A 144,179-nucleotide genomic window follows, 5' to 3' on the forward strand; every position below is an offset into this window, starting at 1 on the left:
TTTGGTTGAAGAATGTAATACTCGAACCGATATTCTATAAATTAAATTGTGATTTTCCGTTGCGTATTTTGAAAAAGATTTTTTTACTAAAGGTAGAATTATATAAATAATGGATTTGGGTGTTACAATCCGAGTCTATCAAAATTGAAGAAAATGGTGTCTGGTCTTCCGCAGTTAGAGTCCTTACAGTGCGAGTCTTGTCAGTTAGGGAAGCATGTCTCCTTTTGATGTTATTCATTATGATGTTTGGGGTCCTAGTCGCGTCCCTTCTACCTTAGGATATAAGTATTATGTCACCTTTATTGATGATTTCTCAAGATGTATTGGATATTTTTAAGAATTATTGTTCTGAAATTATGACTCAGTTTGGTAAAAAACAATTCGCATTTTGCGTACTGCCAATGGGATATCGGTGTTACTATCCCTCTACACATCGTTTCTACACCTCTGCAGATGTTACATTCTTTGAGGACATACCATATTTGCCAACTCAAAGGATCCTACACCTGACCTAGATCAGGTTCTGCCTATTCCTTATTTTGAAAATGTTGAGTCTACTCCTCTGTCATTTGTGTCTCCAGAAGTTCTAGATACATCGTCATCAATCGAGTCTCCACCACCTTTCAACCGATATGGAATCACCTATGAGAAAAGGGTTAAACCACATGATTCAGCTCCTGCTCCAAGTGTATCCATCCCTGCTTTGGCTCCTGATTTGCCCATTGTCATCCGCAAAGGTAATCGTTCAACCTGTAACCCTCAACATATCTATAATTTCCTTTCATAGCATTGTTTATCACCCACATATTGTGCTTTTTGTTGGGTTTTTGTATGTTGGCTACATTTTGCAAAAACATCATTTAGCCAAAGTGTTGAGATATATGTGCATACATCAAGTGTTGAGACAGATGTACGTACACATTGGAACAACACATGTGTGATCTGACTGCGCGCCAGCTAGAGTTATTATTTTATATTCAATCTTTTGAAGATTTGTTTGAAGAATTATTTTGTTGTTACTTATACAACAAGACGCACGTGGTCTATTAGTTTCTGAAGGCAGCCGAACCCTAGTTCTATTTTCTAAAGGAATGTAATAACTTAAGAAAATATACTATTTGATTCAAAAATATATCTGCTGCTGCCGCAAGGTTTTGAAAACCTAATTCTGACTTAAAGCCCAAGCTATTTCGCTGCTATAAATAGGAAGACAAGCATATGGTTTTGAGCATCTAAAACCGTGGTATTACAAAGCGTGTGTTCTTAGGGTTTTAGAGTGTTAATTGTGAGTCTTTCTTATATCTCATTGATGCAAGCTTAGGACCTGAGTTTATTGAGTTGTAATTGTGAACTTCTCCTAAGCTTTGAAGTACGGAGTTAGTTCTAGAGTCGTGTGTGAATCTTAGTTTCATAGGAGGGTGTCTCCACCATCGGTTCTCATTGTATTGATAACAACACTGTCTGTGTTGTTAGAGGGAATTGGGACGGGGTCTCATATCTAGGAGTTCCTAGGTAGAATTAGCGCGGGTAATGTCTAGGTGATAAGTCTTAAACCGAGGTGTTTGCTGAGGGCTTTGAACTAGAGTTATTATAGTGGATTCATTCCTGGATTGGTATCCCCAGAGTAGGTGACGTTGCACTGAATTGGGTTAACAACTCTACTTGTTTATTTATTTTCTTGTCATATTTATTTGTGTTATGCGTGCAGACAAGTGTTGACACACTTTGCTCAACACCTGTCTAATGTGTAACAGACAAGTGTTGATACACTTAGCTCAACACATGTCTACTGTGTGCCAAGAATTTCACTTTTGTTTATGCACTTTCATATGTTTCTATTCATAAGACTATTCAGGAAGCATTATAACATCTAGGGTGGAAGCAGGCCATACTTGATGAAAATGTCAGTACTAGACTCTAATGGCACTTGGGAGCATGTCTCACTCCCGTCTGGGAAATCTATTGTTGGTTGCAGGTGGTGGTTATTTAATGTTAAGGTGGGCCCGGATGGTCAAATAGATCGATTGAAAGCTCGCCTAGTGGCAAAGGAATACACTTAAGTTCATGGTCAAGATTACAGTGGTACTTTTTCCCTAGTTGCAAAGATGGCATCTGTTCGTCTTTTTTTGGCCATGGCTGCAATGAAACATTGGCCTTTATTTAAGTTGGATATCAAGAATGCATTCTTACATGGTGACTTGGAGGAGGAGATTTATATAGAGCAACCTCTTGGGTTTGTTGCTCGGGGGGAGTGTAATCTCGTATGCAAATTGCATAAGTCTTTGTATGGATTGAAACAATCACCTCGGGCATGGTTTGGAAGATTTAGCAAAGTCTTGCAACAATTTGGGATGATCCGATGCGAGGCTGATCACTCCATTTTTTCTAAATGCTCATCATCAAATAAATTTATCTACAGGTGATGACAATGAAGGTATCAAGGCTCTAAAATAACACCTATTTCAAAACTTTCAGACTAAGGACTTAGGTCCTCTTCGTTACTTTCTTGGGATTGAGGTAGCTCAATTAAAGTTTGGTATTGCTATCTCCCAAAGGAAGTATGCTCTTACGGATTGCAAACCTGTTCCTATGGACCCTAATGTAAAGTTCCTTCCTGATCAGGGGCAGCTGATCCAGGTAAATACCGGAGACTTGTGGGAAAATTGAATTATCTCACCATGACCAGACCTGACATATCTTTTCCAGTCATTGTAGTAAGTCAGATCCTTAACTCTCCTTGTGACAGTCATTGGAATGCAGTTATTCGGATAATCAAGTACGTCAAAGGATCGCCCGGAAAAGGGTTTGTTTTTACTGATAGAGGCAATACGATCTACATCAGGTTATCGTGTTTTCACAGGTGGAAATTTGATTTCATGGAAAAACAAAAAACAAACTGTAGTTGCTAGATCGAGTATAGAGGCCTATGGCTCATGCCATATGTGAGCTTTTGTGGTTAAAACACTTGTTGCAGGAACTTCATTTTTGTGAAATTGGCCCGATGGAACTAGTTTGTGATAACCAATCAGCTTTGCACCTCTCCTCCAATCCAGTTTTTCATGAGAGGACAAAGCATATTAGAAGTTGATTGTCACTTTCTTAGAGAAAATATACTCACCGGAATTATAAAAACTTCTTTTGTCAACTCTAGAGATCAACTTGCTGATATCTTTACTAAATCTCTACGGAATCCTCGGATAAGCTACATATGTGACAAGATGGATGCATATGATATATACGCACCACCTTGAGGGGGAGTGTTGAGATATTCTATATTTATGACAAGCATATTATGGTTTTATGACTGATACTTATTTCCTCTTTGGTGACTCATGTATTTGTATATATACATTGTATATTCCTGATAGGACCCAAACCAATGATTTACCACATCATCAATTAATTCATTCAGTGACTAGTAGGGTCAAACCTTGGTTGGTATATTCTAGAAGGAAGGGCAAAAAAGTCTTTAGTGGCTAAGGTTGTTAGAAGATTGTGACGTGTCTAGGAGTAAGGGAGAGCACTCCACCAAATTCCATGATATAAGGAGGGGAAAGAGGAACATAAGAATTATCTCAGATTGTGCTAATATTTGAGAAAGGGTATGAGGTTATATTAACTTCCTATAGGGGTGTGACCTTGTGTCAGATTTGGAAATTCTATTCCATATTACTGTTTTATTTGTTATCTGTGAATTTTGGTTTGTATCAAGTGGTCCGACGTACCGGATTGTCGACGGAGGTAAGAAAGTCACCATAGCAGCTTTTACTAGAATGGAAGCGAGGGTGAACGTGATAGAAACATGGATCAAAAGATGGATCAAAACATGGATTGATCCGGCAGGTCGGACCAAATTGATGAGTTTGTGTAAGAATTATGGAATCAAAAAGTGAAACATATAGGGCTAAGGCTTAACTATACATTTGGTCCCTTACGTTTATTTTAGGTTTCAATTTGGTCCCTTACGTTTAAAAAGTATCAATTTGGTCCCTTACGTTTATTTTACGTTTATTTTAGGTTTCAAGTTAGTCCTTTCCGTCAATTTTGTCACATGTGGCAGTCAATTTGCATACGTGGACTGACACGTGGCACTTTGACATGCTGACACGTGTACTGTTCAAACGGTGTTAGTGACAAAACTAACGGAAAGGACTAACTTGAAACCTAAAATAAACGTAAGGGACCAAATTGATACTTTTTAAACGTAAGGGACCAAATTGAAACCTAAAATAAACGTAAGGGACCAAATGTGTAGTTAAGCCAACATATAGTAATGAAATAGGAAAATAGAGTTTGTATTAATGGTACTCTGCAATTACAAAGAGAAAATAGCATAACAAACTGGTAACAAACTATCAGCAAGATGCTAATAGCCCCAAAAGCAACAAAATGCTCCCTAAGTCATAAAGTGACCCCACAAAATAACCAATTCTGAATGAATATTATTCCCTCACTGACACCACCTTTATAGCACCCACTCTCATGCACATCATCACTTGTCCACCTCATCATTCCTAATTCCCTTTCCTTTCTTTGGTTTGGGCTCAGCTTCAAGGCCCATATTTTGATCCATGTTTCTATCAATACCACCCCCATAAAAACAACCTTGTCCTCAAGGTTGGGAGAGGTTTCTATTACTCTTCTTGCTGCTAGGTGATCCGCCAATTCACTTGAGAAATACATAGAGATCAAGTCATTGAAGATACTAAGGTTGAACCTGATTTGTACCCAAATGCTTGAAGACCAAAACTTTCCTCTATCATATACCAACATAATCAGCACCCAAATGCTTTTGCGCCAAACCTTTCCTCTGTCATATACTAAATTAAGCAAATCATAGATTGGAAGTGGAAGAGCACTTCTCAAGCAACATTGATAAGCATTTTTGGTCATAAGAGTATTGAACTTCCCTGGATCCCAAGATATTACCATTGTTGATGACTTTATTGTAGTTTCAATAAGAATCATGAGTTCTCCTGGATCCCATTGTATGAATGCATGGCTACCCATAATTCCTAAGGCAAACCCAACCTTCATTCCTTCCAAATTCCAAGATTGCATAAGCATTTCAATCAAAGTAGTTGGTAACAAATCATTTCTATCGGCCAAAGAACTCCATAAACACACATTTATCTCATTCCCATTATTATATCTATCCACACTTGGCTGCATCATGTGATGAATTATAATAACTAACCTTGTATATTCCTCCACTTCCAAGACTGACATATACTCCCTCAATTTTTCCAAGGGATTCATGAAAAGAAATATTGCAAATTTGCTCCAACAGAGACATGAGAATCTATCTGATGCAGCTACTATCCTTATAATCAATGGTATAACTCCGCCACTTCTAAAAGCATATGTGTGGATTCCGTAAACAAGATGATTCACTTCATGAATACCTATACCCATAAAGTACATACAATGATATCCATATAAATCAACAATTCTCTCCTTATTTGGACTAATGATATTCACCCCCTTTGCATCTGAAAGCCAATAAGGATTCAACTCAAACATTAAACTGAACTGATAGCTTAATGGGACAGGTGAATCAAAAACTCCAGGATATTGAGGGGAAATATCAATGAAGGATGCAAGGATTGAGATATCAGTTAATGTGAAGAAGTTATTATGACATACACCATTTTCACTCGCTCGTACCTGAACATCAACGAATGAATTTGCTAACACAAATTCTTCCTTTAAGAAATTTGTTTTTGAAAGTATATCCCACTCAAAATTTACCCAAAGTGCACTCTCTTTACTGTATTGGGCCTGGCTCATTAGGATAAAAAAGATAACCAACCCACCAATTAAAGGAAACACGTGGATTGCAATTATGTTAACATGATGTAGATCAAGTGGTAAATAGTGTTTATTGTGTGACATGTGGGAGAGGAGAGAGGATGTATGCTGACCTGATGAAGACACTTGTACCACTCTATTGTTGTGCAAAATGAACGGTACAGATTTATGCATATTGCCCATTAAGTTTAAGGAAATATCCACTGCATATATTACCCATTTTACCCATAATGTTTCTAGATCCTTCCCAACCAACGGAGACATGAAACGCATCCACTCACCTGAGATCGAATTTGCCGCCGTCACAAGTATAATGGCCGTCATCATCTCCGGTTGTGGACGGGCCACCACACACTGAGTGTTGTCCAACTTTTCCAGAGGCTTGAATGGTGAAACTTGTTGTTGTAGTAACGTCGCAGGTTTACCGGCGTCTGGCGGTTTCGACGGAGGTCGTGGCATCCCATGGTGATGGTTGTTCAACTTTGGTAGTCTCGACGGTGGTCGTACACGCTGTGAAATCGCAATCAAAGGATTAATGGAGTTCGGCGGAGGTGGTGGAACCATCGTCGCGTCACAAGCCATTTGTTTCTCGTTCAACAGAGTTCGATCTTCCAACGTGAAGGTGGATCGTGACTCATTCATCTTTTGCTCCTTCTCAGTTGTTTCTAACCTTTCTGGGATCACAGTCACCATCGTTTCAGATTCACGATCAGTTTCTTTGATGCGAATTTCTTCTCGGTCATCAGTGAATGCCTCAATCATCTTCAACTTTGGCTCATCGTGTGTTTCTTCTGTCAAGTACTCTGCTCCAAATTGTCTAATCATAGCCATGGAAAATGTTTTCCAATCTGCATCTGGGTTCTCTTCACACCAATTATAAAACCACAGCATCGCTTGTTTATCCTCCATGCTCATAAAAGCCCACTGAAGCTTATCGCGAGAAGGAACTTCATTCTTTTCAAAGAACCTTTCGGCCGCAGCGATCCACCCAACAGGATCGGTTCCCATAAAATCGGGTAATTGTTTCTTCATAATCCAAACGTCCTCCATCGGCTCTCCCTCTCCGTCGGATCCGGTAGGTCGGACCAATTGATGAGTTTGTGTAAGAATTATGGAATCAAACAGTGAAATATATAGTAATGAAATAGGAAAATAGAGTTTGTATTAATGGTACTCTGCAATTACAAAGAGAAAATAGCATAACAAACTGGTAACAAACTATCAGCAAGATGCTAATAGCCCTAAAAGCAACAAAGTGCTCCCTAAGTCACAAAGTGACCCCACAAAATAACCAATTCTGAATGAATATTATTCCCTCACTGACACCACCTTTATAGCACCCACTCTCATGCACATCATCACTTGTCCACCTCATCATTCCTAATTCCCTTTTCTTTCTTTGGTTTGGGCTCAGCTTCAAGGCCCATCTTTTGATCCATGTTTCTATCAGAACGCGCTGGAAGGAGAGATCTCGGTAGTTCGATATTCCTTGGAGAGTTTCCATGAAGAGGCGAAGGCGAATCAGGCTAGTCAGATGGCGATGTTGGAGAAGTGTATTGGAAAATCATTGATGTGACAGAGAATGAAGTCGGAGAAGCATCAAACGGGTCACGAGCGGATACGTTGAGTGAATTCCATCACTCCGCGAAGGTGGAGCTTCCTTCGTTCGACGGAGAAGACCCCTCCAGTTGGATCTCACGAGCTGAAGTTTATTTCCGTGTACAAAACACTACGTCGAAAGTAAAGGTCGATTTAACTCAGTTGTGTATAGAAGGACCCACAATCCATTTCTTTAACTCGATAGTTGGAGAAGAAGGATTGACTTGGGAAGCGTTGAAGGAAGCATTACTGGAGAGGTATGGGGGTCACAACGACGGTGATGTTTACGAGCAACTTACAGAGTTGAAATAAACGGGAACAGTAGAGGATTACATCACAGAGTTTGAGTATTTAGTTGCTCAAATTCCACGGTTACCGGAAAAACAATTTCGTGGTTATTTTCTTCATGGACTGAAATCTGAAATAAGGGGGAAGGTTCGGAGCTTGGCGACCATGGGAGAAATGAGCAGGACCAAGTTACTTCAAGTAACGTGTGCTGTGGAGAAGGAGGTGAAATGGATAAGTGGGCGTAAAAATGGGCCTTATCGGACAAGAAATAAAGGTGGGTCAGATTGGGTTATGATAAAAAGTAAAGAAGGGGTGCAAACAATGGTGTGAAGAATGGGTCAAATGTTGACAAACAGGCCCATAATAATAGGAGATGTGGTGGGCCTCGTGACAGAGGGTTTACACATCTCTCTTACAATGAACTTATGGAGCGAAGGAAGAAAGGGCTGTGTTTTAAATGTGGTGATCCTTTTCATCCTACCCACCAATGCCCAGACAAACATCTTAGAGTATTAGTGGTGGATGATGAATGTGAGGAGGATGGAGAAGCAAGGAGATGAGCATGTTGGACTTGCATCATATAGCCCATGAAAATCACCAAACCATGAAATTTCAAGGCACAATCAAGGGGGTAGAGCTCCTAATTCTGGTGGATAGTTTTCTCTCCCTACCCCCCGTGTTTCTTTAATACCCCATGAATTTCCAATTTTACCCTTGAAAAAACTTCGGTTTGTAGAAACCGAAGTTTTTTTTTGCCTTGAAAACAAATTTTAGTTTCTAAAAACCGAAATTTACTCTGAATTTACACTATAAAAAATTCGATTTCTACGAACCGAATTTTTCTGTAGGGAAAAAATTGGAATATTGGGGGTATAAAAGAATCACGGGGGTCGGGAGAGAAAGCTTATTTCCCAAAGTCTAGTGCATCACATGGACTGGCCCATTGAACAAACCCAGCAAATGAGGGTCAAATTAGGGAATGGGGTCCAAATAGAAGCACAAGGGAGGTGGCAAAGAGTTAGAAATGTACATTGGAGATTACAAACTAAGTCCAAATCTACAATTATTTGAATTAGGAGGAATTAATGTGGTGTTGGGTGTTGAATGGTGTTGTAAATAAATAGTAAATATTCTATTATTAGGAGTAATCTTCTATTAGTAATTTGTATTCGGCCCATGAGCCCATTAGGTTAGAATAGCCTATATAAACACATTAGTGATTGTAAATTATTCATAACTTGAAATATAATAATATATTCAGATTTCACATGGTATCAGAGCTCTCGTTCTTTGAGGGCCTTGCTTCCGCATAAACCCTAGCCGCCTTCATTGCGGTCATATGCCTTCATTGCAGGATTATGATTTGTTACTACTGCCTTTATTGCAGTTTCAGTAAACAATTGTGAAATCACTGTTCACGTGGTACTGTTCATCCACGACCCTGTTCACACTCGTACTGTTCATAGCAGTACTGTTCCTGCGTCATTGTTCATTCAAAAAAAAAAAACATGGCTTTTTTGCTATTTTGTTCTCCTTATTAAGACAATCACATGACATCGGTCAATATGTCAAAAAAAGGATTTGTTCCACTCAACCAAGATGAAATAAAGATGTTGAAATCTTTTCTTAGTGAATTGGAGACACCAACAACGGTTACAACTTCTCTGGCATATTCAGGTATATTTCCATTTCCACTTTCTCTTGGTAAGTCACAATTTTCTGTTGGATTTAATGCTTCGGATAAACCCTATAACCAATATTGGATACTGGATTCTGCTTCGGATAAGGTTACAAATGTTATCATCCACCGTCTAATAAATTCTTTGTCTCTCGAGATGTCACCTTTCATGAACAAGAAAGTTACTTCGCTCAAACTCATCTTCACGGGGAGAGCACAAGTAAGGAAGATGAGTCTCTTATACTTCCTGACCTTAATCTCGGACCAGAAGTTGAGGCTGAAACTAGAAGTGACAATGTTGAGACTGAAATTGATCCTAAAAATGTTGAAACTAGAGGTGACAATGTTGAGACTGAAATTGATTCCGAAAAAGATGGAAATGTTGGTGTTGATGTAAGATATGGGAAGAATTTAGTATACACAAGGAAAAAGAATATCATTCCTGAATCTACTCATATCCATGAATCCAATCCAACATTACATGAAGAAACTTTCTTTGACCCTTCAAAATCTAGTGATTCAATTTCCGAATTTTCTCCTATTCAGGTACCAGAATCTAGCTCAACCTTACAAGAACCCAACCCGATAAAACATAAAAAACCAAAATCAAGAGAAGTAACACCAATACACTCTAAAGACTCGCATCTCCCAATTGCCCATAGGAAAGAAACTAGAACCTGCACCAACAAGCCACTTTACCCTCTATCCAATTACTTATGCTTTGAACAATTATCAACTACCCATAAAGCCTTCCTCACAAGTCTAAACACTACCACAATACCTACTTCCTTGTCTGAGGCATTATCTGACAGGAAATGGAAACAAGCCATGGATTTGGAAATAGAGGCACTTGATAAGAACAATACTTGGGAATTGGTGTCTCTACCAAATGGAAAGAAACCTGTAGGGTGCAAATGGGTATGCACTGTAAAATACAAGGCTGATGGATCTATTGAGAGGTATAAGGCAAGATTGGTAGCCAAAGGGTTCACTCAGACTTATGGAATATATTACTCAAGAGACATTTGCTCCGGTTGCAATAATAAATACTGTTAGGGTGATATTATCTTTAACAGCTAATTACAATTGGAACTTGCAGCAATTTGATGTAAAAAATGCTTTCCTTCATGGAGAACTTGAAGAAGAGATCTACATGGATGTACCCCCTGGATATCGTGAAGATATTGCTGCCAACATCGTGTGTAAGTTAAAAAAGGCTTTATATGGACTAAAGCAATCACCACGAGCTTGGTTTGGAAGATTCACTAAAGTTATGGTTGGTTTGGGCTTCAAACAAAGTCAAGGAGACCATACTTTATTTGTTAAACACTCTGAGTCAGGGGGAGTCATAGTGTTATTGGTGTATGTGGACGACATTATCGTAACAGGCGATGATGAAGAGGAGTAGCAAATGTTAAGTCAACACTTAGCCAAGGAATTTGAGATTAAGACCTTGAGAAAATTGAAGTATTTTTTTGGGAATAGAAGTGGATCACTCTAAGAAAGGAATTTTCATATCCCAACAAAAATACATTACCGACCTTTTGCAAGAGACTGGCAAGACAGCATGCAAGCCTGCATGTACACTAATTGATCCAAATATAAAGTTGGGGAATGCAGAAGAAGATGTTGCATTTAATAAGGAAATGTATCAAAGATTGGTCGGCAAACTAATATATTTATCACATACTAGACCTGATGTTACTTTTGCTGTAAGCTTGGTCAGCCAATTCATGCACCAACCAAAGGAGATTCATCTACAAGCTACACTCCGAATTGTTCAATATTTGAAAGGAACTCCAGGTAGAGGAATTTTGTTCGAACGAAATGGAAGTGTGGGACTTGAAGCATATACTGATGTTGACTATGCATGGCCAATTGTGGATAGGAGATCAACTACAGGATATTGCACTTTTTTAGGTGGAAATCTTGTGACTTGGAAGAGTAAAAAACAAAGCGTGGTATCCAGATCTAGTGTTGAAGCAGAGTTCAGGGCAATGTCACAAGGTATATGTGAATTACCATGGCTGAAAAGCATCTTGGAAGACTTGAGGATAAAGAGTGATGAACCAATGAAACTCTATTGTGATAATAAATCTGCTATTAGCATAGCTCATAATCCAGTGCAACATGATAGGACCAAACATATTGAAGTTGACCGACACTTCATCAAAGAAAAATTAGATAGTGGTCTAATTTGCACTCCATATGTCTCTTCCCAAGGCAACCTTGCAGATCTTCTAACTAAGGGACTGAACGGCAATAACCTTGAAAGAATTGTTTCCAAGTTGGGAATGATAAATATTCATTCACCAGCTTGAGGGGGAGTGTTGTAAATAAATAGTAAATATTCTATTATAAGGAGTAATCTTCTATTAGTAATTTGTATTCGGCCCATGAGCTAATTAGGTTAGAATAGCCTATATAAACACATTAGTGATTGTAAATTATTCATAACTTGAAATATAATAATATATTCAGTTTTCACAAATGGTGAAAAACTTTGGGAGACACCATTATTAATTGGAAGCAACATATTATGAGTTTTTGGGAGCAAGGGAAATGGGTAACGCTTGGAAGTAAGGAGGGGTGCAAAAAGTTCATAGTTGCATTACAAAGTGTCTTAGAAAAGCCCAAGCCCAAGAAGGAAAGAGAGGTGTGGAGAATTAAGGGGGTCGAGCCTAAGGTGGTTTGTGAATTCGTTAAGTCAGAAAGCCCAAAACCGAAGTTGGGAGGGGGTGATGGGTGAGTACGCAAACGTTTTCCAAACAATTTGCGAATCTGTGTTGTCAGAACACCAACACCAGGAGTTGGAGGAGGTGTTAGGTAAGTACGCTCACATTTTCCAAACGCCCTGGAGCCTACCTCCATGAAGGGAGAAGGAACACGCCATCAATCTCATCGACAGACATGGAGCAGTAAATGTGCGTCCATATCGTTATCCCCATCACCACAAAAATGAGATTGAAAGGCAAGTCAAAGAGATGTTAGATGCAGGGATCATTCGACCCAGTACCAGCTCGTTTTCTAGCCCCATTATTTTGGTGAAGAAGAAGGACAACACATGGAGAATGTGTGTTGATTACAGAGCGCTTAATAAGGTAACCATTCCGGACAAATTTCCTATCCCTGTTATTGAAGAATTATTAGACGAATTACATGGAGCTAAATTCTTTTACTAAATTGGATCTTAAATCGGGTTACCATCAAGTAAGGGTGAAGGATTCTGATATTGAGAAAACCGCATTTAGGGCTCACGAGGGACACTACGAGTTCCTTGTGATGCCTTTCGGGTTAACAAATGCCCCATCAACATTCCAAGATCTCACGAATAATGTGTTCATATCTCTGCTTAGAAAAAGTGTCTTGGTGTTTTTTGACGACGTTCTGATTTATAGCCAAGAGTGGAATTCTCATATGAAGCATCTTAAAGAGGTGTTGGAGTTGCTGTTTGTTCATAGTTTGGTGGTAAACAAAAAGAAGTGCAGCTTTGCTCAGCATTCAGTGGAGTATTTAGGTCATGTGATAACAGGGAATGGAGTGGCTGTTGATCCCAGTAAAGTGGTTGGTGTGCTTCATTGGGCACAACCTAAGAATGTTAAAGGAGTTAGAGGATTTTTGGGGCTCACAGGATATTATAGGAAGTTCATCAAGGATTATGGAAAGCTTGCCAAACCCTTGACAGAATTGACTAAGAAGGATGATTTTAAATGGAATAAAGAGGCTCAGTTAGCTTTTGATACTTTCAAACAGAAGCTTACTACGGCACCATTGTTAGCACTACCAGATTTTTCAAAAAATTTCGTTATTGAATGTGACGCTTCAGGCACAGGAATAGGGGCTATCTTAATGCAAGACAAAAGACCAGTTGCTTAATTTAGCAAGGCTTTAGGAGTCAGGAACTTATCTAAATCAGCTTATGAAAAAGAGTTAATGGCTGTAGTGTTAGCAATTCAACATTGGAGGCCTTATCTTTTGGAGAGACCAGTTGTTATGTCTACTGACCAAAGGAGCCTCAAGCAGTTAATGCAGCAAAAGATAGTAACAGCAGAGCAACGGAACTGGGTTGCCTAGTTGATGGGTTATGATTTTGATATTATTTATAAACAAGGCAAGCTCAACAAAGGTGTTGATGCCCTATCTAGAGTATATGAAGGCAGTGAATTGAACACTATGAGGTCTTTAGTAACCTGGGCACGAGAGGAGCAGATCAAAACGGAAGTAAAGGGAGATGAGAAATTACAAAAAATCATTGCAGAGATTCAACAAGATCCCTTATCATGGCCTGAATATATTTACAAAAAAGGTACTCTTTTTCATGAAAATAGGTTGGTAATTTCCAGCCAATCTAAACTCATTCCTATTCTACCGCAAGAGTTTCATTCTACTCCTCAAGGAGGGCATTCAGGTTTTTACAAAACATATATGGCTGCAAATTTATATTGGATTGGTATGAAAACTACTATACAGGAATTTGTGAGGCAATGTGATATATTCCAAAGACAGAAATATATGGCCTCTTCCCCAGGGGGTTTGCTTCAAATCCCCCCTATTCCTGAGCAAATATGGGAAGATATATCCTTAGGTTTCATCACAGGATTGCCCAAGTCCAAACAGTTTGAGGCCATCTTGGTGGTGGTTGATAGATTGTCTAAATATGCACATTTTATTCCACTAAAGCATCCATATACAAGCCAGAAGCATAGCAGAGATTTTTTGTAAGGAAATAGTCAGATTACATGGTATTCCTTTGTCTATGGTAAGTGATAGGGACCCTATTTTCACAAGTAGTTTTTGGAGGGAGATATTCAAATCACAAGGAACCAAACTTAAAATGAGTACAGCTTATCGTCCAGAATCGGATGGGCAGACCGAAGTGGTTAACCGGTGTTTAGAAACTTATCTAAGATGTTTTATAGCTGATCAGCCAAAGACTTGGGTGACATGGATTCATTGGGGTGAGTACTGGTTTAACACTACTTACCATTCTTAGAGCTTAGAGCTCACAGGAAGCAATCTGTAGTCACCACAGAATAAATGCCAAACTAGCAGCCAAGTATTATGGTCCTTATCCTATCATAGAAAGGGTAGGGGAAGTAGCTTATAAACTCAAGCTGCCTGAGGGGTCTAGAGTTCACCATGTTTTCCATGTATCTTTATTAAAGAAAGTTGTGGGAAATTATCAAGAAGACAAAGAGCTACCAGACCTGTTGGAAGAGAAAATAGAAATTTGTGAACCAGAGGCTGTACTTGCTACTAAAAGTGAAGCAGCAAGGTGAGGAAGTGAAACAGTTATTAATTCATTGAAAGGGCAAGAATGTGGAGGAAGCAACTTGGGAGGAGGAGTTAATGATTATAAGTCAATTTCCAAAATTTGACCTTGAGGACAAGGTCCATTTTGAAGGAGGAAGTATCGATAGGACCCAAACCAATGATGATTTACCTCATCAGCAATTAATTCATTCAGTGACTAGTAGGGCCAAACCTTGGTTGGTATATTCTAGAAGGAAGGGCAGAAAAGTCTTTAGTGGCTAAGGTTGCTAGAAGATTGTGGACGTGTTTAGGAGTGAGGGAGAGCACTCCACCAAATTCCATGATATAAGGAGGGGAGAGAGGAATGTAAGAATTATCTCAGATTGCGCTAATATTTGAGAAAGGGTAGGAGGTTGTACTAACTTCCTATAGGGGTGTGACCCTGTGTCAGATCTGGAAATTCTATTCCTGTTCTGTATTTACCTTCACTCCACAAATTCATCAATAAAACTTTCTTTTATATTCATCTTATTATATTACTGTTTTATTTGTTATCTGTGAATTTTGGTTTGTATCAATTCCTCTTTCAATATACGAAATAAACCAACCTCACTTTCAAGTGATATTAAGAATCTTCTGATTGAAAATACCTGAATGCTTGTTGAAACTTTAACAATATCATCTGTACCGAGACTTTTTGCAACAGATAATCGATGGTCATCCATATCCACAACGACAATCCTAGGTGCACCAAAAGTACGAGCCGAAAGCATTGTAACAAGTCCCATAGGTCCTGATTCCATAATCAACACATTTGTTTCTGGTCCGATATTAGCTCGCCTACACGCATGAACGCCGACACTTAATGGTTCACACATCGCCCCTTCCTCCAAGCTCACATTCTCTGGTAATTTAAAACATAGGTCTGCTGGATGTACTATCTGAAAAGAGAAAAGTGTAACTCAAACATGGTTTTATTTGATTTAACCGCAGACAAATATTCTTAGACAGTGTGAGTATGTGACATGCATATATACAAGTACTTGGATATGAGACCGGTGTTCAACACATGCGAGAAAACCAGTTGGTATATAAAAGATAGCTAAAGACTACCACGTGGAGCAATGTGGATAAGTGTTATGACCGACACATTTGAGTAGAAAAGACAACTCAACGTGGTACATAAAGGGCTCCGAAAAGGGTATCTATAAGCTGAATTAAGGTTCACGGCAGAATATCTGGATTGCATAAAACTATCAATTCACCTGAGGACATTATAAGAACAATTGTAGAATCAATTATAGAGTATAGCTTTATTTCATAATATACACTTCCACTGACTATACATTTATATACAGAACAATTGTAGAATCAGCGCTAAGATGAACAATGCTACTATTGGTTGATGTGAGTAAATATGAAGAAAAAGCACATTATGTAAAAGAATAAAGAAAACAAATCTAACAAGAACCGATGGAATGAAATTCAATATTATAATTTTCATCTATTAGATATTTATTGAGTATGGTCCATATTTGCTGGAGACGCTCGAGTGTGGTGTAACAGAGCAAGTGGAGCTAAAGCATTGTTGACAAACTTTGTTATCAATTGTTGTGTTCTTGTGTGTTTATTTATCTTCTTTCTTGAGGGTTGAATTTGCTATTTTTAACAATATTTGTGAAATTCATATAATATTCTCAGATAAAGATAATGCTGTTTTTGGTTACTGATGATACTTTACTTGTATGCGAGAATGCGAATTTTAACTTCATATTGTCATCGTTCCTCGACATTTCTTATATTTAGGAATGAAAAGTAAACTTCCATTTGGACAAAGATGGTTTTAAATTACGGTCAGAAACCGCAATTGCGATTGCAATATAAAGGATTTTGCAGTGTCCGCAACAATATCACAACCGCAATTGCACCGACATCGGTCGCATTTTTCTGCAATACAAAGGTTTGAAACATAACCGGAACCACAAACTCAACCATGCAAAGGAAATACTTTGAGATGTTGTGAATTTTTTCAACAAACCTGATTAGCGAAGGAACCATGAACTGGTGGAGTAGCAAAAAACTTCATCTCAGGGAAAAGATTATATCGACCAAGTTTGCAATGGTCACAATGCCAACAGCTGATCCCAGGCTCCATCGCCACACGGGCACCAGGCACCACTCTGTACCTGACTACCAACTTCTTCTATGATCCCAGCACACTCATGACCAATAACCATCGGTTCTTTAACTATAAAATCGGCACATCTCATTGTCTGAAAGTAATAAAATACTACATAGATAAGTGCAGGAGATAACATCTTGAATGAAAATTACAGAATACAGATTATGTAGGAAATCACTTCCAGATTAAGATCATCAAACTCACCGAATCTAAATGTATATTTTATTTATTTTTAAATATTGAAATCGGATGTAACAGTAACAATACCAACCTTGAGGTAGTGAACATCACTCCCACAGATTCCAACCGCTTTCACTCTAATTCTGATATCATCGGGTCCTTCAAACATACAAAACGAAGTAAGCTAATGATTTAACATAAATATTACATTTGGATTCTCTGCAGTTGATTAATGACAATTTTGGCACAATCAATCCAAACCGTACTCAGTGTCAGTGTTGTTAAATACAGGCAATGGCACCACCGTAGCGTGACAGATTTTTGGTCAAAATTTCCCACAGTTCAAGTTTTAATTTGAGTTTAATGGATATGCTCTGTCAGTGTAAATTAATTTTACACTGACATCCAATAGGAATCAACCATTTCTCCACGTCATGTCATTAAAGTGGGATGTAGTGAAGTGATTTGGCAGAATACATGGTTGCTATTGGATGACAGTGCGTATCCTCTTTCCTCTTTGAATCTAATATATTAATTGATCCAAATTCCCAAGTTATGAATTGCTTGACTGTGTAAGCATCATTATTTTTTATCAACTAAAGAGAATCCAAATCCCAAATTTTTAACAACGAACTTCTGATTGAAAATACCTGAATGTTTGTTGAAACTTTAACAATATCATCTGCACCGAGACTTTTTGCAACAGATAAACGATGGTCGTCCACATCCACAACGACAATCCTAGGTGCACCAAAAGCGCGAGCTGAAAGCATTGTAACAAGTCCGATAGGTCCTTCTCCCATAATCAACACATTTGTTTCTGGTCTGATACTAGCTCGCCTACACGCATGAACGCTGACACTTAATGGTTCACACATTGCCCCTTCCTCCAAACTCACGTTGTCTGGTAATTTAAAACATAGGTCTGCTGGATGTACTATCTGAAGAGAGAAATTCTAACTCAAACATAGTTTTATTTGATTTAACCGCAGACAAATATTGTTAGATAGTGTATGTGACATGCATATATACAAGTACTGGCATATGAGACCAGTGTTCAACATTATCATTTGAGTAATGTGGATAAGTGTTATGACGTGGTACTTAAAGAGCTCCGAAAAGGGTATCTATAGGCTGAATTAGGGTTCACTGCAGAATATCTGGATTGCATAAAACGATCAATTCACCAGAATACATTATAAGAACAATTGAATAATCAATTGTAGGGTATAACTTAATTTCAAAATATATTCTTCCACCGACTATACATTTATATATAGAACAATTGTAGAATCAAGTGCTAAGATGAACAATGCTACTATTGGTTGATGTGAGTCAATAAAGAAAACAAATCTGAGAACAAGAACCGATGGAATGGAATTCAATATTATCATTTTCATCTATTAGATATTTATCGAGTATGGTTCATATTTGCTGGAGACCATCAAGTGTGGTGTAACAGAGCAAGTGAAGCTAAAAGTGCAACGAGCGTAGCAGAACGTCATCATAGAATTTACACAGTTTTATTCTCTGTAACCCAGAATATTACATAATATAAAACTACAACAGTCATTCTCATATTGGAGACATAAGCATAGTTGCAAACTTTGTTATCAATTGTTGTGCTTTTATGCGTTTATTTATCTGCTTTCATTATGCTGAATTTTCGATTTTAACAATATTTGTAAAGTCATTTTAATATTCTGCAGATAAAGATAATCCTGTTTTGCATCCTGATGATACCTTACTTGTATGTGAGTTTTAACTTCATACTGTCATCGTTCCTCGACAATTCTTATATTTAGAAATGAAAAATAAACTTCCATTTGGACAAAGATCAATGGTTTTAATTGCGGTCAGAAACCGCAATTGCAATATAAAGGTTTTTGTGGTGTCCGGAACCACAAACGCAACCATGCATAGGAAATACTTTGAGAAGTTGCAAATTTCATCAACAAACCTGATTAGCCAAGGACCCATGAACTGGTGGAGTAGCAAAAAACTTCATCTCAGCGCAAAGATTATATCGACCAAGTTTGCAATGGTCACATCGCCAACAACTGATCCCAGGCTCGATCGCCACACGATCACCAGGCACCAAAGTCTGTACCTGACTACCGACTTCTTCTATGATCCCAGCACACTCGTGACCAATAACCATTGGTTCTTTAACTTTAAAATCTGCACATCTCATTGTCTGAAAGTAATACAAATAATCCAACAAAAATTGAAACTGTTTACTAGACAGAACATAGTTAAGTACAAGAAATAACAGAATACAGATTATGTTGGAAATTGAAATCGGATTTATATTTTTTTGTCGAATATTGAAATCGGATGTAACAGTAACAATATCTACCTTGAGGTAGTAAACATCACTCCCACAGATTCCAACAGCTTTCATTCTAATTCTGATATCATGTGGTCCTTCAAACATAAAAAATGAAGTAAGCCAATGATTTAACATAAATATTACATTTGGATTCTCTGCAGTCGATTAATGACGAAGTTGGCACAATCAATCCAAACCGTACTCAGAATCAGTGTTGTTAAATACGGGCGATAGCGCCATCGTAGCATGACAGATTTTTGGTCAACCACTATAGGCGACATTGGTGTGTTTGGCAGATTTCTGCCCTTCGGCAATCTGCCGTCGATGAAATTTCCCACAGTTCAAGTTTCAATTGAGTTTAATGGATATGCTTTGTCAGTATAGGAATCAACCATTTATCCCCGTCATACCATTAAAGTGGGATATAGTGGGGTGATTTGGCGGAATACATGATTGCTATTGGATGATAGTGTACAATAATTTTACACTGCGAGTGTGTATCCTATTTTCTCTTTGAATTTTGAATCCGATATATTAATTGATCAAATTTATGAATTGCTTGACTGTGTAAACATCATCATTTTTTTATCAACTAAAGAGAATCCAAATCCCAAATTTTTAAAGATGAACTTAATCCGAAAACCATTTCCAAATTTCGAATCCAATTTATTAATTAATCCAAAGTTCAGAATTACTTGACTGTGTAAACTTGATTAATTTTTCAACTACAGAAAATACAAATCCCAAATTTTTAACAATGAACTTAATCCAAACCATGTTATAGAATGTTGAATCATATATTTTAATCAATACAATAACAACAATAATAATAGTAATAGAATGGAATTTATATAGGAAAATTAAGAAGAATACCAAGAGAAGGAAGATTGAAAGGTTGAATCTTGAGAGTGTTTAAACCAACAAGCCATGCAGCCATGTTCTGTTGATCAACAAGATCATCATCAACTGACATTCCACCTTTACCCATTTTTCTTAATCAATCAAACTCTCCTCCAACCTCTAATTTTGAAGCTTGATATTAGAGAAGTGAGGTTTTTGCACAAACTAGCTTTCATATTCAGGGACTAGGGTCATTAAGTTCATCCAACATTTCCAACGTATGTAACATTTGGGACAAGGGTCATTAAGTTCATAGTGCAAAATCAATTCTAAAGCCATCATCCTATTTTTCCAATATGAATAAAGAATTCATAATGCATTTTTCTCAAAGGTCATTAAGGCATCCAACCCTTACAAAACTTTTCCATTAATTGCAGTTGCATAATTGAAATTAGGAACTAAGGGTCATCAAAGCAGAATCTGTACCCATTTATGCATTATTATTGATAAAAATTCAGAATATTTTTTAATAGAAAAGCGGAAACCTAAATAGAAAAGTGGACACCAATTGAGACAATTGCTTGTGTAGCAATTAAGGCAACAACTAGCTTTCATATTCATGGACTAGGGTCATTAAGTTCATCCAACATTTCCAACGTATGTAAAATTTGGGACAAGGGTCATTAAGTTCAAAATGCAAAATCAATTCTAAAGCCACCATCCTATTTTTTCATTATGAATAAAGAATTCATAATGGATTTTTCTAAAAGGTCATTGAGGCATCCAACCCTTACAAAACGTTTCCATTAATCGCAGTTGCATAATTGAATTTAGGACTAAGGGTCATCAAAGCAGAATATATACCCATTCATGCATTACTATGAATAAAAATTCATAATTTTTTTTAATAGAAAAACGGGCACCGATAGAGACAATTGCTTGAGTAGCAATTAAGGCAACAACTAGCTTTCACATTCAGGGACTAGGGTCATTAAGTAATTTATCCAACATTTTTTAGGCATCAAGACATCCAATCCTTAAAAAATTTGAAATTTCACTTTTTATTGATGCAGAAATTTGAAAGTATTTGAATAATCAAGAATGAATAAATCGAAAACCCGTCATTGATCATTTCCAATATGTATTGATTATAAACCAATAGGCAGAAGATTGAAAGTTTTTGGGACAAAACACGTTTCTTGAATTAAAGTTTCCTGTTTTCAAGCAGAAGATTGAATGCTCTTCCAAATTAACAAAATTGTGTCCACAACCACAATTGCACCGGCACCTGTCACATTTTTCTGCAGTACAAAGGTTTGCAACATAACCGCAACCTTGAACGTAACCATGCAAAGGAAATACTTTGAGAAGTGAATGTTTCAACCAACCTGATTAGCCAAGGAACCATGAACTGGTGGAGTAGCAAAAAACTTCATCTCAGGGCAAAGATTATATCGACCAAGTTTGCAATGGTCACAAGGCCAACAACTAATCCCAGGCTCGATTGCCACACGGTCACCAGGCACCAAAGTCTGTATCTGACTACCGACTTCTTCTATGATCCCAGCACACTCGTGACCAATAACCATCGGTTCTTTAACTATAAAATCTGCACATCTCATTGTCTTAAAGTAATACAAATAATCCAATAAACATTGAAACTGTTTACTAGACAGAACATGGATAAGTGCAGGAAATAACAGAATACAGATTATGTTGGAAATTGAAATCGGATTTATATTTTTTTGTCGAATATTGAAATCGGATGTAACGGTAACAATATCTACCTTGAGGTAGTGAACATCACTCCCACAGATTCCAACAGCTATCATTCTAATTCTGACATCATGAGGTCCTTCAAACATAAAAAATTAAGTAAGCCAATGATTTAACATAAATATTACATTTGGATTCTTTGCATTCGATTAATGACGAAGTTGCACAATCAATGTACTCGGTGTCAGTGTTGTTGAATAAGGCCGATGGCACCACTGTAGCGTGACAGATTTTTGGTCAACCGCTACAGGTGACTTGCCACGTTGGTGTGGTTGGAATATTTTTGGCCTTCAGCAATCTGCCGCCGATGAAAATTACCACAGTTCAACTTTCAATTTGAGTTTATTGGATATGTTTTGTCAGTGTAAATTAATGTTACACTGACATCCAATAAGAATCAACTAGTTCTCCACGTCATACCATTAAAATGGGATGTAGTTGGGTAATTTGGTAGAATACATGGTTGCTATTAGAATCTTGAACATGTATACCATACCACTAGTGACAGTTTCACAATTACGGTCATAAAAAGACAACCGACACCATCCACATTTTGAGTAAAATTTCATATTAAAATTGCTTTGCTTTGAAAGCCACCATCGAACTTTTCCATTATGAATAAAGAATTCATAATGCATTTTCCAGAAAGGTCATTGAGGCATCCATACCCTGCAAAACTTATGTAACATTTGGGACAAGGGTCATTAAGTCCATAATGCAAAATCACTTCTAAAGCCACAATCGAACTTTTCCATTATGAATAAAGAATTCATAATGCATTTTCCTCAATGGTCATTGAGGCATTCATCCCTTACAAAACTTATGTAACATTTGGGACAAGGGTCATTAAGTCAATAATGCAAAATCACTTCTAAAGCCACCATCCAACTTTTCTATTATGAATAAAGAATTCATAATGCATTTTCCTCAATGGTCATTGAGGCATCCATTCCTTACAAAACTTATGTAACATTTGGGACAAGAGTCATTAAGTCAATGATGCAAAATCACTTCTAAAGCCATCATCAATAAAGAATTCATAATGAATTCATAATGCATTTTCCTCAAAGGTCGTTGAGGCATCCATCCCTTACAAAACTTATTTAACATTAGGGACAAGGGTCATTAAGTTCATAATGCAAAATCACTTCTAATTTCAGTTGCAAAATTGAATTTAGGGACTAAGGGTCATCAAAGCAGAATATATATCCATTCATGCATCACTATGAATAAAAATTCATAATTTTTTTTAATACAAAAGCAGACACCGATCGAGACAATTGCTTGAGTAGCAATTAAGGCAACAACTAGCTTTCACATTCAGGGACTAGGGTCATTAAGAATATATATCCATTCATACATCACTTTGAATAAAAATTCATAATTTTTTTAAATACAAAAGTGGACACCAACAAAGACAATTGCTTGAGTAGCAATTAAGGTAACAACTAGCTTTCATATGAGGGACTAGGGTCATTAAGAATATATATCCATTCATGCATCTCTATGAATAAAAATTCATAACTTTTTTAATAGAAAAGCAGACACCGATCGAGACAATTGCTTGAGTAGCAATTAAGGCAACAACTAGCTTTCATATTCAGGGACTAGGGTCATTAAGTTCATTCAACATTTCCAACGTATGTAACATTTGGGACAAGGGTCATTAAGCTCATAATGCAAAATGAATTCTAAAGCCACAATCCTATTTTTCCATTATGAATAAAGAATTCATATTGCATTTTTCTCAAAGGTCATTGAGGCATCCAACCCTTACAAAACTTTTCCATTAATTGCAGTTGCATAATTGAATTTAGGGACTAAGGGTCATCAAAGCAGAATCTGTACCCATTCATGCATTATTATGGATAAAAATTCATAATATTTTTTAATAGAAACGAGGACACCTATAGAGACAATTGCTTGAGTAGCAATTAAGGTAACAACTAGCTTTCACATTCAGGGACTAGGGTCATTAAGAATATGTCTCCATTCATGCATGACTATGAATAAAAATTCATAATATTTTTTAATAGAAAAGCGGACACCAATCGAGACAATTGCTTGAGGAGCAATTAAGGCAACAACTAGCTTTCATATTCAGGGACTAGGGTCATTAAGAATATATATCCATTCATGCGTCACTATGAATAAAAATTCATAATTTTTTTTAATAGAAAAGCGGACACCGATCAAGACAATTGTTTTAGTAGCAATTAAGGCAACAACTAGCTTTCATATTCAGGGACTAGGGTCATCAAGTTCTTCCAACATTTCCAATTGGTATATAACATTTGGGACAAGGGTCATTAAGTTCATAATGCAAAATCAATTGTACAGCCACCATCCTATTTTTCCATTATGAATAAGGAATTCATAATGCATTTTTCTCAAAGGTCATTGAGGCATCCAACCTTTACAAAACTTTTCTATTAATCACAGTTGCATAATTGAATTTAGGGACTAAGGGTCATCAAAGCAGAATATATATATATATACATTCATGCATCACTATGAATAAAAATTCATAATTTTTTTAATACAAAATCAGACACCGATCTAGACAATTGCTTGAGTAGCAATTAAGGCAACAACTAACTTTCACATTCAGGGACTAGGGTCATTAAGATTATATATCCATCCATGCATCACTATGAATAATCACATTATATACACACATACTTATTTTTCTTAATTTATGTAAATATTTTAAAGGGGTCTATAATATAGTCACATTATATACATTTTGTCAGTATATAACATTTTATTTAATTTTGGTTTAAATATGATATGATGTTAGTCCCTGCTAATATAACACTTTAGTTTTAGTCCCTGTAAGTATCTTTGGTACATACTTTTGGACGAAGTCGGATTACCTTGCAGCAGCTGGTGTGAGTGGCACAGTCATTTCGGAATGTCCCATTCCAACTAGACAAACTTTGCCACCTGGTTGAGTAGCATTCAATGCTGTAGTAATGGTTTTGTTAAAACCAGCACAATCAAAGGTAACATCTACACCAGCTCCCATAACATTATGAATCTGCTTAACTTCTTCAGCTACATCCTGTAAAGAAGTGTATTTGAAACTTAGTTAAACCAGTATTTACTCACTTGGGTCTGTCTAGATATATGTTTTATTTCATAAAATATCAGCATTGAGATAGATATAGCTATGACACTAACACGGAAATGTCGACACCGGTAATAATTTGGAATAATTGAATGTAAATTATGTAATTATATGTGTCAGTGTTGTGTCTGTGTTCACACTATTTAGAAGGTAATTTCAAGTTAAGGGAGACATTATAGATGCATGAGAAAATCGAAAACCCATCATTGATCATTTCCAATAGGTATTGATTATAAACCAATAAGCAGAGGATTGAAATTTTTTGGGCCAGAAAACGTTTCTTGAATTAAAGTTTCCTGTTTTCAAGGAGAAGATTGAATTTTCTTGAATTATCCCATAATTATCCCAAAACTGTCTTTTTGCACGATTAAGGTTTTTTTTTTAGTTTTTCTGAAGCAGAAGATTGAATGTTCTTGAATGATCAAAAATGAAAGAAAAAAAATGGGTAAAGTTATATCTTTTATCAAATTGAATGGATTTTGATTTAGGGTTTATACCCTAATTTTCATAATAAAAGAAAAAAGGGTTTTGAATTTATGAAGCAGAAGATTGAATATTGTTGTGTTAATGAAGAATCAAAATGCAAATATATGGAAAGAAAGTTGAAAAAATTACCGTAGCAAACGATCGAGCATAAAATAGAAAACCCTAGCAACAATGAATCTAAGGGATGCGATTAAGGCGTTCTCTTCTTTCTCCCTTTTCCTATCAGCGCCTCATCCAGACTGTTCCTCTTCCTCTCAGCCGTTGCCACCGCCGTGGCTCCTCTCATCACCGTCATCCTCAGGAATGCAAAAAAAATAGAAAATTGAGTGATGTGAACAAAATTAAAAGGGATTCAAAACGAAGAGAACGTTAACACAGTTTCTCTCTTTCTATTTCTTTTTTTCAATTAAATTTTAACATTTTAATCTCAGCCCTTAGATTCATTGTTGCCATGTGCCACACATCTATATATATTGAAAAGTTGTAAGCAAAGCCGCACTTATTTTTTTTTTTTTTTTTTTTTTTTGATAAGCCGCACTTATAATTTCCAATGCGTAGTACGTGGCTACGTGCGTGTAACGGTTTTACTTTTTCATAACAAAATTATTTGCGTAAAAAAACTTATTTTAGTCTTTTTTTAGGAAAAAAAAATTTCTACCAACAAAAAAAAGAAATAATGTCAGTGTGTGAGTGTTTACGTTGGTATTTGGTAAACAACCGCTAGTTTAAGTATTTAAACTCGCGAGATCAACTAGTAAATCTCAGGACAATTTTGTGTTTATTCGTTTCAAGAAAACTGTTTGAATGTTCGTTTGACTAAGGAAACAAACACTTAGGAATTAAAATATTTTAAAGCATACAAGAGAAACTAATTCGAATCGCCTCGAAGTAGCAGTTTCTCAAGCAAGTATCTGGATTCAGACTTAGAAAAAATTACTGGAAAACAAATTGCATTGCATTGAATGAAAAACAATTACAAATAAAGATGGTTCACAAAACATACATTTCTCCTTCGAATTCCGTTCGTTCGATCGCTGAGTACTTAGAATTTTTAGAGAGAATGTTTGTATAAATTTTGTGACCCTTGTTCCGAATGAAAAACTACTATAAATACTACTACTAAGTGGTAACTGTTTCTCGATCATCTGGACGCTCCTTCATTTGCCACGTCGACCACGTTCTCCACTTTCATCTTTCATTCCTTCAGCGCGCGCCAAGATCTTTTGGGCCATTCGTTGTTTCTTTTTTGGGCTTGGCCCAACTATCTCTCGATTCGATTTTGCGCCTTCGATAGCCTCCTGGTAAAACCAAAACTATACGCATCTTCTACAGCTCTCGAAACGCTTTTCTGCTTCGACATAGGGAGTTCTCGACATCAACTTTGAAAGTTTTGTTTTGATAATATAACCCCCAAAATAAATATTGGACCCACCAATTATATTTAATTGATAAATACCAAATTTATGTCCAACAAATTGCCCCCCAAAAATGCCATTTTCGACGGTGTCTATCGAAAGAGGAAGTGGCATTTTTGAAAGTATTAATGGATAACTTTCTTTTCCATTTATCTCTCCTATCGTTTAGGCTGCCATTCAAAACTTTGGATTGGCTCCACAACTTGTTTTTTCTTTCCCCCTGTCAAGGGGTTTGGACACTTGTCAACCTAGGAAGTTGAAAAAACTTTGCTATTTTCCTCAATCCGTGTGCCTCTATAAATAGCCAGATTCTTCCTTTATTGCGTTTTTCTCCAATTTTCGCTCTGTCAACTGTTCATCTTCTTCTTCATCTTCTGCGATTCTTTCTTGAATTCTTGCTTTCAAAAGACTTCTTGTTCTCACCTTTTTGTTTATCACCAAGCTATTACTTTCCTTTTCACTTGAATTCTCCTCAACTATCTCAAACAACCTGTGATTCCCAAATTTAACCCTAATCCATTCTTTTACACCATCTTTACACCTTCATCAATGGCGTCAGATTCAGGTGTCAGAAAATTCCTTCCTTACGCCGGTAAGTGGACCGCCTCCACTCTTTCTTCTTACGATGAGGATGTGGTTCCAGAACCATCGTTGCGTCTGGACTTGCAAAAGTTTTGGGAAAGTCAATTAATCTTTCCTTATTCTGTTGATAACTTGGTGCATGCGTTTGGGGGACCTAAACCAAGTGATAAAAGCCGTAATTCCAAGGTTCTGTCTATCTTTCCTGTTTATAAACCTTGTGCTCCTAGGGTTTTCATTAGTGAACCCTATAATTTTAGCTATATCAAGGCGCCTAACAGAGTGTTTCGATCGGCTCCTTCTTTGAATGACCAATACCTTGGCTGGTTAGACAGGGTACAACGTGATAAGGCTGATATTTGGCAAGCCTGTGGTATTTATGACCTTATTCAGCTCTCTCGGACAGGCCTTAAATACCAGCAAGAGATGATTATTGCTGCTTTACACTTCTTTGAGTCTTCTACCAACACCTTCCACTTCGAATGTGGCATGATGACTCCTACACTGTTGGATGTTGCGGCCATTACTGGCTTATCGCCTCTTGGCGACACTTATGATCCTTGCAAGGCTTCCGACACCATCAAATTTGATTTTCGAAACAAGTCTTACTCCAAATACATTGTGGAAAATCGAAAGACTAGTGACGAAGTGAGTGACGAAGAACACGTTGCTTTCCTAACCTTGTGGCTATCGCAGTATGTCTTCTGCACTCAATCTCTCCAAGTAGCCAAGAAATTCATCCCTATGGCTATTCAACTACATGAATGTCAGCAATTCAATTTTGCTCGACTTGTGCTTGGATGTCTTTATGAATCCATGAGGGATGCCTGCGAACACCTTAAGAGAACAGGCGATGGATCTACCTTTTTGGGTGCTGGCCCTTTTTGGTTGCTGCAATTATGGCTAACTGCTACCTTTCATGCTGAGCTCGACCTTTTCTTGCCTGAGCCATACTATGAGGAATCGAGAACGCGCCAAATCGAAGGCACAAGGTTGGCGAGGATGGTTCCTAGGGAAAGAGGCCTTGGTTATGATGTAGCTTTCCAACAGTATTTTAATGCTTTTCTCAGCCTGAAGAAGTTCAAGCCTAGCTTTGCTCCTTTTGTGGATAGGCCACTTGGTCCTCCTTGGTTTACTCACAGATTTCCTTCTCCACCAGAATTTGAGATGATAACCAACAACATTTGGAATGCTTACTTGATGCCTACAGTCTTGTCTTGTCGAATTGGCTTGACCTCTGGAGATTTTGGGTTAGTTGGCTACTTCCCAAACCTGGTGTCTCGCCAATTTGGCTTAACTCAAATACTCCCTAAGAGCATATACTTGGAAGAGAGGGAGGTTTGTTTAGGCAAGCATGGCATGACAGAACCACAGTTCCATTCATTCTTGAACCACTTCAATCAACCTTCTTATGAGCTTACCCCATTCGACTTCGCTCCCTCACATGCCTGCACTAGGGAATTTTTTACCTGGTGGTCTCGACACTATGAAGGACGCCTGGTTGACAAGACTGCCTTACTCACTGCTATCACTAATGGGTTCGACTCATCTATTCTGAACAAGATTAAGTCGAAATTGAACGCCAGAGGTATTCTTTTGGTTCTACTTTTACTTGCATAATTTTTTCACCTTGCGTGCTTTTCTCTTATGCGCACTTCTCCAATGCAGGGAGTAAGTCGAAGGCAGGTTCTAGCAATTCTAGCAAACCTCTTCCTCCACCACCTAAGGTTGAACTAAAGGTAGGCCTTTGCCTTTTTTGTGGCTTCTCATACTTTTGTAGGGTGTCCATATTAACTTTGATATGCCCTTTCCAGATTGCTTCGCGCAAAAGGTCTCATTCAACTGAAACTCCTTCTGTTTCGAAGAAACAAAGACCTATTCCAGCCACTTGTTCGAGTGCTCCAGATAAGGTATCCATTTAGCTTAAGATTTCTTTTTCTTTTGTCTTGAATGTGAACTTACTAAACTGTGGCCTGTAGGATATTCCTGTTCTTTCGACCATCCCTGAGCAGACTGACGCTGCCATTATTCAAGATCTCCCTCATAACGCTGAACCCATTACTGATGAGAAGAAGAAAAAGAAGAAGAAGAAAAAAGAACACCAACCCAACCAAGAAGGTACTCCTGAACACAAGTCCTCTGAGATTGAGGCACAACCTGATACTCTGGCATCACCTGAGGGCCCTCCTTTAGAGCAATCGGAGAGGAAGAAAAAGAAGAAAAAGAAGCACAGAAAGTCTCCTGCTGCAGCCACTGTTGTCGAGGCTTCTGCTACTGCAAAAGAAACAACTTCACAGCCTGAAGCTTCTGCTACCCCTCAAGCCCAAGTAGGCCATTCTTACTTCTTATTACTTCTTCAGCCCTTGACTGTGTTACTCATTCTTTCATGGTTTCATTTATTTCAGTCAAAAAGTTCTGCCCAGGTTATTCCTCAAGATGAGCCTGCTCCTAGCAAAGCGGCTGAAGGGATGGTCGAAGGACCAAGTGGTACGCATCCTGCAAGTGTGGCAGAAAAACCTTCATCTCCTCAGCCTGTCGAAACGGCCGTCTTTACTGAAACCTCATCACCACCCAAAGCTCTTGGCTCGCCTCACCACGCTTTCGAAGATGATACCCTTAAGCCTAGCAATGAAGAAGACCAACTTGATCAAGGCCTACCGCAACAAAGTCCTTTGACGGACCCTGCCCAAGTATTAGCTGAAAATGATCCTCCAACCAATTTTCAAGTTGACCCTGCTGCCAACCTTTCCAATGAACAAAGGCCAACTGTTGATGGCGAACATTCCACTACCAATCAACCACAACCAAGTGGGTCAAACCATGAGTCCAGTTCACCCAGTGCTGACCTTTTCGACTCTGATGATGGGAACTCCTGCATTGGTGATTCACTTGGTGAAGAGGGAACCTCTGTGTCGAAACCTCCTCCTACTGTTGTCTTACCGGCTGAACTTGCCAAAGAGCTAAGAGATTTAACCCCGGCAGATGCACTCAACAAGCTTTTATCAAGTCATGGCGCCTCTAGCTCTGCTGTTGGGAACACGGAAGACAAGGAAGATGCACTTGCGCAAGAACAGTTTGAGCACGAAATCAGATTTAGGCGAGAGATCCTTAATGGGGATATGCTGGGCCTGCTTGAACATGATTCTTCTATATACTACAATATCAAAGCCCTGTTTCGCAAGCTGCAGAACCCAAGGACTGACGAAGCCATGTTCCTTTTAGTGACTCAGGCTGAAACCTTTTTAGAACAATTCGTTAGTCAGTCTCAGCTCCTAACCAGGACTAGCAGCCTTTTGACATCTCTGCTTGCAACCCAGCAGCACCATTTCGAGCAAGCTAATAATTGCAATGCAGAAGTCACAACTATCAAAGCTGCCTCTGATGAAGCTCTTGAGCAGCTTGTGGCTTGTGAGAATAATATTGCTCAATGGCAATCTGAAATCGAAGCGCTGAAGGAAAAGGTTCGACAGGAAGAGGCTAAGATGGAAAAGCTAGCTGCAGTAGCTATCGAAGCACAAAAGGTCAAGCTTGATGAACTAGCACGTGAAGGCATCCAACATTACAGTGATGGCCTAGCTGTCCAGAAACGAGTTGAGCACCTTGCTAGTGATAAAAACATGCTACAGCGTAAACTGGTGTCTATTCGAACTCAGTATTACCAATTCCAAGCAGCCAATCGAAAGCCTCCTTCACCATCTCAACAACAACCTTGACTTTATAAATTTTCTTTTTGTCTTAAGTTTTTTGTTCTCTTTTGGATGTTGTAATTGTGAATCTTCTAACACTAGCAACTGTCGAACAATTTCGCACATGCTTTTTGAATATATGCCCGTTTTGACTTTTTAATGCTGCATGTTTATATATTGGCTGAGTCTTTTATTCCTTTGTTGTTGTTTGCTTTCCTTCTTTTGGGCCACTCTCCCAAGCCTTATTAACGGCACTTTGTAAGGAATGAAGCGAACATGTTCCCAAAGCAGTCAACATAATTGACTACATAGCTTCAAGCATTAATGCAATGGCATTTCCCATGCAAACTGACCGTGGTTAGTTGTAACTGCCTAGCTATTAACGCGTATTAACCCTTCTATAAATACCCACGCCTTGCAACTCTTTTGTTCAGCACTTTGCACCAATTAACGCATCAACACCTCTCCACAAAGAATGGATAGCAAGAAAAATCTTCCTTCCTCTACCCCGGGCTCAAGTACACCACGTCCTCTTGGAAGGGGACGAACCAAGATTCCAGCTTCCAAACCTCCACGCACTAGAATCCTTCGCCCTAGGCCGGCACCAGCTAAGGTAGTAGAAACCATCATTCTCTCTTCTGATTCTTCAAGCTCTAGTTCAGATGATGAAGATGAGGATTACCTTGAGTTCCTCAGTACCCTAGAGCCTGATGAAGAATACCCAGGAACTCCAACTCCTTCTTCTGAGGATGAAGACTCTCAGATCTCAGAACTTTCCAATTCTGATTCGAAGGATGAGGGAACTCGGGTTCAGGGTAAACCTTAAGTGGTTATCTTTCAACAATTCAACCATTTCTTGTATTTTCTTGAACATTCTTGAATGATTGGTTGTATTGTTGATTTTATACGGAATAAAACTTGATTATTGGCATTTCCTTTTACCATTTCGCAAATTTTACTCTTGCGTTATTCATTTTTTATGGTTATTTCTTGCAACATTGGCTTGTACTTCTTTAAATATTTGCCATTCATATTGACTGAACGTTTCTCAGGGGTTAACTCTTCAATCTCATAAGCTCCATTTGACAAAACTTGAGAAATCTTAAATGGTCCTTCCCAATTGGGTGACCATTTTCCAAAGACTCGATCTCGTCTGTCCATGGGGAGGATGACTTTCCAAACTAATTCTCCTACGTCAAAGAGTTTGGATTTAACCCTTTTGTTATATGCTCTAGCAATTCGCTCTTTTTGTCGAATCAAAGCATCTAACGCCTGCAACCTTTCCTCGTCCACGTCTGTTAACTCATCTAACATTATGTTCTCATAGTGGTCAGGGGGTAGTTCCCATTGCCTTTGTACTCGAATCGACTGCATCATTATTTCAACAGGTAACACGGCATCGTGACCATATGTTAGTCGAAAAGGTGTCGAACCTGTTGACTCTTTAGGAGAATTCCTACACGCCCATAGGACTTGATCCAAGGTCTTATGCCAATTCTTTGGCTTCTGGGCAACGTGCTTTTTAATTAAACTAATTATAACCTTGTTGGCTGCTTCAACTTGGCCATTTGCTTGAGCATAGTAAGGCGTCGAAGTCATTAGCTTAAAACCCAATTGTTCAGCAAAATCTTGCATCTTTCGACCAACAAACACCGTTCCTTGGTCTGTAGTGATCGTCTCAGGAAGCCCAAACCTATAAATAATATGATCTTGGATAAAATTGATCACTGTTTCCTGATCCACGTTTGTTAGGGCAACAGCCTCTATCCATTTGGTAAAATAATCAATCCCAACTAGTATATAACGTTGGTTCTTGGATGACGCGGGCTTTATCTCACCAATTAAATCTAAAGCCCACCCTCTGAAAGGCCAAGGTTTGATAATCGAATGCAACTCACTGGCAGGAACGCGTTGTATCCCTGCGTGTTTTTGACACTCTTGACAGCCTTTCGCATATTCTATGCAGTCCTTAAGCATGGAAGGCCAATACAAACCTTGTCGAAACAAAAGCCATTTCATTTTATGGCCTGCTTGATGGGCACCACAGGCTCCACTATGGGCATTTGAAATTGCTACATACGCTTCGTTTTCATTTAGGCATTTCAACAAAACCCCTTCAGGAGTCTTCTTAAATAGTTCATTTCCCATGATTGTGTAGTTCAAGGCTCTATACTTAACTTTCCTATCGGCTGTACCTGTTGGATTTTCTATGTATTTAACAATGGGTTGTCTCCAGTCCGTGTCAGCCAAATTGTCGATCACGAAGACTTCAGTCATTGCTTCATCAAAGTGTGCATCAGCCCTTTCGGACTCCCTTTCGACATTTAGCTCATTTGCCCCCAGCTGATGGGGTATTACCTCACCTGAGATTAGTTTTTCTTTAATTTCAACTATCTCATCTAATTTTTTCCCCGTTACCTTATAACCAGAAGCAATTTGGGCTAAGTCATTTGCTTCTTGGTTTTCGATCCGAGGCACGTGTTGAATGTCACATGAATCAAATCGTTTTAGTAGCGAGAAGGCAATGACAAAATATTTCATCAAGTGTTCTTGAATGCATTTATATTCCTTTGTCAATTGTCTTATTACTAACTCAGAATCTCCTCTGATTTTAACATGTTTTGCCCCCAAGTCCAAAATAATCTTTAGACCTACAATTAAAGCCTCGTATTCGGCTTCATTATTGGAGCAAGTTCCATTAATCTTGTACTTAAACTTTGTTGGAATCTTTGAAGGAGAAATGATTAAGATTCCAATTCCTGTACCATGTTTGTGCTTCGAGCCATCAAAGTATAATACCCAAGGTTCATGTTCTACGTATGTTATTGGGGTCTCAACCACCGAGTGGTCAACAAGAAAGTCAGCCACTACTTGACCTTTTACAGCCCTCAGGGGTTGGTACGTCAATGAATATTCAGTTAAAGCTAACGCCCATTTCCCAATTCGACTATGCAAAATTGGTTTTAATAACATATGTTTAATGATGTCAAAATGAGAATAAACATAAACATGAACTGGTTTGATATATTGCTTAAGTTTGGTACAAGAGAAATACAAACATAGACAAAGCTTTTCAATTGGACTATATCTAGTCTCAGCATCATTCAAGATTCTACTTAGATAGTAAATAGCCTTTTCTACGCCATTTTCATCCTCTTGTGCGAGCATGCTTCCAATAGTCGAATCTGACGCTGCAATGTACAACTTCATTGCTTTGTTTCGAATAGGAGGCATTAAAGTTGGAGGCTTTGACAAGTATGCCTTGATATCATCAAATGCCTTTTGTTGTTCCGTTCCCCATTCAAATACATCACCTTTCTTGAGCCTCAGCAGTGGAGAAAAAGGGTGAGCTCTGCCACTTAGGTTTGATATAAACCTTCTCAAGAAATTGACCTTTCCTAGCAAAGATTGAAGCTGTTTCTTTGTTCCTGGAGGTTCTGTCTCCATGATAGCTTTTGTCTTATTTTGATTAATTTCTATGCCCTTCTTATGCACGACAAAGCCAAGGAAATCTCCTGCATGTACACAAAAAGCACATTTCAGTGGATTCATTTTTAATCCACATTTTCTCATTCTTTCGAACGATTTTTTAAGATGTTCGATATGTTCATCCTGGGAAGAGGATTTCACAACAATATCATCAATGTAAACCTGCATAAATATTTCGATAAAATCATGAAAAATTAAGTTCATGGCTCTTTGGTATGTTGCTCCAGCATTTTTTAATCCAAAAGGCATCACTATCCACTCATAGGTGCCTAAAGCGCCAGGGCAACGAAATGCGGTTTTTGGCACATCATCTTCATCAATAAAGATTTGATTATAACCTGAATAGCCATCTAACATACTCAAATATTCATGCCCTGCTGCTGAGTCAACTAACATTTCGGCTACAGGCATGGAATATTCATCCTTAGGTGTAGCATTATTCAAATCTCTAAAGTCTATGCAAACCCTAAGTGATCCGTTTTTCTTAATAACAGGAACAATGTTAGCTAACCATTCCACATACCTGGTTGTTCGAATGAACTTGCATTTGAGCAACCTTTCGATTTCTGCTTTGATCTTTGTCATGATTTCCAGTGCAAACCTCCTTGGAAGCTGCTTTACAGGTTTCTTATCTGGTCGAAGGGGTAGCCTATGCTCGACAAGATTTCTGCTTAACCCAGGCATCTCGTTATAGTCCCATGCAAAGCAGTCTCTGTATGTCTTAAGCAACTCGACCATTTTTTCTCTCAAGGTTGGGTCTATATTGGCACTAATGTAAGTTGGCCTTTTAACAGAGCCATCTCCAATATCAACCTCCTGCAAAGGGTCTTGGGCTTGCATTCTCTGAATCGAACTATGTGGATCTTTCTCAAAACCCAAAGGCTCATCATCATAGATGCAATCTAACCTTTGCTCTTTCCCATCATTTACTTCACTAGCCTCCAAGGCCAGTTCATCCCTTAAGTCATCGTTGGCTTCGACAGCCATATTTTCTTGAACATTAATGGCTTCAAGAGCCATTTTGATTCTATTCTCGGCTGCGTAAGCCGTAATTCGATCCCATGCTGGGGACTCAATCATCAAACTCATCATGGTTGACCCATCCAGACACTGGTGGGTATGCATCCTCACACAAGGGTTTCTCTATGTCTTCCCTTTCCCAACAAAAGCCATGGGTTGGATGCAACTTAACTGAGTGGTATACATTTTTTGATACCACTTCATTTGGATCGAAGGCAGCATCTTGCTCACCACAAGGAGCAATCGAGGCCAGGTTTTTGTCGAAATTCTGTAAAGTCACAGTGCCTGTCTCTGAAACATATGCACTCTGATCTGCTTCTACGTTCTCGACTAAACCATCTTCTCTCCAGATGATTAATCTTTGGTGCATGGTTGAGGGAACAGCTCCAACACCATGTATCCATTCTCTACCTAATAACAGATTGTAATTAGGTTTGGCAGCTATGACCATAAATAAGGTCTTTCGAACTGTACTACCAACACAAACTTCCAACTGCACTGCCCCCAGGGAATGACCAGTTTTTCCTTCATAGTTGGCCAACACCACATTGTGGGAATGAAGGTCTGTGTCATAGAGACCTAATTTCTTCAACATAAAGTGAGGCATGATATTCACCACGGCTCCTCCATCTACTAAGACTTTATTGATTCCCACACCATTGACTTTTGCCCTAATAAACAAAGCCTTCAAGTGGTTCTGCATTCCCAGATCTGGCTTTTCGAAGACAGCTTTTTGCTCTTCGACACAACCATTTTGCATAACATAATAACACATTGGCTTATGATCAGCCAAATTGAGGGCTTCGAAGTCCTCTTCCAGCTCATTGACTTCAGTAGGTATATCATATTCCAATGGCAGAATCGACACCACATTGACCATGACATCAAAATCAGACCCCTCATCCAGGAGATCATCATCCTCCATGTCATCTTCATCTTCTGCCCCTCCTTGGGCATTTTCAGCTATTGGCTCTTCCAATATTATGGAAAGCCTCTGCTTTACTGGCCTCTTGGCCATTTCGACCTTTTCAACCTTTTGGGTTGCAACAGCCTTGCCCCCAGCCTCTTTTGCTGGCAACTTTTGTTTCCTCTGGAACCTTCGCCACTGAGTGCGGGTCATAGGATTTTTTCCCTTATAGTTATTCCTATAAGAGTATTTGTTGACTTCAGTGGCAGCATTCACTGTTTCTTTCCCAGCTACCACTTTTGAACCCTTGGGTTCAGCTACAATGTTCACGTTAACATTGCTAGAGCTTCCATTTTCCATCATCCTTCGATTGAAAGTGACATACTGTCCACTCACCCATTGGTTAACAGGTGCTCTCCCAGATGGTTTGAAAGTGTTCTGGGGGCCTAGCCTTTGCTGGATCGAAAGGCCTTTGGTAATAGGCTTTCCCCAATTGGCTCCTCTGTAAGGCCAAGCTTTTTGATTTGGCCTAGATTTTGGCCATTTCCTCTTGTTTTCAGCATAAGGTACAACACTTTGGAGGCCTGCAGTAGCCTCTTTGTCGCACACAGCACTGCATCTAGGGCAAAGCATCACTTCAGCATTCTTCAGCTTGCACCTATTTAGGAAGTCCACCAATTCTTCCTCAGCATTGGGATACACCTCACGTACCCTCTTTTCATACTCCTCTTCAGGCACAGCCTTGATTGGAGCAGTAGCATCTATCACTTCGACCATGTTGCAGTCATAGACTTCGACATAGGTAGCGTCTGCAGGTGGCAAAGGATCTGAATCTACCTTCATTGGAGGCTTAGCCTTATCAGCATACTTCAGCCTTCCTTCATTCAGCGCTTTTTGCACCAAATCCCTGAAAACAACACATTGATAAGTTTTATGTCCCAAATAATTATGAAACTTACAATAACCTCTTTTCTTTCTTTGTTCTATTGGTGGTATTTTCATATCTTTTGGCACAATAATTTGGCCGTCAGTCACCAATAAGTCAAAAATTTCATCACATTTAGTGATGTCGAAAGTATAAGTCTTCGTAACAAACTTATCATTTTTTGGTTCGATAGGATTTTTTCCATTCGACGGCCTCAACAATTTGCAAGTGTAAGGAGGCCCAGGCTTTAATTCAGCCACATTAATATCACTATCGTCGAAATCTAAGTATTCATCACTCGTTTCATAATCAATTTCATTATCATAGGAGTCAACAAAACCTATTTCTTTCTTTTTCTGAAACTTAGAATTTCTAACTTTTTCAGCTTTTAACCTTTCGATTTGTCTCACTCTGTCAGCCAACTGTGACATGTCTCGAAGGTATTGGGTATCCAATTTCTTTCGAATTGAATAATCTAACCCACCAGCAGCCATTTCCACTAGCTCGTGTTCAGGCACTTGAGTAAAGCACCTGGATTTCAGCAAACGAAACCTATTTAGATAGTCATCAATTGACTCTTGGTTTTTTCTTTTTACACTGGCTAACTCTTTCAGACTTATCTTAGTTTGGCCCATATAAAATTGCTCATGGAAAATCCTTTCCAATTGGGCCCAACTATTGATCGAATTGGGAGGCAAAGTTGTAAACCAAGTAAATGCATTCTTGGTAAGCGAATTAGGAAAATACTTCATTCGCAAGTTTTCATTATTCGCCAAATTCCCCGACTCAGCTAGATACCTGGCAATATGTTCTACGGTTGACTCATTAGTGTCCCCAGCAAACTTAGTGTATTTTGGGACTTTCCAACCTCTTGGTAACTCGGTTTGCAGCACATATTCAGTGAAAGCAGAGACAAAGTTTGGCCTTCGACAACCCGTGTTTGGGCCGTTTTGGGCCAAAATCGTTTCGACCATGTTAGCCAAATTGTGTTGGCCAAGCAAATTATTGTTTTGCACCTCTCGCACTACCTCGTCAGGATCCTGGTTCCTCCTAACCATTACCACTGGGGGGTTCTGATGTACCATTTGTGGATTTGGGTTCATAACAAGAGGGTTTTGATTTACCACTTGAGGCATTTGATTACCCTCGTGAGGATAATAGGTTTCCTCTTGTACAACTGGCGTAGGTGTTGGGTTAGGAACTGTTTCAGCAGCCACATAGGTTGGCCTCTGCTGCACTGGGGTCGAAGACATTGCAGGTAATATTACTTGTGGAGTAATGGGATTTACTCTAGGAGGTGGTGGAGGTGTCCCAAAAAAATCTGCAATTCGACTCATTTGAAATGCCAACATTTGATAACTCTCATTGGTATTCTGAATTAATGGATTAAACACAGTACCTATTTGTTGTGTTAAGAGATTAACCATTTCGTGGTTGCTCTCATCCATTTGCTGTCTCAAAGACAGCACAGATGCAGTCGTTAAGGGTGTGGGAGTTACCCTTGACGAAGTATACCTATCAGGTTCGAAACTTGGCATTCCTAAGCCAAGTGTGGGGGGAGGCCCATACATAAAGCCCTGACCTGATGGTGGTTTCGAACGTCCAAAACCAGCAGTTACGGACGGAATTGCCATAGTGGGTACTGGCAAAGTTGGAATAACATCATGCACAGTCGAAATGGTTGGACTGGAGAATATTGGAACATTCACCAACTCAGATGTTACCAAACTTTGTGGAGGCGGATCGACTCCACCACTCGAACTTGCTTCACTACTCATCGCACTAGAACTTGGAGTTTTACTAGGATTAGATCTCTGAGTAGTTTTAACCATAACCTAACTTATCATGAGTTATATGCAAGTAACAAGTTTTTTTTTTTTTTTTTTTTTTCCACAATATAACAATAAACACAACTTTAACAAACACAAAACCCGTCCCACTGGGCGTGCCAATTTGTTTACGTTGGTATTTGGTAAACAACCGCTAGTTTAAGTATTTAAACTCGCGAGATCAACTAGTAAATCTCAGGACAATTTTGTGTTTATTCGTTTCAAGAAAACTGTTTGAATGTTCGTTTGACTAAGGAAACAAACACTTAGGAATTAAAATATTTTAAAGCATACAAGAGAAACTAATTCGAATCGCCTCGAAGTAGCAGTTTCTCAAGCAAGTATCTGGATTCAGACTTAGAAAAAATTACTGGAAAACAAATTGCATTGCATTGAATGAAAAACAATTACAAATAAAGATGGTTCACAAAACATACATTTCTCCTTCGAATTCCGTTCGTTCGATCGCTGAGTACTTAGAATTTTTAGAGAGAATGTTTGTATAAATTTTGTGACCCTTGTTCCGAATGAAAAACTACTATAAATACTACTACTAAGTGGTAACTGTTTCTCGATCATCTGGACGCTCCTTCATTTGCCACGTCGACCACGTTCTCCACTTTCATCTTTCATTCCTTCAGCGCGCGCCAAGATCTTTTGGGCCATTCGTTGTTTCTTTTTTGGGCTTGGCCCAACTATCTCTCGATTCGATTTTGCGCCTTCGATAGCCTCCTGGTAAAACCAAAACTATACGCATCTTCTACAGCTCTCGAAACGCTTTTCTGCTTCGACATAGGGAGTTCTCGACATCAACTTTGAAAGTTTTGTTTTGATAATATAACCCCCAAAATAAATATTGGACCCACCAATTATATTTAATTGATAAATACCAAATTTATGTCCAACAGTGAGTTTTCAATGGTTTTTCCTATTTTTCTTCATTAATATTAAGTCACTTTTTTTTAATAAGAGCGTCATGTAAAATAATTTGGCCCAAATGATGTCAGTGTGTGAGTTTTTAATGACTTTATCATTTTGTCTATCTACCAAAACAAATGTGACAAGTTTAAGCCACTACTGTTTTTTGAGCAATGTGTGTATCTTTGAATAATTTTTTGCACTCATGTTTAGAACATTGTAAAAAATTAATCTGAAAAGGAAAAAACTCAAAATTTGAATTTTCAATCCAGAGTTTTGTAACTTTTTATCTTTATTTTTTAACATTTTAAAAAAAATCATATATGATTCTTCACATCAATATTTATATATATTTTCCTTTGCTTATAAAAAAAATATATATTTGCCTTCCTCAAAGTAAAAATTACACTTGGCGTTCTCACGTTGCTTCTCAATGAGCAAATTCTTATGTGGCATTTTTTTAAATAATTTAACCTAATGTGACGTCTACGTGTCGTCTCTTTTCAATTTTTTTTTATCTTTTATTAAATCTATGAATCTATTATAACAAAAAAAATATGAATCAATTATATAAAAAAAATTATAGGTCGGATAAATTTAACAAAAAATTTAATAGTTAATAATTTAATAACTAATTAATAGATCTTTCAAACAAAAAAAATAGTAATAATTTATTAATTTATTAACGGTTAGATGTATATCCTCTATTAAATTATCAAATTATGAATCGATTACTAACATCAATATCTATACTATATATATTTGTCCTGCTAAAGTAAAAAGTACACTTGACGTTCTCACGTTGCTTCTCAATGAGCAAATTCTTATGTGACATTTGTTTTAATAATTTAATCTAATGTGGCGTCTACGTGTCGTCTCTTTTCAATTTTTTATCTTTTATTAAATCTATGAATCTATTATAACAAAAAAAATATGAATCAATTATAAAAAAAAAAATTATAGGTCGGATAAATTTAACAAAAAAATTTAATAGTTAATAATTTAATAACTAATTCTCTATGAATTAGTTTTTATATTATTTTGATAATCCTCTATGAATTAGTTAGTTAATAATAGATCTTTCAAACAAAAAAAAAGTTAATAATTTAATAATTTATTAACTGTTAGATGTATATCCTCTATTAAATTATCAAATTATGAATCGATTACTAACATCAATATCTATACTATATATTTTTGCCCTGCTCAAAGTAAAAAGTACACTTGGCATTCTCACGTTGCTTCTCAATGGGCAAATTCATATCTATACTATATATATTTGCCCTGCTCAAAGTAAAAAGTACACTTGACGTTCTCACATTGCTTCTCAATCAAATTCTTATGTGACATTTTTTTTAATAATTTAATTTAATGTGGCGTCTACGTACGTGTCGCCTCTTTAGTGGCTTTTTCAAAATTGATTCACAATGGCTTTTTCAAGATTGATTCATCTGTATTTTAGACCGCTTATAATTATTTATTATCACTCAATGATCTACTACTTCCGAAGTTTTTTACCTATATCTTTATAAGTGATGTATATTACTTAGCGTATAGTAATTATTAATTTTTTTTTGAAGCATTATTATTTTTTTTTATAAGAGTAATTATTCAATATTTTATTGTGAACATTTTGGTATATTATAAGTACATAAAAAGATATAAATTTGTTAAAATAAAAATCCTTAATTTACTCATTTTTTTGTCTAACTTATGTCCAAAAAAAAAAATGTCTTATGTTACGGTGAGTTTGTTAATAAAAAAATTTTGCTGCTAAAAAATAAAGATGTGTCTTATCTTATGGTGAGTTTGTTAATAAAAGATTTTTGTTGCTACTAAAAAAAATCAAGGGGATTGTTGATAATATGAAAAGTCGAAACTAAAACTTTTATGACAAATGCTAAATAGTGCCCCCGGGGCACTCTTTAAGCCCTTAAATAGTAAGTTTTTATAGAATTTTTATCGGAATGCGTAAAGTCAATGCATTGGAAATTGTGATGTTTAACTTTTTAAATAAAAAGTTTCTTTAAATGGAATGCTTAGAGAGTACCCCGGGGGACTCGTTAGCAAGACCCGACTTTTATATCCTCTTTATTATAGGTATAGATAAAAGGCTCAAACTAAGGAACTAAATGTCAGGTTAGAGATCTAAAATATATAAAATGATAATTTTGTTTTTACCATGGTCTAGCGCTAAAAATATACATTTTTTTAATCAAAATATACTTTACTATGGTTTAACACGAGCAAGGATCCTCTCCTGTGAGGATTCCACGGGAGGCCCTGCAGTGCCCATCATCACCATTAATTAGATTTTTAATATTTTATTTAGGCTTTAATGTACTTTTGATCCCCTATTTTGAAAAACCTTAACTTTTGATCCCCTATTTTAAAAGCCAACTTTTTGATTCCCTATTTTGAAAAACCTGAACTTTTGATCCCCCTATTTTAAAAGCCAACCTTTTGATCCCCTATTTTGAAAAACCTGAAGTTTTGATCCTCCTATTTTAGATTTTTCTGAATTTTAGTCCCCGAACTCAATTTGGTCAAATTTTTGCTGATGTGTCAACAATTGGTATCAGATGACGATTAACCCGGAGAAATTCGAAGTGGCAAGGTTAAACGGAACGGACAATTTCGGATTATGAGAATTTCGGAAATGTTTTGTCAACATAGAAACTGCCACGCCATTAATGAGCTTGACACATCAGCAAAAATCTTACAAAATTGAGTTGTGAGACTAAAATTCAGAAAAATCTAAAATAGGGGGATCAAAAGTTCATATTTTTCAAAATAGGGGATCAAAAAGTTGGATTTTAAAATAGGGGGATCAAAAGTTCATGTTTTTCAAAATAGGGGATCAAAAGTGCATTAAAGCCATTTATTTAGTAGCACATAAAAAAAAATAATGAACCAGATTTCACTAGACCACATTTTCACGGGAGAGGATCTGCTCCCGTGTAACACTATAATAATAATAATAATAATAATAATAATAATAATAATAATAATAATAATAATAATAATAATAATAATAATAATAATAATAATAATAATAATAATAATAATAATAATAATAATAATAATATAGTAGTAATAGATGATACATATCTATATGGTCTATAATTAACGTATAAAAAAAATGGTCACAAATATTTATTCATTCTTGAATTTAAAAAATTTAACAAATTGATCATTCTATTTGGTCACACTCAAATCTATATCTATATCTATTTAAAAATTATTGAATCTATTGTTAAAAAAATATAGATATTATTAGGATTGCCTTGAATTTGAATTACATACAGGAATACATTGAATATTTTTGCCATTTATTCAATGTATTGACAAACAAAAAATATAAATAATTAGATTAGGATGAGCAATCGGTACATATTGAGATAACAAAACAACTAATTCAAATAAACAATGTAGGTCAGTCTGTATAGCTTCTAATGGTTCATATTAGGATTATGATGAATGATTAGTGCATATTAAGATTATGATAAGTAACAAAATAAATATTAGGATAAGTAGTAGGAAATAAAATGAGAATTTGATTGTTATATAAAAATTAAGTTCGTTATATGTCTTATATTTTTTTGGGGTTTTTTTTTTCATAATGTTAATGGATTAATGTTGAGATACTTTTTTTAATTACAATTACGATCTATAATTTATAAAAATACCTAAAATATATTATTTTTTTTTAAAAAAAATTATGTAGAAACAATATTGAATCTTTTTATTAGTCAAATTATAAGTCACACACATTTTTTTTTGTAAAGATGTTGTCTCAATTAAGATGTGATACCTAATGTCATAGTCTCAATTGTTTAACCTTTTACAATAACTTTATTTAGTTCTTCCCAACGTAAGAAATTATTCTCTTCTATTAGATGAAATCACTCTTGAAATTAATATTTTTTTTAAAAAAAAACTCTTGAAATTTTAATTGAACTTTTTTAAAAAAATAATTAAGACGTGAGGCTTAAAAATATGATCTCAATTGGTTTACTTTTTACACGAGCTTTATTTATTTCTTCACACCGTAAGAGATCACCATCTTCCGTTAGAACAAATTTCTTTGGATATTTTGATTGATTTTATACAAAAGTAATTAAGTTGTTAGACCCAATTAAGATTATGATCTCAATTGTTTTACTTTTTACATAGGTTTGATTTAGTTCTTCACTTCGTCGGAGATTATCCTCTTCTGTTAGATCAGATCTCTTTGAATATTTTCACTGAACATTTTACAAAAAATAATCAAGACGTGAGACCTAAGGTTATGGTCCAAAGTGCTTTACTTTTTACACGGTTTGATTTAATTATTCATACCGAAATAAATTATTATGTCAAATTTCTTTGAATATTTTAATTGAATTTTTTAGAAATAAATAAATAAATAAATAAAGATGTGAGACTAAGATTGTGGTCTCAACTGCTTTACTTTTTACGCCAACTTGATTTAATTCTTCACACCGTAAGCGATTAACTTCTACATTATATCAAATTCCTTTTGATATGTTTATTGAAACTTTTTACATAAATAATTAAGATACGAGACCAAAGATTATGATATATGTTGCTTTATTTTTTACACGGTCTTGATTAGATTCTTTATCCCATAAGAGATTACCCTCTGCCGTTAGAACAAATTTGTCTTGATAGTTTAATTGAACTATTCACAAGAATAAAAAAACATCAAATTTTTGCAACAAAATAAAATGATTAGTAAGACAATAATAACATACATATTCCCTCCATCACAAAATATAAACAAATATGAGTCAAAGAAACTTGATGTATTTGGTTATAGATTTAAATTTTAAACCAAATACATTCACTTTTGTTGACCAACTTTTGTTCAATATTTTCATTGAACATTTTACAAAAAATAATCAAGACGTGAGACCTAAGATTATGGTCCAAAGTGCTTTACTTTTTACACGGTTTGATTTAATTATTCATACCGAAATAAATTATTATGTGAAATTTCTTTGAATATTTTAATTGAATTTTTTAGAAATAAATAAATAAATAAATAAAGATGTGAGACTAAGATTGTGGTCTCAACTGCTTTACTTTTTACGCCAACTTGATTTAATTCTTCACACCGTAAGCGATTAACTTCTACATTATATCAAATTCCTTTTGATATGTTTATTGAAACTTTTTACATAAATAATTAAGATACGAGACCAAAGATTATGATATATGTTGCTTTACTTTTTACACGGTCTTGATTAGATTCTTTATCCCATAAGAGATTACCCTCTGCCGTTAGAACAAATTTGTCTTGATAGTTTAATTGAACTATTCACAAGAATAAAAAAACATCAAATTTTTGCAACAAAATAAAATGATTAGTAAGACAATAATAACATACATATTCCCTCCATCACAAAATATAAACAAATATGAGTCAAAGAAACTTGATGTATTTGGTTATAGATTTAAATTTTAAACCAAATACATTCACTTTTGTTGACCAACTTTTGTTCAATATTTTCATTGAACATTTTACAAAAAATAATCAAGACGTGAGACCTAAGGTTATGGTCCAAAGTGCTTTACTTTTTACACGGTTTGATTTAATTATTCATACCGAAATAAATTATTATGTGAAATTTCTTTGAATATTTTAATTGAATTTTTTAGAAATAAATAAATAAATAAATAAAGATGTGAGATTAAGATTGTGGTCTCAACTGCTTTACTTTTTACGCCAACTTGATTTAATTCTTCACACCGTAAGCGATTAACTTCTTCATTATATCATTATCAAATTCCTTTTGATATGTTTATTGAAACTTTTTACATAAATAATTAAGATACGAGACCAAAGATTATGATATATGTTGCTTTACTTTTTACACGGTCTTGATTAGATTTTTGAATTTAATTTATATGCACCGTCGGTGTAAAGTTATTTTACACATTCGTCCAATAATATAACGACACATCATGTATGGTAATTAAAAACACATGATGTGTCACATTCATTAAGTGATGTGGCAATGCGTTATTGGATGTACGTGTAAAAAACTTTTACACCGACGGTGCACAACAATTAAACTCTAGATTTTTTATCCCATAAGAGATTTCCCTCTGTCGTTAGAACAAATCTGTCTTGATAGTTTAATTGAACTATTCACAAGAATAAAAAAACATCAAATTTTTGCAACAAAATAAAATGATTAGTAAGACAATAATAACATACATATTCCCTCCATCCCAAAATATAAATAAATATGAGTCAAAGAAACTTGATGTATTTGGTTAAAGATTTAAATTTTAAACCAAATACATTCACTTTTGTTGACCAACTTTTACTTATATTTTAGGACGGGGGGAATATATTTGTTCATTAACATCTAAAATTATTATTTCTAACAAAAGAAAAGTCAAAAATTATTATATTTTTACGAATGCAAGCTAACTCATTCATGACGGTGTGAAGAACTATATATATATATATATATATATAGAGAGAGAGAGAGAGAGAGAGAGAGAGAGAGAGAGAGAGAGAGAGAGAGAGAGAGAGAGAGAGAGAGAGAGAGAGAGAGAGAGAGAGAGAGAGAGGAGGATTATATTGACTCCAAGAGTAAGTTATAAAAGCTATTCCAAATCATGGCATTTGATTTTAATTTCAATTAATGGCTAAGATTGATTGATCATAAAACACAAAGTGAGACTTATTTTTTTATTGTATTGGAAAATTATCAAAACATACCTTAAATAGAAGAGAATGAATCAATTATAATAATTAATTAAGACTTCTTTTTTTTTATTCAATTTTACAAGTGTACCATTTTTTTTTTGTGGTGTATGCTTTTTTTGTTACTAGTTCAATATTTTTTTGTTACTCTTTGCTCGTACTTTTCTTTTCTTGTTATTAGTTCAATATTTTTTGTTTTCTTTTCTTACAAATTTGAACAATAGGTTAATTTAATAATTTAATTTGTAATGATTTTGTTGAAGAAACAAACAAGTTTTTAGTAATGGATGTCAATGTTTTTGAAGAGATTCATGTAATATGCAAGTAGAAGTGGGGAAAAAAAAAACAAGGGAGGATCTTGTTTTGACAATTAATGATTATAATTAATTCATTCTCTTCAATTTGAAGAATGTTTTGATAATGTTCATTTTCTAGTGTGATAAAAAAATAAGTCTCACCCAACTAATTATTATAAATCAATCTTAGCCATTAATTGAAATTAAAAACAAAAGTCATGATTTGGAGTAGCGTTTATAACTTACTCTTGGAGTCAATATAACCCTCCTCATGATAGATCAAATTGGGCTAAAGCAAGAATGCTCCAAGATTCATCCTCTTTCTCCACCAATCCTCCACCACTTTCAACCTTCAATCTCCTCCATCTTGAGTTGTTTTTTGTTGTTATCTCCCGTGTGGATGTGTAGGCTTATCCTCCCTCATCTCTGAACATCAAAAGGTGCACCTCAACCATCTGCATCTGCTGGTTTCTTGGCCCTCTCACCTGGTTTGTATCCTTCTTTCATCTTCTTGCATTATTTTTTGGGTGTTTTTCAGCACCACTATTGCATCTCTCTGCTGCATTCTCTCTGGTTCCCTCTGGTTACATCCTCCTTCTCTTCTAACCCTGTTACATATCACCATGACATCAAAACCAACTACAAACAAAGCACTTATAATCACTGAAAATTCCACAATACAATCAACAAACTATAATCCCATCAATCCCATCAACAACCCTCAAAATTCAAGAAACAACGCCATAACCTACATCCAAATACCTAATGATACAACAAACAACAACCTCATCATCCCTCAACAAAACTACACCATGACTATGCCTAATTCCATCAACACTCAAAACTCAACATATAACCAAAACAAGGCACATACCTCCACATACATGAATTACAACCAAACAGCCCAAAGAACTCAACAAAACAATGATCCTAAACATCCCTATGAACACAAAGATATACCAGAGAGCAGTGGAACTAATAATCAAACAAACCCCACCCAATTCAGCTATTACCCTGAACAAATCATTGAAGAAGGATTAAAGGCATGTCAACTCAGTATACTAGGAAAGATCATCACCAACAAGTCTATCTTTGCTAGCTCTATTCATAATGGATTAGAGAATATCTGGGGTTCTCCATCAGGCTTCAAAATTCAAGAAATTGAAGGAAAAATTCTACAATTCTTCATGAACAACATTGAAGACCAAGATCACATCCTACATGGAAACCCTTGGATCTTTAGAAACTCTTGGTTGATAGTGAAACCATGGGACAAAGAAATTGACCCAAACTCATTGGATTTTGATCATGTGCCTGTTTGGATTCAACTATGGGGCCTGCCCCCTCACTGTAAAACAAAAGCCATGGGAATACATCTTGGATCTCTTATGGGAGAAGTGGAGGCATCTGAAATATATGAATACCCTGGGAAACAAACTATTGTCAAGATTAAAGTGGCTATAAATGTTCACAAGCCAATAATTTTTGGGATACATGTTGGTAATCCAACTGATGACACTTGCTGGATTGATTATAGGTATGAAAGATTACCACAAATCTGTTTTAATTGTGGGCTGGTGGGACATGAAGTAAAATTGTGCAGAAACAAAGCTCTAAACACTGATACTACAGCCCCTCTAGGTCCATGGATCAGATCAACACAATATGGAAGAAGGAAGATGGATGAGAAAGATAGGAAATTCTACAGCAACCCCTCTCACTCACCAAATTTTGGTAAATACAGCCCCCCCTGTCCCTGAAGCATTACTAGCCCAACTGGATGCTATAAAGTTACAAAACCAAACACCTAAGAACAATAATCAAGCTAAACCAAGGGAGGAGCACGAGCAACAGGAAACATGCCTCAATGGAAATACAAAAAACACCAATCAACAACTAGTTTTGGACAGAAAATGTCAGCAATACAGTGAAAACAACCAAAATACAGATAAAAGTGGAAAATCTACTAAAGAAGACAACCACCAAGTCAAAAGATTGAAGATGGCATATGACTCCAACACAGACAGTAGAAGCAACATGGACATACAATCATTGGCAAGCCTAGGAGCACAGGCTGGCCAGAAGCAATGAAAATCATATCTTGGAACTGTCAGGGACTTGGCAACCCCAGGACAGTGAGAGCCTTAAAGCAACTCATTGCTAAAAACAAGCCTGATATCATTTTTCTTATGGAAACTAAGCTACACAACATATCCCCAAATTTCAAGAATAACTTTGCTGTTACTTACAGTATTTACTCTGTCGATTGTATCATCACTGAAGGCAATGGGAAATCTGGGGGCCTCATTCTGTTATGGAATAATTGTACCTGCAATATAGAAATAAAGGATATGAATTTCAACTATATTGATATGCTTGTCACAAATTTATCTAATTCTATACAATGGAGAGCTACAGGGATATATGGCTACCCCCAACACCAGCACAAGAACCTCACTTGTGATCTCATTAAGTCCCTCTATAATGCTAACTACAATAGTAGCTGGCTCCTTTTTGGAGACTTAAATCTCATTATCAGTGATACTGAGAAATTTAGGGGAAATCCCATTGACAACAACATCACTTCTCTCTTTAGATCTACCCTAACCTTTTGTGATTTACAGGACCTTGGATACAAGGGAGACATTTTTACTTGGACCAACAAGCAACAAAATAAACACTTAATTAAAGCTAGATTGGACAGATTTCTTGCAAACTCAGCTTGGAAAACTTCTTTTCCAACTCATTGTAACTCTCACCTTCTTAGATACAAATCTGACCATATGCCTATCTCACTTGTTTTTAATACTATTGCAGGCCAGACAACAAGACCTAAAGGACCTAAACCTATAAGATATGAACAAATATGGACCAGGGACCCACAACATCATCAAATTGTAAAAGACACTTGGCTCTCCAGCAGAGGGGATGTATGTATCCAAAAAGCTTACCACTACCTTATCCTCTCTCCATAAGTGGGGCAATAACATCTTTGGTATCATTCCAAAAAGAATAAAATCTCTACAAGAGGATCTACAAATATTGAATGAACAAAATGGTGCCCAAGACCTCTCTACTCAGATAAAGGATAAGGAACAAGAACTAGACAACATTCTAGAATGTGAAGAGACCTGGTGGAAGCAAAGATCTAGAGAACTCTGGCTACAACATGGTGATAAAAACACCAAGTATTTCCATATGAAGGCAAATATTAGGAGATGTAAAAATAAAATTGAAAAAATCACTGATTCACAAGGCCACACACATCAAGATGAGGATGGAATTGAGAAAGTGCTGGTTGACCACTTCAAAGCCTTGTATACAAAACAGGATACTGAGAGAATATTTGAAACGATTCAGGTTGTAGCTGACAGATTAAATGAAGATATGTACCAAGAGATGAATAGAGAGTTTACAAAAGAAGAAGTGTTTCAAGCCATAAAGGACATGAAATCTCTGGCTGCCCCAGGCCCTGATGGCCTACCTGCTCTCTTCTACCATACTTATTGGGAGATCATTGGAGAGAACATAACAAAGATGGTGCTTGATGTCCTGAACAATAAGGGGGACCCCAGCCACCTAAAATTTACCCACATCTGCCTCATTCCTAAGATAAACAACCCAACATCTCCAAGTGATTTCAGACCCATATCCCTTTGTAATGTCACTTTGAAGATTATTACAAAAACAATAGCAAATAGAATCAAAACAATCCTCCCTGATATTATTAGCCCCAACCAAAGTGCCTTTATAAAAGGCAGACTTATCACTGACAACACCCTTATTGCCTCTGAAATATTCCATTACCTCTCCCACACTAAAAGAAAAGCAGGGTTTGTTGGCCTCAAGACAGACATGGCCAAAGCTTATGACAGAATTGAATGGGATTTTTTGGAAGCTACCTTATCCATAATGGGGTTCCCTAGCACTTTGGTCCAAACCATCATGAAGTGTGTCTCCTCTGTCAAGTTTTCTATCCTCATCAATGGCTACCCCTCTAAAGATTTCATCCCTCAGAGGGGCCTCAGACAGGGAGACCCCCTCTCCCCCTATCTGTTTATCCTTTGTGTAGATGTGTTATCTAGGCTAATCTCAAAAGCCCAAAATGAAAAACTAATCCATGGAGTTTAAATCTCTCATGGGGCTCCTGAGATTAGCCATATTTTCTTTGCTGATGACAGTTTAATTTTTTGCAGGGCATCTAAAGGAGAGGTATCTACCATCTACCAAATAATCCAAGCATACCAAAATGCTTCAGGGCTGCTGGTAAATCTCACCAAATCAGAAATGGTTTTTAGTAAGGGTGTTCCAAATGATATAAAACAGGAAGTAGCAAACATCCTACCTATGCAAATTGTTGATCACTTCTCAAAGTATCTTGGCATGCCTATTGTACAAGGAAGATCCAAAAAACAGATCTTTAACTTTATGAAGGAAAAAATCTGGAAGAAACTAAAAGGCTGGAAGGAAAAAAATCTATCCTTTGCAGGTAGGGGTACTCTTATTAAAGCTGTGGCCCAAGCCATCCCTACTTATCTTATGAGCAGTTTCCTTATCTCTAAAGGGGTGTGTGATCAACTAGAACAAATGATATGCAACTTCTGGTGGAGAAGTACTACTGACCAGAAAAAATTGCACTGGCTCAAATGGTCAAAGGTCTGCACTCATAAGAAGGAGGGAGGATTAGGATTCAGAAATTTAGGTGCTTTTAATGAGGCCCTCCTGGCCAAGCAAGGATGGAGGCTCATCACTAATCCAAATTCACTAGTTGCCCAAGTCCTAAAAGCAAAATATTATCCTAATGAAGATTTTTTAAAAGCAAAACACAAGCAATCTATGAGTTATACTTGGAGAAGTATAATGCAGGCTAGATGGATACTGATCAAAGGTAGCTACTGGTCCATTGGGTCTGGCCAAGATGTCAACATCTGGGAGGATAACTGGATACAACAAAAAGGAAACTCCCATAGGGGTAGACCCAAGCCAAATAACCTAAACCTTCAAAAAGTTAGGGAGCTTATGGACCCAGACTGCAATGAATGGAATGAAGGCATCATCAATCAAGTTTTCTCTCCCCATGAAGCTCACATGATTACTAACATCCCTATCATAGATAAAACCCAACCTGATATCCTCACTTGGGATGGCACTCAAGATGGTCAATACTCTGTAAAATCTGGCTATCAAGCCATCAAGGAATGGGACAACCTCCAGAATGCCTCATCTTCAAACAACTCTCAGAAGATATGGAATATACTATGGAAGCTTAATGTTCCTCCTAAGCACAGTCACCTCCTTTGGAGGGTGATCAGAAATGTCATACCTGTTAAAGGCAACCTTTTCAAAAGAGGCATAAGAAGTGACCCCCTATGCCCTCGTTGCCTAAACACCACAAAGACTACTTATCATGTTTTCTTAGGTTGTGAATGGTCAAAAAGGGCTTGGTTTGCCTCCCCTAACTCTAAACCTAAACACCAACCAGTACACAAACTTCTATGATTGGCTGGACTCTATGATCAACAAAACAAACCAAGAGTGCATAGAATAAATTACAGCAATTATATATGGAATTTGGTACGCAAGGAATATGCTAGTTTTTCAAGAAAAATCCTTACCTCCACAAGACATCAACTCCATAGCTCTGAAGCAACTTCACAAATACCAATTACACAGCTCCGAGACACAAATCCAAAACTCCAATGGAAAATCAACTGGTCGCAGCCACAACATTAGCTGGAGTCCACCGCTTAGGGGCACCCTGAAGATCAATGTGGATGCTCACCTAAGCAGTGATGGCCATTGGTCAACAGGGTTGGTTCTGAGACGGTCGGATGGAAGTGCCGTTGGAGCTGCAACTAGGGTTCATAATGGGGTAGCGGACGCGGTAACAGGAGAGGCGATGGTATTGAACGACGCCATGGACTGGGTTGAAAAGCTAGGAGAAAACAAGGTCATCTTTGAACTGGACTCTCAAATCATAGTGAAAGTTGTGAAAGAGAAAGCGATGATTCGAAGGGGATGGGGTTGCGTGATTCGTCGCTGCAAGCTCTTTCTCGATGTGAATCCTCAAGCCAACATCAATTGGGTTCCTAGGGCTGCAAACAAGGCTGCTCATGAGTTAGCAAAATGAGCCGAACACGAGCCCAATAGAGAGTGGTTAAATACTACACCCCCTTGTATTTGGTTTCTTATACAAAAAGATAAGAGCCTCATTGTTTCTTCTTAGTTTGCTAATAATATTTTTTCCATAAAAAAAAATATAACCCTCCTCATATATATATATATATATATATATTTTATTTTCTTCAAAACATTTTTAAAATGAATTTTAAAAAATTACTTTATGCTATTCAATGAAATTTTAGAGAATTATGTACTACAAGGAACACACTTTATCATTCGCTTTCTAAGACTCTTTCAATATTATATAAAATTCATGCAATTCATACCATTTTTAAAGGTTTAATTGCATATTTAGTCTCTTGCATTTATTTTAAGTTTTAATTTAGTTTCTTATGTTTACAAAGTTTTAAGTTGGTCCCCTACATTATTGATGTCAACATAAGTTCTTCATTTTTGTTAAATTTTGAGTTAATTTTGTCTAACTTTCCGTTAAATTTTGAGTTAACTTCATCTTAAACTTTCACGTAGTACCACCTAAATTGTGCGCATCTACAAATATGTTAGCCACATGGACGATTTAAATAAAAATTTGACTAAAAAAACTAACTTAAAACTTTTTAAACGCAAGAGAACAAATTGAAACATAAAATAAATATAATTAAGTAACCAAATATGCGATTAATTATTTTTTAAATAAGTTACACATAAACTGATAGGACCCACATGTGAATAAAAGAGCTTATGTTGAAATGGGTGTTAAAATGAGTGTTGCAAACACTTTTCAAAATTTAATTTCATCCTCTATATATCGTGTTTGGATCCTCTGCTGCAGTTTTCACTGCTGCAGTTTTCACTGCTGCAGTTTCTGCTGCAAAAATAACTACAGTTGGATCAATCTAGTGGTGAGTACTGTGTTATATTAGAAATAAATTATTTTTTAGGGAAAAACATCCCATCACCACAATTTTTGCGTGAACAGTTTCTACATCCTTTTTCTTCCCTTTATCAAATTCAGATCCGAAACAACAAAGCCGGCGGTGGTGACTAGCAACCGGAGAGTTGTTGTCAGCCGGCATTCTTTTTCTTCCCTCTTCTCTTTGTTAGCCACGTTCACTTTACTTCTGTTCATTTAAGTTTTATGTTTTCTTCTCATCTCAAAGTTATGTTATTAAGCCATTAGTTTAGCAAAAACAAAAAACTGATTTCCTGTGGTTGGCAACAACCCAAGACAATAGTATATTCTACAATGATATTATAAGTCAGCAAGATGGCAATTATAAGCCATGATTTGATTAAGGATGGTTCGAATTTTTACAATCTGGGTACGCAACAATGAAAGTAGGAACAATAACAGTGTATTTGAGAAAACAAAACAGTGTAAGATCCCAATATTATTGCTTCTCGACACATATTTGAACGAGACCATTCAAATATTTTATTTAAGATAGAATGATGTAAATCGTGGAAAATAGTGGCTTGATCAAATTCTGCTACACAATAGTGCTATATCGCTGCTACAGCCGCTATTTGACAAAAATTTGTATTAAATAATGTATCGCGGAACAATTATGTTTCGTTCAAATTCTGCTACGCTATAGAGCGCTATAGTTGCTATTTAACACTGATAGCAAACACATTTTATTTAGTATAGCAAACATGTGGACTAGGAGAGAAGGATAGGCTAGAAGAGACGAGCTCAAAAACTCAAACGTGCGGACGCGAGTGGAGTGAGTAAGCAGTCTTTAAAACAAAATAGTAGTTAACTAAATGAACAGAGCTAGTGGATCATACTCAGAACTTATCTGGGTCAACGCATTTATCAAAACATCTAGAATCAATGGTTCATTAGTTCCAATATCCACCCTGTAATATCACAAGAAGAAATTATTAGAATTTGCATTTCATATTACATTAATATGTACAACAAAGCATTAAAGGAATATGCAATTAGTGCTGCACCATATTCGAGCCAAGTTGTCTTGAACCTCAAGATCCCCAATGTTGTAAAATGTAGTTGGTGTTACATTCGCTCCCTGAATATAATCATAACTTGGTCGTTTTTCAAATGGAGACTGTGACAACTGTCAAAATCATGCCAGTTCTATAAGCAATATAATCATGTTTGAAAAAATTCACTATAAATATTAAGTAAAAATGAGAGAGAAAGAAATTTTGGTTTCCAATTTCTATGGCAGAAGAGAAAAACAACTTACTTGCATGTTCATGGCGTTGCATCTGTTAAACTATTCTAAGAGAAAAAGGAGGCTAGGGTTTTCCATTATAATGAACCAAAAAGTCATGTAGAATAATAGATACAATAGAGTATATAAACTAGTAATTATATTATCTAACATCTCCCCTCAAACTCACGATGTGTTAACATGAAGCATCGAGAGTTTGTCAATTAAGAAACGAAAACGCTTAGTAGAATGCGTCTTCGTGAACAAATCAGCAATCTGCAAGGAGGAAGAAATAAACGGCAAAGTAATGGTACCATGTTGAAGATGGTGACGTGTGAAGTGACAATCAATCTCAATGTGTTTGGTACGTTCATGAAATACAGAGTTGTGCGCAATTTGAATGGCACTCTTGTTATCACAGTACATAGGGGTTGGTTCAGAAAGAGGCACACCCATATCACAAAGTAACCAACGCAACCAAACTATTTCAGTAGTGGTAGATGCCATAGCACGATACTCAGCTTCTGTATCCAACGTAACCAACGCAACCCATATCACAAACTAACCAACGCAACCAAACTATTTCAGTAGTGGTAGATGCCATAGCACGATACTCAGCTTCTGTAGAAGAGCGGGAAACGATGTCTTGTTTCTTACTCTTCCAAGAGATGAGAGAATCTCCAAGAAAAATACAAAAGCCTGTGGTAGACTTACGGTCAGTAGGATTACCAGCCCAATCAGCATCAGAGTAAGCACGTAACTCTAAGGAAGAGGATGACGGAAACAAAAGACTATGAAATTGAGTTCCCCGAAGATAACAGAGAATACGAAGCACAGCTGCCCAATGTATTGTAGTGGGAGAAACAACAAACTGACTAACGACATGCACTGCATAAGCAATATCAGGTCTAGTAATAGTAAGGTAGACCAAGCTTCCAACCAAAGTACGGTACAAAGTAGGATCCGGTAGAGGAATCCCATCAGAGGGAACATATTTCACATTCAACTCTAAAGGACTATCTACTGCTCGAGTATCAGAGAGACGTGCTTGCTCAAGAATGTTTGCAATGTACTTGGATTGAGATAAGAGATAACCCTTAGGAGAATAGGCAACTTCAATCCCTAAGAAGTAGCGAAGAGGGCCTAAATCTTTCATCTCAAATCTTTTAGCTAACTGTAATTTCAACTCATTAATTCCATCAACATCATCACCTGTAATAATCATATCATCAACATATAAAGAGAGTATAATACGACCATGATAAGTTGTCCTAACAAATAAAGCAGAATCGTGATCACTAGAGCAGAATCCAAGAGATCTAATCACAGTAGAGAACTTCTCATACCAAGCTCTTGGAGCTTGTTTCAAACCATATAGAGCTTTTTTTAACTTACATAATTCACCCTGATTATGAGAAACACCTGATGGAGGTACCATATAAACTTCCTCCTGAAGATCACCATTTAAAAACGCATTTTTAACATCCATTTGAGAAATATCCCACTGACGAACAGATGCAACAGCAATAAGAGTGCGAATAGTGGTCATTTTGGCCACAGGAGCAAATGTTTCTTCATAATCCATACCATATTGTTGAGAGAATCCCTTAGCCACAAGACGAGCTTTGTAACGCTCAACTGACCCATCAAACTTAGTTTTAATCTTGTATACCCAACGAGACCCAATTGCACGTTTTCCTGGTGGAAGAGGTACTATGTCCCAAGTATTTGTCTTGTGCAAAGCTGCAAGTTCCTCAGCCATAGCCTTTTGCCAAAGAGGATCAAGAATAACTTCTTTATAGGACGAAGGCTCAGACAAACTATGAACAGAGGTAAGAAAAGAAGCAAAAGAAGCAGAATAAATTGAATAAACAAAATCAGGCAATTGAGTAGACTTACGATCACGAGAAGGATAACGAGGAGGAGGTGGTGGTGTTGGTGGTGGAGGTGGTGCAGTAGGAACAACAGTCAGAGGAGGTTGTTGAGTAGTTGATGGGACAAAAGGGGCATATGTATCTGGAGTAGCACTAGTATCATCCCTGCAGTTCTCAAAATTACAGTCAGCAGAAATATCATTATCGACACCGAAAGGATCAATATTCGTTAGTTCAGACAAGCTAGGAGTATGTGTATCAGACGAAAGAGAGAAAAATGGTATGTGCTCAAGAAACACAATATGACGAGAAGCATACAATTTTTTACTTGAAGGGTCATAACAACGATAACCCTTTTGACCATCCCCGTAGCCAAGAAAAACACATATCACAGAACGAGGAGACATTTTATTTCGTTCTACTTGTGGGAGAAGAACAAAACAGGTAGAACCAAATACCTTCAAAGAAGAATAATCAGGACTAGAACCATACAATTTTTCAAAGGGAGACAAACCTGAGGTGACCGACGACGGAATCCTATTAATAGCATGTACAGCTGTGAGAATCGCTTCACCCCAAAACTCAGTTGGAACAGAAGCAGACAACAAAAGAGAACGAGCAGTTTCAACAATATGACGATGTTTTCTTTCGGCAACGCCATTTTGCTGAGGAGTATCAGTACATGAGGTCTGGTGAATTGTACCATCATAAGCAAGCAACTCAGAGAATTTATTAGAAGTATACTCACCACCTTGATCACAACGGAAACACTTTATAACAGGATTATGTTGAGTTTTAACCATAGCACGAAACTTTTGATATATGCCGAAAAACTCAGAACAATTTTTCATTAGATAAACCCAACAATAACGAGTATGATCATCAATAAAAGAGACATAATATCTAGAACCACCTTTGGTAAGGACCGGTGATGGACCCCATACATCAGAATGAACTAAATCAAAAGGTGCTTTGGACATAGAAGTACTTTTATTAAACGGCAAAGCAGAAAATTTAGCAAGTTTGCAGCCGCAACAATCAGAAATTTCACTAATTTGCAATTTTCCCAAAGCTCCAGTAGAGGCCAAGTATTTTAATCTAGATGCAGAAACATGACCAAGACGAGAATGCCACAAATAAAAGTTAGAAGATGATAAATTCAAACGAAAAGATGATAAATCAATGGAAGTAGAAGTTGAGGCTGCAGTATTTGGAACTCTAAGCTCATCCAGAACATAGAGTCCCCCATGTCTACGACCTTTCCCAATCAACCTCCCTGAATGTTGATCCTGCACATGACAATGAGTAGAAGAAAACGTAACAGAGTATCCAGAATCACATAACTGACTAACAGAAACAAGACTCAAAGTAAGATTAGGAATATAATAAACATCAGAAAGAGACAAATTAGATGTGGACACTGATCCAATTCCTGCTAATGGCATAGGAGTGCCATCGGCAGTCATAACTGAGATGGATGATGTAGAATTTAAAGACAAAAAAGACTTACGATCATATGACATATGATGTGATGCTCCAGAATCAAGGATCCATATCGAGGAAATACTTGAATAATCAGAAGGGGTCAAACCTTTAATAGAGGAGACAGACGTTGCATGTGGCTGGGTGGCGAGAAACTTTTGGAACTGTGCAGCAAGATCAAACACTCTTGAAGTAGTCTTATGTGGATATACATGATCAATACCAATGCCAACAGGAAGAGGAGCAACCAAAGACATTGCCATATTATCAAACAATCAAATGAACCAACAAACAATTATTTCAATCGTAGAAATCCAACCAATCACCAACAATGCCAAAACAATAGAGCCAACCAATAAGGAATTCAATCAACAATATACCAACCAACCAATTAGATATTCAAATTGCTTCTCAATAGAAATATCACAAAGAATTCAAGTAAAAGCGAACAGTCACTTAATCAATAGTTGTTAACTACCATCATAACAGTTGTTCAACTTCAACAAAGACACATCAACATTCAACACAATACTACTACAAAATAACAAAGAGGGTTTTGAATTTTGATTATTTGCCACCACGTGTGTTTGAAGATCGTTGTTGTTGATGACAAATATTAGTGAAATCAGAATTGAGATCAGAATAAAGAGAAGCAACCTTCTAAACAATAACAAATCAAATCACAAATTGCAACAGACTAAAATACCACACGGTATTATATCAGCATCACATTCGTTCTAAATCAAACAAACCAGCTTGCAAATTTCCAATATATATATACCTCTTCCCCTTTCTTAAAGGCAAACGAAACCAACAAAAAAAGCTACAAGTCCTAAAATTTACCGCAACGGAAAAATCACCACTAGAGAGATCAAAAGCACAGCAGCAAGAACTCAACCAAATTTATTCTCATCAGATTTTCGGCAACAAATATATTCCCAATTTTTGTTGGGAACTCGACAGCGACGGAATGTTCAATGCGGATCGAACCTTGCTCTAGATACCATGTTAAACTATTCTAAGAGAAAAAGGAGGCTAGGGTTTTCCATTATAATGAACCAAAAAGTCATGTAGAATAATAGATACAATAGAGTATATAAACTAGTAATTATAAAAGACTAAACTACCCTTACAATAATAATATAATTATTATCTAACAGCATCCTCCAAGACGTCCTACAATGTGCCATGCTCGAATAGCCTACAAAGACCAAAATTTCCTAATAGTGTGCATTGTGGAGGATGTACGACAAAATAGAGTGATAGGATGAATTTACTTGCATCACAAATTAAGGAGACGTCTTTTTCCAATGGAGCATTGTAAAATTCAAACCATATATATGAGTTTGAAAAATCAAATCTGGAAATGCCAGCATTAGGGGTAAGAAACACAGAATATATTTTTGATAGAAAAGTAAATAGAACATTTAATCATTGCAGCATGTGGAACATGGACATGCACTGATCTCCCGCAACTGCGATCGGGAGGGGAATGAAATCACTTGATGCCAGAACTGACCCCCGAACCAGATTAAACTGGTGCTGAAAACCAAAAAAAAAATTGAACAATTAATTAGAGGTAACTGTTTTCGAACGAATGTCGTAGAGTGCTAATATTTTCCCTATTCTCGAACTCAAAATATGATTTCAAATATTGTTTTTCCATTTTAAAGGATTTTTCCGACGTTTTCTCTATTTTAATAAATTTTGGTGGCGACTTCATTGCTTTTTAGGATATACATGTTGTGTTAATAGTAATTTCATATATTGTTTAACTTAATTAGGGTAAATAGATTTTTACCCACTGCAAAGTAGGCGAAATTTGGTTTATCCTTGCAAACAAAAATTGGACTACCCCTGTATTGTGAAGATTTTCTGGTTTACCCCTCATGGAAAATGTTGACCTAAGATTCCACAAAATGATGAATCTTAAGTCAACATTTTCCATGAGGGGGTAAACTTGAGAATCTTCACATTACAAGGGTAAACCAAAACTCGTCTACTTTACAAGGGGTAAAAACTTATTTACGCACTTAATTATTAGGATGATTATGATTTTGTTTTTCAATAGTGCCTAAATTTGTTAACCCGACGGATAATCTGGTCCGCCCTGGGTGTAAGTTAGCAACTTCTTTATGTAATTGCTATAATGCTCACTATTTTTAGAAGGTGTGTTAACAAATGATAATTAAAATGGTTAAATAACATTTAAGGTGAATGTTCTTAATGTACACTCACTAATATTTATGGAGGTGTGTCTTACCGACATCCACCTTAATGTGTATTTAACCATTTTTAGTAACAAATTGATTTTTAAGTTTATTGAATAATTGATCTGGCATATATTATGTACCACATACATAAGTTATTCAATAAACTTAAAAAGTAGATTTTTTTTCTTATAATAAAGAACAGAGAAAATATTTAATAAACCATTTTTAGTTATTATAACTTTATACTAATATAGTTTTAATATTATTTCGGTAAAAAAACAATTATGTAAACTGTTTTTTTTTTTTATTTTATAAATTGAATGTATTTCCATTTATATTTATAGTAACTTATATTTTTTTTTTTACTCAAATTTATAGTAACTTATTTAGAGAGTTTAATTCATGATTTTGTTTTAAAGATGAACTTTTGACCAAATTACTTCGATTGAATATATGATTTTTTCTTTACTTAGGTTCATTGAATATATGATTTTTTTCTTTATTTATATTGGATACTCCCCCGGTCCTTTTTATAAGAGACATTTTATCTTTTTAAATTTATTGAATAATTAATGTATCTGATATACAATATAGACTAAATACATTAAATATTTAATGAATCTAAAAAAATAAAGTGTCTCTAATAAAAAAGATCGGATATAATATATGATATAGTATATGGTCTTGTTTTTTTGTTATATATAGGTGAACATATATTGCTTCAGTATGAGCTAACTATTCAGTATTTCACAAAAACAATGTCTAAGCATAATGTTCTTTTATTATTCTTTGTGTTTGTGGTTTTGTCATCAACAATTTTTTTAGTGTGTGATGGCACTGAAATGGATGATGAAAGCAGTAAACTTTACATCGTATATATGGGCTCACTTCCTACAGGAGCATCATATTTTTCAACCAACCATCATCTCAGTATCTTGCAACAAGTAATTGATGGCGACGATGTAGAAAATCGTTTAGTTCGAAGTTACAAGAGGAGTTTTAATGGTTTTGCTGCCATACTCAACGATCAACAAAGGGAAAAACTTCTTAGCATGAGAGGTGTGCTATCTGTTTTTCCAAGCCAAAATTATCACCTACAAACTACAAGATCATGGGACTTCCTTGGATTTCCTCGATCAATCGAAAGAGATCAAACCATCGAGAGCGATTTGGTGATTGGAGTCATAGACAGCGGAATATGGCCAGAAGCTGAAAGTTTCAATGACAAAGGTATGCATGTTAATGTTATTAGTCTTAGTCATAATATCATAGTTGAATTATCATGCTTTATTATTCATAGGTACGAAATATCAGTCCCTCTTAAAATGATACATAGTCAATTAATTAAAAATAATTTGTGATGAATATACTAATTAACTTTCTCTTTTACGTCAAATTATTTATAAATGATGTTTTTCTAAACGTAAAATATTTTTTTTCAATTGTAAACTTTCATATATTATATAGTTAGCATTGTTAGTAATTATTTATATAAGCTTTCATGAGTATCTAAAAAAATTGAAGCAGTATTATTGTTCATTTTGTAGGAAGAAAATGCAACATCTATATATGTTGAGTGTATTGATTTGTTAAAGTGATTTGTTTTCTATGATCGATTAGGTTTTGGTCCGATTCCAAAAAAGTGGAAGGGAGTTTGCGCAGGTGGTGGTAACTTCAGTTGCAACAACAAGATCATTGGTGCACGATTTTACACCGATGAAGAAAAGACTGCAAGAGATTTTGGTGGTCATGGAACCCACACAGCATCAACAACAAGTGGAAGAGAGGTGAAAGATGCAAGCTTTTATGGTCTTGCAAAAGGCACTGCGAGAGGTGGAGTTCCGTCTTCGAGGATTTCTGTATACAAAGTATGCAAAGGAGATGGTACTTGCAGTAGCAAAGATATTTTAGGTGCATTTGATGATGCAATTGCTGATGGAGTTGACATCCTCACAATCTCAATTGGGAGCCCCTTTGCCGTTGAATTTTTGAAAGATCCTATTGCCATTGGTTCTTTTCATGCCATGGAGAAAGGGATACTCACAGCACACGCAGCGGGAAATTATGGTCCCAGGCCAAGTAGTGTTTCTAGTAATGCACCTTGGTTATTTAGTGTTGCTGCAAGTTCCATTGATCGTCAATTTATTGATAAGGTCATTCTTGGAAATGGAAAGACATTTATTGGTAAGTCAATTAATACTATCCCCTCAAATGGAAGAAAACTTCCAATAGCTGTGCATAATGCTAAATCTTGCCAAGTTGCAAATGTAACTCCTGAAATATGTGGTTGTATGGACCAAAATATGGTAAGGGGTAAGCTTGTTTTGTGTGGACAACCAGGGGGTGAAGTATTGGCTTATATGAATGGTGCAATTGGTTCAATCGTTCAAGTTCCAAAATCTCAAAATGAACTTGCTGTGGTCACTGCAAAACCTTCACTTAACATGGATCCAGAAAACTATGCTCATGTTAAATCTTACACAAATTCCACTAAATACCCTGTAGCTGAAATTTTGAAGAGTGAAGAAACTCTCCATGACAACAATGCTCCTAGAATTCCCTTTTTCTCTTCACGTGGTCCAAATTCTTTGGTTCCAGAAATTATGAAACCAGATATAAGTGCCCCGGGATCGGATATCTTGGCTGCATTTTCACCTGTAGCATCACCCACAGGGGATCCGGATGACAAAAGAAGCGTCAAATACAACATAATATCTGGAACTTCTATGGCATGTCCTCATGTTGCTGGAGTTGCTGCATATGTGAAATCATTTCATCCAAATTGGTCACCTGCAGCTATCAAATCTGCCATTATGACCACAGCGAAACCAATAAATGGTACTTATAATGATATGGCAGGTGAGTTTGCTTACGGATCGGGGAATATCAATCCACATCAAGCTGTTCACCCTGGACTTGTTTATGACATCACTAAGCAAGATTACGTGCAAATGCTTTGTAATTATGGTTATGATGCTTACAAAATAAAGAAGATCAGTGGAGATAATTCAAGTTGCCATGGAGCTTCCAACATATCATTTCTGAAAGATCTAAATTATCCTTCACTGGTGATTCCTATTGAGCCTGGTAAACGATTCAATGTCAAGATTCATAGAACAGTTACAAATGTTGGCGCTCGCAACTCCACCTACAGGGCTACTATCATACCAATTCAAAATATCAAGATTAGTGTGAAACCAAATGTTCTCTCATTCAGATCATTAAACGAGAAACAATCATTTGTTGTCACTGTTGTTGGGAGAGCAATATCAAATCAAACTGCGATTTCATCCTCGCTTGTTTGGTCAGATGGCACCCACCATGTGAAGAGCCCAATCATTGTGCAAAAATCAACATGAACTATGTTATTGTTATATTATTATTATAACAACTAAATTAATATATGATTATTGAGTGATCCACTAAATTATAGTACTTTGCATCTCTATATATAGTTGTTTTTGTTCATGCTGATTTTCATAATAATCTAAAATTTAATACTCGTAAAACAAAAAAAGAAAGCTAAATGATAGTTTTAATTGCAGAAAGAAACCATGAGAGAGTTGATTAAGCCCTATAACCATATAAATCTATATGACAGCAAAGTGTCTACTATGTACAATAAATAGAAATCTTAAATAGATCATTCCAAATATTTGTAACATATCACATATATTTTGGCAAGTAATCATGAACAAAATATATATCAACTAAACTGCAGAGAGGCATTCGTCAAGGGGACCTGATATCTCCGTATTTGTTTGTTTTGTGTACGGATAAACTTTCGCATCTCATCCTTCAAGCAGTTGCTGATAGTAAGTGGAAAGGTATTAAGGCAGGAAGAAGTGGCCCCCCGTAGTGTCGCATCTCATGTTTGCAGATGATCTCTTATTGTTTGGTGAAGCTAATGAAAACAGATGAAGTGTGTGATAGACACTTTAAACCAATTTTGTAATATGTCCGGTCCGGTCAAGAGGTAAGCATTGATAGAGCGAGTATTCTTTTCTCTAAAAATGTTGAAAGGAGTATGCGGATGAAATTACTTCAAATTTCAGGTTTTCAAGTCAGTACAAAGCTTTCGAGTAATGCACAGTAGGTTACTTACTAATTCCATTAAGAATGTTATGAGAATTGGTCATGCTATGTGTTCTCATTCTAGTGATGTGGAGGAAACATCGCTTCATGCATTGCGAGACTGTCCAATCGCAAAGGAATTGCGAGACTATTAATGCCTATTTTTTTCTCTTTTCTTTCTCTCTCTTCACTCACTCCCTCTCTCTAATCTCACACTCTCTTCTCCTCTTTCTCTCAAATTTGGTTGAAAAACACAATAAAAAACAAAACAGTAAATAAAAGAGAACAAAAAAAAAAAATAAAGTACAAAAAGACAGAAATTTAAAAAGAAACAAGAGGTAATAGAACAAAATTATTTTTTCGAGTTTTGATATGTTTGTTTCGATTTCGTTGTTTGGGATTTGATTTGTGTTTAAAAACGGTAAATAATGTTTAGAAGGGATTTGGGGTTGATTTGAGTGTTTTTGTGGTTTGTTTTGGGTTCCTGCCGGATTCTTTTGGGCGGCGGTTTGCGAGATGGTCCGCCGCCAATGTTCTTGCTATTCATGATGAATATATGAATGTGTTCTTGAGAGAAAAAAAAGAAGAGAGCGTGAGATTATTAGAGAGAGAGTGAAGAGAGAGAGAGAGAAAGAAAAGAAAAAAAAAAATAGGTATTAGTTGCAACTTAATAAATTAGGAGAAAAATAAGGGAGAAAGATAAAAGAATGCATTAATTACCCCTTTCTTATCCTGTGCAATGTTGCAACTTAATGAATTGTTTCAACTGTGTTGAATGCTGAAGCATGGGACACGCGGCGCAAGTTTTGTGGTCCAACCATGGCGCGTGCCGCACACGCGCAGACAGGGCGTGTCGGCGAGAAAAAGTGCGCGGAGAGAGAAGCTGTTGAAGGACACGTGGGGAGCTGAAATTGGTCGTTCGAATTTTTATTTCATCCATACTTTGAACTCAATTATTTCATTGCAAATTATTTTTTTTATTTTTTTACCAAAATTCATGATTTATTTTTGTCTATAAATAGAGACTTGGTTTATTTGATTTGGACACGAAAAAAAAACCAATTTTTTCATTACTTGTGTGTGTATTGCATTTTAAATTACTTGTATCGTACTAATTACGTTACTTGTGTGTTATATTTTAAATTAAGTTAAGATGTTTTGTATCGTATAAATTATTTAAATAAATTTTGTTTTTATTACAAAAAACTGAAAAAAAAAATTGTTAAGTGTTTATTATTTTAATTTAATTTTAATCGATAATTGTAATTTTATGTAATCATAAAAATATAAATATAAATTTAAATAAGAATATGAAATAAAAAATAGTGAGGTAGAGTGTTGAATGAAAAACTATTGGAGAGGGTAAAAGTTGAAGGACAAAACTTACATGCATTTCCATACATGCATTTCTTACTTTTCCACTCACAAAGAGGTGGTTATTTGTGTTTTTTCATTTTGAAAAAATAAAAGAAAATTAATTTTAATAAAAAAAACTACCTCTTTGTGAGAGGAAAAGTAAGAAATGCATGTATGAAAATGCATGTAAGTTTTGTCCAAAGTTGAATGAGTGTTGAAACTTGAATGAGTAGGTGGAAGAAAGAGAAAATAACGTGAAGTGTTGGGAGTTGAAAAAAATGGTGTTGAAAGTTAAAACCATTGTACATGGTATGTGATCTGGTTTAATATTTTTTTAAGGTTTTTCTAACTTGTGCAACATTGCACACGATAAGAAATGGGTAATTAATGCTTCTTTTCTCTCTCTCTCTCTCTTATTTTTCTCCTAATTTATTTTTTTCTCCTAATTTATTAAGTAATAACTATTAATGTTTTTCTTTTCTTTCTCTCTCTTCACTCACTCCCTCTCTCTAATCTCACGCTCTCTTCTCCTCTTTCTTTCAAATTTGGTTGAGAAACATAATAAAAAACAAAACAGTAAATAAAAGAGAACAAAAAAAAAAGAACAAAAAGACAGAAATTTAAAAAGAAACAAGAGGTAATAGAACAAAATTATTTTTTTGGGTTTTGATATGTTTGTTTCGATTTCGTTGTTTGGGATTTGATTTGTGTTTAAAAACGGTAAATAAGTGTTTAGAAGGGATTTGGGGTTGATTTGAGTGTTTTTGTGGTTTGTTTTGGGTTCCTGCCAGATTCTTTTGGGCGGCGGTTTGCGAGATCCCGCCGGAATCTAGTCCAGGTGGTGGTCCGCCGCCAATGTTCTTGCTATTCATGAGGAATACATGAATGTGTTCTTGAGAGAAAAAAAAGAAGAGAGCGTGAGATTATTAGAGAGAGAGTGAAGAGAGAGAGAGAGAAAGAAAAGAAAAAAAAAATAGGTATTAGTTGCAACTTAATAAATTAGGAGAAAAATAAGGGAGAAAGATAAAAGAATGCATTAATTACCCCTTTCTTATCCTGTGCAATGTTGCAACTTAATGAATTGTTTCAACTGTGTTGAATGCTGAAGCATGGGACACGCGGCGCAAGTTTTGTGGTCCAACCATGGCGCGTGCCGCACACGCGCAGACAGGGCGTGTCGGCGAGAAAAAGTGCGCGGAGAGAGAAGCTGTTGAAGGACACGTGGGGAGCTGAAATTGGTCGTTCGAATTTTTATTTCATCCATACTTTGAACTCAATTATTTCATTGCAAATTATTTTTTTTATTTTTTTACCAAAATTCATGATTTATTTTTGTCTATAAATAGAGACTTGGTTTATTTGATTTGGACACGAAAAAAAAACCAATTTTTTCATTACTTGTGTGTGTATTGCATTTTAAATTACTTGTATCGTACTAATTACATTACTTGTGTGCTATATTTTAAATTAAGTTAAGATGTTTTGTATCGTATAAATTATTTAAATAAATTTTGTTTTTATTACAAAAAACTGAAAAAAAAATTGTTAAGTGTTTATTATTTTAATTTAATTTTAATCGATAATTGTAATTTTATGTAATCATAAAAATATAAATATAAATTTAAATAAGAATATGAAATAAAAAATAGTGAGGTAGAGTGTTGAATGAAAAACTATTGGAGAGGGTAAAAGTTGAAGGACAAAACTTACATGCATTTCCATACATGCATTTCTTACTTTTCCACTCACAAAGAGGTGGTTATTTGTGTTTTTTCATTTTGAAAAAATAAAAGAAAATTAATTTTAATAAAAAAAACTACCTCTTTGTGAGAGGAAAAGTAAGAAATGCATGTATGAAAATGCATGTAAGTTTTGTCCAAAGTTGAATGAGTGTTGAAACTTGAATGAGTAGGTGGAAGAAAGAGAAAATAACGTGAAGTGTTGGGAGTTGAAAAAAATGGTGTTGAAAGTTAAAACCATTGTACATGGTATGTGATCTGGTTTAATATTTTTTTAAGGTTTTTCTAACTTGTGCAACATTGCACACGATAAGAAATGGGTAATTAATGCTTCTTTTCTCTCTCTCTCTCTCTTATTTTTCTCCTAATTTATTTTTTTCTCCTAATTTATTAAGTAATAACTATTAATGTTTTTCTTTTCTTTCTCTCTCTTCACTCACTCCCTCTCTCTAATCTCACGCTCTCTTCTCCTCTTTCTTTCAAATTTGGTTGAGAAACACAATAAAAAACAAAACAGTAAATAAAAGAGAACAAAAAAAAAAGAACAAAAAGACAGAAATTTAAAAAGAAACAAGAGGTAATAGAACAAAATTATTTTTTTGGGTTTTGATATGTTTGTTTCGATTTCGTTGTTTGGGATTTGATTTGTGTTTAAAAACGGTAAATAAGTGTTTAGAAGGGATTTGGGGTTGATTTGAGTGTTTTTGTGGTTTGTTTTGGGTTCCTGCCAGATTCTTTTGGGCGGCGGTTTGCGAGATCCCGCCGGAATCTAGTCCAGGTGGTGGTCCGCCGCCAATGTTCTTGCTATTCATGAGGAATACATGAATGTGTTCTTGAGAGAAAAAAAAGAAGAGAGCGTGAGATTATTAGAGAGAGAGAGTGAAGAGAGAGAGAGAAAGAAAAGAAGAAAAAAATAGGCATTAGTTGCAACTTAATAAATTAGGAGAAAAATAAGGGAGAAAGATAAAAGAATGCATTAATTACCCCTTTCTTATCCTGTGCAATGTTGCACAGGTTAGAAAAACCCTTTTTTTAATTAATGAAATGAAATTCACATAATTACCCTTCTATTTAAAATTGGTTTGAGTAGTGACAAGGGTATTTGTTGTTCAAATAAAAAGGTGCACCTTGCTAATTTAGACCTTCATGTTTTTAGGTGGGTTTAAATGAATTTTAAAAAATTACTTTATGTTATTCAATGAAATTTTATAGAATTATGTACTACAAGAAGTGAAGGAACACACTTTATCATTCTCTTTCTAAGACTCTTTTAATATTATATAAAATTCATGCAATTCATACCATTTTTAAAGGTGTAATTGCATATTTAGTCTTTTGCATTTATTTTAAGTTTTAATTTAGTTTCTTACGTTTAAAAAGTTTTAAGTTGGTCCCCTACATTATTGATGTCAACATAAGTTCTTCATTTTTGTTAAATTTTGAGTTAATTTTGTCTAACTTTCCGTTAAATTTTGAATTAACTTCGTCTTAAACTTTCACGTAGTACCTCCTAAATTGTGTGCATCTACAAATAAGTTAGCCACATGAACAATTTAAATAGAAATTTGACTAAAAAAACTAACTCGAAACTTTTTAAACGCAAGAGAACAAATTGAAACGTATAATAAATATAAGTAACCAAATGCAATTAATTATTTTTTAAATAAGTCACACATAAACTGATAGGACCCACATGTGAATAAAAGAGCTTATGTTGAAATGGGTGTTAAAATGAGTGTTGCAAACACTTTTCAAAATTTAATTTCATCCTCTATATATCTACTCACTCCTCATAGCTTGTTCATGGAATTTGTTGCTAATGTTATTGGTCAAATGATTTACTATTTGAGTTAATAGACACATGCTTACAACTTTGGTTATTGTTCAGTTCGGTTTTCTGCCTGAATTGAACCATGAACAGTCCTACCAAAAGAGATACATATCATGATTTTCTCTTCATATGACTATGCCTAGACAATTAGTTAGACCTTGTGAACACCATAACCAGTATCCTCTGATGTTAAATCCTCATTCCAGTTCTCAAATTCTTCTCCACCAAACACTAGTTGCTTGATTCCAACAAAGCTATCAAAAACAAAGAGCCAAATCAATTAATGGAATTAAAAGAAATATGTAGTGAGAAAGAAAAGGAAGACTAAAACGTTTTATCTGATGCACAAAACATGAGTACTAAAGGAAGAACAAGCTAAAAAGCAAGTTACCCTCCCGCATAGGTAACACACGCAAATAGTGAGAGGCATGGACCTCAAAAGAAACATGAGACCATTCAAATATCTTATTTAAGATAGAATGATGTAAATCGCGGAAAATAGTGGCTTGATCAAATTCTACTACACAATAGTGCTATATCGCTGCTACAGCAGCTATTTGACAAAAATTTGTATTAAATAATGTATCGCGGAACAATTATGTTTTGTTCAAATTCTGCTACGCTATAGAGCGCTATAGTTGCTATTTAACCCTGATAGCAAACACATTTTATTTAGTATAGCAAACATGTGGACTAGGAGAGAAGGATAGGCTAGAAGAGACGAGCTCAAAAACTCAAATGTGCGGACGCGAGTGGAGTGAGTAAGCAGTCTTTAAAACAAAATAGTAGTTAACTAAATGAACAGAGCTAGTGGATCATACTCAGAACTTATCTGGGTCAACGCATTTATCAAAACATCTAGAATCAATGGTTCATTAGTTCCAATATCCACCCTGTAATATCACAAGAAGAAACTATTAGAATTTGCATTTCATATTACATTAATATGTACAACAAAGCATTAAAGGAATATGCAATTAGTGCTGCACCATATTCGAGCCAAGTTGTCTTGAACCTCAAGATCCCCAATGTTGTAAAATGTAGTTGGTGTTACATTCGCTCCCTGAATATAATCATAACTTGGTCGTTTTTCAAATGGAGACTGTGACAACTGTCAAAATCATGCCAGTTCTATAAGCAATACAATCATGTTTGAAAAAATTCACTATAAATATTAAGGAAAAATGAGAGAGAAAGAAATTTTGGTTTCCAATTTCTATGGCAGAAGAGAAAAACAACTTACTTGCATGTTCATGGCGTTGCATCCTCCAAGACGTCCTACAATGTGCCATGCTCGAATAGCCTACAAAGACCAAAATTTCCTAATAGTGTGCATCGTGGAGGATGTACGACAAAATAGAGTGATAGGATGAATTTACTTACATCACAAATTAAGGAGACGTCTTTTTCCAATGGAGCATTGTAAAATTCAAACCATATATATGAGTTTGAAAAATCAAATCTGGAAATGCCAGCATTAGGGGTAAGAAACACAGAATATATTTTTGATAGAAAAGTAAATAGAACATTTAATCATTGCAGCATGTGGAACATGGACAGGCACTTTGCGGACACAAATTAAAATGTTAAAAAAGAAATTGTTTTGGCTGGTTAACTGTATGTAACAGCAACACTTGAAATGAATAGCATCTCAATTAGATCCAAAATATATGATAGGAACCCGAATAAGAGAGAACGTGATAATAACGCATGTCTGAAGGAGCAGGATGTTGACCATAGTTATGGCCAACTTAAGCATCATGGCTGGTCTTTTAGCTACGAGACACCTGTTTGTGTTTTTGTAACCTTCATGACTACCATGTTCAGAATACCATCATGACCAAAATGTCCTCTTCTTGGAGCTTTGAAATTGAAAGGACAGTTGGTCCGAGACTAACCATGTTGACTGAAAGTTTGAGGAAACATAAGCTGAGGAAGAGCATGCAGTTGTTCGGTTGTTCCTGACTTGAACTAGAGAGGTGTCTTAATAAAGTTGTTACTTAGTTTCTGATTGTTTCTGCACCATCTTAACGGGAAAATATTCATCGGTTGAGGCCGGTTTACTCCTATTGATATAATTCGTCTTTCCTCTTTCCTAATCTACAACCCTACAATTCCAAAGGTAAAAATCCTAGCATTCTAGTTTCATTTCAAGTTATGCCCTGATCAAGGGAATAATCTGAAACTTCTTTCGATGCTTATTCCTATTCTATCCTTAAAAAATTGAAAAGGTAAGCCCAAGTAATCAATATATCACATATCTACCTTACATTATATGGACTATTGCTTATTACTATTTTCAATACTAGAGCTATACTATTGACTAAAAAACTGTCCTGATAAAAGGATATGAAGTAACAAATCAGAATAACGAAACATAATCATAACAGGAATTAGAACTCTAAACACCACTAACAATGTATTTATATCCTACTCCCTAGCTAGTGGGAAAAAGAATTTGAAAGAAAGTATATATTGACCAATCTCCTGGCTATATGAATTTACTGACTAATAATAATAATAATAATCAATTCCTCCGTTGTACATTTCTAAATTCTAGCGCACCAAATAGCAGATAAATGGAAACTTTATAGTAAGAAACACGCAACTACATAAGCACAAGCAACAGAAAACCGTATGGTTCAGTCACATACACACGCACGCGCACACGGTTGAACTTACTTATTAAATGACACTTTCATTGGTACTCCTGATCCCGTCTTTGTGTGCAGTATTTTGTTCCTATTCTTTCTTAGTCTCTCTTCCACCTGCAAATTAATCAAAGCTCATTTGATCTAATCTCGGCATCATAGCTGGAAAGTAATTTCTAAATTTTCAACAACTTGAAAGGTAACAAACATCACCCTTAAAACAATGGAAACAAAATAAAACCCCCTCATATGAAAATAGATTCCACTACTTGATGTATAAGACTATAAGTCATGAAACCGTTCAATCAACCGTAGGTCACGGTTCAATCGATTCAACCGTGGTTGAAGCGGATGACAAATAAATAAGTAAAAAAAAGTATTTAAAAAGTAAAAAATGAAAAAGAAAGAAAAAAACAATAGAATCAACCGTAGTTCAACTAGTTCAACCAAACTGCAGTGCAACCAAAGTCAAACCAACTGACAAATCGACCGATTTAGGGTTCAACTGGTTCCAATTTTTAAAACATTGCATGAAACATCAATAGATCGTGTTGCTTACTCTGGATCGTGCTTTCTGAGGATCATCAAGAAAACCATTAAGTATTTCAGCAAATTCTGGATTTCTATCAAAATCCTTCTCTTCTTCCCCACCTTTATACGGTCCTCCACCTGAATATCTTCTGCCATCAACTTCATCTACATCAAAAATATCCTTTGTTTCCATCCCTTGAGTTGAAAATCCACCATAATCATCATCCTCAATCACCTGATCTTCCTCAGTGATGTCTATATCAAAATCCAAACTGTTCGGATTTTCACTTCGTCCACTTGTAGCACTACATAAAAATGTTGATGTCTTGGCATTTCTCAGGAGTAGGAAAGGAGGAATAGAGGATTTGATTAAGTGATTATTTTGGGAAAAAGGTTTGGAGCATGTAATGGTTATGCAAGAAGGAAGAGGTGCAAAGGGGAGTGATATAATCATGAGTTGTATAGAAAAAGTGTATTATCTCTCAGTTGAGAAGTAAATTCAGATTCTGAACTCTATTTATTAATCTGCACCAAAAATCATAATGTTGCCACAAATGAATGAATATATAACACAAATCAACAACTACTACTACTAAGTAACTTGTATAACTCAGTTAGATAACATTAACCTAACCAAAATCATTGAATTTCAAGGTTCTTATTAGATCAACAAACACAACGAAGAATTTAAATAATTATCTACCCGACAATGTAAGTAAGTATTATACATACATTATGCTATCTAAAGTAAGTAGTTAGTATTTACTAGTAAACTTCGAAAATGAATGGTTGATATTTAACCACTCTAGATGTGCTATGCATATAATATCAACTTAATTTCTTCATCAATGACTAATATTCTCACTTTATAACCCACTTGGGTTGGTCTGGTGGTATTGGTTTGGGACCTGGGAGTGTGCTCCTCCTTAAGGTCTCAGGTTCGATTCTCTCTGGTGCCAATTTGGGTGGCCTAATTTAGCTTATTAAAAAAAATATATTCTCACTTTACTCTCTATAATTTGGTCATGGATAAGCATAGCCTACAAAATAGCCTTGAACGCCATTATTCACCTAAACATGGGGTTAGTGTTTATTTGTGACCGTTGTGGGTTACAAAATTATTGTTCAACTTCAGGGTCGTCTCAGACGAGCCTGAACCTGAACTCGTCTCAAACAATTTGAAGGCGTGTTCTATAATATTAAATATGGCGCACAAAAACTTAAAAAAGTCGTCCTCTATTTAAATTGTAAATAACATAAAAAATAGTGGTGTTCCAATCGATAACATCAAAATACAAGTTCAATTCAAGCTAATGTCTTTACCAGCCCTCTAACAACTTAAAAAGAGCATTCATTCTAACACTTTTTGAAACAAATTCATTCATAAACTCTCATGAATGGCTCTTGAAAACAGCTTATAAAAATAGCTTATACATAAGCCGCACTTATTATATGATAAGTGTTTATGCTAGAAATGCATAATTAAGCAGTTCATTCAAAGAAAGTCTAAATACTTCATATACCTTCTTCATATACCTTCTTTCACAATAGTTGCAGTTGCTCCAACAACAACACGAGAGAGAGAGAGAATAGGATGACTCTATAAGGATCAAGTTTTGTGAAAGCCAAAAGATACAGGATGGAAGCAGAGAGACAGAGATGACGTAAGGGAATGGATTGGGTCTATTTTTTGGCCCGTTTTTACCATTTTATGTTGGAGTATTTCTTTTTACGCCCCACATAGTTTACACCTTAAGGTTTGCGCCTTAAGTAGAGAATATCAATTTTTTTAATCTCAACTTCAACATTTGCACCCGTCACGCGCCCCTTAAATGAAAATATTATGAAAAAACACAATTCATTACTTAGAGTGCAAACTCACACAATACGCTAATTAGAAGGTGAACTCAGTTTTAACAAGTGAACCTCATAAAAATTTGGTCACCGTTCAAGACCATATTTTGATTCGCCATTGGAGCGGCTGTGACACAATATTAAACTTCTTGCTACTTAAGTAGCAAACTATTTTTTTCAACTTTTGCTATTTTCTCCACTCGCTGTCTAATAGGGGGGTGGGGGTGGTAAAACTGGACAAAAAAATAATTATCATATGGGGAACAAACAAAAATTAACTCACTATTTTCTATTTGTGTAATTGAGAGGTATGCCGGTTACAACTGAGATTTTAAATTTCCTTGATTTATAAATGACGGGCTAAATTCAAGAGATTTTAAATACTACTTGAATTCTTTTGATTTTTAAATTCTATTGTTTGGATAAAATTATGATATTCTCTCAATTGTAAAATTATTTATTTGGGTAATATAATTAAATTTCTTTCATTTAATTTAATATTGTTTATCTTAATATAATAATTTCAATAAAAAATTCGACCTGAACTATAATATTGGCAGGAAAATCTAAAATCATCGTTAAACCCAAAAATCGACACAAAATCCTAAAATTGACCATAAGTCATGCAGCAAGTGTCCGTTCTCCTGCCTAGTGTCCATCAGATTAAATGTGGAAGGAAGTTTCACAAGGATATATAGGGAGAACAGCGAGGATTCTGATAGTTGGTTCGTATTATTATTATTATTATTTCTCAATTTAACATTTATTTTTCCTTCATATTTTTTTTATACACTATTTCTTGTTAAATCGTTGTGTTGCTTTCATTATGGTTGTTTTAATGTTAGAGAATGAATGGCTACTTGTTAATTAAGTGATGCATGTTTTCTTTCTTTCTTTTTCAGGAATTAGTGGTTCAGTAATGTGAGTGTTTGAGTAATATTCTATAGGTCATGAGTTCGATTATCAGTTTTATGGTAAACAAAAAAAAAAAGATGCATTGAATTTTTATTTTATGTTTATATATTTTCTACACAAGGAAATTCAAAATAACCACAATGTGGATGGTTTGTCTCATTCAAAACCGATCATGATCCGTCAAGTTTGGGCACACAATGTAGAATATGAATTCAATCGCATAAGTCAAGTTGTAGCAGATATCCTTTCGTGTCAATGGACACTGAATTTTTCGGCATCATTTATTCACCCAAAGTTGATGCCTCTCACCTCTACCTTCCGACCTTTATGATTACTTCGATGCTCTCAAACTCATTCATCTGGGTCTCAATTTATCAGATGCAAGTGGCAACCTACCTAATTTCGGAACCGATAACTTATTTGATTGTTATATATTAAAAAAATTATCTTAATGATGAAGGAATTTTATTCCGAAATATTTTCATCGGCCGGTACTTATGAAACTAGCTTTCTAATTTTCTATAGATGCATTTTTAAAACTATGAACCGGCTTTCTAATATTAGACAAGCCAATAAAGTCATTATGATTGGTCTAGTGGTGAAGAGTTTGGGTAATACGGTATAGATCATGGGTTTGATCATCAGCTCATTGTAAACAAAACAAAAAAAAGACAAGCCAGTTGATTGAATTTGTAATGTTTCATAAAATTAAAGATTGAAACTAGCTTGCAAATATTAAATGACATAAAAAAAATATTTAATAAATATTTAATTTTTCCCCAATAAGATAACAAAGGTAAATGATAAGGAATAAGCTTTAAGCTATAAACAAATTAAATTAGTTTATCAAAATAAATTATAAGTAGATAAAGTAAGCTATAAGTTCTTGAGAAAAAAATGTTTCCAAACAAGTTTTTTTTTTTTTTTCAATAAGAACTTATAAGCTATTAAGCATAAACTCAAAATTTGGCATTGTCAAATAGTTCCTTAATACATGAATTAGGAAGAGGAAATTCTTGTAAAAAATATATCGGTGGTGTTATGCAAAATTTCATAGAATGATAATACCTTCATCCCAAATTATAAGTCAGTTTGACCATTTTATACAAATTAATAAATGTAATTAATTTCATATAAAAAAGAAAGAGAAATTATGAGTTATTTTAAAAAAATTCAGATTTTAATGGTATGAAAAAAATAAATTAATGAATTGTAACAAAATAATGATAATTAGAGCTAAGAGTATAATAATAATAAAAATAATGTTAAAGCCTCATTTGTATTTTAAAACAACTTATAATATATACACAATAATGAATTTAATGAATGTAATAGGGGATAAAATTTACAATTATTTTCTATTTCTAACATATATATATATATATATATATATATATATATATAGAGTCAGGATCCGTTGACACCAACTAGTTTGACACCAAATGTTACACCTCTCAATAACGTTTTAACCGATATAAATTTTATAAAATCCACCGTTAGATTGAAAGTTTACATCATATAGATCATTTGTGTAAAATTTCAAATAAATCCAAAATCATTTGATATGTTATTGAGATACATCAAAATTAACGGTTTTTGTATTTTTTTAAATGCCGTTAATCTTTATGTGTCTCAATAGCATATCAAATGATTTTGGATTTGTCTGAAATTTTACACAAATGATCTATATGATGTAAACTTTCAATCCAACGGTGGATTTTATAAAATTTATAACGGTTAAAACGTTATTGAGAGGTGTAACATTTGGTGTCAAACTAGTTGGTGTCAACGGATCCTGACTCATATAATATATATATATATATTATCATATTACATGCATGAATTTAAGAGTCATCTAATACATGAATAATTAGGGAGAATAAATTCTTTTTAGAATGTATTGGTGGTGTTATGCATACGTAGTTGGTCGATATTGGTTTTTGTAGTTGATATGTAAGACTTAAGAGTCTTTTTTTATTTGGACTCGAGAGTCATATTTAGTACACGAGAATGAAGAAAATAAATTGTGTATGATAATATTCAAAATTTAAATTTTTAATTTATCTTTCATGGTGTATTTGTGGTGTCATGCTTGTAATTGATTGGAGGTGTTCTTGGTATTTTATATAATATAAGTTGTTTTGATCATTTCCATAAATTAAGAAGCGTAATTAATTTTGTATGGAAAATGAAATTATGAGTTATTTTAAAAAATTATCTTTTATTAATGATATGAGAAAGATAAACTAAACAATTGAAAGAAGAGAAATTGATAAATTATATCTTACTGTGGACATTTATGGATATATATCCATGTATATCAATTTATATTTACTTTTTGAAAAATAAAAATGCATTTGTGTAATAAAATTATTTTTAGGTAATTATATAGATTGTCTTTCTAAAAAAAAGTATTAACACATAAAATATTAATACATTTCACACTCACTGCCAACAAAATTATTAATTAAACAACAAATATAAACAGGTGGAATAAGTAGCTCAACTAGTTAAAAAAATCAGTTGAGCTAAGGGTTAAGGAGTTGGAGGTTCTGAGTTCAAGTCCTGAGAAAAACTAACATATAATGATTAAAGAGTGCCCCAGAGACACTTGTTAGCAAGTCCCTATTTGTATGTAAGTAAATTCATATTTTGTTAATTTAAAGTTAAAATTTACTCAAATAAAAATTAGGCTTAAATGTAATTTTGTTCTTCCTATTTTTAATTTTTGAAATTTTGGTTCCCTGTTTTAAAAACTGATTTTCTGGTCCCCTATTTTATTTTATTTTTTATTTTTGATCTCAATCCCTTTTTTGGGCCTATTTTAATGACACGACAAAGTCAATTTAACATGTCAAATATGAGATGAATAAAACATCACATGACAAATAAATTTTAATGCCACATGTGATGTTTTATGTGGCATATGACATGTCACGTTAACTTTGTCATCTCATTAAAATTGGTCCCAAGATGAGATGAGGAACAAAAGTAAAAATAAAATAAGGGACAAAAAATTAGTTTTTAAAATAGGCGGATCAAAATTGCCTACAAAATATTCTCCATATAGTGAGGAAATTACATAGTACAAATAATGATTTTTTTTTTATAAGCAAATATTGAATTATAAGGAGTACAAGGGGTACCCAACCCTTATAATTCTTAAATCAACCATTACATGCTAATAATGCAACTTAAAGGATCCTTACACCAATCTGAAAAAACACAAGAAGACTTACTAGCTATTTTACCTATAAACCAAAACCATGAAATATAAATAATCTTGTCTTCTAAGGCTTTCCAATTAATAGCTTCTCCTCTAAAAACCACATTGTTACGCGCACGCCATATACACCAAGTGGTGGCCAACCAAATAACGTGACGAGCTTTTTAATATTTCTTATTTTTCAATAAAGCTCCAAAAGAGGAAAAATGTTTCCACCCGTCATCAAAAGAGATGAAATCCACATTCATCCATTTAAAAATTCGCTTCCACAACTTTTGAGAAAAAGAGCAATTAAAGAGCACATGAGATAATTCCTCTTGTTCTTCAAAACAAAAAATGCAACATAGCTCATGCGGATTAACAAGGATAGATTTTCTTGCCAAGGCCATTCGAGTTGGAAGTCTTGATAATAATAACCTCCATCCAAAAATGCTTACTTTGGATGGAACATCATTTAACCATAATTGTTGTAAAGCTTTCACTACATTTTCATCAATAGCCACAATAACTTCGCGAGAGTGAAGGAACTCGTAAGTCGAATTCACCGAAAATCATACTGGAATGATTTTTGGATTAGAAGTTACGTCTTACTAAATTTTAAAATCGAATATTGTATGATAAAAAATTGAAATATATATAAAAATATTACTTTTTTAAAATTATTCTGTTTTCTAATTGTCATATTATTATTCTGTCTTAAATATGTTCTATTTCTATTATCTGCCTATGCCTTATTTGTTTGTATTTGTTCTGGTTTTGTATACTTGCTACGCTTCGCAGAAACGGTTTATGAGTGCTTGTTTCTTCTGCAGGACACATTTCTATTCTTTTTTATTTTCCACTATAACATGAATTTTATCAGAAGCAACAACATAGAAATGCAGCATAAATAGTAATGCAGCCTATTTCAGCATAATCTATGCTCTCTTTCTCCTATGAGAGACATAGTAATGCAACATATCAAATTTAAAAAAAAAAGAAAAGACGATACTAAACTTTCTCGTGACAAAATTACAAACCAAAGTTCAATTTTGAGTAAAACAAATATTGACAATTAATCTTGTCAAAAAAAAAAATATTCACATTTAATGTTTGATATAGATATGTGAATGATTTTTTTTTTTTTTTTTGGTCAGGTTATGTGAATGATTTTTATTGGTGTAAAATTAAAATCATACTCCCTCCATTTAAAATATAAGAGAAAAAAGACGCATTTTTTATCCCAAATTATAAGGGCCCGTTTGGTTCAGGGATTTTGGAGGGGGAGGGAAGGTAAGGTGATATTTTTTTTTTGAACTGAGGTAAGGTGATATTTTAAATTTTTGTGTTTGGTTCAATTTTTTATGAGAGAGAGGGGAGGGGAGGGAATATAGAGCAATTTTTTATTCCCTCAAATTGAGGGAATTTAGAGAGAACGGGAGGAGAACCAAAATATAATTTATTATATTGACAAAATTATCCTTAATTATTTTGTTAAAATCCTAAATTATTCTTAATTATCGTGTTGGTTTACTCTCTAGGAGCAACCCTAGAGACAATCCTATTTTGATGGAGTTCAGGTTCTCTCCATTTATTATCCTTCCATTTATTTTCCATTTGGAGAGAGATAGACACATTAAGAATTAGTGGGACCCATTAAAAGTGGGTCCCACTAATTTGTGGACCCCACTAATTTTTTCATGTGTCTATCTCTCTAAATGGAGAATAAATGGAGAGATAATAAATGGAGGGAATCTGAACTCATTTTGATGATGGTGTTATGGTTTGCACTTATTTTTCATTCCCATTTAATTTAATCAGATTGGTTAGAACTAAAAAAAAAGAAAAATTCTAATCTTCATGCGCGTGTGTATGTATATAAATATATGTGTTGCTGTATGTCACTTTTTTTCAATATATGTTGTTGTTCATCCCTTGTTTATCCTTGCTAGCTTGTTGGTTTGTTTGAATATATGATATAGGAGGGCAGGCGCTGCTTATGGACGAAGTTGCGTATCGTCAGAAGAAGATAGACTTGAATCTCGATTAGTTGTTTTATCTTTTTAAGTTTGTTTTATCTTTTATATTATAAGCTTGTATACACAAGCAAACTCTAAACCCTAATTTGTTTTTCCTGTTTTCCCTCCATTTTATCTTGCAATTTTTATTAAAAAATAATACAATTTTATCTTGATTAGAATTCGAACCCGCAACCCTTCAATGCAAGACAATATTTCCAACCAATATGGCATGTATAGCAATCATGATTAAAATTATGTGCAATAATTGATAAGCACCATTAATTTTAAAAGTATATCATATCAAAATTATTGTTGACTATATTATTCATCACGAAATATTTTTATGTCTTTCCTGATCAATATTTTTTTTCTACCGGATCATAAATTTAGAGAACAATTATCATGTGAGATTTGGAAAGTTATTATCACGTGTAATTTAGAAAGTTATTATCAAACTCAATTCTGCTAAATCAATTTTTTTTTTGCAATACAACCATAGTCATGTCACTAATCACATTCATTATTTTGATTTTAACATTGCAGATTTAATATTAACAGATGATCAATTGATACAATATGCACTAGCAGACCAATTGTGATTTAAATTATGTCCACAAAGTGTTAACCTCTATCAACTTTCATAGGAAAGATTTTATACGACAATTAAGCACCATCAATTTTCATTGCACAATTTAAACAATTAAAAACCGATAATCTCTTATATTATAAGCTTGCTAACATAAGCTAACCCTAAACCAAATTTTTTCCCTCTCATTTTCTCTTTCTTTTTATTGCAGCTTTATATTAAAAAAATACAGATTTGTCATCGAACCTGCATCCCTTACTTACAATAAAACCTTTCAACTGCTAAAACTTGTGCTTCAATTATGAAAGAATTTAAGAATCCTAATATGTTAACCCTATTTTCAATAAATTTGAACGGCGGAATTAATCACAATTTTTATTTATTTATGAATGTCTACTTAAGTTTATGTTCTTGATTATGTCTTTGATTTTTTTTAACCTTTAATTATCATCAATTTTTTAACCTTTAGTTATCAGCAATTTTTTTTAATAAGTAAACAAAACGATGGGGTTCCAAAATTATTTAAAAAATATATAAAATATAAAATAAGCACATAATTTTTGTATTTTATTTTTTATTGTTACATATTACACCTAATTAGAACCATGCGCCGCATGGGTCAAAGTTCTAGTTTTTAGTATTATTAGTTGTTATTATCCTTTTTTAAAGTTTGATATTATTAAGATAATTTTCTTGTTCAGAAAAAGATAATTATCTTTTAAAGATTTTTAAGGGTAAAAAAGTAAATTATTTTTCAAATATTTTCCCTCTCCTTGTGAAACCAAACACATATTTAAATAAAATACCTCTCATCTCCTTCCCTCTTTTGAACCAAACATATATTTAATTAAAATATCGTCCTCCCCTCCCCTCTATTAAAATTTCTCTCCTCCGCTCCCTTTCATCTACCTCGAACCAAACGGGCCCTAAGAGAAAAAATAAATACTTATTTTTTTAAAGATTTTTTTTTTGCTTATTGTCATGAAATTAAATGCAAATTATATTTAACTTACTTTCTTTCATTTATTATTCATACCAATCAAAATTATTTTTACACCTTCTCATGCGACTTATTAAGAAAAATACAAAAACAATACTCCAAATTTTTTTTTTCTTAATAAGTATATTCTTTTTAAAAAATTTGTCTTAAAATTTAGGACAGAATGAGTATTAGATAAGCAATCCACAATATATCAATGGAAACTTAAGTCTCACAAATTTAGATTAACACTCATAACATTTGTATATAATAAAAGACTTATTTCACTTGTCGATATTAGTCGAAATCGAAACATTTTATTTATATGCTTTACAACCCAAGGTGGACAAGAAACAATCCAGCTCACACCTAATACACCCGACTCTTATGAACAAACAAACCATATGTATCCACTTGATGACAGAATTAACCCCCGAATCAGATTAGGCGATCCAGTGGGCTGGATACCGGTGATAAAAAAAAAAAAAAACATATGCATGCATAATTGAAAATACGTAACATGTCATAGAGACACATAGAGGAAATTAAATCCTCATTTATTTGTCACACATAGATATAGAAATCAAACTAACACATGACATGAACTTTTTTTTGTTCATAATTTGTTTAGTTCTTGTATTCAGGTGAAAGGTGAGCATCAACATTTTTGAGAACTTCAACACAAAAATGGAACATGGGGTGAGGATTAGGGACATTGTTATTGAGCTTCTCATATTCAACACTCCAATGCACCACACCTCCTTCTCTTTGTGGAACAACTTGCATTATGAATTTGAAGCTCTTGTAATCCTTCAACAAATCTCCACCCAACACTGTGTTTGTTAATTTGTTGTTTTTTTTGTCTAAGCCTTCAACCCTTATCTTAGCAACACAAGATTTTCCAGCTTTTTTTGTCCAAATTAATCCCAAACAAAAAAATAATAATTAAATAAACATATCTTTACACAAGAAAGTGAGCTACCATACAAATTATATTCATGATCTTATATATTATGTGATGTTACAAAACTATATGCAAATCAATCATATATATATATATATATATATATATATATATATATATATATATATATATATATATATATATATATATATATATATATATATATATATATATATATATATATATATATATATATATATAAACACATTATTAATAAACTTGAATTCTCATTTTTAGTTAATGAGAAGATTTGATATCCAATTTAATATCAATGAATTTTTTTTTTGTCTTAAGAAAAATATATTGAGACAACTTAGTCCCTAAATTTACTATTTAAAAATAGTGAGAGTCATATATAATAAACACAATATATTGAGACAACTTAGTCCCTAATTTATGGGGAATATTTTAATATGACTCTCACTATTTTTAGATAGTTAATTTTATAATAACGCAAAAAAAAAATGAAAAAAAAAAGTATAATATTTTATAGAAATTTATACTAAGAATGGTAATATAGTACGTCTCAATGTACTTTTTAAAGATTTATATCAAAATATAAAGAGGTCTGTTATTTGGATAACATAAAAAAGTTGTCTGGTGTAACATCATATCCAATATTTAAGGTTGAATTATAAGCTTGCATGCAAATTGAGGTAAAAATAAAATAATAAAAAATAGGAAAAGTTGGTAGGACCGAAGTGTTATATGGTGTCTGACAATTTAAAAATGTCCGAATAAAATTTCTCAAATATAAATTCGTGGTTTTCAGCCATGTTTTTCAAAGAAGTTAAAACTCTTCGTAAGCTAAGTTGATTATATATGAAGGAATAATATGTTTTCGAACAGAGTTTTAAATATGAGTTTGTCTAACATGTGTAATATTACACGTGTTAAATTAACCAAAAGTAATAACTTTTTATTAAAAAATAATAATCATTTATTAAAAAGTTATATATTTACTATAAAATATGTAAATTTCAATACAAACTTACTATTTTAAACGTATCGACATGTGCAAATTCACATGATAGAAAACCTCTTCAAATATAAACCAAGTTGAGTTTATACTAGTTAGTATGTTGTAAAAAAAAAAAAAAATTGAGTTGGAGGGTCACATACCAAAAGCATAAGTCCAGGATATAATGGAACCCTCGGTGCCCCAGTTACCTTCTTGAAGGACAACACTCTTTACTTTATCAGGGCAAACATTGGAAACATAGTGTGTCTTGTTGCAAAAAACATCATAGAACTGCTTAGGAGTGGCCTTAATAGGCACATCCATTTCTATCTTTTCAATTGCAGTTGCTACCATATTAATTTAATTTGTTTCACCCTTAATTAGAAAGACTCAAAATTATATTCTTATCTCATTACTTAGTACTCCTAGGTATATATAGAGAGTTAGTAACACATGACCAACAAAAACGAATTCTATTCTTTTATTTATTTTTTTTTACTTAAAAAACGAATTCTATTCTTATATATCATTACCTAGTCAGGTATTATATTCTATTCTTATCTCCAATACTCCTGGGCATTATATAGAGAGAGTTAAGTAACACATTACCAATAAAAACGAATTATATTCTTATTTCTTTTTCTTTTTTTTTCTTTTTTTGATAAATTCTATTCTTATTTCATTAAGTGGGATCCAATACATAATTTTATTTATATCTATATAATTTTTTATATAATTTATTGTAAAAATCATAAATTATTGAAGTTGCTAATCTCTAAAAAAAATTAATAGTTTCTCTTATAGCTTATTTAGGCCTTTATCTTTTCCCCCTAATGATTTGACTACTCTCAATATAATTAACTTTCTTTACTACATCTTTTTTATAAGCTAAGAGAAAGCATAAAAAAATATTTAGACATATATATATATATATATTAGTTATCTTGGCATGCCCGAAAACCTTCATCCTCTATCATATTCTCAAAATAATAAATTACATATAAAAAAGAAAAGTCTACGACAGAAATAAAATCGGGACATAAAATCTAACCCAATAAGACCACACAAAGTGTAGGTCAATCCAAACGCGTAATGAAAACACTTAAAACAACCTTAGATAAGCCTAACACTAATCAAAGGTATAACAACCGATGAATGGTGCAACAAAAACAAGCAATTGACTCTTTCGAGCCAATCAGTCAAGCGTCAACTCAGAGCATGACGATGATAACAAAAACAATATGAAACCTCAATGGTAATACATACGGATATGAGACCTTCAGCTATATGAAACCTGCAGATCTCAACAAACCGAAAACAATCAAAGAATCAAGGTGCAGAAACACGAGTCGGAGACACAAACAAGCCATAAGCACTGACACCTGTGAGACCACGACGGAGATAGGCTCACTCTGGCTCACCTTTGTAACAAACTGACTCTAGATCATCAATCAAACATCCGATGAAGAAACAGAGCATGAACCAAACCTCCATTACCCTCCAGAATCCGAACCGAGCGACACCAGAGGGGAAAGGTTAAACCAAACTCAAAGGATCGACGGTGGCGCAATTGGTTACATAATCTATATATTTATAGAGAATAATATGCCTAAATATCTTTTTGAAGATTTTAGATTTAAATATATTTTAGATTTATGTCTGAAATAAATGATATTATTAGGATTTATGTTTTATATCTTTGTTTAGAATATTTAGTATTTGTGCATTGTAGTCCACACAAATTAACGGTACGTTAATAAACACAAACAATCAATGTGTTTTAGACCACATATTAAAAATATTTCCATTCCCCTTTGTTCGAGTTATAGAATTTGAACTGAGATATGACATTGTTCCAGTTCTAAAATCTGAATTGAATTTTTACTGATTCGAGTTCTAGAATCCAAATTGAATTTTTATTTGTTCGAGCTCTAGAACTTGAATTGAGGTTTTATAGTAAAATTCATGTCTTGTTCTATTACCGAGGTTTACAGGAAATTTCAGGTCTTGTTCTATTATTTTAATCTGTATTTGAATTTGTCATTTCTAGTATAACTCAATTGGTAGAAACATTGTAATATGCAGTAAAATTTAAACTGGAGATCACTTGTTCACTTTAAGGGGCTATATTCTAGCCACTAAACATAAGTTAACGAAAAATAATAATTTACCACATGGGAAAAAAACGAAAAATAACTCAATCTTTTCTATTTGTGTAAATTGAGAGAGGGTTAATGGTAAGAGATGATACTAAACTTCCATAACATGACAAATCAAAGTTCAACTTCAAGTAAAAAAAGTACTCACATTTAATATTAATGTTTCACATAGATAGTAAATTATATGTAGATAATTTTTATTGGTGTCAAATCATATTGGATAAGTTATCCACAATATATCAATGCCAACTAATTTATATGCTTTACAACCCAATGAAGGTGGACAAGAAAACCCCAGCTCACACCTAATACACTCAACTCTTATTTTTTTTGACAAACAAACCATATGCATAATTGAAAATACATGACATAGAGACACATTAATGATTTATTTGTCACACATAGATATAGAAATCAAACTAACATATGACATAGAGACACGTTAATAATTTATTTGTCACTTGTACATGAGCTTTTTTTGTTCACATTAATAATTTGTTTACTTCTTGTCCTCAGGTGCAAGATGAGCATCGACATATTTGATAACCTCAACACAAAAATGGAACAAGGGGTGAGGATTAGGGCCATTGTTATTGAGCTTCTCATATTCAACAATCCAATGCACTACACTTCCTTCTCTTTGTGGAACAATTTGCATTATGAATTTGATGCTCTTGTAATCTTCCAACAACTCTCCACCCAACACTTTGTATGTTATTTTGTTGTTTTCTTTGTCTATGTCTTCAATCCTTTGCTTAGAAATTGAAGTTTTTCCACCTTTTTTGTTCAAATCCCAAACAAAAAAAAGTAATTGAACAAACATATCGTTACACAAGAAAGTGAGCTGCCACACAAATTATATTATGTGATGTTACAAAACTATATGCAAATCTATTGCGCGCGTACACACCGCTTAATAATATTTTAACGAATATAAATTTTATAAAATTCACCATTTGATTGAAAGTTTATATCATATAAAATTCACCACTTAATTAAGTTGAAGCTAAGTAAGTATGTTGTAAATAAAAATTGAGTTGGAGGGTCACATACCTAAAACAAAATTCCAGGATATAATGGATCCCTCAATGCCCCAATTACCTTCATGAAGGTCGACACTCTTTACTTTATCAGGGCAAACATTGGAAACATAGTGTGTCTTGTTGCAAAAAACATCATAGAACTGCTGAGGAGTGGCCTTAATAGGCACATCCATTTCTATCTTTTCAATTGCAGTTGCTGCCATATTAATTTTGTGCTGAAAACCAATTCTATTCTTATCTCTCATTACCTATATAGTACTCCTAGGAATTACTATACAAGAGAATTAAGTAACACATTACCAACAAAAACGAATTCTATTCTTATTTCTTCTTTTTTTTTATAAAATTCATTAAGTGGGATCCAACAATTCCCTACAACAACTACAAGCAAATGACTATTTCGAGCCAATCAGCTTCAAATCAGGGCATGACGATGCTAACAAAAACAATATGAAATCAATGATGATATACATATATGAGACCTTCAACTATGAAACATGCATATCTTAACAGACCTGAAAACAATCAAAGAATTAAGGTGCGGAAACACGAGCCAGAGACACCAACAACACAAACAAGCCATAAGCACTGGCAACCGTGAAACCACGATGGAGAGAGGCCCACTCTGGCTCGCCTTCGTAACAAACCGGCTCTAGATCATCAATCAAACTTTCAATGAAACCACGATGGAGACAGGCCCACTTTGGCTCACCTTCATAACAAATTACCGGCTCTAGATCATCAATCAAACTTTCAATGAAGAAACAGAGCATGAACCAAAACCTCCATTACCCTCTTGAATTCGAAACGATCGACGCCAAAGGGTCGAAGGTGGCACAGAGAAAGCTCTCGTCGCACAACCACTCATTGAGTCTACATCACGGCGATTGTAAAGGTTCTCACCTATAGAAAGCGGTGGATGACGAAGGAATAACGGACGCGTGCAAGGGGAGAGAGTGGACGGTGGTGGTGGCCAGTTGAGAGAGAAAATTTAAATATATTTTAAATTTATTTTTAAAATAAGATATTATTACGATTTAGGATTTCTTTAGAATTTATAGGATTAGTTTTTGTGCATTATAGTTCACACAAATTATCGATGCGTCAATAACTACATAAATAGTCGGTGCATTTTAGACCATAAATCTCTGCATTTCCCTTGTTAAAGTAATAGAATTTGAACCGGGGTAGGGATGACAATGGGTAGGGTATGGGTAGGGTACTATAGTATGCATTCCCATACCCGCAGTTTGAAAAAATACTCGTACTCATCCCCATACCCGCGTGGGTAACAATCTTTGTACCTGTGCCCATACCCTATGGGTATTCAAGTACTCATACTCGTACCCGCTACCCGTATTTTTGCTAAAAATAAATCGATCAATTATAAAATATCATATCATTTTAATAGAATTAATAAAAATTCAAAGATTTTAGTGTTGACTCATGAAAATTATAAATAAAAATATTACTAATCTCGTGCTAAAGTTCATATCCTTATTGACATACTCATATTGTGTTTGCGCTATATTATAAATAAACATTTTTATTAAAAATGTATAATAGTTTTATAGTGTTGTATTTTTTAAAAATTGATATACATATATTACTATATAATAATATAAATAAAATAAATATATACTATATGGGTATGGGGCGGGGTGGGTACTAAGGTACCCGTACCCGCACCCATACCCGTTCATTTTTGCGGGTAATTACCCATATCCGTCCCCGTACCCAAAATGCGGGTTTTTACCCTACCCATTGTGGGTATTTTGTGCGGGTACCCATTGGGTATGGGGCCAATTGCCATCCCTAAACTGGGGGGTCACATTGTTCGAGTTATAGAATCTGAACTGAATTTTTACTGTTTCGAGATCTAGAATCCAAACTGAATTTTTATTGGTTCAAGTTCTAGAACTTGAACTCAGGTTTTATAGTAAAAGTCAAGTCTTGTTCTATTATTTGAACTTGTTACGTTCTTTCGCGTATAAGCATAACTCAGTCGATAAAAATATGATAATATGTAGTAGAGTTTGAATTCGAAATTCCCCACTTGTTCACTTATGTTTGGTTAGAGATTCTACCAAAAAAAAAATTTGAGAAGAGATATTAGTTTATTGTGGGACCCATCAATTTTCCTTTTCTTCTCTCATGTGCGAAGAAATGTGAGAAAGCTTATCTTTTTTGGCTAGTTTCCAACTTTGCCCCTGCATTCACAACAATATCCTATAGGAGTTGCTTGGAGTACTGTACTAATAACAAATTTAAGTATCGGTTGGCTTGGTTTTTAAGTATCGGTTGGCTCGGTTTTTATTCCTCTTATTTAGAGTTTACGTAAACAACTTATGTAATTTTTATATATTATTATAAGTTTGTCAAGATAGTTCATGATAAAATAGCTTATAAAATTATAATTTTCACGACTGTGAACTTATAAAATATCATAAAACTTAATTTATATTGCATAAGCTATTTGCATAAGCTCAAAAAAAGCTAGGCCAAATGGACACTTACTCTACTTTACGTCATTATTTTTAAAAATAAGTTTTGGTCAATTAATTAAGTTGATTTAATTTATATAACTAATTGAAATCAACTCAGGAATTTAGTTGTCACGACCCAAATTTCTAATCGTGACCGGCGCACAGGCCACCGCTAACTAACCCTATATTTAGCCTGGCAAGCCTAATACAATTTAATAAATATACTTAGTTAAACTATAGAGTTACTGAAATTATAGCTCGACAGGGAGGATCCCTAGTCCTACGTATCCCTAACGATTAGGGAATTAGAGCCACGTAGTTCTCTAAGTGTTGGTTAACTATCAACAAGGTATATAAAACTATTTCATTTCATTATGTACACATAGACCACATTATCTCTTCGTTGTGGTGAACGGATACATAGACCACATTATCTCTTCGTTGTGGCGAACGGATACCTATACTACATTATCTCTTCGTTGTGGCGAACGGATACCACCTTATCTATTTGTGGTGGCAAACGGATACCTATACCACATTATCTCTTCGTTGTGGCGAACGGTAACTTTGTATTCCCAATAATGCATAAAAAATATAGTTTTAAAACAATTTGCATAATTAAAATCAATTTTCTTTCTCTTTTTCTGTTGGTTCCAATTTGTGAGTTAACACTATCTTATCTTTTAAATACAAAATTTAAGGAACTAATGCTTGTCTATAAGCATTATTCTAGTTATCTAATTACTCTACAACTATGATTAATAATTTAGTCACATTTCAATGCCCTTACAAGCTTAAAACCCACAAAATCTAACGACGGTAAAAACAGAGGGCCTAGACATTCTGCCCAGTGTTGTTCCTAATCAATTCCAGTAAAGCTCAACAGCTCATTCTATGACATTCTACCATTTTAATTTAACTTATACTAAAATTTGAGTATTTTAACTACACATGCTGCACTTCACAAACTTCATTTACATTCTAACTACCAAAACATCATTAAAACATGATTTATCAAGTACAAGATTCTAATATTTCCAAATCCATTAGTTTGTCCACAACTTATTTGCATGCATTCATAAATCATATCTCTTTATGACTAACTTCTATGAACAACAAGTATTCATATTCTATCATTAAAAATAATAACATTTCTTAGGGTTCTCATTCTAACCTCAAATCAATTCTATAAGAACTCACCTTGTCTTCTTGTAAGTGTTTCTTCATGGGAAGGTGAAGAGTAGAAAAGGAAATAGGGTTCTTCAAGCATTGGGGTTGCAAACCCCAATTATTTACTAGCTTCCAACTTGAACCCAAGTATCAAATCTCTTTCAATAAGTCTTCTAATTAGCTAGATGAAGCTTGTTTTTTTTTTCATAAATGAAACAAACTTTAAGGAGGGGTTGGAAAGCAATTTGATTGCTTTGTGAAGATGGAGTGTGGTTCGGCCTAGAGAAAAAGAGAACACTCTGGATGTTGGTAAGACACACCTCCATAAATATTAGTGAGTGTACATTAAGAACATTCACCTTAAATGTTATTTAACCATTTTAATTATCATTTGTTAACACACCTTCTAAAAATAGTGAGCATTATAGCAATTACATAAAGAAGTTGCTAACTTACACCCACGGCGGACCAGATTATCCGTGGGGTTAACAAATTTAGGCACTATTGAAAAACAAAATCATAATCATCCTAATAATTAAGTGGGTAAATAAGTTTTTACCCCTTGTAAAGTAGACGAGTTTTGGTTTACCCTTATAATGTGAAGATTCTCAAGTTTACCCCCTCATGGAAAATGTTGACTTAAGATTCATCATTTTGTGGAATCTTAGGTCAACATTTTCCATGAGGGGTAAACCAGAAAATCTTCGCAATACACGGGGTAGTCCAATTTTTGTTTGCAAGGATAAACCAAATTTCGCCTACTTTGCAGTGGGTAAAAATCTATTTACCCTAATTAAGTTAAACAATATATGAAATTACTATTAACACAACATGTATATCCTAAAAAGCAATGAAGTCGCCACCAAAATTTATTAAAATAGAGAAAACGTCGGAAAAATCCTTTAAAACGGAAAAACAATATTTGAAATCATATTTTGAGTTTGAGAATAGGGAAAATATTAGCACTCTACGACATTCATTCGAAAACAGTTACCTCTAATTAATTGTTCAATTTTTTTTTTGGTTTTCAGCACCAGTTTAATCTGGTTCGGGGGGTCAGTTTTGGTATCAAGTGGTTTTATTCCCCTCCCGATCGCAGTTACGGGAGATCAATGCCTGTCCATGTTCCACATGCTGCAATGATTAAATGTTCTATTTACTTTTCTATCAAAAATATATTCTGTGTTTCTTACCCCTAATGCTGGCATTTCCAGATTTGATTTTTCAAACTCATATATATGGTTTGAATTTTACAATGCTCCATTGGAAAAAGACGTCTCCTTAATTTGTGATGTAAGTAAATTCATCCTATCACTCTATTTTGTCGTACATCCTCCACAATGCACACTATTAGGAAATTTTGGTCTTTGTAGGCTATTCGAGCATGGCACATTGTAGGACGTCTTGGAGGATGCAACGCCATGAACATGCAAGTAAGTTGTTTTTCTCTTCTGCCATAGAAATTGGAAACCAAAATTTCTTTCTCTCTCATTTTTCCTTAATATTTATAGTGAATTTTTTCAAACATGATTGTATTGCTTATAGAACTGGCATGATTTTGACAGTTGTCACAGTCTCCATTTGAAAAACGACCAAGTTATGATTATATTCAGGGAGCGAATGTAACACCAACTACATTTTACAACATTGGGGATCTTGAGGTTCAAGACAACTTGGCTCGAATATGGTGCAGCACTAATTGCATATTCCTTTAATGCTTTGTTGTACATATTAATGTAATATGAAATGCAAATTCTAATAATTTCTTCTTGTGATATTACAGGGTGGATATTGGAACTAATGAACCACTGATTCTAGATGTTTTGATAAATGCGTTGACCCAGATAAGTTCTGAGTATGATCCACTAGCTCTGTTCATTTAGTTAATTACTATTTTGTTTTAAAGACTGCTTACTCACTCCACTCGCGGCCGCAGTTTGAGTTTTTGAGTTCGTCTCTTCTAGCCTATCCTTCTCTCCTAGTCCACATGTTTGCTATACTAAATAAAATGTGTTTGCTATCAGTGTTAAATAGCAACTATAGCGCTCTATAGCGTAGCAGAATTTGAACGAAACATAATTGTTCCGCGATACATTATTTAATACAATTTTTTGTCAAATAGCTGCTGTAGCAGCGATATAACACTATTGTGTAGCAGAATTTGATCAAGCCACTATTTTCCGCGATTTACATCATTCTATCTTAAATAAAATATTTGAATGGTCTCGTGTTTCTTTTGAGGTCCATGCCTCTCACTATTTGCGTGTGTGTTACCTATGCAGGAGGGTAACTTGCTTTTTAGCTTGTTCTTCCTTTAGTACTCATGTTTTGTGTATCAGATAAAACGTTTTAGTCTTCCTTTTCTTTCTCATTACATATTTCTTTTAATTCCATTAATTGATTTGGCTCTTTGTTTTTGATAGCTTTGTTGGAATCAAGCAACTAGTGTTTGGTGGAGAAGAATTTGAGAACTGGAATGAGGATTTAACATCAGAGGATACTGGTTATGGTGTTCACAAGGTCTAACTAATTGTCTAGGCATAGTCATATGAAGAGAAAATCATGATATGTATCTCTTTTGGTAGGACTGTTCATGGTTCAATTCAGGCAGAAAACCGAACTGAACAATAACCAAAGTTGTAAGCATGTGTCTATTAACTCAAATAGTAAATCATTTGACCAATAACATTAGCAACAAATTCCATGAACAAGCTATGAGGAGTGAGTAGATATATAGAGGATGAAATTAAATTTTGAAAAGTGTTTGCAACACTCAATTTAACACCCATTTCAACATAATCTCTTTTATTCGGTGAAAGTTTTGTGGGTCCTATATATCAGTTTATGTGTGACTTATTTTTTTTAAAAAATTAATTGCATATATTTGTTGTAGATTTCTGTTTGGTCGCTTGCGTTTAAAAAGTTTCAAGTTAGTTTTTTTCGTCAAATTTCTATTTAAATCGTCCACAAGGTTAACAACTTACCAGGTCACAAGTTAGTATTTGTAGATGCGGACAACTTAGAAGAGTACTACGTGAAAATTTAAAATGAATTTTTTAAAAACGTTTTTTAAATTCATTCCGTTTGTTATAAATTAAAAAAATAGTGATTTTAATGTAAAATAATTTAAAGATTAGTTTTTAGAGATTTTTAGAAAAGTTGAATTTACTTTGTGTTTGTTTATTATAATAAAAATCATTTTTTTGTAAACAAAATAATTTTTAGTTTGTTTGGATACAACTTATAAAAGTGATTTTTTTAATTACAAATAACTTTCTTCTTTTAACATTTCTTTTCTCTCTCCTCTAAAAAAAATCTATTATTTATAAGCTACTCTTAGTAGCTTATCATTTTTAGCTGTTTTCTGATTATTTTCAGCTTCTGATTATTTTAAAAATCTGTAACAAACAGATGCAAAACAATTAAAAGTGATTATTTTTATAAAAAAAGTGATTATTTTCTAAAATAAGCTATAACAAACGGCCTCTCAATCTGGGGGTAGATAACCCCATACAATCAGCGACTATCTATAGTAATTCACTAAGTTAAGATGGACAAACTTCATATGTCAAAGTCTCGTAATCAATAGAACAACCAATATTAGCGAGAGCATCGACACATTTATTAGCCTCTCTATAAGTGTGTGATACTTCAACTTCTCAATCAAGCTCCACTTTGTTGAGACCCAATCTTCTAATGTATCGCAACCCTTCAAGTACTCCCCAAAGCTATGCAACAAAAGAACTGCATGTCACTACACATTTAGCAAAACCTCCTATCCATTCACGGATCACTCCTCCACATCCAACTTTGTGATTATCCTTATTTGCACCATCTGTGTTTAGCTTAACATAATGAGGTTTAGGAGGCACCCATTTAATCATAGTAACAACTTGTTCTCCAACTTGTACCAGTTAACAGCATTATTTAAGCTGTAATGTATCAAATTTGGCAGCTCTCTCATAAAAAACACACCTCTATTTATTGTACATGGTAGGTAGACACTTTGCTGTCATATAGATTTATATGGTTATAGGGCTTAATCAACCCTCTCATGGTTTCTTTCTGCAATTAAAACTATCATTTAGCTTTCTTTTTTTGTTTTACGAGTATTAAATTTTAGATTATTATGAAAATCAGCATGAACAAAAACAACTATATATATAGAGATGCAAAGTACTATAATTTAGTGGATCACTCAATAATCATATATTTAGTTATTTTAATAATATAACAATAACATAGTTCATGATGATTTTTGCACAATGATTGGGCTCTTCACATGGTGGGTGCCATCTGACCAAACAAGCGAGGATGAAATCGCAGTTTGATTTGATATTGCTCTCCCAACAACAGTGACAACAAATGATTGTTTCTCGTTTAATGATCTGAATGAGAGAACATTTGGTTTCACACTAATCTTGATATTTTGAATTGGTATGATAGTAGCCCTGTAGGTGGAGTTGCGAGCGCCAACATTTGTAACTGTTCTATGAATCTTGACATTGAATCGTTTACCAGGCTCAATAGGAATCACCAGTGAAGGATAATTTAAATCTTTCAGAAATGATATGTTGGAAGCTCCATGGCAACTTGAATTATCTCCACTGATCTTCTTTATTTTGTCAGCATCATAACCATAATTACAAAGCATTTGCACGTAATCTTGCTTAGTGATGTCATAAACAAGTCCAGGGTGAACAGCTTGATGTGGATTGATATTCCCCGATCCGTAAGCAAACTCACCTGCCATATCATTATAAGTACCATTTATTGGTTTCGCTGTGGTCATAATGGCAGATTTGATAGCTGCAGGTGACCAATTTGGATGAAATGATTTCACATATGCAACAACTCCAGCAACATGAGGACATGCCATAGAAGTTCCAGATATTATGTTGTATTTGACGCTTCTTTTGTCATCCGGATCCCCTGTGGGTGATGCTACAGGTGAAAATGCAGCCAAGATATCCGATCCCGGGGCACTTATATCTGGTTTCATAATTTCTGGAACCAAAGAATTTGGACCACGTGAAGAGAAAAAGGGAATTCTAGGAGCATTGTTGTCATGGAGAGTTTCTTCACTCTTCAAAATTTCAGCTACAGGGTATTTAGTGGAATTTGTGTAAGATTTAACATGAGCATAGTTTTCTGGATCCATGTTAAGTGAAGGTTTTGCAGTGACCACAGCAAGTTCATTTTGAGATTTTGGAACTTGAACGATTGAACCAATTGCACCATTCATATAAGCCAATACTTCACCCCCTGGTTGTCCACACAAAACAAGCTTACCCCTTACCATATTTTGGTCCATACAACCACATATTTCAGGAGTTACATTTGCAACTTGGCAAGATTTAGCATTATGCACAGCTATTGGAAGTTTTCTTCCATTTGAGGGGATAGTATTAATTGACTTACCAATAAATGTCTTTCCATTTCCAAGAATGACCTTATCAATAAATTGACGATCAATGGAACTTGCAGCAACACTAAATAACCAAGGTGCATTACTAGAAACACTACTTGGCCTGGGACCATAATTTCCCGCTGCGTGTGCTGTGAGTATCCCTTTCTCCATGGCATGAAAAGAACCAATGGCAATAGGATCTTTCAAAAATTCAACGGCAAAGGGGCTCCCAATTGAGATTGTGAGGATGTCAACTCCATCAGCAATTGCATCATCAAATGCACCTAAAATATCTTTGCTACTGCAAGTACCATCTCCTTTGCATACTTTGTATACAGAAATCCTCGAAGACGGAACTCCACCTCTCGCAGTGCCTTTTGCAAGACCATAAAAGCTTGCATCTTTCACCTCTCTTCCACTTGTTGTTGATGCTGTGTGGGTTCCATGACCACCAAAATCTCTTGCAGTCTTTTCTTCATCGGTGTAAAATCGTGCACCAATGATCTTGTTGTTGCAACTGAAGTTACCACCACCTGCGCAAACTCCCTTCCACTTTTTTGGAATCGGACCAAAACCTAATCGATCATAGAAAATAAATCACTTTAACAAATCAATACGCTCAACATATATAGATGTTGCATTTTCTTCCTACAAAATGAACAATAATACTGCTTCAATTTTTTTAGATACTCATGAAAGCTTATATAAATAATTACTAACAATGCTAACTATATAATATATGAAAGTTTACAATTGAAAAAAAAATATTTTACGTTTAGAAAAACATCATTTATAAATAATTTGACGTAAAAGAGAAAGTTAATTAGTATAATCATCACAAATTATTTTTAATTAATTGACTATGTATCATTTTAAGAGGGACTGATATTTCGTACCTATGAATAATAAAGCATGATAATTCAACTATGATATTATGACTAAGACTAATAACATTAACATGTATACCTTTGTCATTGAAACTTTCAGCTTCTGGCCATATTCCGCTGTCTATGACTCCAATCACCAAATCGCTCTCGATGGTTTGATCTCTTTCGATTGATCGAGGAAATCCAAGGAAGTCCCATGATCTTGTAGTTTGTAGGTGATAATTTTGGCTTGGAAAAACAGATAGCACACCTCTCATGCTAAGAAGTTTTTCCCTTTGTTGATCGTTCAGTATGGCAGCAAAACCATTAAAACTCCTCTTGTAACTTCGAACTAAACGGTTTTCTACATCGTCGCCATCAATTACTTGTTGCAACATACTGAGATGATGATTGGTTGAAAAATATGATGCTCCTGTAGGAAGTGAGCCCATATATACGATGTAAAGTTTACTGCTTTCATCATCCATTTCAGTGCCATCACACACTAAAAAAATTGTTGATGACAAAACCGCAAACACAAAGAATAATAAAAGAACATTATGCTTAGACATTGTTTTTGTGAAATACTGAATAGTTAGCTCAGCTCATACTGAAGCAATATATGTTTACCTATATATAACAAAAAAACAAGACCATATACTATATCATACATTTTATCCGATCTTTTTTATTAGAGACACTTTATCTTTTTAGATTCATTCAATATTTAATGTATCTAGTCTATATTGTATATCAGATACATTAATTATTCAATGAATCTAAAAAGATAAAATGTCTCTTATAAAAAGGACCGGAAGAGTGTTCAATATAAATAAAGAAAAAAATCATATATTCAATGAACCTAAGTAAAGAAAAAATCATATATTCAATGAAAGTAATTTGGTCAAAAGTTCATCTTTAAAACAAAATCATGAATTGAAACTCTCTAAATAAGTTACTATAAATTTGAGTATTAAAAAAAATAAGTTACTATAAATATAAATGGAAATACATTCAATTTATAAATAAAAATAAAACAGTTTACATAATTGTTTTTTTACCGAAATAATATTAAAACTATATTAGTATAAAGTTATAATAACTAAAAATGGTTTATTAAATATTTTCTCTGTTTTTTATTATAAGAAAAAAAATCCACTTTTTAAGTTTATTGAATAACTTATGTATGTGGTACATAATATAGATCATATCAATTATTCAATTAACTTAAAAATCAATTTGTTACTAAAAATGGTTAATACACATTAAGGTGGATGTCGGTAAGACACACCTCCATAAATATTAGTGAGTGTACATTAAGAACATTCACCTTAAATGTTATTTAACCATTTTAATTATCATTTGTTAACTCACCTTCTAAAATTAGTGAGCATTATAGCAATTACATAAAGAAGTTGCTAACTTACACCCAGGGCGGACCAGATTATCAGTGGGGTTAACAAATTTAGGCACTATTGAAAAACAAAATCTTAATCATCCTAATAATTAAGTGGGTAAATAAGTTTTTACTCCTTGTAAAATATACGAGTTTTGGTTTACCTCTATAATGTGAAGATTCTCAAGTTTACCCCCTCATGAAAAATGTTGACTTAAGATTCCTTCATTTTGCCCCTGTAATGTTAGCAAGTTTTCGTTTACCCCTTGACTGACCATGCCACATCATCATTTTGTGGAATCTTAGGTCAACATTTTTCATGAGGGGGTAAACCAGAAAATCTTCACAATACAGGGGGTAATCCAATTTTTTTGCAAGGATAAACCAAATTTCGCCTACTTTGCAGGGGTAAAAATTTATTTACCCTAATTAAGTTAAACAATATATGAAATTACTATTAACACAGCATGTATATCCTAAAAAACAATGAAGTCACCACCAAAATTTATTAAAATAGAGAAAACGTCGAAAAAATCCTTTAAAATGGAAAAACAATATTTGAAATCATATTTGGAGTTCGAGAGTAGGGAAAATATTAGCACTCTACGACATTCGTTCGAAAACAGTTACCTCTAATTAATTGTTCAATTTTTTTTTGGCTTTCAGCACTAGTTTAATCTGGTTCGGGGGTCAGTTCTGGCAAGTGGTTCCATTCCCCTCCCGAGCAGGAGATCGAACCGTGATCCTCTCTACCAAGTTCAACACCAATCACCACTAAACCAACTAATGATTGGTTTATTATTCAAAATTTATGTTAACTTTAAAATGTTTATTTTTTTCCTTATTATTGAATGCGAATTAAAATTCAAATCTGAAATGAAAAACTTTTGTTTTTAAATAGAGGAAAAAATATTTTATTATTATTGTGCTTTACTCCTAAGTATCTCCCGATGCGATGAATTAATCAAAGCTATGTAGTTCTTGAGTATAAAATGTTTGTGTGTTGGTTGATTTTTAAAAAAAAAATTGCATTGTAGTAATAATTTGCGAATAAACTGTCAAATATCCCCTTAAAATTTTAAAATTCGTCAAATACCTTCCTCAAATTTGGAAATAGGCAAATACCTCTTGAAATTATAAAAAGTCATCAAATTGCCCCCTGACGTATTAGTGAGCAATTTGATTGACTTTTTATAATTTCACAGGGGTATTTGCCTATTTCCAAATATCAGTGGGTATTTGACGAATTTTAAAATTTCAGGAGTATTTGGCAGTTTATTCAATAATTTGCGAAAATTTGTGCGGAAATTTGATTTAAAAATTGAGTGCGTCAATGACAAGTTTGAATGATTTGCTTTGAAAGGTTGTCGTGATGGGAATTTAAGAACTATCAAGTTGTACAAACTTGTGTTCTAAACTTTCATGGATTATATACTGATGTACATCAAACTAATCCATCAAATTAATCCATTCTAAAAATAAATATTTTTTAACTTGTTTAACAAAAAAGTTTGAGAACAATCAAATTGTCAAAACTTGTGTTGTAAATACTCAAAGATTAAAGAGATATACATCAAAATAATCCTTAATAATATTTGTAAATTTAAAGAAGAAACAAAATAATAATTTTTTTAGGAGAGCTAGACTCTTGAATCCCACAAATAAGAAAATTGGTCTCCTGGCCTCCTATATCGCTCCTAGACCCCTAAACTTGCGAAATTATTTTACAGTATGTCGGAATCCAGGATCCAAAGTTTATATTTTCCGAACATATTGTATTTCGAAACCTATGATCCAAACGCGCTTAATTGGGAAAGCAAATTCCAAAATATTATTCCCTCCGTCCCAAAATATAAGACCTATTTTGATTATTGCACGTATGCCAACACAAAATTTTGATCACTGATATCTTTAATTCTCTATTAGTAAAAAGGGTCATGCTAAACAATGCCCCCGGGGCACTTGTTAAGCATACCTAAAAAGGAAATAAAAAATAAAATTTATATTGAAAAGACAACTTTTTATACTTTTGAGGCATTGAATGCACGTATTTTGAGACAGAATTTCTATTTTAACATGCTTAACTAGTGCCCCGGGGGCACTGTTTAGCATTTTCCTAGTAAAAATTATAAAAACTTGATATTTTGAAAATACTCATCAAAACAAATCAAACAAGATCTTATATGCTAATATTTATATCTATATATTATTAAAAAAAATATGGTTAAAGCAAGATAAATAAATAGTGCCATTTAGTCAAAATAGCTCTTATAAAATGGGACGGATGAAGTATTTTATATGATAGTATCGATGGTGGACAAAATAGTCAATCTTAGACCATTTACAATGGTTTCAACATTCAACACCAACTTTTTCAATTCTCAATACTCCACATCATTTTCTCTTTCTTCCACCTAATAATTCAATATTCATTCAACTTTTACCCTCTTCAATGGTTTTTCATTCAACACTCTACCCACCACTTTTTATTTCATATTCTTATTTAAATTTATATTTTGTTTTTATGATTACATAAAATTACAATTATCGATTAAAATTAAATTAAAATAATAAACACTTAACAATTTATTTTTTAGTTTTTTGTAATAAAAACAAAATTTATTTAAATAATTTATACGATACAAATCATCTTAACTTAATTTAAAATACAACACACAAGTAACATAATTAGTACGATACAAATAATTAAAAATGCAATGCAATACACAAGCAACATAATTAGTACGATACAAATCATCTTCAATCACGTCTCATTCCAAACTTTGTCCATATGTGCTTCATTAGATCTTCTTGCAATTCTTGATGACCTTTTGAATCACGGAACTCGGATCTAGCACGCACATGATTTGCAAAAGCGGGTAACACCTCGGTCGAGTATGGTTGTGGTGCACTAGATCCACTTTCCTCAGATTGCTTAAAATCGGTCTAACGTTGAGAATATGAATCTCGTTCATCCTCAACAATCATATTAGTAGGTATCAAAATTTTCTGGCTCATTTGGTAACGGGAAACTCTTCACTCTTGTGGTTAATAACTACTAGTTATGGTATCGTATCGTATCATAATTGAACTATTCAAAACTAATAAATGTTATTTTTAGAGTTGACAGAATTACTTAGTTTACTTTTGATATCTTTTGTAAATGTCACGTTGTTATTATTAAGACTTAATTACACTTTTTGTCTCTTATCTTTATTTTAGTTTTCAAGTTGGTCCCTTATTTTTTTAAAATTTCAAATTGGTCTTTTATCTTTTCTGCAGCTTTCAAGTTGGTCCTTGTTCCTGCTAAAGAACTAGGGGGTTGCTTTAGTGATGGATAATTGAATAGGTATATTGCTCTGGTCGATGTCAATTTAGAACGTACCTTTTTCTAATGAAGGGATGAGGTATTTATAGGTCTTAGAGGTAGTTAGATTTTGCCTTTTAAACCCCTATTTTCCACATTCATGGATTATGGAGCATTGCGGTCGTAGGTGTTGCCACCCATTCCCGCCAAGTTCATATTTATCACGTGTTAGTGGGGTTTAGATCGTGGGCGAGACGTGCTGTTCCGTGGGTGAAGTGGGCTTGATAGGCTAATTTGGCATATCATGTTCTTGGCGATTATGGGTTAGTGTTGATATTATCATGGGCCTGAATGTGTTGGGTCATTATTTGGTCGCCCAGTTCAGTCCCTCCCGTTAAATTTTTCACTATTATCGTTAAATTTGGACACATGTCATCTTTCCAAGTGTGGTTTCTGTTTGCCACGTGTCCAAATTTAACGATAATAGTGAAAAATTTAACGGGAGGGACCAACATGAAACCTGCAGAAAAGATAAGGGACTAACTTGAAACTTTTAAAACATAACGGATCAACTTGAAACCTAAAATAAAGATAAGAGATCAAATGTGCAATTAAGCCTATTATTAATTATGCTTTCATCAAACAAAATGTAGACAAACTGAAGTGGAAGAAATAGTCACAAGAAAGGGGGGTTTGAATTGTGACCCTTTTTAAAAATTAATCATGCATTCTACAAAATTGATCTCAAGTGTATACTTGGATAAATGTTAGTGAATTATAGAACAGCTTAGTCTGAGAACGTTCTTTATTGTAAAACAGATTGTTCCGAGAACGTTCTCTACCGCGTGAGAATTCAAATTAAATATAATGAAGTGATGTGTGTTTACAGTAAATAAAAGAGAATAAGGAAGAGAAACAACACACAAACAATTATCCTAGTTCACCCCCTAATAGTATGGGCTACTACAGTCCTCACGCTCCTGTGAGATTATCCACTAGAGATACTATTGATCTCAAATTACACTTATTCTTTGATCTAGTCCAAGATCAAAAACCTCCAAGCTTCACTCGCTTGATCTACCTAAGTCCTCCAGACTTTATAAGGTGTCACTCAATCAATAGTTACGTATTGACTTGAGTCAATCTTTTACAAATAATGATGGTTTGGATCTTCAAGCTTTTCCAAAAAAACTCAAACAATTGAGAAGCTTGTTACAATGGAAAAACTCTCAGTTCACTCAAATGATATATTGATCCTAATATTGAGATTACAATGTTTGGAGTGAGAGAGATTTAAATAAAGAGACAAAGATGTAACCACTTAACAGTGGGTTATGTTGAGAAGTCGTCTCTTGAGTTATTTGCTTTTAGAAACTCAAAGGTTAGTTTGAGAAGCAAATAAAAACACTCTATAAACTCAGAAGTATGATGAGAATGTAGATCTTGAGTGTGAGTGATAAAAGAAAAGTTTTTTGACTTGTAGACAAAAACAAGTTATTGATGATTTGTAGCTTCAACTCTTGCTCTTCAAAGGCATCAATGTCTTCCTTTTATAGCTGAGCCTTGAGTCATCAGTTCTTTGGTCCCAAAGGAAGTCTCTAACGACTAGTTTCTTTAAATAAGACAACTCATGATGATTTGTTGAAGAGATAAGTGCTAACTGTTCTTTCTCAGAATGTTCTCTATGCAGTTCTTCAACTTTTCAAATAAAAGAGCTAGCATTGATAACTTGCAGTGAGTTGTAGATAGTTGTCCCTTGCTTTTCCACTAAGTATAACCGTTACAAATCATTTAAACACGTTTTGGCCAGCTGTAGATGAGTTTGTATCTTCAAATGTAAAGGACAGTCATTCTCAGCATCGTTCTCAGAGTGTTCTCCAGACAGGGTAACACAAGATTGTTGTCCCTTGCTTTTCCACCAAGTATAGCCGTTACAAATCATTTAAACACGTTTTGGCCAGCTGTAGATGAGTTTGCATCTTCAAATGTAAAGGACAGTCATTCTCAGCATCGTTCTCAGAGTGTTCTCCAGACTGGGTAACATATGACTTTGTTCTTTTTGAGCAGATTTGATGCATGACAAAAACTAGTTGTAATATGTAGAGGAAGCAGCTGTATTGTCCTTCTTGAAATTGTTCATGATTTACTTTCCAAACAAATCCTTCTTGAACAAGATAAAACACATGGGAGAATGTTCATATAATATTCTTTTGAAACTACATGATAACTAATAGTTAAAGTCATGTTGTTTCATTCTCATTGGTCCTTGAAAAATCTGTCTAAGCACATTTGAGACAACTTATGTGATCTTGTATTGAATATTTCTCCTTGTGCACATGCTTGATCCTTAACCATAACCATTGGGGAAAGTCTTTTTTACACAAATATTCCTTGCCTTAAATGATCTTGATACTATTGAGATTCTGTGAGTTAATTCCCATGATAAAGTGCTTCTTTGTCTTGAACAGAGTTGACTTAAAGAAATAAGTGTTTTTACTATGAAGCTCGTTCTTGGAGAGAATGAAGCATGAACTGTAGAATGTTCTGAGAGCATTCTTGAAACAACACTCAAGATTTTCTTCAAGGAGCGAAACACGTGATCTTGATCAATTAACTTAAAATATTGTTGCCGCAAAACTTCACATAATTCCTCTTTGATGCTTTGCGCACATGGTTGCTTGCTTATTAAGTATCTTTAAGATTCTTTAGTGGAGGCGTGAGAGTACTCATCATTGAGAATGATTAAAACTTGTATTCCTTGTGCATAAGCTCATTTGAAAAACTCATGGATATGCAGTTTTTTTGGTCGACCATCATTCTCAAACGTTGTCATCTTGAGAAGCTTTGGTAAAATGATACTTTAAATAGGTTTTGAAGAGCCTCATTGAATGCATCATTTCCATTAATGTTAATTGTCGTAGTAAATCCTTAAAGCATATAACTCAAAAACTCATTGTAAGCCTTGTCACATAATATCAATATATTCTTGAGTAGCTTGTGATGCAGGTTTTTCCATCCTGATTCATCAACTATGATCCTCAAATTCTTCCTTGATTATTCAATACTTGTTGTGAACCTTGTAGTGATGAGGAAGACAATTAACCATGAAGCTCACTTTCTTGCTTAATCATTCGATGAATCTTTTTATGATTCAAAACAACAGTCTTTAAAAATCTTCTCGAAGCTTGTGATACTACCGTTGTAATTATCTGATGATACTCCAATTCGTTCATTGTTTGAGTATATAAATGCACTTGTTGATGTGAGCGGCCTTTAGCTCATCCATTTGCTAATATCTATCTTTCAACAAAAACTCAAGTGCAAACATCAGTAGATCACCATTCATAAAACTTAACATTTATTCCATAAAGTTTGTTGTCATTAAAACACTAAAATGGATTTTGCCTCAACACAAACATGCGAGATTGTTGCCATCAAGAAGCTTCTCCAGGATAAGCGTCGCAAGAATAGAGTTACAAATTATGCAAATGCTGGATCATCCAAATATTGTTGCCCCGAGGCATTGTTTTCGATGACTTACAAAGAAGAGCTTTACTTGAAGGGCATTTTGAAACGTAGTCAGTGCCGTATTTGAGGAGGGCGACGGCCCCTTGTATTAGGGCCCCCAATATTTTTTCGAGGTATATATATATATATATATAATAAATATTAAAATTCTTGTGAAAATTTAAAATAATATGTCTAAATATCTTGTGAAGATTTTAAATTTAAATATATGTTACAATTATATTTACAATAATAAATTGTTAGAAGTTATTGTTTATATTTTTGTTTATAATATTTTAAGATTTGCTTCTTTTATAAATATATATGATTTAGAAATATATATTTATTACAATTTAGCTCTATAAATCGAGCAACAGAGTCATGAATAAAAATATAAAAAGTATGAGACTATTCTTCAGATGTCGATGCAGATGATTTTTTCTCTGAATTGAAAGTGTTGCAAATGTGTTGATGTCAGCCATTGAAATTTTTGAGTTTGTCAAAGTCGCCAATTGTTATCCCAATGTTGCACTTGCTTATCGAATTCTCTTAACTATGCCGGTGACTGTTGCATCTGCAAAAAAAAAAAAAATCAAAGTCAAAACCCAATAATAAAAACCTAAGAGAATTGCTTTTGTCACTCTATTCATTTTCTAGAGCGTTCTACAAATTTTACCAAAATATTCTTGTCCGCTATTTAGGTAGTGGATACCTTCAAAGACACCCTACCAAATATTTTTTTTATAATGTCCGCTACTTAAGTAGCAAACGACACTTACAAAATTTCTCATTTTTATAATATCCGCTACTTAAGTAGCATAAAACTATAAATGGAAAGGCGTAAGATGCGTGAGAAGTAGGTAGGGCGGCAAAAAAAAATCTCAAAACCTAAATATAATGCTCCCTCCGGCCCTTAAGTTACAAATATTTTTATATAGATTGGATTAACATACATGCGGTCCAACCATACCATTAACCATTTATTGGTTGGACCATCCAAATATCGTTCCCCTGGAGACCCTGTTTAACATTACCCTTATTTATATAAGAACATTTTGGTGGTCCATTTTTCTACAAAATCAATGCAAAGCTAGTAGTACACACATAAAAATAGTTCATAAATTCTAGCTCAACAACTAAAAATACCAAAATTGTTAGTCCATGAATTATAACGGCACTTCGATTTCTGATTCTCTCACATTTATGTGTGAGCTTGTAATGACTTACGTGTTGATTCGAGAATGAATTCTCTCCATTTAATTTTCGTCATGTTCCTCAATTTCTTTAATCTCCACATTTCAATTTAACTTTTTCTTCTTTTCCTTTTTTCTCTCATCCAAATCAATAGTTAATTTTTTTTTTTAATCTAAATTAACATGATTCGGTGGATTTAGCGAAAATCCCAAATTACATTGCTGAAATCGATCAAATTGATTCAGTGTAACAGAGTCCAACTAACTAAACAAAAACCTTCAATACTAACTAAGAGTTATGCTTTCAATTAACTAACACCACACTTTCACAATTCATCGTTGCTTCCAATGGCGGCGAAATTCGAACCAACCACCGCCACAACAACCCGAATCGTAATCGAACCACACTCACAATTCGACCTATCAACACATTCTCGCACCACCACCGTCCGATCTCTCGCCATCACCACACTTTCCAACAATCGCACCATTATCTACGTCGGAACTCACTCCGGTACCCTCTTTTCCCTTTCCCCTAACCTAAACCACACTAATTCCTCCCAAAACGGCACCGTTTTACAGAAACTCTCCTTTCTTCGAAGCGTTTCCGTAACAAACTCTTCAGTTGATGCAATTTTAGTTTTACCGGATTTAGAAAAGGTTTTGATTCTCTCAGATGGTTCGTTGTTTTTAGTTGATTCGGATTTATCGAATCGCGCTGTTAGGTTAGGGTTTTCGAAAGGTATTTCTGTTGTAACGAGAAGAAGAATGAGAAATAATGAATCTGAAGGTTTGGGTTTAGGTTTGGATTCTAGTAATTCCAGTAATCATAAGTTTTTGCATAAATTGGGAGGGTTTATAGTGAAAGACGGTGGTGAATCGCATAGTGAGGGTTTTGGTGGATGTGTTTTGGCAATTGTTATTGGGAAAAGATTAGTGATAGTTGAGCTTGTTGTTAAAGATGTTAATAATGCATCACTTGTTGTTTTGAAAGAGATTCAATGTGTTGATGGTGTTGTTAGTACTATGGTTTGGATTGATGATTCGATTGTCGTTGGTACTGCGAATGGTTATAGTTTGATTTCGTGTGTTAGTGGACAGAGTAGTGTTATTTTTTCGTTGCCAGATGTGTCGCGGCCGCCGCGGTTGAAGTTGTTGTATAGGGATTGGAGGGTGTTGTTGTTGGTGGATAATGTGGGGATTATTGTTGATGAGCAAGGGCAGCCAGTTGGGGGTAGTTTGGTGTTTCGGCATGGATTGGATTCGGTTGGAGAGTTGTCGTTTTATGTGGTTGTTGTGAGTGATGGGAAGATTGAGCTGTATAATAAGAAACATGGGGGATGTGTTCAGGTTTTGCCGTTTGGTGGGGAAGGGATTGGACCTTGTGTTGTTGCTAGTGAGGAAGATAGGGGTGGGAAGCTTGTTGCTGTTGCAACTGCTACCAAGGTATGTTCTGGTTTGAATCTGATTACACTGTGATCATCATTCAGGATCTACATTTTCACATTTGTTGTTGTGTATAGCTTGGATTATTTTTTTTGACGCTTGTTTGATTTCTTGATAGATACTACCTCGGTCGCTTGTTATAAGACCTCTTCCAAATACAATAGTTGTAGATTATTATAAGACCTCTTCCAAATACAAGTGCTATTTTTACTTAACTACCCCTACAATTATTGATATAATAAGAGAGAGAGAGAAAACAAATTTGTATTTCCCAATGTAAATTTAATAGGGGTGTATTTGTAAAGAAATCATCAATGACATTATAAAAACAAAAATCATGAATGCATGTGAAAATTTGGAAAGTCTTGTATTACGGGACGACAAATATATGAAGTGGATCTTATAATTAGGGAGAAAGGTGGTATTATATTCGGATTGTTTAGATAAGCAGAAATAACAATGAATCACTATTTAATACATACGGCCAAATCTGTAGGAAAAAAAAGATAAATACAGAAGCTTTTAAGTTCAATCTACACCAGGGGTGAGTTTAGTTTGTAGATAGGTCTCTCATGAAGCCCTTTATATGAACAAGAAAGAAATAACATTTCTCAGATTAGGAAACTCATTCTAAAACATAACATACTTAAAATGACAAAGAAAATGGGAACTTACTTGAAATAGTTGTTGAAGGCTCAAGCACTGAGGATATTGTTTCATTGTGGGTACCTACAATTTGACAAATGAAAAATATATTGTTATTTAGTTCATTATTCAAACTAGTAAAACAATTCAGATGTAGGAAGTAAAATTGCCATGTAGTTAGTAGTTAGTAGTTACATTTTTTAATCTTCAGGAGTAGTGAAGCTAAATGCTTAGTAGACCAAAAATAATTTGAAACTAAGAAATGTCTGTCAAGTAATTTGAGCAAGAGGGAAAATTCATATATTTAATATTTTTCTACCTGAATTGAATTTTCTGCTGCTACTGTAAGTGCCTTGTGGAATGTGGATTATTATTCTATGACTGAGGGTAACCCTGTTTTTATGTGCAATCAGTGTTATATAGAAGGTGGCAAGTTTTACTTTACTATACAAGAGAAATTTGTTCCTCGATGGTTGCTAAAGTATTTGCTAAGTTTTCATTTTCCTAGTCATTCATTAAGATGGGAAAGGCATGACCCAACTTAAGCTTTGGAAGCATTGGTGTTGTTTTCGGATTGTGTAGCTTGGATGATTGGTTTCAACACTTGTTTGATTTCTTGATAGATATTATATTTGGGTTGTGTGGCTAAACAAAACAGTGGCCATTTCATGATTACAATGAATCCCTATCCCTATTGTATACGTACTGTAGGTAAAAAAGATAAATAAAGAAGCTTTTTAAGTTCAATCTACACCAGTGGAGAGTGAAGTGGTTTGTAGACAGGCCTCCCATGAAGCCCTTTATATGAAGTGGTAATTAACATTTTTTGGATTAAGAAACTTACTCTAAAACATAGCATGGTTACAATGGTAAAGAAAATGGGAACTTCCTTGACATAGTTGTGTAAGACTCGAGCACTGAGGTGATTGTTTGATCGTGGTTGCCTTCAATTTGAAAAATGAAAATTATATTGTTGCAGTACTTGATTACTCAAACTACTGAAAATTCAGATGTAGAACTCAGAAGTAAAATTGCCATGTATATATGTTCTTATATTTCTGACATCCATTGTAGGCTATCATTTGAATTTTAATTGGTTATAAAATTGCAAGCAAGTAATTTGTTATAACCGTAACCTTTATTCTCTCATATCACTAGGTCATTGAAGAAACTCATGTTTTTATTTTTATTTTAACATATACTTCTAGGTTGTGTGCTATCAGAAATTACCGTCTGTAGAACAAATAAAAGACCTTTTGAGGAAGAAGAACTATAAGGAAGCTATATCCTTGGTAGAGGAACTTGAGTATGAAGGTGAAATGTCAAAAGACTTGCTCTCATTTGTTCATGCTCAAGTGGGGTTCCTCTTGCTTTTTGACTTGCATTTTGAAGAAGCAGTGGACCACTTTCTGCTCTCTGAGACAATGCAACCTTCTGAAATATTCCCATTTATAATGCGAGATCCAAATCGCTGGTCGTTACTGGTACTATTATGTTTGTTTCCCTTTTAACATATTACTGCTACAAGTATTTTTTGTCTCTGTCGTGGGTGAAGCCAACAGAAATAAAACTTTAAATGTGAAGAAATGCTCCATCTTTGATTAGTGCCAATTACTATATTTGCTGCTTTAAAAAAAAAATATATTAGCAACAGTTATAAGATGTAAGTTTGGTAGAAGATTTGTATATTTTTCTCATGCCTTGTTTTCTCATCTAATGAATATTAAGGTACTAGTAGAATACAAAGTCTGAATGCAGTTTTGTACAGCAACCTGTTTAAAAGCTTCAGTGCTTCATTAGATACTATTTAGCGACTAGATTTTTATTTTTATTTGTGGTAATTGGATAAACTATTTGAGCCATGTTCTTTTACATGACACCGATACATAGCCATATCATGCTTTCTTCATTGTTGAGCATTATGCATAGAGATGCATATTTACTTCAGCAAAATATCCATGTGATTGTGCAAGTGAGTTGGTATGATCTTGCGTGACCATGTGGTGGATTATTTTCTCATTCATTTCCCCATGATATAATAGTTGAACTGGTAATTTTTCTTTGGTCTTGTGCTGTATTGTGAAGTTTTCTACTTGTTCTTAATGCATATGAATTATTCAAATATTTAAAATTTGTGCTTTATGAATGTGGTACAGAGGTTCAAACTGGCTTTTGTAGGTTCCTAGGAATCGGTATTGGGGTTTGCATCCACCCCCAGCCCCTCTTGAAGATGTAGTCGATGATGGCTTGATGACAATCCAGAGAGCATCTTTCCTAAGAAAAGCAGGGGTAGAAACAATTGTAGACAATGATCATTTTCTGAATCCACCGAATAGAGCTGATTTGTTGGAGTCAGCAATAAAAAATATTAGCAGGTTTATATTCCTCTTTTTTTAATGAAAGGTTTATGTTCCTTTAGTTTGTTATATGTTTTACTTGAAAAAAATGTATTTTCTGTTGTTTGATTTGGAAAAATAGGACGGTCCTTTTTTATAGAAGCAATATGACATGAATCTGGGTAGTGTATACTACTTAACTACATCCCAAAGATCAGAAATTACATTTTATCTTATTACTAGTACCATTACCTGCATGTATCCTATTCAAAGTCCTATTATCCAGGACATAGGATTTGAAATATTGTTGGTTCTTACGATACCCTCCTGCAAGTTGGCATGAAAATGCCTCCCAAAAACAGCTTGTCGATGAAATCATCAAGGTACTTCTTGGATGTTTCCTTGGTGAGAATGTTTACAACTTGATTTGTTGTAATGACATAGGGTATGCAGAACTCACGATTTTTTATCTTCAGTGAAGTGTTTATCTACTACCATATACTTGGCTCTGTTAGAGAATAGAATTGTGAGCTATGTAGGTTGTTTACTTGTCACAGCAGACTTTCATAGGTGTCGATTTTCATAACATTAATTCTTTTGTAGTCGTCTTTCAATCCAAATAATCTCACATTCCGTGGGCCCTTTATCTAAATTATGCTTCATCTTGACTCCTTGCCACCAAATTTTCTTTCATGCTTTGCCATGTAACGAGGTTCCGTTTGACAAATGTACAATAACCACCAGCAGATCGTCTGGCCGTGGTACTCCCAGCCCAACCTGAATTGATGTAGGCTTATATTTTTGAAGTGTCCATGATTTTTATATAGCAATCATCTTCAATCATCTTCTCGGTGACCTTTTATTGACGAATATTATGTACAGGTATTTGGAAGCCTGTCGAGAGAAACAATTAATGCAGTCAGTCAGTGAAGGGGTTGACACACTATTAATGTATCTCTATAGAGCTCTAAACCGTGTTGAGGACATGGAGAGATTGGCGTCTTCAACAAACTGGTGTGTTGTGGTATGTGCAAATTGTTGGTATTGTGTATTCCAAATTATTCAATACATGCAAATTGTTATGTTTTGCATTTATGTCAATTTTATGTGTTAATTATTTGTATGAAGAGATTTCAATACATTTTCAAAATTTGGACAGTAAAGTGTGTAGTAGTAGGAATTGTGCCTATTATTCTCCTAGAAATTTGAAAAAAAAACCTGCTAGTGTGTAGTAGTAGGAATGGCCACCACATTTAACGTTTTCCACAAAGATAATTGTGTCAACTGCAAAATTAAGCTGCTAAACTGAAATGGTAAAGCCTGCTTGGAACATTAACCACTAGTGTGAACAGAAAGTAAACAAGGTGTCCCCCTTGTCTAAATAAGTTCTGTTTCTTTAACAAAGACATATGTTGTTTCACTGCATGACATGTTGGCAATTGTGTGGGGTTGTCCTGAGAGATGACCTTATGATATGCATTTCTTTGCAGGAGGAGTTGGAACACATGTTAGAAGAGTCAGGGCATCTACGGACCCTTGCCTTTCTATATGCCAGTAAAGGAATGAGCTCAAAAGCTGTGGCTATTTGGCGCATCCTGGCGAGAAACTATTCATCTAGTCTACGGAAAGACCCTGCTTTGGAGACTATTATACAAGATAGTGGGGAAAACCTTATTTCTGGCAAGGCAATTGCAGCAGCTGAAGCTTCAAAGATTCTTGAGGAGTCATCTGACCAAGATTTGATTCTCCAACATCTAGGATGGGTATGACTATGAGTGGTTAAGAAATTGGTTGTTAATGCAAGTAGAATGTCTACAATTCCATGATTCTTCCTTTTGGACTTTCTCATTCCAGATTGCAGATATCAGCCAGCTTCTTGCAGTCGAAGTTCTAACATCGGACAAACGAGAGATCCAGCTTTCTCCTGGTTGGCATTGATTCTTCAAGCATTCTCACACTCATGAATTTCTACAATGATATTATGATAATGTTTTGAATCGTTGATATTGAGGAATGCAAATTTTGAATATATTGTTTTGCATAGTTTGGACCACTACTTGTTTATTATCACATAATGGCTAATGTGATCTGCCGAAAGATTCTCAAATATCATTTTTGTCATCATGTTTTCGTTTTCCTTTTCTGTTAGCTTTAATTTTTTATTTATTAAATCATTAGTGATATCTTCATTTCATACTGCAGATGAAGTCATTACATCTATTGATCCACAGAAGGTCGAAATTTTACAGAGGTATATGTTTGAGACTTGTATCGAGATGTATATGATTATTGATTCTCAGGATTTCATTATACTATTAATTCTCTTATTGTATCATCTTCATTGCTTTTATACTCTAATGTATATGATTTATACTCAATTTTTAACATTCTGCATCTTTGTTTACCCTGACATCCTTCTTATTGTAGGTATCTCCAATGGTTGATTGAAGACCAAGACTGCTTTGATACTCAGTTGCATACATTGTATTCCCTTTCACTTGCCAAATCAGCAATTGAAGCCTTTGAGTTTGAAAATATCTCTGAAAATCTTGCTAGTGGAAATACTGAGAGAACAAATTTGGCTACTTTAAGGAACTCTATTTTTCAGATTCCTGTCAGGGAAAGATTACAGATCTTTTTGCAATCATCAGATTTGTATGATCCAGAAGAAGTTCTCGACTTGATTGAAGGATCAGAATTATGGTTGGAAAAGGTAATTACAAGTCTTTTGACTACGTATCTTGAAGTCTGTTTAGTTTAGTTTGATGTATTTTCTATTTATGGTTCTTTGTTTCATAGACTATCTTTGGGACATCTTAAAGACTACCTTTTTGTTTAATTGGGCTTACTTGACAGGCTATTCTATATAGAAGATTGGGGCAAGAGACTTTGGTCCTCCAAATTTTGGCTTTGTAAGTTTCAAAATAGCTTTGAAATTGTAGCTGTTTACTTTTCTTGTAAAATTGACTCAAACTATATTATATGATGCTGTGTAATTCATTGCATGCATTTTCTTATTGTTGATTCATTGTAATTCTATGAACAATTTTATATGATGCCATTTTTAGCGTGTATGTAATGTGTTTTACATTAGATGGTATAAACTAGTCCTAGCCATTCTCTATCAAAAGCTTGTAATGTGACAAGTCAATTCTCTAAGTTGGTCTATGAATAATTTTTGCATGCTTATATTTATATATAGCATAATTGTGACATGCGATAGGCCCTGTTTTGCCTCTTTCTCTTTGGGTGCATTTGATGCACATTGAAGAACAAAATAGAATGAAGAGTACATTACATATAGTTCAGTAACGACACAATTTTTTGTTGTAATTTGTTTGATATGTTTACGTACTAGACAAAACGATGTGAAATTTACTACATGCCCTTTGCACTTTGCAATGGGTTGCACAACATCAAGGTAGGTTTTAGAAAGTTGAAATTTTCCTATATTAAATGGAGGAGGAAGTAAGATTATTGACAACCTTCTATTTATGTGTTTTCATTAGACCCCACGTGGTGAGACTGAGTTCACCACGGTCAGAGTTTTGAGGAGTGTTCTCTTGATTGAGAGACCTTAAACTTCAGGTTTATGAGTCGACACTAGAGTTTAATGTCATTCATTAAAATGTGAATTTTAACAATCCTGGTTTACTTATATGCACTAAAAAGAGATCTTCATTAAATTGATCAGCTATAATTTGATATATTGAAAAATTGATTGTTCATACAGGTCAAAGACATTTTGATATGTATGTCCTCTCCTAGTCTGATAAGTTCTGAGTGTTGTAGACTAAAAAAAATGAGAAATATGGATTGCTACCTTTGACGAACCAAAATCAATCATTCTAGAATATAGTAATTGCTACAATATGTGAATAAAATCCTTCCAAGTCATGGTGAGATATTGGATTTGCAGATGGGATTTTCGGATTTACCATTGTTTAATTTGATGGAAACTAGATTTCTCATATTTTCAAGATAATTTGTTGTAAATTTCATTGATATATGTTTAACAGTTGAGTGCAAATGGCATACAAAGTGTATAATCACATAAGCATAGTTCATTTATTTATTATCGTTGTCTGTTGGCTCCCAGGAAACTAGAAGACAGTGAAGCTGCTGAGCAGTATTGTGCCGAGATTGGAAGAGCCGATGCCTACATGCAGTTTGTCTCCATTTTACCCTTTTAATGCTTTACTTATGTAAGCTACGGTTATTTAACACAATTATGCTCAATGCTGTTTTGTTTTTTTGTCGAATGTCCGCAGATTGCTAGACATGTATTTGGATCCACAAGATGGAAAGGATCCCATGTTTACTGCTGCTGTTCGCCTTCTTCACAATCATGGAGAATCATTGGACCCATTGCAAGTTTTAGAGGTATTAAGTTCAGTCTATATCAGTTTTAACAAGTAGACAAGACTGTTTCATACTGAACTGTCTCATTGGCTGGTTTGTTCAGGTCACAAACCCCTGGTTTGGACCAGCTTTAGGACCATTGAACCTGTTTAATGCGTAATAGTGTGTCAGGTATAATAGGACACACTCAAATTAAACAGACACACACCTTTTTTGTTTTGAGGGTGTGGGATATGTTGGCATTGGTTGAGTGTCACCAGATTGACCATAATGGTGTGATACAGAATACACTTATTTATACTCATCATTGCATCGGGAGAGATTCAGGTCAAATTGGGAGAGATTCAGTCTATATCAGTTTTGCTAATCCAACAATTCCTGCTGCTCAAATTGGGTGTTGCATGTAGGATGTGATGTAAAATTGTTGGTGTTCTTACTTGACTGCTTTAAATGCTCTTTGGCAAGTGGTTTTGGTAGGAATAAATAGGGAAATTGTTCCTGTTCTTACTTAACTGCTTTAAATGCTCTTTGGCAAGAGGTTTTGGTAGGAATAAATAGGAAAATATTTTTATCGATGTGTCTGATATATTGTTATTAAAATATTAACACCACAAGTCAATCACTAGAAGAGATAGTTTGAAATGTACACGCAGGCATTATTTCAGCAATATTCTATGCTTCATAAATCCTCGAGTATAATTATCAGGATTGGGTGAATGCAAGGACTCTGCATCTAATCATTTTCAGATTTTCACCCTCATCTTTTTACCTGTTTCTGTATATTATTTGCATGCACTATCCAAAGTTGTACTTGCTAAATTTGTTGGCTTTTAAATGCAGAAACTCTCACCAGATATGCCGCTTCAACTTGCTTCGGAGACTTTACTAAGAATGTTCAGGGCCAGAGTTCATCATCATCGTCAAGGACAGGTACTTTCACGTTTTTCTTTTCCAGATAGAATTTTCCCTAACCTTAGAGATTACATTTTCTCCAATTGGTGGGAGGGACATAATGAAAATCAGAAGTTTGTAGTGGTTGCTATCAGGAGGTAATCTTGTGTTCTGTATGCTCTCCCCTGGTGAGGTGCATTCTACAAATTTTTTGCAACTACAACAAATTTTTAAGTGCTTTTGGAACAAAGTATATGACTTATTTAAATACAATCATCTTTTGAGTATAGTCTCTACTGTATTGTTTATGTGGATTTTTAAGTCCATTGTTTTTCCTGAACTTGAATCATTTATACCAAAATTCCCTCATGTGCAATCTTTTTGAGATAACTTGTTCGCAGGCTGACATTTAACGGTTGATATTTTCTTGTCATACTTTCATATAACTCTGTAGACAACAAGTATTGTGGACTGGTATTGGTAACTTTAATAACATATATTTCAGATTGTGCATAATTTATCTCGTGCCGTAGACATTGATGCAAGGTTGTCAAGATTAGATGAAAGATCAAGGAATGTGCAGATTAATGATGAGAGTCTCTGTGATTCCTGTAATGCACGCCTTGGAACCAAGTTATTTGCAATGTACCCTGACGATACTGTTGTATGTTACAAGGTTAGTGCTTGATCACTTCTCTCACTTGATTCCTCAAATAGAGCTTTTGCCCAAATTTCCTTGCCTCATTCAAAATTGTACTGCTAAGCTGTTTCCCAATGTGTTATTTTCGGAATTCTCAACATGCTTTCCTGTGCTATAAAGAAATTAATAAGTACAGAGTTACCTCAAGTGTTTTTATTTGGAATTATTCATTACTTATTTTTGTTACTTTTATCCGTTCCGTCTTGTTCTGTCATTGTTCCTTTTAATATGCAAGTCTTTACTGTCTTCCCTAAACTCTGAGGAAAAGCTTACTGATGGTTTAAACCTAAAGGACTGTAATTTGGTATGCTTCGCTTGGTAGACTACATTGATTAAAAAATTTCCATGATTGTTTAGCTATGCTCCTTATAATACTGACTCTGTTGTTAAAGATGGGTTTTCTTAACCGTGCTTCTAATACTTTGCAGTGTTACCGCCGTCAAGGTGAGTCAGTGTCTGTCTCTGGTCGCAATTTTAAGGAAGACATCCTAATTAAACCAGGTTGGCTTGTGAGCCGTTGATCTTAAAACCTGTAATATTGCTATTTGATGAAAATCTTGCTTGACTGCATCCTGAATATGACGAGTTGCCATTCCATATACCAAATCAAAATCCTTCCAAAATTGGTAAAAGGAATGTTGATGATCACCAGCCGGTTATATAGTTTACACATTTAGTGTTTTTCAACTGCTAACCTGCTACACTAAGAGCGAAGTTCATATAATTAACTACCACATGATGGTATTGTAAATTAATATGTTGAGTTGTCCATTGTATTTCCCATGCCGCCTTTTGGAAATTTGCTCTGTAAATTTTGATATTGTAAAATGTATATTTTTGCATCTATAAATAATCATCAGCTCATCCTTACATTCTAGTTCTTTCTGATGCCATGTTGGAACTTGTTACAAGGATTTTAGTCTAATCATTAGACGGTTGCAGATCATATTATTCAATTATTTTCACAATCGATTGCTTGTGTAATTCCATTTCCAAACTTGGTAGATAGAAAATAGCCTCTCAAAGTAGCAACCGGAGGATTATAAGTTTGCAAAATTTTTTGTCCAGGGTTACAATTTCCTTTTATTGTGACCTCAACCACTGGTTTATACAGCATTGAAAATTTGAAATGCATAAAGAAATCATTAACAACCTTATGAAACAATAGATGTTATGAGCTTCCTAAATGCATGTTAATTTAAAGAAATCATTAATATGTTAAGTTGCCCATTGTTTAAGTTGATGTCATGTCACATAATGCATGTTGATGATGTTGAAAAATTAAAAAAAAAAAAAATTACGTGTAGTATCTTCATCAATGCTTAGGATTTCTATTATGAAAGTTTATTTCATATAAAGATTGAAGTTTTTAATCAGTATGAAACTTACGTTTAGGGTTCTATGTGTCGTGTTATCAACGTTGAAAAGTCACAATACCACTCAATGTGACACAATATCACTCCTAGCAAAGCTATTTTGATTGACATTAAACAATTTAAGAAAACAACTTATATGACATTATAAAAAAGAAAACAACTTATATGTCATATATTTGAAGTCTCAAATTGTCAGATATTTTTTAAGACTCAAAATGATGGTTTACTCAAAAGATAAATAAATTATTATGCACAAAAATAATTATATAAACTTTGGGGACCACATGAATTATTATTATGCACAAAAATTCTATCAATTGGGAGGAAGACCGCATGAATATGAATCTATACTCCTTTCTATTACTATTATAAGCAAAAAACATTTTTTAAATTTATTAGAAATTAATGTATCTGACCTATATTATGAATCAAATACATCAATATTTTAATGAACCTAAAAAATAATTTTTTACTTATAATAATAATCGAGATGGAGTATATCCCAATTTATGGATCAACATGAAACCTACAATTAGTACCGGTGATTCATTGGGCCCATTTTTAGTTACTTCTAGTTCTTGGCCCCATTTCCAATTTTTGTTTTCATACGAGAAAAACTTAACACGTGTACCAATAGAAAGAGTCTTGTTTTTCTTTGTCAATAAAAGAGTCTAAAAAACAAAAAAAATCTCAATGGTTTATAATCAAATTATCCTTGTCATTGAGGTTATCACTACTTAGACCACACATAAAAATTGTGGCAATAATTTTTTTCACTTAATTTGCTAATATTTCTCACTAGGTACGTACTAATTGATTGCATATAAATACTCTCATTGGTTCATTTTTTTTTGGTCAGTGTACATTGAGTGGTTGATTCAAATAAATAATCCATTGATCATGGCTTTTAATTTGTCTTCCCCAGCTCAAGTGAAACCTTTATTTTTCTCTGATATGATCAACTCAGTTAACGCCTCCACAAAACTTCCAGGTTCTTCTCTCTTGTCTTTGTCTCATCATATGTACATACATATATACGGTTGATAAATAAATAATTATCATATTAATAATTATCATGATAAGAGCTTCCTCTTTTCTGTAAAATATTCTTGTGTTAATTTTCTTGCTTATAAGTTATTATTATTATTTTCTCAAAAAAAAAAAAGTTATTATTATTTTATTTTTCTCTAACCAAAAATTTTTTTGTTAATTTTTTTTTATAATAAAATTTATTGTTATTATTATTATTATTATTATTTTACCATAACTTGTGTTTACATATTGTTATATTGAATTTGATTAAAATTACATGTACTTCTTTTCTTCCAATAAAATAACATCATATAGTAAAAAGCAGTAAAACACTAAAGAAGGTATTTTTTTACTTATGTTTCAGAAGGTACGTTTATTTAAAGGGAAATAGAGAATATGATTTATAAAAATTAAGAGATTAATTTTATTTTGAAAAGGATTAAGCGATCAACTTTTAATACACATATTATAAAAAAAAAAAGATTAATCCACATGACTTACCATCTTTTTTTTACTGGCTATTTTTATGTTATGTTTTTTTTTTAATAATGCTATTTTTATATGTTAATTTACAAAAGTTAATAAGTTATGCTGCATCACATCAATTTTTTCAAAAAAATTCTAGCAGTGTTAAGAAAATTCTTTGGCCCCCTTTCTGGACCACTAGTGTGGAACTTTATTTTTTGTTTTGAGAGAATAAAGTCAAAATATTTTAATCGTCCATATATCCATATATCACTTACTCATCTTCGTTAGTGAATAATATGTAAATATTTATGTCAGTGCTCTTTGAGGTCTATCATGTCTTTGGTCCCGGTGAGTCCGAAATTCAACTCACCTAAATTTTTCAAAACAAAAATAAATAAATAAAAATTAACAAATGTTTTATAAGATGGCAATTTGTGCAAATTTTGTAATTTTCTTACCTATAGTTCAAATTATTCTTTGTCCTATGTTACATCCTATATTGCAATTTAGTTGATTGGCAGCTAAGTTGAGTTTGATGATTGTGGTTTGGTACTGATCATCAGGTAGCTTTGCATTGAAGAGAAAAGAGGGTGACACAAAAGTACTAAAGAGAAGAAGAGTTTATTGCTCTGCGAATTCACCACAACCAGCTTGGCCAGGAACAGCTATACCAGAACCTAGTGATTTTAAAACATGGGATGGACCAAAACCTATCTCTGTCTTAGGCTCAACTGGTTCAATTGGAACTCAGGTATAATTAAATTCAATTTTTCCATCAATAACTATCATAAAACATGCTATTATTCTTTTAATTCAATTTATGTACAAAAAGTTGTATCCTAGCTCTGGTTCGGCTTGGTGGGAGAATGAGAGTGGATCCAGGTGTAATGGATCAAATATAGTAACATGAGAGACTCACACTTGAGAGTCGGATTTTGTAAAAATATAAAGTCTCAATTGATTTTTTTTTATAGACAAATATTAGTCTCGCATTGACTAGAAATGAGCTAAATGAATGATATATACGAGAGGTGACACTCAATGGCTTAAAGGTTGTGGATGTTGAGATGTGGTGTCAATATTTTTTGGTGGGCTTGATCGTTCAACTAAATGAATGGTATATATAATATATGAGAGGTGCACTCAATGCCTTAATGTTTTTGGTGTCGAGATGTGATATCAATGTCTTTTGGTGGTGTTGGTCGTTTAACTAAATGAATGATATATATGAGAGGTGACACTTCATGTCTTAAGATTTTGGGTGTCGAGATGTGATGCCAATGTCTTTTTGGTGGACTTGATCGTTTAGCCTGTTGTGCTCCTAGCGCTCTCCGAGACTCCTCGACACATGCCTTTCTTGGGGAAGAAACTTTGGAATGTAACATGTTAAGAATTTAATCAATACATGTTTATAATCAAAAGCTTTTATGGGAGCTTATGACAATGAGTTAATAAAAGCTTATGGACATATCATAAACTATTTTTTATGTATACTTTCAAATACTATTATACTAACAAAGTGCTTATGTTCTTAGATTTGTCAATGGCATCTGTGTTAATATACCATATTCAAAGATTTTAATAATGCATCAAATTTGCATTCCCTAAACTCTAAGAAAATTAAAATTCTAAGTTCTTTGGTAAAATGAAAGAACAACTTTAAATAGTTAGCTTGTTCTACATTTTTATATTTTTTTTAAAAATTTATCTTGGTTACTTTTGCAGACACTTAATATAGTGGCCGAGTTTCCAGAAAGATTCAGAGTTGTGGGGCTTGCAGCTGGTTCAAATGTTACTCTTCTTGCTGATCAGGTATGTTCAGACACTGACACTTCAAATTAAAGATATCAGACATGCATGACTCGGACGCTGACACGGCAACCGACACTTTTGGAGTGTATATATATTCAATTACTTTCATTTATCAAATTATTATATGTTGTGTCCGGAGTGTCTGTGTCTGGGTCGGTGCTTCATATAAATCAATCTCATAACTTAGATTAAATCTAATTTTCCTAGTATTTGATATTGTGCAGATAAGGACATTTAAGCCTCAATTAGTAGCTCTTAGAGATGAATCTAAAATTGATGAACTCAAAGAGGCTTTGGCTGATTTAGACCACAAACCTGAAATCATCCCTGGAGAACAAGGTGTCATTGAGGTGAAAATCTTCACATGTCTCATATCATATGTTTGGCTAATGAAGCCATTTTTGTTTTTTTTCTTTCTTTTTCTTTTCTTTCTTTCAAGTAATATTAATCTTTTCTTTCAGGTTGCTCGTCATCCGGATGCAGCCACAGTTGTTACCGGAATAGTCGGTTGTGCAGGTTTGAAGGTAATTCAGATCATGTCTATTTCACTCAATCGTCATACTTGACCAATCAGGTCTTTAATCTGTATATATATTTTCATACCGCCAAATTTAGACAACATTTAAAACTCTAAAATAAAATTATTGGTTATAACTTATCATACAACTGATGTTTCATTTTGTTATTTTACACAGCCAACAGTTGCGGCAATTGAAGCAGGGAAGGACATAGCATTGGCAAACAAAGAGACAATGATTGCCGGAGGCGCTTTCGTTCTTCCACTTGCTCACAAAAATAAAATCAAAATTCTGCCTGCTGATTCAGAACATTCTGCCATTTTTCAGGTATTTTAAGTCCTTCATCATTTTCATCAATTATTGTTGCTGAGCATTAATCAGGGATGCTTATGAACTTTTGTCTACACAGTGTATCCAAGGGTTGCCAAAGGGTGCACTTAGAAAAATCCAGTTAACTGGTTCTGGAGGTGCTTTCAGGTATGAGTATGACAAAGTAGTTCAAAAACAGTTTTGAACAAAGAATTATACTGATATGGAGATCCCTATTCAGATTGTCTGCAGTCACAGTCTCACGCATTCATACAGTCAACACATAGGTGATCAAAGGATAGGACAGTTCAGATTTCAATGCAAAATCCAATATACCGAGTTTGAAATCTAAGACTGTCCAATCTCAATCCAACGACCACTGATGTACTGACTGCGTGAATGCGTGAGATTGCTGACTGCTGGCAATCCAAGTACATCTATTTGAATCAAGATTCTTTTACGAGTAGTAAACCTATAAATGTTCCATTCCTGGTGTTGATAGAGAATGGCCTATTGAAAAATTGAAAGATATTAAAGTAAAAGATGCATTAAAGCATCCCATTTGGACTTTGGGAAGAAAGATAACTGTAGATTCTGCTACCCTTTTCAATAAGGTAACTTTGTTCATGCTACAATCAATGACTTTTTTTTTCATGCATGCAAATAGAATCTAATGATATGTTCTAAATTATATAAAATGTTTCTTTTTTCTCCTCCTTATTTGCAGGGTTTAGAAGTAATTGAAGCACATTACTTGTTTGGTGCAGAATATGATGATATTGAGATTGTTATTCATCCACAATCTATCATACATTCATTGGTTGAAACACAGGTTTAATTTAATCCTTAAATGGTTCTATAGTGACAAAAATTGATTTTAGCTAAAAGTGTGTTGAACGGTATATTTGAGGCTAAGTATTGACTGTAGAGGCAAAATCTTCGAATTCCAGCTTCAAATTAGGATCAATTTTTGTATTATTCTACTTGAGAATATCTGAACATGTTAAAATCGATTATGCACTTCTAGTAGTGGAAACAGAAATACGCAATTTATTCACTGTTGTAAATATAAAAGTACATAATTGTAACATAATGAATGACGATACATACAAAAATGAAGCAAAAAAGATCACATTTATATTGCCTTCACCTGTTCTTATATGACTTATGATGTTGTTATTTGCAGGATTCTTCTGTAATTGCACAGTTGGGATTACCTGATATGCGGTTGCCACTCCTTTATACTTTGTCTTGGCCAGAAAGAGTCTATTGTTCTGAAATAACTTGGCCTCGCCTTGATCTTACCAAGTACAATCAATTTTCCTTCACTAGTTCAAACATGGCTTAATTGTTTTTCACTAGGAATAATCGTTTTTAGATTAACTTATTTGAACTTATCTACTGACATAAGCATTTGTCTGACTGTTTGGGAATTGCAAAGCTTTGAGAAACAACTTATGAAATGTTCATAAGCTGTTTTTAGTTTATTTCATTTTCGATTTGCTTTACTTATTGAACTAATTAAATGCAATGAATCATTTAATAAAGTGATAATTGGCATACTTTTGCAAATTGTTCCTCTTATTGACAGTTATATGTGAATATATTCTAATGAATCAGGTATGGTTCTCTAACATTTCAAGCTCCAGACACTAAGAAGTTTCCATCAGTGAATCTTTGCTATGCTGCCGGACGCGCCGGAGGCACTATGACCGGAGTTATTAGTGCTGCAAACGAGATAGCTGTAGAATTGTTTGTTGCAGAAAAGTAAGTATAATCTTAGTTATTTTCCTTAGCAAAATTATAGTTCTGCAATTTAATGAGTCGCGACATCTTGTTATATTCATTAACCATCCACTGAATGTAATTAATCATATATTTTTCTTATGCTTCCAGGATTAGCTATCTAGATATTTTCAAGGTTGTGGAGCTAACATGTAACGAACATCAAAAAGACTTGGTAGTAGCTCCTTCACTTGAAGATATCCTTCACTATGATCAATGGGCAAGACAATATGCTGCTGGTTTGCAAAAAGCTTTAAGTGTTTGAATCCCATATTATAGCTGTGGTTAATTGTTTCCAATCACTAGCCTATTTTGTTGATGTATTTTTTTGGTGTTCATAAATTGTATAAAATGTAAAGGGTGGCAATATATAAGTGTTAAAAAGAGTTTCAAAGAAAGCTCTTTAAGTATGGTATCATCATATTTTGAGATGATAATGTCATCCAACATGTAGAGCTCTAACTCGAAGTTATGTTATAAATTTCCCTTGAGAAGAGTTGTATGAAATTTTCAATAGAATTAATTTGAACAAAGCTAATGTCACATGCATATGGAGCTCAGATCGATGGGAAGGTTTGGCACCTAGATGTCGGCTCTTCCCCACCTGTAGTTGTAGTATGTTCCAAGGGTTCGGATGTTCGCCCATTAAAGCGGTACATGAGCTGGGTTCAGAACATCGTGAGACAGTTCGGTGGTTCTATAGAATTATGTGTTTATTAACTGAAAATTGAGCAGAGCTCTTACAATAGCAAAATGAAAGATAAAATGTGCAGAAGAAAGTGATTCCAATTTCCAATCTACAATTGGAGCTAAGCTCCTCAAAGAAGAAGACTCATTCTTTGTCTAACCATAATGGTTTCAACTAAAATGTTCCATAAATCCATACTCTTACAATAATAACCCCTTTCCTTTATCTCTCATATGGGTCCCTATCGGTGCGGGGGATGTTAGAGCATTGAGAGGACCTTTCCCTAGTATGAGAGGACCAGGAAAGACGCACCTCTAGTGTCCCAGTTATCGTGCCAATTGTTAAATGCGATGTGCTTTTATATGAATCAAGGGTCGGTCGAGTGGTAAGTATCTCGATTGAATAAGGAGGAGAACGTGAGTTCAAATCTTATTGAAGACGTTCTATTTGGGAGGCTGCGAAAACCAATCGATTTAGTATGCACTCCAAACAACCCACTATAGATTAGTCTCATAACAGTTCAAAAATTCAAAGCTCATGAGAATACTGTGGGAACTAAAAACCTAATTATGTGTGTTGGCAAAAAAAAAGTATCATAGTTTTACCATAAAGAAATGTCTAGAATAAGTTACATATGCAATATGTGATCAAATTCTAAATTATGAGATATTATTAAAGATGTGGCAATTATTCCCTTATAAGAGATATACTTCAACATTTTGCTATAGAGAACAAGACTTTGAAGGATAAGCAACAAAAGGATGCACAAGCTCTTTTTGTCATCCAAAACAATGGTAAGACAAGTAAAATAATTATCACAATTTATATAACCATCAATTCAACACTGGAAAATAGATGCTATGGTGATCCATTCAATCACTAAATTTCCATTGCAGTCAAGCATTTGCAAGCACATCAACACAACATTTACATTACATAAAATAATGAAAACGAATATCATCCTTTGTATATCGAACAAAAATTTCTTGAGGATTAACTAATACCAGAGTATGCCGGCATGTATATCTTGACAAAGTCACTCACCTCCGGAATTTATCAAACGTGAGACAGTTTCAGAGTGTATGCTTATGTCAGCCGAACAAAATTTTGCGGTCTTTTTTTTGTCCTAACCATCCTGTTCTCATGAAAATGGAGCTTTGATATTCCAATGTGTAAGTAAAATCTGACCAAAGATTGAACTTTGAAATATAATGATTTATTCGTGAAGAGTCTTCTGACGTTATCAATGTGTGTGTAGGCTGCTGCATTGGTGGTTGAAAAAACCTTCAAAAAATGCAGGGAACGAATGTGCAATTAATCATTGCAAAATTTGATCAAAGAAGAATCATTGCCCTCCAGAAGATGTAGCATTTGCAATACTTTGCAAGAATGAGGTCCTAGAAGCAAGGTCAGTTGAAAAGCATCCTAATACAGCAATTGTAGCTGTACTACTTCCAAACTTCTCAATTCCCCTAGAAATCATGCATGTGTGACTTGCTTCTACAACTACTATTACATTTCCACCTAAAAGCGGTGAAATTGTTTCTGCTATTTGCTTTGTTAGCCTTTCCTGAACTTGTAGCTTGAATCCATAAAAATGCACTATTGATTGTAAAAGTGATTTTCCAATTGGATTGAATCCTTCTGAAAGGAAGTATCCTATGTGCACAACACCGTGAAATGGAAGTATATGATGCTCACATTGTGACCAAAACGGCAAGTTCAATTCAGAGTATATTTGTTTGTCGATGTTATTTACCACCTCGCAAGTGGCACTCAAAGGTTTTATCCCACCAAAAAGGGAGCCATTCAGCTTCACATCCATGTCAATGCTTTGAAAGTTTAACAGCCATTTCACGAATCGATTAGGAGTCCCTGCAAGCTCCTTCCTAACTGAATCTTCTCCCAAAGAATTTAGAATTGATGATACTGCAGTGACCATTGCCGGATTGATTGGTCCAATTTTGGAGGAAACTTTAGTGGAAAGAGCCGAGAGAGACGGACACCAGCATTGGTCCGATGAACCACGAACATGAATGTTTTCCATATCAATGCCTCTAGATTTAATAAGGTAAAAGAAATCGGCCCATACATCTGCGTTTTTGTTTTCAAAGACACCAGAACCTGATGAAACATGTATTTTCACCCAACCTTTCTGGTTTGATTCTAGAAAGATTGATTCTATGTCTGGAAAGTGAATATGTGTACACTGAAGTACGACAGCTACGCCTGCCGGTCTTATTCCCTGTTGTAAGGCCAAACACACCTCGTCTGCTAGACGCTGAGGCTCTTGAAGTCGTTTAGCAAATACTTCAGCAACACGAGAGAGCTTGCTTAATCCAACAACTCTTTGGCCAGAAGGGACATAACCAACATGACATTTGACCTGGAAAGGTAGCATGCAAGATTCACAGTAGGAATAAAGGTCAATGTCTCGGACAATCACAAGTCCGCCTGCACCCCCGGCATGTCCAATTTTATTATTTTCTAGGCCAGCTTCGGGAAATAAAGCACCTTCAACAATGTCCTTCACTTTTTGTCTATAACCTGGAAAAAGGATCGATTTCTTCAAGATTAGTAACAATACTATGCAAGAAAAAACGTCAATTTTGTATTTTTACACAATAACAAATCGACATACTCATTGTGAGATAAAAAATGTAAAAGACAAAACCATAAATGGAGTAAAGAGCAAAATAGTGCTCAAGAAATACTGAACTACTTACACAGCTATTTAAATAACCAATAATCATTATTCCTACTTCTTACCTTAACCATAGCTTATACATCATGATTGTTAACATAAAGTGAAGCAAATTGCAACATAGTCATAGAAGTTGTTAATTGGACATAGTCATATAGTAATTGCAACATCAAAGACAATGATAATCTATGAAGCAAGAACATATGCACAACACAAACACCAGACACTGATACGTCGACACTGATAATAATTTGAGAAACAACTTATATGTTAAGCTGTTAATGAACATATCAACTAAACTACGATTATTGAGTTATCAAATCGATTTCACTACAAAGTTTCAAACCATTGAAAATCACAAAACCATAGAGAAAATGAAAATTACCTCTAGTTCCTTCACGTAGAGCTTTTGCAACACGAATTGGTGTCTTCTTAAGACCTTCCCTATTAATATCTTCACCAAGACCCAACAAGAGAATCTTCACAGCATCTTCAATAGCAGCAGTATTTGCCTCATCTTCAACCTCACTACACATACTCACACCATTTTCAAGTTCACCATTAAAATGCCCTTCATCAAAACAACCCATTGAAATGATACCCAAAAAAACTAAGATTGACCCAGATGTGTAAAAGCCAAAAAGTATCAAACTTTCCAACAAATCAAATAAAGGGTTCAAAAGGGTATCAAACAAAAATCTCAGAAAAACATAAAATGAATGGAAAACATGAATACACGTAAATCAGAAATCAAAGACACGTAAAAAAAACATTGGTTAAGGTTGATGTTGGAATGTGTGGATCCTTGTTTATGAGGTTTCTTTGAAATGTAATAATCTAATAATCAAAATAGTGAAGGAGGACCCCGCCACCAACGGAAGAGAAAAAAAAGAGAATTTGTGTGGGAGGATGGTGTTGTCGGCCAATATCTTTATCTCTATCTGAATGAATGAATGAATACAATACAACATCAGCAATTTTGCAACACTATCTAAAATGTCCTCATAATTTTGACATCCAAAATTCAATTTAGTTCTTAAATTTTATTTTATTATTATTTTTTTCATATTTATGGGCCCAAAATAAAATAGACATATTGTGGGGAGAATGTTCTGCTTGGCAACAGATTTTTGAATTTTTTTTTTACCTCAACAATTGTCAATCTACCCCAACATTAATTTTGAATTGATGAATTTGCTCTCATATATAAACTAAAACCCTGAAAAAAAATTTGGTTACCGAAACACTTTGGAAAAAAGTGTTCTGATATGTAAATTTTTTTTTTGTTACCGGAACACTTTGGAAAAAAGTGTTCAGGTATATAAAATTTTTCTAATTTTTTTTTTATCTGAACACTTTGAAAAAAAGTGTGTAGGTATGTAAAATTTTTTCAAATTTATTTTGTTACCTACACACTTTGGAAAAAAGTGTTTAGGTATGTAAAATTTTTCTAATTTTTTTTGTTACCTGAACACTTAGAAAAAAAGTGTGTAAGTATGTAAAAAAATTTCAAATTTATTTTGTTACCTACACACTTTGGAAAAAAGTGTTCAGGTATGTAAAATTTTTCTAATTTTTTTTTGTTACCTGAACACTTTGAAAAAATTAGGCTATTTTTTTACATACCTACACACTTTTTTTTTTCAAAGTGTGTAGGTAACAAAATAAATTTGAAAAAATTTTACATACCTACACACGTTTTTTCAAAGTGTTCAGGTAACAAAAAAAAAATTAGAAAAATTTTACATACCTGAACATTTTTTTCCAAAGTGTGTAGGTAACAAAATAAATTTGGAAAAATTTTACATACCTACACACTTTTTTTCAAAGTGTTCAGATAAAAAAATTAGAAAAATTTTATATACCTGAACACTTTTTTCCAAAGTGTTCAGGTAACCAAAAAAAAATTTACATATCAGAACACTTTTTTTCAAAGTGTTCTGGTTCTGGTAACCAAATTTTTTTCTTCGGGGTTTTAGTTTATATATGAGGGTAAATTCGTCCATTCAAAATTAATGTTGGGGTAGATTGACAATTGTTGGGGTAGAAATTTTTTTTTTCCAGATCTTTTATGTGCAATTACTATATTAGTTAACTTATGGCTAGGAGAAAAATATCGAATGAGTTTGACAACGTTTGTGGCTTCTATATCCAAGATTGCTATGAAATAGTAAGTCGGTAAAGATGTGTCAAATTATCTTAATGGTTTACAGTTTGAGATTGGGGGTATCGGGTGGTGTAGAGACAATTTTATTTTCACGGTGCTGACAAAGTGTTGAGTCAGTGACATGAAGATGATTCTTTGGTTATGTTCACGGTAAATTTCTCGAATGCATTCAACATGATAGATAGGTTGGCACCTACTACACGAGGTGATCGAGGTGAGATGACCATCTATTTTTTTTTTTTTTTTGGGTTGAGTTTCTTTTTGGTAGGGCAGCAAGATTGTACATCAGGGATGAGCATGTTATGTTAGTCATTGGAGTGCAACATTATTTGTTTGGATCGCTCCTTTTTGCTCTCGTATTACACCCTTTTTATTTATAAGATCATATACAATTGCAAGCTTCTTCATGTTTGACATATTGATGATGAGACAATTATATGAGATTAAGGGAGGTGACTAAAACACTTGACATCATTCGGGAGACGTGCCTCTGATTGAGCCTTAAATTGAATTCGTAAGACTAAGAATTTTTGGCATTTGTGTGATGACAATAATATCTATGGGGGTGAGGGTAAAATTACTCGGAGGGTTAACTAGTTGGGATAGATGTTTTATCGAAGGATTGACCAAGCAAAGAGTTGTTAGGGTTGTTAAGTTTACATCTTTATCAATTAAGTGGTCCACATTCTACATTTCTACTTTGATCATGCATGAGTATCACCATTTTTTTTTTGTTGCCATATATGACATGTCAATCGACTCACATGGAGAAGACACCTATTTTATTTGATAAAGAGTTGTGAGGGGCGGTTGATGACATTGTGATTGGTGGAGGTTCTTTCTTTAGGGGACCTTCAATGGATGGTGCTTCTTTACTTATTAAGGTTTGGGGGTTGTGTTTGTGCTTGGCAACAAAGGTTTCCTCATACGTTTTTGTGACTTGTATATGACCCAATCTTGGATGTTACAAGATCATATATTAAGAAACAATGGGTATGTGGTACATACACTAAATTTGATAGTGTTGTGAATGGTCTTTATGGTAGAATTCCATATTTTGACTTTAATAGTTTTACTAGATAGGACACTCTCTCTTAAAGTTCAACATGTTTTGGTTAGTGCTCTTTTTAGTAAAAGTGTTCAAGACTATAAGTAAATTTTGGCATGACCACACAACATAAATATATTTTGGATGTTTGCGAGCATATTGATCATGTCACTAGTAAAGTATCTTACTATCCTTAAGTATTGTCTCATGATTCCATTATTTTTTATTGGCGAGGTTTGCCCTATTTATCATAAGATGTGTTTTCTTCGAGGAGCACACATGCAGTACATTGTAGAGCTTTCAGTCTTCAAACACAAACATTGTCAAGGATACCATTTTTTATGTATTTAGGCGCGGGTATTTGTGAAGAAAGAGACACCTGCAAATTTTTGACTAACTCACATTAAAGAAGATCGACATTTAGTCCAACAAATATTCTAGTGTACGGATGGATACAAGAGAAAACATAGATATGTGAATTTGATTGATATTTTTTCATTTGTGGAATTGAAGACCCAGGTTTTTATTGTGAGAATATATATTAATTAATTAATATCATTAGCTAGATATTACTAGCAAACTCAATTTCCATTGATTATTGCTCCTATAATAACAACCAACACTCATCTCCTTAAACCACAAATATAAAAGATAACCGAACTCCTTATTATTGATATATGATATGAAACCATGCATATTCTTACAGTTCCCACAATCGGATTAGGATTTATTACATATAAAAAGCACAAAGTTTTCCCAAACTTTTTAATCTCGGCCGTTAATTATTGATTAAACCGTTTAGATTAATAAAGTTAAACGATTACTTAAAACAATCTCAGCCAACTGTTTAGGTTAATAAAGTTAAAAAATTACTTAAAATGATCTCAATCATACATTTGAAATCAGACGGTTCTAAATCAAAACTGTATAAAAACAGCGGTAAACTTTGCGGCATGAAATCTGCTTCGCCCACAATCACCTTAACTTTAATAAAGTAAAAAACGAAAACGGCCAATTTAATTGACTTTACGTTTCAAGGAATTAATAATCACTCTTATTGCTTGCTAGCTCTATAAATTGTGTAGTAATTTGAAGGCAATTAATTCACTCATAATATAATTATAATATATATATATATATTATGGCAAAATCCACTACCGTTTCTCTTATATTAATTCTCCTTGTTATGACAATTTTGAATGTTACCGAGGCTGCACAAAGAGGTGTTCATCAACTCGTTTCAAAAGAGTACGAGAGATGGAAAGACTTTTGTGAGCATGAGTTTAAATACTCTAATTGTTTTAAAGATATTGTGCTTTGTTTTCGATGTTCTATTTATGATTACAGTCCTCCTGCTCATCCTCCTCCTCCTCCTCCTTGATCCTGAAATATGTTTATTTGTGGGGAAGTAATGCCTAAATTATATATATGAGTTTATAATGGATATGAGTATGACAGTGTAAAATAATTTTACACTATCACTAAATAAAACATAATCAATTTAATTACTATATCATACAATTGATATATTTAAAATTTGACGGAATGTATAAAATATTCTATGTAAGCGATGAAACTAAGATAAAAGACAAATAATGCAAGAATGAAAATTAGCACCAGAAGGATGCTACCTCTATTTCAAATTATAAGTCATTTTGTAATAAAAAAAAAATTGTTTCAAATTATAACTTGTTTTACAATAATCACTACAAGAAAATGTAGGATTTGCTACCAAAAGTTTGCTACAAACTATGTTTCTAGTTAATTTCAATTAAAAAGCCCTCCAATTAACCGACTCAAATCATTTTTGAATTACTCTTTATTTTCTCATGTTCCAATACTTATTATTTTCTTTTTCAATTATTTTTGGCAGATTAGTATTTTCATTTTCAATTACTTTTCTTTTTCTATTTTAACTTTCAATACCTTACAAAAATTGATTCAAATTGCTTGCAACTCTCATCATAGCATCTCAAAATCACTTTTCACTCTCAAAATCGAAACACTCATTGTCATAATCACTTCCTCACAAATAGCTTCATCTCATTATCACTTATTCCTCACAAATTGCTTCATCTCATAATCACTTCTTCCTCACAAATCACTTCATAGCAGAATCATGACGCTGTTTACTCTAAATCGATCTCGGAAACGATCTCAGAATTGCTTCCTCACAAATCGCTTTATCTTGGAATCGCCACATTGATTCCTCGCACATTGATCTCAGAATCGCTACTAGCTTCCTTATAAAATCTGTGAATAAATAGTGTTACAATTCCGAGATCGATTTGTGAGATGAAACAATTTGTGAGGAAGTGATTCAGAGATCGATGTGCGAGTAAATAGTGTTACAATTTTGAGATGAAGTGATTTGTAAGGAACAAGTGATTTTGAGATGAAACAATTTATGAGGAAGAAGTGATTATGAGCTTTTAAAGTGAGATTAACTAGAAACACAATTAAAAAAACCTAGAAACACAATTTGTAGCAAATTTTTGGTAGCAAATCCTACGGTTTTCTTACGGTGAGAAATAACTAAAAATTAGAATTGAAAATTAATCTCTTTAAAACATAGATGAATATTTCGCAAAACACATACTCATGTCATAAGTAGACTGAAGCCTCTTAAAAATTATCATCGGTTTTATAATTCCGAAAAACAAAAGAACAACCAAGATATTTATAAAACACAAAAAGTGTTGTGTAGTCAATGTAGAATTTATCTTCTTTTTTGTATGGGACACTAGTTAGCATGACCCTTTAAATAAATATAAAAAGTAAGAATTATTGAGTTCATACTACCATTGTTACGGTGTCAAAAAATTATATGAGAGTATTGTTGTTTCAAGTGTGAGTGGTTAAGTCTCACATCGACTATGTATGGGAAGAATGTTTGATTTATAAGAGAGATGACTCATTAACCTAATGCCTTAAGGTTTTTGGTTGGGATGTGGCGTCTCCCTCTCTTGTGGTCCTGGAGCATTGACCCATTGTTTCTCCCGAGCTCCCTCGGACTCCCCAACAGTGGTATCAGAGCCTAGTTCAGCTTGGTGGGGGAGCGAGAGGGGATCCTGGTTTGGATCAACTATAGTATGTGGGGGAACTCACACTTGGGGGGAGAATGTTGGGTTTCAAGTGTGAGTGGTTAAGTCTTACATCGACTATGTATGGGAAGAATGTTTGATTTATAAGAGAGGTGACCCATTAACCTAATGTCTTAAGGTTTTGGGTTGGGATGTGGCGTCTCCCTCTCTTGTAGTTCTGGAGCATTGACCTATTGTTTCTCTCGAGCTCCCCCGTACTCCCCAACAAGTATATTATCTATTAATGTTCTTCCAAACTCTTATCTCTCCTATATAGATGGTTTATTTTATTTTTTGAACGAGGGAATGAAAACAATCTATGTGATTAAAAATAAAAAACAACCTTGGCCTTCGCAACTGCGATCGGGAGAATGCTGAAATTACTTGATGTCAAAACTGACCCTTGAATCAAATTAAATTGTGGTGAAAGAAAAAAAAAAACCACTCTTAACAAAAAAAAAAATGAAAAACCACTACCACGTATATAATGACCATTTAAGATCATATTAAACTTGAGATCATTTAGCAACAAAAACTCTCATAATATATATGGACCACTAAAGATAAATTTTATAAATATTAATAGTTAATTAATAATTAATAGTTAATTTATTAAACTTATATATTAATGTTATACTATACCTTGAACTTGATCAAATAATTTTACGTTTTTGTTACCACAAATAATTTTTGCGTTTTTGTAAACCGTTAAAGCTTAATCAGTCCGATAACATATCAAACGATATTAAATATTTGTACAATTTGGCACGGATGATCTATATGATATAAATTTTCAATATGTTATACCGCTCAATAACGTTTTAACAATATAAATTTTACAAAATTCACCATTGAACTGAAGGTTTATAAAAATCTAAAAAATGGTTTGATATGTTATTGAGATAAATCAAGATTAACGGTATTCAATAAAACATATAAACCATCAATTCAGATTTTCTGCGTCAAATTACGAGTTCAGACCGATATCCATAGTAACGGATTCTATTGCCATGGCTACAAAAACAAAACAAGTAAATTAGAGCGATAACTCATATTATAAATATATACTATGGCAAAATCCAACACCGTTTCTCTTGTATTTGTTCTCCTTGTTATGACAATTCTGAATGGTGCTGAGGCTGCACGAAGAGGTGTTATAGATCATCAACTTGATAAAGGGTTCGATATTAGAGAGTATTGTCGGAAGCATTTTAAACCCTATGTGTGTTTGTACGATCCTTGGCTTTGTTATGAATGTAAATTTTATAATAGCCCACCTCCACCTAGCTCCAATAAAATTCCATGATCATGGATTATGACATATGTTTATTATAAGTAATGCCAAAATTATAGATTTATGTTTTTGAGTTGTGGATTATATTATGAGTTTAATGAGCAAATAAAGTCAAATATTTTACATCATCGTTAATAAAAAATTATTAATTTATCATATCATACACCTAATTTTGAAATATTTTTATAATTTGGCAGAATACAAAATGATCGATAGATGTTTGGTGTAATACTATTTTTTTATTTTCTCTTATACTAGCAACATACCCATGCTAAGCACGGAAACATGCTCCGCATAGGTTATGCACCAAAGTGTTTTTATTGTATGTCATATTTAGATAGAAATGTAAATATGTGCATTTGTCCCGCGTATGATAGAATAGTTTTTTTGTCAAGTAGTTTAAATAAATAAGTAGAATATTTGTAGTTCAAATCCCGACTCTTGCATATATAATGCAAGGTCTTTATTAACTGAACTAAGTTCACAGGACTTCATGCATACGTATGATAATCATTTTTGAAATTTTATGAGTGAAATCATGTTCCGTGTATGGCAGTTATATTGAAATTGTGAATTAATATGATAACTTCTTCTATGTTTGAAAGTTCCTCTCATCAATGACAAATGACAAAAAAATTTATGTGTATGATATTTATTTTTGAAATTTTATCTGCGACAACATGTTCCTTTTATGATAGTTCAATTTTATCATTGAGAAATTGGTTTTCCTCATACTTGTAATTGCAAAAATATTTCATCTTTTCCCTAACATCTTCCTCTCATATCCCTTTTCCACCATTTCATCTTCCGTAATCCTTATTGTTAATTTGAACAATATGAGTGTTCTTCTTTCATATATCGTATTTCTTATCTCTATATTATCACGACTCATTAATTTTATCGTCTTTTAAGTTTTCATTAGCTACTACAAAGTTACCTTTGAGCTGCTCACCAATGTGTCAACCTTTTTTTTAAGAATGTATTATATTTAAATTTAAGGACAAATGTAGTATTATTTATGGTTAATTATAACTTTTTTTTATTATCAATATATATAATATTCTATTTATCGCTCCTATTATAACAACTAACTCATCTCCTTGTACCATAAATATAAAAGATAACTGTACTAGCTTATATTCTTCTACGGTTTCCACAAGCTATCCAATCAGAAAATAAATAACTCAAAGGCCAATTTAATTCACTCTACGTTTCAAGATACTCAAGTTCCCATTACTAAGAAATTTTATTACTATTATGAAATATAACCAAGAGTAATAATATATAAGAATAGAGATTGTATTATTTTCATCAAGGTGTCTGTTCTATTATAATGTGAGTCCTATTGATAGGAAAGTATATGGGCCAATGAATATGAGTCAAGACTAATGGACATCCACTCTATTATTTATAAGACTCTCCTTTGGATGTCCATGAATGATATGCCTCATTAAAATCTTACTAGTAAAAACCCAGTAGAAAAAATTCTAGTGAAGAAAAAAGAGTACAACATCCTTTTATGTTTAAATTGCCTCATTAAAAACCTTACCAGGAAAATCCAATGGGACAAAACCATGGTGAAGGGAAAAAGAGTGCAGAACATATTTATGTCTCCCCCTCATAAAGACAAATTATATATGAGACGAAGAAAATCAAATAATCTTCTATAGTAGTTGCTCAAACGTTTTACTTGAAGTTGACTTTGTAGAAAGATTTATCTTATCTTCTTTATCATACTCTTCTCCAAATTTGTAGTTTGTTTGTCATATTATCTTCATAATGAATTGTTGCAAGAAACCATGTATCTAATAAATCGCGTACTTCAACCAAATCACATTCTTGATTTATCTTGTGTAGTGCTGAACTTTACTCATCATTTTTTTTATGAGATTGTTATTGTTGTTTGTTTCATAGATCTCCATGAGTAATTCTACTTCTTCACGTGAACATATAGTTTGTTTGTGATCTATCCTTTACGAGGATTAAATCAAATTACCTGCATATCTAAAACAACAAAAATATATACTTGAACTCTAAAACGGAATTTGTTTACATCAGCGATCTTACAAAAATTAGGGTACGTAACTGATCTTATAGAATCATTTTAGAACCTTTTGTATATAAGCTTCATGATTCACAAAATATTCTTCAAACTTATTTTGTAAGAAATGACAATATCTCATGCTCTTCAGGAGTCTCTTGATGATATTTTTATCATCGACATAAATCTTAAATATAACAAATTCATTACCAAATATATATTTTCTTAAAATGAACAAATTGTCATTTTCACATTTCTCACTTGGAAATATTCAACAAGAATATTATGCATATATATTGCTCGAGTATATAAGGAGACTTATTCATGATTATTATGTCATCTCTCCAATAGTTTGATATATGTGTCTCACGAAAATTAAATTCTTCTGGGATTTTCATATAATCATTAATTAAACATATTTTTTTATGTCATTTCATATTTATATATGTTAGTTCAATTGCTAATTTTATCTAATACTATAAATTCAATTAATTATGAACTAATATTTACACTAATACTTGGACTAATATGTATACCGAGCTACTTATAATCATCAATAAATAAACTCTAAATTAATATTTACATTAATATTTGTACAAATATGCATGACTTAAAATCATTAATAATACATTTAAATTATTATTATACATATAAAAAAAATATTTTTTTTGTGGGGGTGGGCCGTGGCCCACCTCAGTCCACCCCCAGTACCGCTAATGTATACTTGATCGATTATAATATATTTAAAATATAAGTGAAATTATTGTGTTAATTATTTCTTGTAAATTAACTTACTTATACAATTTTTTATGTTTCAGGGACTAATAATGGTGTCGTGTATATTTTTAATAAAAAATTAGAAATTTTATTAGGAATATTTAAGGTAATTTAGTAAGTTTGATATTGATTAACTTTATTATATTATTATTAATAGTTAGTAATAAATTTTGTATAATGCATATGTTTCGTTTATAAAAAAAATTGTTTATATTTCTTTTTTTTTTTTATGAAAAATATTGTTTATATATTTTTTTTATAGAGTATTGTTTTTTTATTTCTATATTCCCATTTTATGCGATTTATTCTTATTTTTTCTATATTCTTTCTATAATTTTTTTTTATTGACTAAACTTTCTTTTCTATTTTCTTTGTATAATTTTGTCATTTAATAAATATACAACTTTATTTCCTTTGACTTTCTTTTCACATTCATTCATACAAACAATAAACAAAATCATCTCACGTTCTATCACAGTCGAATTTCATCAAAGTGCGAGAGTCGAATTTCAATCAGCGCTGCTTCTGCTATTGCTGAAGTGCAATTCCTCCGATCTTGAATGGCTTCTTCTTCTTCTTCTTCCCATGGACGCTGCCTTCTCCACAATCACAGTCATCACCACCACTGCCCACACTGCCCCCTCCGCCGTCACTGTCTTCATTGCCCCCTCCACATCAACAACCCTCTTCAACCACTAAATCAAACTCAAAACCTCCCTCCTCTTCTCAATCAACCTATTATTACTTCTCCTCTTCTCAATCAACCTATTATTACTTCTCCTCCTCATGCTCAGTAAGTTCCTTTCATTACTCTCTCTCTCTCTCTAGACTCGGTGTTTGAGAAGTGGAGAATCTAGTGTTCCAACTTCTGCTCCAATAAAATTTATTGATATTTGAATTGGTAATAAATAGAATATTTGATTTTAGTACATGCATTGCAGGATTGTATAGAATTGAAATTTGTTGATGTAATCTGAATAGGAATTTGAAACCCCCCCTATGTTACTCAGTGTGTGGAATGTGTATACACAACTCAAAGATGCTTCAAATAAATAAGATGCTGCAAATTTATGTTTGTGAAAAATTATATAGGCTTTTCCTTTGATAATTGACCTGGCTAGTTTGATTTTCTACTATTTCTCTTTGTAGCATTATTTCCTGCTGCATTTCATTAGATTCTGGATACTGTGCTGTCCGTGTTAGCCTAGTTTCTAACTGTATATCTCTTATTGTCCATGGTTCGATCTATGTTGGCTGTCCAGTGCCCAACACAATCGTCTCCTTTTTATCCCCGACTATGTATAGCCAGGCTAACTATAAGAGAAACTATTAAGAAAGATCTACAGATTAATGAGTTGGATGGAGATATGATATATGACACAATATTATGGCTTAGTTTCGTTTGATCCATGTAGCCGACCTTACTTTATGGGATAAGGCTTGATTGTTGTGAATTATTGTTGTTGTATGGTTCCATATCCTGCTGCGTCTACTTGTTATAATTAGAAATCTGTGAAATGGACTGAGTCATCGGTTTTGGTATGGCTAATTTGTCTATCCATTTTGTTTATCTTATCCTATATGAAACTAAACTATCTTCTGACGCTTATGGTGGCATCAGAATTTCACAAGAGCTGGAGCATATTGAGCTAGATGGTGACGAAGAGGATGATGAACCAGTTTTTGTTTTAACTGATGAATGGAGAGAGTTCTTTGCGAAATCTGAAGCTAAGAGGAAACTAGGTAACTCTCTTCATACATACAGCCTTGTCATGCAGTTTATGTGTGCTTAATTGTATTTTTGACTCTCAACTGAACTCGCTGTTGAAAAGTTGAGCATGTCATCTACTATTTGATTATGAGTCTGTATGGATTGGCTTATTTGAGCTTATCCATAAGTAAAAACACTTGTGAGACTGTTTAAGAGAACTTATGAAAACAATTTATGACATGTTCATAAACTGTTTTTAGCGTATTTACATAAGCTCGGGATAGTTTATATGAAAATAGTTGACTGTATTTTATCTTTTGTTATAGAAATAGCTTATACATAAGCATGTATGTTATAACTTATATGCATTTAGTTAAGTAGTTTATCCAAACATGGCTTATTTAAATTCATCCAATCTACTTTTAAGTTAGATTCTACTGACACTCAAGACATAATCTGTGACTGTGTGATATATCCGAGTTTAAATGATCAAAGATAAGAAGATTAGGGACAATGAAAGATCTAACTCAGTTATGTCAGTAGTTTTAATATTCGATTTTGTACATTCATACAGAGAAGAAGCAGGCCAAGAAGGGAAAAAAATAAAAACAGGAATTTTTGTTAACAATTTCTTTATGGCTGATCAAGAAGAGGTTGTTCAAGGGTCATTGATGACGAAAGAATGTTATGTCTTCCAAGCCAGAAATGGTTTGCCATGTATGACAGTAAGAACTCTTATATGTACTTTTCAAAAGGATAATGAATTACTTATTAATATATGTAATTATGTAATTCATTTTTTGTTTATAAAATAGAACTGTTATTTTACACATTTTATAAACTAAAGACTAACCCATATTATGACTTTTTAATGTTCTTATGCTGAGCTATGGGTACATTTTTGCTTTAAGGAAGGTTACATTACTGTCACTCTTGTTTTTCACAAGTGAAAATGGACTTTATCTAATGTGTATACGTAAAACGGTCTTGCACCATATACACATGTATTTTTTACTATTGGATCAATAAGTTCCATTATATCTTATTTGATCTAACGGTGAAATTTATTGATCTAATGTTGAATATTTAACTTGTTTTTATAAAGTAAGAGTTATCTCACTTGTGCATCATATAATTGACTGTGAAAAAGATCTATAACTTTGGTGAAAGTGTTGATTCAATGTTGAACCTGATTCTTGAAACACTATCTTGCTTTTCAAGGAAGGGTATGTTATTTACTAGCAATTGTTGTTTTCCAATGGTGAAAAGGATCCGAAACCTTGGTGTAATAAGAGTTGAATCAATATCTATTTTTATTTGATTTGATAAATAAGAGGGCCTAAGCGTTGATACAGTCAATCATGTTAACCACATGTGAATCATGGAGAGAAATGCTAATTTAGGTCCACATGTGAATCATGGAGAGAAATGCTAATTTAGGTAAAACTTCAAATCAATTATACTCGGCCGCACATATATCAATGAGAAAAATTTTAAAATAAATAATTTAGTCCCATTATTTAATAATAAGGCTTAAATGCAATTTTGGTCCTTCTATTTTATAAAATGTGTAATTTTGGTTCTCTTATTTTGTTTTACGCAATTTTAGTCCTTCTATTCTGATTTTTATTTTTATTTTTATTTTTTTTGCAATTTTGATCTCCATATTTTGAAAAAGCCAGATTTAACATATTCTTTAAATGACATGCAAATGATTCATGCGTATGTTTAGGAAGAATACAATGAAGAAGAAGGAGCACACTCTTAAATTTAATTTTAAATTCTTAGAGCATTCCCAAGCTCTTTGTCCATTTTTAAGGGTGGGTTAGATCTCAAACATAAGTTCTTTTAACCCCTTGAATTTGAAACACCCATTAAGTTGAGAATTTTTTTAGGTCAAAATGACAAAGCTATTATAAACTCACATTCATAAATAGATGAGTTGAGATTTGAATCTTAACTACGATGTTCAGTCTAACAATTTCGATATTTTTTTAATAGTTGAACTAGGACTCGTGGATATTAAGTTGAGAATATCGCATTTGAAGTTTTGTTTAAGAATAAAAAGTTCATTTATTAAAAATATACTTTGATATATAAACATAAAAATAAAAAAGAATATGAAATTTATGCACCACAATCTTTTGTTCTAAATTTTTCAACAAAAGCACAATGCATATGGTTGATGTTTCTCTAAAGTTAGATATTAAATTTCACTAAAGATACTGAATGACGTGCTGGAGAATGGAATACCATGAAATGTGCTGACATTGACTCAACTGTTTTTTTAAGCAATTTAGTGAAGCCAAATTCTTGTTTGTTGCAAATTGCAATAATATCGTAATTATTTTTTAAAAAAATTGAACAATTGATCCACTAATTTACTTATTGATTTCATATTAGTTTCTTTTATTTTTTATTTTTTTTAGCTTTCTAACCAAAACAAAATATTAGTCTCTTAATTAATTAATGTTATAAATTGGTGCCTTAACTTTAATTTTGTTTGTCATATTGGTTATTTTCGTTAGTTATTTAAAAAAATATTTGCTTTATTTTCTGTTATTCGTTATATATACGCATAAATGATTTATTTATGAGTAATATTGTTAGGCATGCTAAAAAATATGATTATTAATTCAAACATCTTTCTTAGACTATAGATAAAGTTAACTTTTTTGAGAAAAACTAATGGAAATGATCAAATAACAAACATAATTTAAGTTAAAGATCAATTTGCAACGTTAACGTACTAGTTAAGAGACCAATTTATAATGTTAATATAATTAGTTAGTGGAGCAGTATGAAACCAATAAATAAGTTAATAGAAAAATTGTCCAATTTTTTATTTTTTTTATTAAGGCGAGGTCTCATTTTGTAGAAATGGATTTCTCTAATATCTTTTTCCTCTCAAATTTTCTCAAGGTTCACATCTTCGCACTTAACTATTTTTTCTCCATTTTTCTCCAAATACTAATATTATTCTCTCTATATTTTAATAGTCTAAATCTCAAATTAATATTTTCCTTTTTTTTTCATGAGAACCTAATCCCATTTCGCCACTTCTTACGAAAGAAGAAAAGAAAAAATGAAGTCTCATTCAACTATCTCATAAAATATTAAATTTAGATTAGTCCAAGAGATAAAAAAATCACAAACTTTCAATCTAGTACAAAAAAATTGGGACACATGTGCGATATATAAGGTGAATTTTTCTCTTATAATCGAATTTTTTTTGTATACAAAAGCCAAAGACCAAATCCCTGATACTTGAGATTGATAGTGTGAGTGATTAGTCATTGTTCTACATCGACTAAAAATATTAGGTGGAGATATAAAATAGATGACTTATATACATAATAATTAATGTATTAAGATTGTAAGTTGAGATATGATATCAAAACCTCTCGAGAGTCTTGACGTTTAAACCATTGCCGCTTGTGATCATACAATGAAGGGAGAATAAAGAGAATGAAAGAAGGAGGAAGAAGATAAACATCTAAAATGGGACTAGAAATGAGAATTCACTCTTTAACGTATATATTTTGTCTAAATACTAAGTATTATTCA

General features: G+C 34.0%; 12 protein-coding genes across 21 annotated transcripts in view; 6 read left to right on the forward strand and 6 right to left on the reverse strand.

Moving 5' to 3' along the window:
- Positions 1 to 25,932, reverse strand: part of LOC123923883 (sorbitol dehydrogenase-like) — a 29,197-nt gene extending 3,265 nt beyond the window's left edge. Inside the window, exons 1-9 of one of the 3 annotated variants that reach the window (XR_006814506.1) lie at positions 25,685 to 25,931; positions 21,951 to 25,003; positions 21,552 to 21,788; positions 20,197 to 20,263; positions 19,351 to 19,418; positions 18,952 to 19,188; positions 17,642 to 17,932; positions 17,016 to 17,150; positions 16,674 to 16,902 (exon numbers count right to left, since the gene is read on the reverse strand). Coding sequence is in view for 2 of the 3 variants with exons in the window: in XM_045976629.1 (XP_045832585.1) it covers positions 17,124 to 17,150; positions 17,642 to 17,932; positions 18,952 to 19,188; positions 19,351 to 19,418; positions 20,197 to 20,263; positions 21,552 to 21,788; positions 21,951 to 22,028 (1,005 nt within the window). In the remaining variant the exon portion in view is untranslated. Of the gene's footprint in view, positions 1 to 16,673; positions 16,903 to 17,015; positions 17,151 to 17,641; positions 17,933 to 18,951; positions 19,189 to 19,350; positions 19,419 to 20,196; positions 20,264 to 21,551; positions 21,789 to 21,950; positions 25,004 to 25,684 lie in introns of those variants that run through there. The other 2 variants (XM_045976629.1, XM_045976628.1) reach the window with 2 other exon arrangements.
- A 23,498-nt stretch (positions 25,933 to 49,430) lies between these two features.
- Positions 49,431 to 52,842, forward strand: LOC123922735. Its single transcript, XM_045975428.1, has 3 exons — positions 49,431 to 50,273; positions 50,425 to 51,293; positions 51,540 to 52,842. The coding sequence occupies exons 1-3, from the start codon at positions 49,431 to 49,433 to the stop codon at positions 52,840 to 52,842; spliced, it is 3,015 nt and encodes a 1,004-aa protein (XP_045831384.1).
- Positions 52,843 to 54,926: 2,084 nt separating this feature from the next.
- On the reverse strand, positions 54,927 to 75,087 carry LOC123923885. 3 transcript variants are annotated; one of them, XM_045976633.1, is made up of 8 exons: positions 74,921 to 75,087; positions 73,426 to 73,922; positions 72,898 to 72,983; positions 60,284 to 60,362; positions 60,166 to 60,203; positions 55,680 to 55,701; positions 55,426 to 55,547; positions 54,927 to 55,329 (listed from the first exon to the last, which is right to left on the reverse strand). In XM_045976633.1, the coding sequence occupies exons 2-8, from the start codon at positions 73,849 to 73,851 to the stop codon at positions 55,230 to 55,232; spliced, it is 873 nt and encodes a 290-aa protein (XP_045832589.1). In that variant the 5' UTR covers positions 73,852 to 73,922; positions 74,921 to 75,087; the 3' UTR covers positions 54,927 to 55,229. The 3 variants fall into 3 exon arrangements, with proteins under 3 accessions (XP_045832589.1, XP_045832588.1, XP_045832587.1); XM_045976632.1 differs by lacking the exons at positions 54,927 to 55,329; positions 55,426 to 55,547; positions 55,680 to 55,701; positions 60,166 to 60,203; positions 60,284 to 60,362 and adding exons at positions 70,081 to 70,469; positions 71,037 to 71,108; positions 71,205 to 71,326; positions 71,459 to 71,518; positions 71,599 to 71,677 and having other exon boundaries at positions 74,934 to 75,080; XM_045976631.1 differs by lacking the exons at positions 54,927 to 55,329; positions 55,426 to 55,547; positions 55,680 to 55,701; positions 60,166 to 60,203; positions 60,284 to 60,362 and adding exons at positions 70,081 to 70,469; positions 71,037 to 71,108; positions 71,205 to 71,326; positions 71,459 to 71,518; positions 71,599 to 71,677 and having other exon boundaries at positions 74,921 to 75,079.
- LOC123923884 (subtilisin-like protease SBT4.3) lies at positions 61,948 to 64,642 on the forward strand. The gene is made up of 2 exons (XM_045976630.1): positions 61,948 to 62,445; positions 62,836 to 64,642. Exons 1-2 carry the CDS (start codon positions 61,974 to 61,976, stop codon positions 64,572 to 64,574), a joined length of 2,211 nt encoding a protein of 736 aa, XP_045832586.1. The 5' UTR covers positions 61,948 to 61,973; the 3' UTR covers positions 64,575 to 64,642.
- Positions 75,088 to 83,254: 8,167 nt separating the features above from the next.
- On the reverse strand, positions 83,255 to 85,301 carry LOC123923886 (MLP-like protein 43). Its single transcript, XM_045976635.1, has 2 exons — positions 85,044 to 85,301; positions 83,255 to 83,862 (listed from the first exon to the last, which is right to left on the reverse strand). The coding sequence occupies exons 1-2, from the start codon at positions 85,234 to 85,236 to the stop codon at positions 83,585 to 83,587; spliced, it is 471 nt and encodes a 156-aa protein (XP_045832591.1). The 5' UTR covers positions 85,237 to 85,301; the 3' UTR covers positions 83,255 to 83,584.
- Positions 85,302 to 87,190: 1,889 nt separating this feature from the next.
- On the reverse strand, positions 87,191 to 89,105 carry LOC123923887 (MLP-like protein 43). Of its 2 annotated transcripts, XR_006814507.1 has the most exons (3): positions 88,095 to 88,591; positions 87,489 to 87,818; positions 87,191 to 87,426 (listed from the first exon to the last, which is right to left on the reverse strand). XR_006814507.1 is itself a non-coding variant. In XM_045976636.1 (2 exons), the coding sequence occupies exons 1-2, from the start codon at positions 88,327 to 88,329 to the stop codon at positions 87,541 to 87,543; spliced, it is 513 nt and encodes a 170-aa protein (XP_045832592.1). In that variant the 5' UTR covers positions 88,330 to 89,105; the 3' UTR covers positions 87,191 to 87,540. The 2 variants fall into 2 exon arrangements, 1 of the variants encoding a protein (XP_045832592.1); XM_045976636.1 differs by having other exon boundaries at positions 87,191 to 87,818; positions 88,095 to 89,105.
- A 3,811-nt stretch (positions 89,106 to 92,916) lies between these two features.
- Positions 92,917 to 94,500, forward strand: LOC123922736 (the record flags this gene model as incomplete). Its single annotated transcript, XM_045975429.1, has 5 exons — positions 92,917 to 93,033; positions 93,114 to 93,173; positions 93,306 to 93,427; positions 93,524 to 93,595; positions 94,164 to 94,500. Coding segments are annotated over 5 exons (474 nt in total), but the record flags the coding sequence as incomplete, so codon positions are not given.
- Positions 94,501 to 95,945: 1,445 nt separating this feature from the next.
- LOC123923888 (subtilisin-like protease SBT4.3) lies at positions 95,946 to 98,502 on the reverse strand. Its single transcript, XM_045976637.1, has 2 exons — positions 98,117 to 98,502; positions 95,946 to 97,725 (listed from the first exon to the last, which is right to left on the reverse strand). The coding sequence occupies exons 1-2, from the start codon at positions 98,466 to 98,468 to the stop codon at positions 95,987 to 95,989; spliced, it is 2,091 nt and encodes a 696-aa protein (XP_045832593.1). The 5' UTR covers positions 98,469 to 98,502; the 3' UTR covers positions 95,946 to 95,986.
- Positions 98,503 to 107,547: 9,045 nt separating this feature from the next.
- Positions 107,548 to 118,669, forward strand: LOC123923889 (vacuolar sorting protein 3). Of its 2 annotated transcripts, none has more exons than XM_045976638.1 (14): positions 107,548 to 108,865; positions 110,719 to 110,994; positions 111,689 to 111,885; positions 112,729 to 112,870; positions 113,337 to 113,609; positions 113,701 to 113,773; positions 114,049 to 114,097; positions 114,274 to 114,559; positions 114,703 to 114,758; positions 115,946 to 116,014; positions 116,118 to 116,229; positions 117,049 to 117,138; positions 117,605 to 117,775; positions 118,228 to 118,669. In XM_045976638.1, exons 1-14 carry the CDS (start codon positions 107,768 to 107,770, stop codon positions 118,318 to 118,320), a joined length of 2,985 nt encoding a protein of 994 aa, XP_045832594.1. In that variant the 5' UTR covers positions 107,548 to 107,767; the 3' UTR covers positions 118,321 to 118,669. The 2 variants fall into 2 exon arrangements, 1 of the variants encoding a protein (XP_045832594.1); XR_006814508.1 differs by having other exon boundaries at positions 107,628 to 108,865; positions 117,633 to 117,775.
- Positions 118,670 to 119,909: 1,240 nt separating this feature from the next.
- Positions 119,910 to 125,595, forward strand: LOC123923890 (1-deoxy-D-xylulose 5-phosphate reductoisomerase, chloroplastic-like). Of its 2 annotated transcripts, XM_045976640.1 has the most exons (12): positions 119,910 to 120,166; positions 121,239 to 121,426; positions 122,401 to 122,487; positions 122,712 to 122,837; positions 122,949 to 123,011; positions 123,183 to 123,332; positions 123,415 to 123,482; positions 123,817 to 123,928; positions 124,042 to 124,146; positions 124,501 to 124,622; positions 124,935 to 125,081; positions 125,211 to 125,595. In XM_045976640.1, exons 1-12 carry the CDS (start codon positions 120,076 to 120,078, stop codon positions 125,362 to 125,364), a joined length of 1,413 nt encoding a protein of 470 aa, XP_045832596.1. In that variant the 5' UTR covers positions 119,910 to 120,075; the 3' UTR covers positions 125,365 to 125,595. The 2 variants fall into 2 exon arrangements, with proteins under 2 accessions (XP_045832596.1, XP_045832595.1); XM_045976639.1 differs by having other exon boundaries at positions 120,011 to 120,166; positions 122,712 to 123,011.
- Positions 125,596 to 126,639: 1,044 nt separating this feature from the next.
- Positions 126,640 to 129,506, reverse strand: LOC123923892 (GTP cyclohydrolase 1-like). Its single transcript, XM_045976641.1, has 2 exons — positions 128,877 to 129,506; positions 126,640 to 128,334 (listed from the first exon to the last, which is right to left on the reverse strand). The coding sequence occupies exons 1-2, from the start codon at positions 129,079 to 129,081 to the stop codon at positions 127,133 to 127,135; spliced, it is 1,407 nt and encodes a 468-aa protein (XP_045832597.1). The 5' UTR covers positions 129,082 to 129,506; the 3' UTR covers positions 126,640 to 127,132.
- A 9,832-nt stretch (positions 129,507 to 139,338) lies between these two features.
- LOC123923893 lies at positions 139,339 to 141,492 on the forward strand. 3 transcript variants are annotated; one of them, XM_045976644.1, is made up of 4 exons: positions 139,339 to 139,648; positions 139,682 to 139,694; positions 140,523 to 140,644; positions 141,187 to 141,492. In XM_045976644.1, the coding sequence occupies exons 1-4, from the start codon at positions 139,462 to 139,464 to the stop codon at positions 141,216 to 141,218; spliced, it is 354 nt and encodes a 117-aa protein (XP_045832600.1). In that variant the 5' UTR covers positions 139,339 to 139,461; the 3' UTR covers positions 141,219 to 141,492. The 3 variants fall into 3 exon arrangements, with proteins under 3 accessions (XP_045832600.1, XP_045832599.1, XP_045832598.1); XM_045976643.1 differs by having other exon boundaries at positions 139,339 to 139,618; positions 139,649 to 139,694; XM_045976642.1 differs by having other exon boundaries at positions 139,339 to 139,694.
- The last annotated feature ends 2,687 nt before the right edge of the window (positions 141,493 to 144,179 follow it).

Source organism: Trifolium pratense, linkage group LG4, assembly GCF_020283565.1.
Source record: "Trifolium pratense cultivar HEN17-A07 linkage group LG4, ARS_RC_1.1, whole genome shotgun sequence".
Classification (NCBI taxonomy): Eukaryota; Viridiplantae; Streptophyta; class Magnoliopsida; order Fabales; family Fabaceae; genus Trifolium; species Trifolium pratense.

Coding starts and splice junctions, on each gene's coding strand:
- LOC123922735 (XM_045975428.1), top strand. CDS start 49,431: ATGAAAATCATATCTTGGAACTGTCAGGGACTTGGCAACCCCAGGACA. Junction 50,274..50,424: donor GGCTCTCCAGCAGAGGGGAT/GTATGTATCCAA, acceptor CTCTCTACTCAG/ATAAAGGATAAGGAACAAGA. Junction 51,294..51,539: donor TTGGTCCAAACCATCATGAA/GTGTGTCTCCTC, acceptor AATTTTTTGCAG/GGCATCTAAAGGAGAGGTAT.
- LOC123923884 (XM_045976630.1), top strand. CDS start 61,974: ATGTCTAAGCATAATGTTCTTTTATTATTCTTTGTGTTTGTGGTTTTG. Junction 62,446..62,835: donor TGAAAGTTTCAATGACAAAG/GTATGCATGTTA, acceptor ATGATCGATTAG/GTTTTGGTCCGATTCCAAAA.
- LOC123923885 (XM_045976632.1), bottom strand. CDS start 73,851: ATGATTATATCACTCCCCTTTGCACCTCTTCCTTCTTGCATAACCATT. Junction 71,678..72,897: donor ATGAAAGTGTCATTTAATAA/GTAAGTTCAACC, acceptor TGGCATTTCCAG/ATTTGATTTTTCAAACTCAT. Junction 71,519..71,598: donor ACGTCTCCTTAATTTGTGAT/GTAAGTAAATTC, acceptor TGGTCTTTGTAG/GCTATTCGAGCATGGCACAT.
- LOC123923886 (XM_045976635.1), bottom strand. CDS start 85,236: ATGGTAGCAACTGCAATTGAAAAGATAGAAATGGATGTGCCTATTAAG. Junction 83,863..85,043: donor ATCCTGGACTTATGCTTTTG/GTATGTGACCCT, acceptor GGACAAAAAAAG/CTGGAAAATCTTGTGTTGCT.
- LOC123923887 (XM_045976636.1), bottom strand. CDS start 88,329: ATGAGAGATAAGAATAGAATTGGTTTTCAGCACAAAATTAATATGGCA. Junction 87,819..88,094: donor ATCCTGGAATTTTGTTTTAG/GTATGTGACCCT, acceptor TGAACAAAAAAG/GTGGAAAAACTTCAATTTCT.
- LOC123923888 (XM_045976637.1), bottom strand. CDS start 98,468: ATGGGCTCACTTCCTACAGGAGCATCATATTTTTCAACCAATCATCAT. Junction 97,726..98,116: donor TGAAAGTTTCAATGACAAAG/GTATACATGTTA, acceptor ATGATCGATTAG/GTTTTGGTCCGATTCCAAAA.
- LOC123923889 (XM_045976638.1), top strand. CDS start 107,768: ATGGCGGCGAAATTCGAACCAACCACCGCCACAACAACCCGAATCGTA. Junction 112,871..113,336: donor CAACAAACTGGTGTGTTGTG/GTATGTGCAAAT, acceptor ATTTCTTTGCAG/GAGGAGTTGGAACACATGTT. Junction 114,098..114,273: donor AAGGTCGAAATTTTACAGAG/GTATATGTTTGA, acceptor TTCTTATTGTAG/GTATCTCCAATGGTTGATTG.
- LOC123923890 (XM_045976639.1), top strand. CDS start 120,076: ATGGCTTTTAATTTGTCTTCCCCAGCTCAAGTGAAACCTTTATTTTTC. Junction 123,483..123,816: donor GGTTCTGGAGGTGCTTTCAG/GTATGAGTATGA, acceptor TGGTGTTGATAG/AGAATGGCCTATTGAAAAAT. Junction 125,082..125,210: donor GAATTGTTTGTTGCAGAAAA/GTAAGTATAATC, acceptor TTATGCTTCCAG/GATTAGCTATCTAGATATTT.
- LOC123923892 (XM_045976641.1), bottom strand. CDS start 129,081: ATGGGTTGTTTTGATGAAGGGCATTTTAATGGTGAACTTGAAAATGGT. Junction 128,335..128,876: donor TCTACGTGAAGGAACTAGAG/GTAATTTTCATT, acceptor TCCTTTTTCCAG/GTTATAGACAAAAAGTGAAG.
- LOC123923893 (XM_045976642.1), top strand. CDS start 139,462: ATGGCTTCTTCTTCTTCTTCTTCCCATGGACGCTGCCTTCTCCACAAT. Junction 139,695..140,522: donor ACTTCTCCTCCTCATGCTCA/GTAAGTTCCTTT, acceptor TGGTGGCATCAG/AATTTCACAAGAGCTGGAGC. Junction 140,645..141,186: donor TGAAGCTAAGAGGAAACTAG/GTAACTCTCTTC, acceptor ACATTCATACAG/AGAAGAAGCAGGCCAAGAAG.